Here is a 144,179-nt window from a genome sequence, read left to right on the forward strand (position 1 = left end):
ATTCCATGGCTAGACTACTTTATTCTAGAGAACTTGATGTTCAAAGGGAAGAGGTTATGCATACCTTGGGGCTCCATGAGGGACAATCTGATAAGAGAGAAACATAGTGGTGGATTGGGTGGACATTTTGGAATTGATAAAACCACAACTTCACTGAATGAGAGTTATTATTGACCAGGAATGAGTGTCAATGTCAAGAAGATTCTACAAGGTTGTAGGATACGTCAGCATGCAAAGGGTGTGAAGCAAAATACATGGCAGTATTATCCATTGACGATTCCTGAAAGCCCATGGGAACACATCAACATGGATTTTGTTTTGGGGCTACCTCGAAGCCAATGAGGTAATGATTCATTTTTTGTTGTTGTTGATATATTTTCTAAAATGGCTCATTTTATTTTGTGCCATAAGACGATTTATGCTTCCCACATTGCAAATTTGTTTTTCAAAAAAGTAATTTGTTTACATGGTTTCCCTAGGAGTATCATATCTAACTGTGATACAAATTTTGTTGGCCATTTTTGGCATACATTGTGGAAGAAGTTAGGCACCCAATTGGGATTCTATTTAGTGTACCATCCACAGACTAATTGTCGGGCTAAGGTTGTTGATAGGAGTTTTTGTAATTTGTTGAGATGTTTGATTGGAAATAAAACAAATCAATGGGACTTGATGTTGTCTTAGGCAAAGTTTGTCTATAATAATTAGGTGAATAGCAGTGTGGGAAAGAGCGCATTCAATATTGTGTATGGTTATAGCCCAAGGGGCGTGGATGAACTCAAAGATAGTGCACATCTAGTGAGTTCATGTGTTGCGGCAGAGGACTTTGTAGAGTACATCAAAGATTTGTATAAGGATGTGAAGGAAAAGTTGGATAAGAGTATTGCAAGGTACAAAACTTATGCTAACCTGCGTAAGAGAGAAAAAAAATTTCAAGTTGGTGAGTTGGTTAAGGTTCACTTGAGAAAGGAAATTTTTCCCTAGGGAACCTATAACAAATTGCAATGGAAGAAGATAGGACCTTGTGGGATCTTGAGGAAGTTTTCAGCCAATGCCTATAAAATTGACCTTCTAGAGAACATAGATATCTCTCCTATCTTCAATGTCAATGATCTATATAAGTATTATGAGGGGGAGACTAGTGCTTATATACATCTACTTGCAAACACATCTAATGGAACAACATGGGTAGATCAGCTTCCTAAGAAGCAGTCTGAAGAGGTGGATGAAATCATAGATTCCAGAGTTGCTAGGAAGATTTTGGGAAATGAATATATGGAGTACCTAGTTTGATGGAAAGGGAAATCAATTGCAAAGGCATCTTGATTGAGGGCAAATTATGATCTAGCTTAGTTTGGGATTTAGATCCCAAATGTTCATGAGTTCACTCTCATGGAACATTTTTCCTACCCCGAGTGTCTAATGCAGGAGCATCTCAGGCAAGACACAATCCACATCAATGTATGTATTTCCATTTTTGTTGAGACATTTTTTATTTTTATTTTTGTTTTGGGTGTTCTCAATTCTATGTTGTAGTGGTTTGGCTAGACATGAATTTTTTGTCTTCAATCTAGGATTGTCTTTTCGATGACTCGGTATCTTTGTTTGGTTGTCAGTTCATCAAATAGACTGCAGGGGTTTCCCTCCTCATTGTGGTGCATTTTCTTCGAGCATGTTACTTCAGAAGAAGAAGAAGAAATAATTTTAATGTCCACGAGACTTAACAAATTCTATGGGACAGCACATCAGATCTAACCGATTTTTGCAATTTTGTCCGCTTTCTGTGTAAAATGCTGACAAGTGGTCCCAACCTCTCAACAAAATCCTCGCTGAAAAAATCATACCAAGATCCCGCAGTCAAGAATTTATTATACTTGTCCCTAACATCCGTGAAGGTGACGCACTCTAAAATGAATTGTCTTTCGGTTTCAACTTTCCCATATGTGCAAAAAATACACTCTTTCCTCCCAAGTTTCTTTTGGTATTTTCCAACCACCAGTTTCACTACGGAGCTGATGAGAGTTAGTTCTGAATTGAGCAATAATACACTTAGTTTTCCACAAAATATTAGCCCTTATATAAGCTTTTTGATGATGATCATAAGCAGGATTGAACTCTGTGATATAATATTTTTTCTTTCTCACTAACTCTTTACCCCAAGCCCGCTTGTGAAACTTATCCATAACAAAAGCCTTTATCTCTTTACTATTTGTGGGACACGAATTTAGGTAGATATTTCATTTACTCAACCATTTGATGTTTTGTTGCATCCAAGTCTTCTTTCTTTTGCACAAGGTGTCATTGAAAACAGCTTTAGGTCATCTTCCTTCCTCCATTTGCCCAGCTCTTTTGAGATAACTAATGAGACGAACTATAGCAATAGCTTCAATACGAGGAGCCCCAGTTTCACTCAACATGATATTATAAGGAACTGTATTTTTAATCTTGAACTTCCACCTAGGATTCTCTTCTTCCTGCTACCATCCCAATTTAGATTTTTGTTGAAGTCAATCCCAATATATTTATACTCTGAAACTTCTTCAAAAATATTGCCTTCAAAGTAAAACTTATGCCAGTTTCATTTCCTCCAATTAGAAAAAAACATGATTTTTATCTTGCTGATATTGACTTGCATCCCGACCGTTCTTCAAAAGTACTCCAAAGCATACAAATGTTCTTGCAAACCAAGAACTGTTTTAGCGATAAGAATGAGATCATCCGCATAAAACAAAAGTTTCTCTATTCAATGGAACATTGTCACATCGACGTGAGTTGTCGGATCAAGTGGACTCATTCGAGCTCTTCTCGATGTGGTCTTGTCTCACGGGTAGCCTCATAACTCCTTGTTCGATTGTGCACTTGATTGAAGTGACACGGAACATCTTGTATGACGGGGTCATGGCATCTCGAAATACTTTATGTGGATTGGATCGAAGAGACCTCACGAGTCTCTCCCCAACATAAGTCTTTCTCTCTTATATGTTCTTCATCGTTGGGTTGAAGGGATACCATGGAGCTTCTACTGATAGAGTAATGTCCCTCCGATATCACTTCATAATGGCTAGATTGAAGAGATTCCGAGAGTCTCTACCCGATGGTGGCTTCCTTTCATCTGTCGAAGCGACACAACCAGATTCATGTCGAGATTGTATTGTCTCACCGACAAGTTTTGAAATTTCTATTTGTTGGGTTCCCATCCTGATGGTTGACCGTTAAACTGCCCGTCTCAACTTGTAAAGCACAGAATTAGACAGTAGAATGAGGGGGAGTGAGTGACCATTGGTTGGGATTGAGCGGGAAGTGTCGCGGAGAAAAAAGAGGTCATTCTAGGTCTAGAAAAGAGATTGTTAGATCTGATTCAAGCTTGTTCGAAGTGCAGACAGAATTTGGGGTCTTTGGACTGTTGAACTCAAATTTGTAGACATTTGTGTTACAAAATAATAATTTCAAATCAAGTATTTTAATTCCTTATGGTTGTAAGTTTTGTTCATATTGTTGTGAATTTGTAGCTTGTTGTTGACAATTTGTTGCATGTTTGGGCTTATCGCCGGGCACAACTACTTCAATGATGAAGAGATAGAGCACACCAAGGAGGTTGATGAGAACAAAATTGTATAAGAAAATCTACATGTGGAAGAACTAAGCATGAATGAGTACACTATAGGGGTTATAGTTGAACATAAAAATTCTACTTAGATTGATATAACTCCACAAACAAAGAAACCAAGTTTAATTGCATTATTCCAGACTAAAGATATATCTTAGCAACTCAATATCCGTCCCGAACCAACATCATATTTTTTACAAGGGTTAGCATGACAAGTTGAAGAATATGTGATATCTAATAAGTCAAAAGAAGGGTGTAGAAGTAGAGGTGCGCCACTATTTAAAATTTTAATCTAAACCCTTATTTGGATCTATCTAACGTAGAACTCACAACCAACAAAGGACTTGAGGAACTATTGAAACCTTTCACAAGACTAAAGTCCCTAGATTTTGGTGTGGATTATTTAGATACAAGTGTAAGGAAAAGCGTGGTTTTACAAAAGAAGAAAATGATTGATTAAATAATGGAACATTACAAGAGAATAAAAATAATATAGTAGAAAAAGGAATTAAGAACTTGTTCAAAACCTAGTGTTGGGCATAATTGAAATGACTAAAAAGATAGGAACCCTTATACTAAAAAACAAGTTCCTCCCAAAATGAACTAGTCAAATAAAGAGGTCAAACCCCAAACCAAGAGTTATCGATTGTGTCAAATAAGACAAGAAGAGCAATTTTGAAAGGGTTATATACTGACTCAACTTGAACATAAGAGAACCAACAAGAATTTGTAAGAGATTGTGTAAAGGTTTTAGGGACTTATCTCTTTAAGATTGAGTGAGAAAGGGCAAAGAAAGGAAAAGGATATTAGAGAAGCAAAGGAATTACACCAAGAAATCAGCAAAGAAAAAATTCTATAAGGAGCCCAGGTCAAAGGAATGTAAACTGCTACAAAGGAAAAAAGAACCTTCACCTAATTCCAATATATCTAGAGAACAAACATGTAGGATATGGACCTAAACATGATATTACCAATCTTTGTAAAAGATACTATTGAAGCCTTTGAACATTTATTTTAGCTAGAATCAAGTTTTAGAAGAAATGCAACTAGGATCAAGATAAACATTATGATTTTGTAGGAACCTTAAGGAATGATGCCCTCAAATGGAATATAAAAATAGCTTGGAAATTGATAAGGAATGACAAGAGATAAAAGATGAGTTTTGATCTAACTTTGGGTCTCATGGGATTCCATTAGAGAGCATCAATAAGATGAGGGAAAGAGGAGTAAAAAGGGGACAAACAATCAAATATTTTGACCACAAATTTAAAGAAGCAATAAAGAAAATGGAGAAACCAATAACTAAGAAACAAAGAATTCAATGGTGTGTATCCAAACAACTATCAAATACTAAAAATGTATTTGATGGAAGAGCTTTTGACACATACTCAAGAATAGTAGAATTAGCATGTAAAATAGAGGAAAGTCCTTAGAGAAGAAAAAAAGTGGAGGAAGAGAGTAAGAAATTAGAAAAGATGAAATTGGAGTTAGAATAGTTCAAGATCTAAAAAGATATATTGGCTAAGGGTAACAATAGTCTAATAACACCACTAGTTCAAAGGAAGAACATTTGGTGTACCTACTACACAAGTCACTTGTAGAATGAATGCCCAATAATAAGAGGGAAAAAAAGAGACGTGACACTTAACATTGGTCTTCAATCGGCACCTAGGAAGCTAAAGAAGACATACTATAAAATTTGCAATGAATAGAATGACCATGAGATAGATGATTATCCATATCTTTTGTTCAAGTTAAGGGATGGTTAGAAAAATGAACCTTGGCACAACCATGATTATGGTGCCTACAAATTGGAGAAATTAGAGTTTCTTAGGGGTTGGTGCCTACAAAATTTGTTGAAAGAAGATTAATAAAAATAATATTTTTGTCATGGTTTTCTTTAGTAAGGGTCTCCATGTAAATTGTGTTGCTTATTAGTTGATTTTACATAGGTGCTAATTTTGATAAAATCTTGAAGTGATTCAATGAGTTTTTAAAGGTAAAAGAATATTGTTGTACTAATTCACAAAATATAAGAAACACAAAGTTATAGTAATGACTAGAAGAGGAAATTAACACCACAAAGGGAAGGATGAGACAACATAAAAAAGAAGATGAATAAAGGGAGTATTTTCCAACAACAACAAAACGAGATCAAATAGTGGAATATACCAAAAGAATAATTCTAGAGGGAAAAATAAATTATGATTAATCCAAAGCATGTTTCTTTAAGCATGTTTCATAAAGATCAACTATTAAAGAGCTACAAAAGTTGCAAAGAAAAAAATTAATTAAAAAAAATCTCAAAATATTAAAATAAATTAAGAAATCTAGCTTCTAGACCTCATATTAGAAATTGATAAAGACATCAAGAAGATGGAAGAAGAAACCAATTCTAATATTACTTCAAGTAAGCAACAAACATTTTAAAATGTATTAGTTGATCTTTGAGCAAATGTCAATATCCTACCTAATAAAGTTTGGGTGAATTTGATAAAACTAACACTATATGTCAACCCTTATAGTATTACCCTTATAGATCGTACCACTATAAATCAGATTAGGGATTGAGAAAATGTAGAAATTAACTTGATAAGAATTAAGAAGAAATTAAATTTTGAAGTAATAGTGATCAAAGAACCTATCAATACCTTTGTTAGGATAACCGGTGAACAACTAAGAGGGAGGGGGGGTGAATCAGTTGTTAACAGATTATAACAATTAATCCACAATACAACCTTAAACCGAAGCACATAAACATTTAAATACCGGTAAAGTAGAAACAGATGTCGGTAGACACAGATATCGGTAAACCTTGCAACTCAACAATTAAATAGATAATCAATGCAAAGCAACAATACCACATACCACCAAGATTTGTATGTGGAAAACCCGGAAAGGAAAAAACCACGGTGGGAAGCCTACCCACAGTCAGATGATACTTCTATAGAAAGTATGTGTTATAATGAGGGGCATGCACATGTAGGAAGGCACACTCCCTAGAGCGCACTGCTTATTACAAAAGAGTCTCACTGAATACAGAGGTTAAAACCACCTCGAGATATTTAGACAACAATCCAATAGAATGAACTGCCAGAGATAGCATCTACCATGCATGATTACAGTCTCGGTTAAGCTCAACACCGGAGGCCTTTGACCTCTTCCTTAATCCTAATTTGATCCTCAATGATTGACCTAATCCTCTGCCTGAATGATATTACAATATTTGCACATTACATTTCCATACCATTACATTTTCTACAATGAGATCTTATATTCATTTATACCAACCCTAAGACCTAAACCCAATTAGGTTAGCCACCTAAAAGATATTATAATAAGATCATTACATAAATCCATATTACAATGATATGCCATGTCGGCTTTGACCAAAACAACATTAACCAATCCATAAAACATCCTGGTAACGTGTAGAGAGAACGTTAACATGATACCGGTCCATAACCTAGATAGGCACCAGACCTATTCTAAGTCCACCACACCAAAGCGACATCTCCAACTGGTTGAAACATGATCAGAGAACATCTTCAGCATCTTGAAAGCCACACCAACACCAATTATGCATCCTATCAAGAATTCTCAATGAAAGCTCTGTCGGTAGAGCCTTAAACCTGTGCTGGTAAGGGTTTACTAGAGTGTATGATAGCATCCGATTACCAAGTCAATACCATCTAACCAAAACGTGCTCCAGAAGCACGTACCACATGTAACCAAACATACTCCATTGATCCAAACATGTCGGAGGTTTCCAACAGATAGTCTCTTCTATCGGTAACCAAAACTTGTCTGTCGGTAGCCAGCCATAACAGCTAGTGTTGACATCAATGACAAAACATTAATGCAACACGTAATCAATTCCTCCAAGATGCCAACAATCTCCCCCTTTGGCATTGATGGCAACACTAGATGTGAAAAACATCTAAGTACCAAGAAATGCCAAACTAGTCTCCCCCAATGGAAGACAACCAACAAAACTCCCCCTTTGAATAATATCTTTGTAAAGCTCTGAATTACACATATATCTCTCCCCCTAATGTATACAACTCCTTTTTTTAATTTTTCACATCAATATCTCTCCCCCTTTGACATCAATGCCAGAAATCTGACAAAAATATCAAAGCAATAATGTAATTTCCTGAATCTCAAAAGTGACTACCCCCCCTGAGTAGTAGCACCACTCACGAGTACTAGAATGAATAGTGTCTCTAATAATGCATACCAGACTGATGTCAAACTGCATGAATCAAATCTCTGTCGAAGGGGCAAAAACCGCTAACCTGTCTCTCAAATACTTAAATGATTCCTTAGCCAACGGTTTAGTGAATATATCTGCAATCTGCTCTTTAGTGATCACATAAACCAATTTGACTTCCTTTTCTTCTACCTTATCCTTCAGAAAGTTATACTTTATTGATATATGCTTAGTCTTAGAGTGAAATACCAGATTCTTAGACATGTCAATAGTTGCAGGGTTATCACAGTAGATAACTATCGGTTCACTACATTTTACCCTGATATCCTTCAACATTTGCTTCATCCACGGGACTTGAGTACAGTTAGTTGTTGTTGCAACATATTCAGCTTCTGCAATAGATAAAGAAATGCATGACTGTTTTTCGTTGATCCATGAAACCAGTTTCTTTCCAAGAAAGAAAGCTCCACCAGAAGTGCCCTTCCGGTCATTAGTATCTCCTGGCCAATCTGAATCTGTATATGCACACAAAGTGAAGTTGTCATCTCTAGAATACCATAAGCCATATTCAATTATGCCTTGTAGATACCGGAATATCCTCTTTACTACACATTCATGATTTTCTTTAGGATTACTTTAATATCTTGAAACAATGCTCATAGCATTCATAATATCTGGTCTAGTCTGAGTTAGATATAGCAAGCCACCAATCATAGACTTATACCTTGTTGGATTTACCGGTGCAGATGTATCTTTGATAGGTAATTTCTCACTTGTCATCATAGGTGTACTTACTGATTTGGAATTATCCATACCAAACTTCTTAAATAATTCCCTCAGATACTTTGTTTGACAAATAAAGATACCTTTATCGGTTTGAGTAATCTGCAAACCTAAGAAAATTTTCATTTCACCAATCATGGACATCTCAAATTCATTCTTCATGTTGTTAGCAAATTTCATCCACAATTTATCTTCTCCTCCAAAAATGATATCATCAACAAATACTTCAATAATCAAAATATCATCATCAGTAATTTTGTAATACAAATTACTGTCAACACTGCCTTTAGTAAAACCAAGCTTCAAAAGATGTTTATCCAACCTTGCATACCAAGCTCTGGGAGTTTGTTTCAATCCATATAATGCTTTCTTTAACCTACAAACCATATCCTTATCATCTGTCAGTGAAAAACCATCAAGTTGTTCAATGTATACCTCTTCTTTGAGTTCACCATTCAAAAATGCACATTTAACATCCATTTGATAAGCCTTATAGTTCTTATATGTTGCATAAGCAATAAATAGCCTAACAGCTTCAATTCTAGCTACAGGTACAAAAGTCTCACCATAATCAATTCCTTCCTTTTGAGAATAACCTTTACAAACCAATCTAGCTTTGTTTCTTATAACTTGACCATCCTCATTCAGTTTATTCTAAAAACCCACTTAGTTCCAATAACATTCTTATTTTTAGGCCAGGGAACTAAAGTCAAAGTTTCATTCTTCTCTATCTGATTTAATTCATCTTCCATAGCCTTTAACCAATGTTTGTCTTTACAAGCTTCAATAACAGTTGTCGGTTCAACTTGAGAAATAAGACATACCTCTTCATTAGCCAGTCTCCTTCTAGTCATAACTCCCTTGTTCCTATCTCCAATGATTTGATCTTCAGAGTGGTTTAATCTTACATACCTTGGAGTCTTCTAAACTTCAGGTTCACTAATCTGATCATCGGTCACAATTGAGTTTTCTAAATGTGTCGGTGTAACAGTTTCAGTGTCCTGTATCGATTGAGGTATTGTCAGTTCAGTTATGATCATCTCCACAGTCAGTTCCATGTCGTATGATATAGAATGATTTCTATATTGCTCATCCACTTTCACATTTGCACTTTCCACAATTTTCTGCAACCTTTTGTTATAACATCTATATGCTTTGCTTTGATTAGAATAACCAAGAAATATTCCTTCATCACATCTAGGATCAAACTTTCCAATTGAATCATCCCTTTTGATATAACATTTACTTCCAAAAATTATGAAATATTTAACAGTATGTGTATGTCCAAACCATAGTTCATAAGGAGTCTTACCGATTTCACCTTTGATGTGAACTCTATTGAATGTGTAGACTGTTGTACTCACTGCTTCTCTCCAATAGATATGAGGCAATTGGGCTTCCATCATCATGGTTCTTGTTGCATCCAAAATGGTTCTATTCTTTCTTTCCAACACTCCATTCTGCTAAGGAGTCCTAGGTGCAGATAATTGTCTCCTAATTCCATTTATTTCACAATAACTATTAAATTCATGAGAAGTGAACTCACTGCCTTGATTTGATCTTAGACATTTGATTTTCAATCTAGTTTCAGTTTCAACTTTCGCTTTAAAGATCTTGAATTTCTCAAAAGCTTCAGACTTCTCCCTAAGAAAAGTCACCCACATCATTCTAGAATAATCATCAATTATCAGCATGAAGTACCTATCACCTTGAAAGCTTCTAATCCTTACTAGACCACATAAGTCAGTATGAATCAAATGTATGCTCTGAAAAGTAGTTCTCACTTGCTTGCCCAATTGACATTCCTTACATATTGGATTATGAGGCTTCATAATCTTAGGTATATCTCTAACTGTCTTTGTTGAACTGATCTTGACAATGCAATCAAAATTAACATGACACAACCTTTTATGCCATAACCAACTCTCATCAGTATGAGCAATCAAATATGTCTTATTACCAGTGTTCAGGTGAAAGATATTACCTCCAGTCTGAGTACCAGTAGCAATCTTCAAACCAGTCTTGTTAATGATTTTGCATTTTCTATCCTTGAATTGAAATGGGAATCCCTTGTCCACCAATTGACCAACACTCAAAAGATTATGCTTTAAACCTTCTACATAATAGACATTGTCAGTATTGTGCTTACCATCCAAAGAGATAATGCCTCTACCTCTGATCATACATGCTTTGTCATCTGCAAATCTTACTTGACCGCCATTGTATTCATGTAGGGACAAAAAAATTTATTTTATCTCCAGTCATATGATGTGAACATCCACTATCAATTACCCATTCATCCTTATCTTCAAATTTTGCTACCACGGCCTTCTCTTCATTCAAGATAGTCAGTTTTGGTTCATCTTCTTTTAAGGCATAGAACACCCATTCCTTTCAATTGTCGGATCCACTAGCAGAATCTTTTGTCAGTTCATCCTCAAAGTCATCGATTACTCCTTCCTCATCCGCTATGAAGCATTGTTTGTTTCTCTTGAATTTGTATCTGTTTTGATTAGGCTTAAAAGATTTCTTAACTCTTTCCTCAAATCTTGCATTCCTTTCAGGACATCTAGATGCAAAATGACCAATCTTATGACATGCAAAACATTTAAAAGGTGTTTTTCCTTCATACTTACTTCATGTCGGTCCTTTAGGTACTCTTCTAGCAAATAAGGCTTCAAGTTGCTCAAATTCTTCATCTTCTTTCCTCATGTCTTCCAATTCCTTTGCATATACGGTTTTCCAATCATTATTGCTGGTAGATGATGATGATGATGCATGAAAAGCAGGTTCAGATTTTGCAACTCCAGAAGTTCCAAATTCTTCAAGCTCAAAAGCAAATAACTTCCCAATCAGAATGTCTCTGTTAACTTAAGTGTTTGCCATTGTTCTCAACTCATTAATTGTAGTTGCCTTCATCTTGTAAGTCGGTGGAAGGGCTCTCAAGACTTTGAAAACTATTTCATCTTCACTCAGAGATCTTCCACAACATTGAATTCCCATGACAATCTCATTTACTCTCTCCATAAATATAGCAATTCTTTCATTATCATCCATCTTCAAGTTTTCATATCTAAGCCGGTAGCCATCAAGTTTGGCAATTTTGACAGTAGGGTCACCTTCATTCAGAGTTTGCAATTTATCCCACATAACCTTTGCACATGATTTATCAGTCAATCCCATGATCTGTTGATCAATAAGTGCACATAGGAGGGCTTCTCTAGCTCTGCAATTATTTTCAATATTCTTGTCCAAGTCTGCAGGAGCAGGATTGCCAGATGTCGGATCATAAGGTGTGTAACCTTTCTCAGTGATCTCCCAAATATCCTTGCCAAGACATCTAAGATGAGTCTCCATTCGGATCTTCCATATCACATTATTTGTTCCATCAAGCTTAGGGATTTCTCTTCTAAAGATAGTTGTCGGTGGATTAGTTGCCATAGGATCTACCTCAAGCGGTTAAGCTTCTGTAAAAAAGGACCCAAGCTCTAATACCAATTGTTAGGATAATCGGAAAACAACTGGGGGGGGGTGAATCAGTTGTTAACAGATTATAACAATTAATCCACAGTACAACCTTAAACCAGAGCACATAAACATTTAAATATCGATAAACTAGAAATAGATGTCGGTAGACACAGATATCGGTAAACAATGCAACTCAACAATTAAACAGATAATCAATGCAAAGCAACCATGCCACATAACACCAAGATTTGTACGTGGAAAACCCGGAAAAGGAAAAAACACGGTGGGAAGCCTACCCACAGTCAGATGATACTTCTGCAGAAAGTATGTGTTACAATGAGGGGCCTACACATGCAGGAAGGCACACTGCCTAGAGTGCACTGCTCATTACAAAAGAGTCTCACTGACTACAGAGGTTAAAACCACCTCAAGATATTTGGACAACAATCCAATAGAATGAGCTGTTAGAGATAGCATCTACCATGCCTGATTATAGTCCTGGTTAAGCTCAACACCAGAGGCCTTTGACCTCTTCCTTAATCCCAATTCAATCCTCAATGATCAACCTAATCCTTTGCCTGAATGATATTACAATATTCGCACACTACATTTCCATACCATTACATTTTCTACAATGAGATCTTACATTCATTTATACCAACCCTAAGACCTAAACCCAATTAGGTCAGGCACCTAAAAGATATTATAATGATATGCCATGTCAACTTTGACCAAAACAACATTAACCAATCCATAAAACATCCTGGTAACGTGTAGAGAGCACGTTAACATGATACTGGTCCATAATCTAGATAAGCATCAGACCTATTCTGAGTCCACCATGCCAAAGCGACCTCTCCAACTGGTTGAAACACAATCAGAGAACATCTTCAGCATCCTGAAAGCCTCACCAACACCAATTATGCATCTTGTCAAGAATTCTCAATGAAAGCTCTACTGGTAGAGCCTTAAACCTGTGTCGGTAAGGGTTTACTAGAGTGTATGATAGCATTTGATTACCAAGTCAATACCATCTGACCAAAACATGCTCCAGAAGCATGTACCACATGTAAACAAACATACTCGATTGATCCAAACATGTCGAAAGTGTCCAATAGATAGTCTCTTCGATCAGTAACCAAAACTTGTCTGTCAGTAGCCAACCATAACAGCTAGTGTTGACATCAATGACAAAACATTAATGCAACACATAATCAATTCCTCCAAGATGCCAACAACCTTCAATGTTCTATTTAACACAAAATGGAACATTGTATCTTAGGCTTTGGCGAATTTGGGACCCCTATATTTGTCAAAATTGAATGAGTCAAATTCAAATTATTTTTCAATTGGCTAATTTTTACTCCTAAAATAATTGTTGGAATGCAAGTTAGTAGATTTGTTTCTTTTGGCTAATTATATTTATTTTTTGAGCTAGCTTAGGTTGTTATTCCTTCAAACAAGTCATCTTCTCTACTAAACAATGATTTGTTGTGTCATAAATTTTGTTTCTTCTTGGAATCTAATTAACCTCCATGTAGCAGGGCATTATCTTGGTTATTTAGAATCTTTTATTATTGTGGAAGTTATTTTGAAATTCCTTTGACAATATGAAAAATTATAGTTCTTGACTACATAACAATTACTATTGATGATGGCACAACATGATTTTTTTTTTTTGTAAGTGGCACGCCTATTTTATAGCACAAATCCTCTTTGAAAAAGTAGGATTTTTTTTCCTTTTTAAATGAAAGAAAAACAAAAAGAGAGGTTGTTAATCTTCTAGGTAGAGAGTGCAAGAGATTTCCTTAGGAGATTAGGCCAAAAGGAAGAGAGATTGGACATTAAGAATATGCTCACCTTAAAAAAGCCTCCAAATATTGAGAGTGAATAGGAGATATAGAAAAATTAAAAGGCTGAGGATAAAACCAACCCTTCAATTTATTGTTGTTGTAAATCATAATTTGTAAAGCATACAAGATTGTAATTGTAAAGGAGTTAGGTTGCATAATAGCCAATGTAGCCTAAATGGCCATATTGTTTTTGTGTTAATAAGATAGTCATATTTTGGCTTCTACATCATGCATGCAATTGTTGGCAAGGATGTAGGTTGATGGATAGGGTAGCCCTTCATGGGGATCCCTTGCCTAAACTACATCATAAAGCAATCAAATTTGTGCAAAACTCAGAGCAACAAGGACCGATGCTTCTCAAGAATAAGCAAATGATTTAGAGCATACCTCAATTCATCCAAGAGACTACTTTAATTAGCCAAAAATAATTTAAATTGTAGTTTTAGTTACTTTCTATATTTTAGTAACATGTATTCTAAAGGTTGTCTGAATTGGAATTCACCCTAAGATTTTGCCAAATGCCTTGATGGTGTCATTCCTCTGAGACATTTAAATTAGTTCAAGACATAAGTTTTCCAATTCATGTCCAAACTTTGAATTTTTAGTTACAAGTTATGAGTTATGACCCCGATTAACAAGTTTGTAAAAAATAAATAACTTTGACATTTAGCATTTTGAAGAATTTATCTTTATCACTAACCATCTCAACTTCCAAAAAGAAAAATGAATGCTTAATGATATGACTTCAATTCTCATTATAGACTTTAACTACTATTTTTATAAAGTTTCAAATTGTATTGTGAGTTTTATAATTATTAAATTTAAAAAATAAAGATATGTATTTCTCCTATAAAACTATTTTATTTTGTGTTTGCTCTCAATTAAAATAAAAATCTAATTTATTTAATTTATTTGTAATTGTTTATCCTACTATATTCTACATATGTTCAAAATTTATTTATCATACATTAAATTCCTTAACTAGCATTTGACCCTAAATTACCAACTTAACTCTAACTATATCTAAATACTTCTAAATAATAGATTTTAATTGCTCAAAATATTAATTACATAATTATTTTTGTCTAATGAATTCCAAAAAAAAAATTAATTGCCTTAGCTTAAAATTTCATGAACTAAGTTTTCATTAATTTGTATATTTTTGTCTAAATTCATTCAATAGTGCAACTTTAAAAATAAAGGGAGGAAAAAATGAATTATGTATATTACATATTGGTCTCTTTGTGTACTCTTTATGTAGCCTACAAGTTTCAATATTTCATTCATGCTAATTGATTCTTAATTATACTTTTTTAGGTTGATACAAGTACGTGTGGGATGTCCTCAATTGTAGAGGATGATATTTTTGTTAGAATCAATTGTCTATGATACATTATTTTTAATAATAATAACATAATAAAATGAGATCAAAAGACAACACCTCAAACAATAAAGACAATAAATTTATTAATATTTTTTAAAATTATGTTTTTTTATTCAAATTTACATATGGCTTGTCTAATTATTTTCATATTTTTCAATTGCAAGGTATCCATTTTCATATATTTAAAATAAACTTGTACTTTAAAGTCTTAGACATTTTTTCTATATATTTTAATGTTTGAAATTTTAAATTTTATACACACATAAACAGTTCAAAACATTTTCAATCACATTCCAAAATGAAATTATTGAATATTTTTTTATTCTTTGAATATATACAAAAAAATCGATATATAATGGGCAAACTAAGTGCAAGTAGGTATGGTTTACTGGGGAAGGAGGACTCATGCTCGTCACTAGGTTTCATTCAACGACCTTAGATTTGTATATCTCATAAGAGTGCATGATAAGGATTGCAAGTCCAAAGCTTTTGAAAAAAAAATCAATGGACCCACTATCTTTGACAACCTTAAAAAAGGAGATGTGGGTTTTGTTCAACCCAATAACTTATCCTTTTCCTAGAACAAAATCATTGAAAAACATATGTTTAAATGAGAATTTCAACAACTTACCTCAGACCTCATAAATCCTTTCAATCAAAGGCTTTATAGATGTATATGTTGTCGTTCAAAACATCACATAACTTTGTTAGAACTTCCTCTTTTTCTGCTCAAATGATTACCACTAACACAAGCTATCATCCTTAAGCAAGATTATTGAGTTTTGTGGCATTTTATCAAAAACAAATGATACAATGGTCTAGAGGCATGCAACACCTAATGCAAACCCTCAAAACATGGCTATACAAGTGCAATGTTGGGAAGGTATATGTTTGAGCATGCGGGGTACTCAATGAGAATATATTGTAATTCAAAACTAGAACAACTAAGTTGAAAGAGTTGAGAGTTGAAACAAAAGATCATTGTGAAATTTAGTAAATTAGAAAAAACATATCATACGCAAATCACTTCATTAATGATTCATGTGTCATGAAATCTTCGGCACACATTAAATGTGTTTCATATCCCCCAATCGGAAATGCACTGCACATGTAAATTACTAAATAGCCTAATGTTTTTATTAAGGGTAAAAAATATTTTAAAGGAACCCAAAACCTTGTTTACAAAGCACTACCATAAGGATGCTCATATCCAACCACCAACAAAAACTCAAAAGCACACAAGCAAGAAAAACACCAACACAAGATAGCAAAAAACAAGAAGTAGACCCACAAAACACTAATGGAGGTTTTTGAGGGCTTATGCAATCTCAACCTCCTCCTAATCAAGATTCTAAGATAATTCTTCATATCAATCTTTGCCTACTCAACAGACTTATTTTAAATGCCCCGACTACAAGTGCACAAACCCTTCTCATCAATACCCTATTTACCCTTATCAACATTATCCAGATCAATGTAAGTATTATCAAAAGACTTAGAGGCATGAAGTTTCTTCCATTTATCCACCAAAACCTTCATGGTGTCAACACTGTTGTGAATGATCTTATAACCCATATTGATTAAATTAATCAGATTACCTTTGATATTCTTTATCTTGGCCTCAAGTGCTCCAATATGCCCCTCAATCAATTTTTAAGATGTTAACATCCTTGGCAATGTTTTCTAGAATCACTAGCATTTTCTTCTCATCTCTCTCAAACCTGGAACTGCCTTCTCTTTTTTCAAGTGCTTCATTTTTTCTCTTCATGGAACAGAAGTTAATATTGGTATTGTTACTTTCTGAAACAACCACTTATACATTCTAAATCGGTCAACAGTAACATCCCTAGCAGTTCCTCTGAGTCCTCTCTTTTAAAGTTCAGTAATGAGTGTCTAGGAAAAGGTGGACAAACTTATCTTTCATCACTAGCCCTAGGGGGAGAGGGTTAAGAAGAGTGAGCCCCCAAACTACTTTTGTCAGTATTGTCATCATCATGGGTAAAAGTACAAAATTACACTTTTATAAAGGAAATGGTAAATGTTGATTTAACTTTTGAAATTAAATCAATAGAAAGTGAAATATATGTTTTGAATTTTGAAATGATATAAACTAATAAAATTTATATTCTTGTCTACTTTATGTTTGTAATTTAAAAAAATATATATATTTGAATGTGGCTTTTTATAAAATAAACACTAATTTAGTTGCTGAAAAAATGTTGAAATTCAAGTTACACAAACTACCACACTATATTTAGTAAATTTTACCTTTTTTCTTCAATTTTTTTTGTGTATATTGATAACTTGAAACTTTAGTGCATGGATATACTTTTTACTCTTTTTAATAAATATATATTTTTCAATAAATTTGAAAAGTTGCCCATACTGAAATATAACTCTTTCTGATTTCTACCACCTTTTTTCTTAAATATTTATCCAATTTAAAAAAGAATTATATCATCTTGACATAGATTCTTTTCTCTACTGCATCATATTTTTTTCAAAAAATTTAAATAAATTTTAATATTTTTCCTTGACAAGATAATCAACCTTATATTTTAGTGTTGATAAAATACTTTAAATAAAAATAAAATATAAAATATAAAAACTAATTAAAATTTTAAAAAATATATAGTTTGGAAAATTCACTTATAGATCTATAAAAGGGTATTTTTACATTTTTTTTTTAAAAAATTATTTATAAGAGTAGGAGTTGTTGAAACATCGAGTTCTTTATTTTTTGGTAATTAGACCCAAAGTATAAAATATACATTTAGTAGACACTTCCAATTAGAAAAGTTGTGGTCCATATATAACTTAGCTATAATGAATTTTTATAGAATGTATATTTGACTAGAATTCATTTTTAGTTAGAATTACTTAAATTCACCTGTGCTGATAAGTTGACCTGAAACATGACACAATTTTGTGCTTTTACCCCCATCATCCCTTAGGATTTGCTTCCCTGTTGAAACCTCATCCCCTAAAACTAGACCTTTAAAACCCAACTCAGCCACATTTGCCCTCTTCCTTTTCTTGCTCTTACCCTTCATAATCAAGGGGGGCATCCTTCTCCTAGGAAGAAGAAACACTGGCATTTGTACTCTGCTCGTTTTCCTCTAGAAATCCATCCCCTATTTCCATATTTTTTTCATCCCCAATATAAGACCTTGATACCTCAATCAACCAAAGGGGGGGAGTCATTCTTTCGACATTTTATTTTCAAGGGAGAGGGAAGGACCTTAACATGCTCTAAGATTAGGAGGATTAAACCCTCATGCAGTATTGGGTTCCTTTCATTTTTTATATGCTCCTAAAATCCCTACCTCTAGATATGCTAACAAATAAAAAAGCAAAAGAAACCTTTGCTTGTGTCTAAAAGGATTTTACAAAGTAAAATGGAAATTGAAAATAGTTGTATATCTCCCATCAAGGGTGAAGTATTGCATAATTACCTTTAACAATGAAGTCAAAAGAGGTTTGAGCAACTTGACTTGTAACCACCATTCGCTTTCTTCGCCAGCTTGTTTCCTTCCTTTTCGTTGAGAAAATTTTAGACGACCACTTTTGAGGACTTATTGTCTCTAAAGATTTTTCTTCCCTTCGTGAGAAGGCCTATAACCTAGCAATAAAATCTTATGTGTATCTCAACACTCTTGCCAGACTAAAAGAGTATGGTCCTTCCAACCATGGAGGAAATTTTTTGTTGCTTTTGGATCCAAGCCTTGGAGACGCTCTAAGTATGGAATCACCCCACCCTTCTTCGGAATTTTCGACACCTTTACATTCCTTTTAACATTATCACAGGTTATAAGCTCTAGTCTATTCCTCTCACCACCCATAATGAGAAAAAGCCAAAGAGTCACAATCAAGAACCTACCCCAAATAATCACACTCAACCACCCTCTCAAAATTGCATTCCGACTCCTCAAGAAAAACTAGGCACAAACAACATCCATAATCCATGTGACCCTCATAGAATGGTAGAGATACTCTTTATAATCATTAATTAGACTCACCACCCAAACTCCAATAAGTATCTTGTAAAATGCAAGGCAAGCAAAAGACAATACAATACCGACCATGAAGCAAATAATAATTAATAATGTCTTCCACATTAAGCGAAAGGGGGTCATTCCTCTACCAAATAAACTCTCTCTCCTAAGCACCCCCATATTGGCAAAAGATTTTGGCAAGGAATTCCCTTTGCTAAAGATATGGGAAATGAAAACATTTTCAAAGGAGCTAATTAAAAACAATGAATCATTAATCAAGGTCTCAATAGACCTACGAGGCTTCTGGATTTTCTTTAAACACTGGATTATGTTGAGGGAATCACCTTCAACCCAAGCTTTCTTAAACCCCTGAGAATGAGCAAGTTTAAACACATGATACATAGTAGTCACTTCAGCAAGGTGATCGATCTGGATTCCACTAAATAGCTAGATGTTGGGCAATTATTGATTATATTGTGTTGGTAAACAGAATTTTCACTGCAATTGTTTCTCTGAAATTGACCTTGTTTGTCCAAAGAGTAGTGACAATTACACCAACAGTTGGAGAGATTGTAGCAAAACCACAATCTTCATTTGTGTTTGAAAGAGGCAACTCCCTCATATGATTGGGGTTTTGAGGATTTTTTAGTACTTATAACCTGAAAGTACATAAAGGAGAAAATGCAAAACTAAAGAAGATTGAATGACATGAACCTCGATGATAGACTTTTGAATATCGATTGAGATTCCACAACTAAAAACTATTACAAAGGGAGTTTTAACGCAATAAGTTTTTATATGCAACGACGAAGAAAGAAAGATGACAAATCTCAACATACAAGGAGACAAGTTACTTTTACACACTCAACTCAAGACAACAAGAAATGATTGTGTTTCATAACATCAACTGCATAGATTATCGATGATTCACATAGGTAAATAAAGGGATCACTAATTCAACATATGAAAAAATAGCAACAATAACTCAAAAGAACATTTAAAACGTACAAACAAATGCATTCTTTATTATCTTTATGAGATTTTACAATCTTAGAAACCCTTCTATACATAATGGAAAATCAAAATGTCATTACGAGTATCTCCAAAAATTTCTCTAGAGTTTCCCTTTTTCGTAAGAATCCCCCCTCTACTACATTACAAAGAGCCAAAAATTTATCTAGAGTTTCCCTTTTTCGTAAGAATCCCCCCTCTACTACATTACAAAGAGCCTTGTATTTATAGGCTTCAGAGGATAACTAACTCTCTAACCACCTACTAACTACCTTTTTGAAATACAGTAATTTCATTTGGTTAGGATTTACATCACTTTTGCACAATTAAGACTCATTTTTTATTTAGGATAAGTGATATAAGTCACTTTTACAAAATGAGAATTTGAAATTTGTAAGTTTTTGCAAGAAAGAACAGGTCATCAGTTTAGTTGAGGCGAGCGCATGTCTTCTTGCAATAATGAACAACTCGGTCTTTATGCACTTCAATTGTATTTGCTAAGCATTCTTTTTCTCCATGGAAATCGATTATCATTCCTTTTTGCAAGCCTTCAATTGATAAAAACTCCTTGTCCTTTATGACCTCAAAAATAACCTGCTGCATTCATCTCCCAAGCCAATTTCTCCAACTTTGCATAGATCTATCGTGTCTGTGGATGTCTACAAATGCATTTTGCTTGAGAGTTCCTTAAATGTTTTCAGCGTATCTATTTTCTGCAAAACCGCATTCCAAAGTTGTAATCTTATTACAGACGAGAATGTGATAGCAAATATTATGGAATATGGCTTTTTTTTAAGGCATTATGTCAAATGGTTCAAGTGCCTTACGTCAAACGGTTCAAATGCCTTGCAGATGTTTACATGTATTGCATGCGTATCTATACCTGATCCAGGCAATGCCATGTGGCAACCGCAGTTTGAGTTAAATGGTGGTGGCGGGGGTCAAACCCGTAACCTCCCACCGCCCAAAATCATATCCCACCATTGGCTTATTAAAAGGCTTTACATTTATATGTGGCGTATGTTAATTTTAATCGTTGTTTAGCGAGCAGTTTTGTTAAATAAGGATTGTGGTTAGAAACTAACCCCTATTTATGAATGGAGCCAAAATTTAAATTTGGTAAAGGCTCCAAACGAAATGTAAAGGGGTTATACCTTATCATTATTGTTTTTAGCCTTATATAGGCCTAATTTTTATGTATTTAAAGGGGGATATGGCTTTTGTAAACTCATTCGGAATGAAGGAATTTTGTAAAGTCATTCTTGGTGATTCGGAGGTGGAGAGAAAATTCTGAGGAGAATTCTTTGTGAGAAGATCATTTGCAAGGTGTTGATTATTACACCAAAAACTGTAAAAGAGGGAGAGACTTTGAACGGGGTTAAGCTTGGATGTTGTAATAAGACGTTTATTAATAAAGCGGAAGCGGACCCGGAGATGTAGTCGTCTTCCTATTCTCTTCATGTCGTCTTTATGATTCTCGCATTTCCTTTCAGTTTATTGTTCTCTCTTTAATGTTATCGAACATATAACTGGTTTAAGAAACATAACTCGGTTTCAGTAATTTCAATGGTTGAAATACATAACCACACATTACTGTTGCGATCGGGGATTTAAATCTGTAATTGGATTAAGTTCAGGAAATTTTAATGTCCTAGTTTACAGATCAATACCCAATTTCAAAGCCTTGACCTCCATGTGACTGGGAGATTTACCACTTGCCAATCACATTTTCTCAAAAGTTCCCAAAATTTGGACACATTCATCTCTTGCATATGCCCTGCAACAACTATGGCATCGACCACATTCTTTTGAGGTATCTTGTGAAACGATTCACATGCTTTGTCTATGCTGCAACGTATTACATACAGAATCTCGAGGCATCAACAGCTATAAATGCATTAGCTTAAAATTTTGAACGCCTTTTTAACATATCAATCTCTTGCATATTATGCAAAGTCATGAAACTGCATCTCTTTGAGGCATTTTGTAATACAAGTCGTGGTCCTTGCCTACATCCTTCCATATTTTGTATAATGCTTAACATAGTGGGTAACAAACGCAACATTTTGTAAGCTCCCATTTTTGTGCAGATATGAGGTTGTTGAATTACACTTGCGGTTAGCATTTGCTAAAGTTTCTAAAAATTCTTTGACAAACCAAAAGTGAGCGTTACCGTGACCATGGCATTCCAAGTGATGGTGTATATTTGGGGTGTTGTAGAACAATTTAGATGCTTTGTCCAAGGTTCCACGTTTTGCATTCTTTTGCATGCTTTGTATGCCAAGTCCACTGTAATAATCCATTTTCATTATTTTTCCATTTGGTAGGTAGGTGCAATTGCCTGCTTATGGTTTCAAAAGAGAGGAAGGTAACCTCCAAATTAGCTCGGCTTCAATGGCTCTTCTGAAACACATGTCTACAATAGAACTCAAAACATTTATAACCACAAATGGAGAGACCTCACTTTACTTCTCCAAGGGTTGAAATATCTTCTAACTGCAACTTGTGTCCTTCCTCATTATTAAAAAAATCTATGGTGTTTGTGCTTATCCATTATCGAACCCTTACCTACCTCCTGTCTGTGATTACCTCTCAAAACTGTCATGTGTAGAGCCTGCCAATTGGATTTGCTTAAGGGTTTCTAAAGCCTTTTTCAACAAATCTGTTTTGAACATATCCTGCAAATATTGTTTTCCACGAGGTGTTTAAGTTTCTTTGGGTAGTTAACTACTTTAGTTATATTTTTGCACTTCAAAATTCACAACCTCTTTACATTTAGTTTTCACAATCCATAACCCCTTTGCATTCAGTTTTACGATTCACGACTTCTTTGCATTCAATTTTCATGATTAACAACCTTTTCACATTTAGTTCTCACAACCCACAATTTCCTTGCATATTCAGTTCTCAAAACTCACAACCTCCTTGCACTCAATTTTCAAAACTCACAATTCACAATCCATTTACATTCAATTCTCAAAACTCACAACTCACAACCCATAGTTATGAGATGTGAAATTGATTTTTCGCATTTCTCACTCACTTTGATTTTTCTTGTTGCAACATGATCACCTTTTTTGAAAGGGATAAATGAACTAGAAAATCACAAATCATTTGTGACTTTTCATTCTTAATTTTTAAAATTTTCGAAATGAATTTACTAATTTTATTTGAGATATTTTTATATATTGAAATAATTTTATTCACTTCCTTTTCCCCTTTTCAAAGATTTAATCATAACTTTTGACCGAGGAGGAATTTGGCTATGAAATGTTGACCAAACATCAAGGAGGATAAGGTGACTATAACCCACAAGAATTTATTCATGAAGAAGTTTTCCAGAATGAAATTCTAATGCTTTCTGAATATACGTTAAGAAAATGTAAGCATTAAAATCTCACAAACAATGAAATGGGTTGTCACGAAAGTTGGCCACGTTGCTAGGAATAATACCAAGGGCATGTGTAATATCCCTTGGCTAATCTGACCCTGTTTTGCTTATATGAACACCAAGGAATATTGTCAAACATTTGGCATACAATGTTTGAAGCCGCTGTAGTGAATTCTTTATTTGTCTTCTTTGGGTTTGTAGGCTGCAAATGAAGTTATGGAAAGCTTCTAACAATGCAAAGTTGTTATAGAAATGATATACTAGCTGTTTTAGACCTTTCCACACATATGTAATGACTGAAATTAACTAGTACAGCTAGTTGACATTAAGACAAACACTTGTCATGCATCCCAAAGTACACCTACAGCCATTAGGCATTTAAGCAAACAATTGGCATGAAAGCTAAATGGCTGATCAACGTTGAATGTTACCATGAATGTGGAATATGCAAATTATATTTCCATTAAACATATGCAACCTCCAAATATTTCATGATATAATCATAATAGAAAATGATGCAATGAAGTAATGATTTTCTAATACAATGACCATAGATAGAAAACCTGGTATTTCAATGGCTGCCTTGATAAATTGGTTTGATTCTCCTCATATGCAAATCCCTTGTCAAATATATATAGCTGTTCAACCTTTCTAAATCCCCTTCTATAGAACTCAAACTACTGTAGCGCACTGTTCACGGCACTATTCATGCGCACTGTTCACGGCACTGTAGCGCACTGTTCACGCGCACTGTTCATGCGCACTGTAGCAGCAAGAACAAACTTGCAATCTGCTCTTAAAACCTTGAATAATTTGTTGATAATCTCTCCCAACAAGAATGATATAACTCCATGTGCCAAAGAAGGATGATTCACAACCAATTATAAATGTTCTCCAACAATAAACTTCAAACCCTTGTAGAAAACTTCACCAATTTGCACAAATGAAAGAACTGAAGTATTCTTTCCCACAACTGCAATAATTCAGGTGTTATTTCACACCTTCAAAATTGCTATCAATAGGAAGTTTTCGTTTCCTATGATCAAAAAAGAAAATTGCGAAAGCCCTGGGCTCCACAATAAAAATCAATCAAAATACTATTCATCAATTGGATGCCGAGAATGAACTCTTGCCTTTCCTTTTATTCTTTCCTTAAGAGAGCTCAAACACCTTCCTTGCCAATGTGGGATAAAAGATTTATTCCCACATTAAATTATTCACTTAACGCACTTTATTATATTAAAGTGACTTTATTATTATAAAGTTACTTTAGAACTTTATAATAATATTAAAATATTAAATAAATCACTTAAGTCACTTAAACTTTAATATCTCTTGATGTACTTGTCTGATTGCTAAACCGTCTGAGCCAGGAGTCGACTCTCCCTGTTCTCCATGTGATTGGATGCCTATCTAAAAATAGAAACCCTGAATAGTGACTTACTATAAATAGTAAGTATGTGGAACTAAGTCTAGAAATAGCTGCAAAGGCCCAATCAAGGTCGACACTGCCAATAAGCTCTGCTCAGGTGTCTTTCTATTAATAGGAACCCTGACTCTCCCAAAATAGTAACTTACTATAAATAGTAAGTGTGCCAATCTGAGTCAAAAAAACCTGTGCAAAGGCCAAAACCTAAATCCAGCTGAAGAGTAATGTCTCTAATCACCAAGTAACTGCCACACGAAGCCCTCTATCAATAATTATTAGCCTACGAGGGTCAAATGATAAGCTAATTCTTACAAACTCTGATGCTCGCAAAATGGGGACATTACAGCATGCTCACAAAATTGTTTCCCTTGAAATTTTATAATTTTTGGAACTAAAACCACATTATCACCCATCATAAAAACTCTTGAAAAGCACGCATTAAGGATAAGCCTGACACATTAGTTTCAATGCAAAAGTTTAAAATTAGGATATTTGAAATTTAGGGCAACATACTAAAAAAGTAGTCTTTAGTGTGAACAGAATCTACTAACGTTTTAATAAGATGTGCATTTTGACCCTTTTTAGTTGCTTAAATCACTTTTTAATGAAGTGCATGTGAAATTCTGGAAAATGCACCAAACATGCCGAGGGTTCATTAACCTACACTACATGCACCCTAGAGGGTAGGTGCATCTCCGGTTCAACCTAGGTTTATCAAAATGCAACCCTCCAATTGACCCAAAGCAATTCATTCTTTTACATGGCAAATATTCTAAAAGGGATATGTGGGATTTCATTGAATAAGTCAAAAGAAATCATGGAAGGCTGGCCCAATCAATCCATTCCAACCATTTAATCTAGGCTATTCTGTCTTAAACCTCTTGGCTGCTGAATTGTGATTCACGTGAGGCCTCCCTTTTAAGCCCTAGTAGATAGGAAGTGCTTACCTTTTCAAAATCAAGAAGACTGGCAAGATCAATCTATTCCAACCATTTAATATAGGCTATTGTGACCTTCAACATCGAGGCTGGTAAATTATGATTCACATGAGGCCTCTCTTTTTTGCCCAGCAATTGAAAGATGTTTGCCTTTTTCAAACTAGAGTCTTTGCAGAGCAGCATTCACCATAATAAGCAAAATTTTGAACTGAAAATCTTTAGTGGCTCACAAAAAACTGTTAGTTATTATTTATTAGCAGTTTTGGATTATGGGATTTAACATTTATTTTAAATGGGACATTATATCTGCGTTATCAAGTGGGCAGCAACCTGCCCGAGACTTGATTCTGGGCCATCTTGGAGATAAGTGCCCCTTACCTACCACTAGACCAAGAACTGTGAATCTAGCTAATAAAAAAATGTTATGATATAATTAATAAAGAAGAAATTGGAAGTAAACATTAGTGCAAAACACAAGTATTCTGGATGAAATTGGCCAAAGATGAGCATCATCTCTATGTTTTCAGGCACAGTATTGTTTCATCTAATTCTAAATCAATGTGATAGCATGTCTTCTGAGAAAATCCTTGATTTTGTTAGCCTGAAAAGCAAGAAAACCAGAATCTTACTAATAAATGGATCCTAACCATGATAATAGTACCCCAGATCCTCTTTTCCATGACGTGTCCAACATCATATCATGTGCAATGCCTTCTACTATGACTGGAGCAACATTGAAGAACTTGGCAGTCTCCATCAACCCTTGAGCGTCCTGCACAAAAGCTATCTTTTTTAGAAAAATGACAAAAACAAATACACTTTTTGGCCATAAGTCTGTAAATCTGGTTGATATACCGCAAGCATCCTAAAAATCAGATGCCCTTGAAGAACACTGATGATTACCATAAACAAATGACTGGAATACTTGTAATCATTATGCCAAGAATTGCAGGTAAATGTGTCATGGATGTTGCATTTACAAAGCACTAAAGAATTAATGGCATGGTTACAATAACCCTTTTTCTAGTGCAGGCACACATTTCAGCAGAACTTTAAGAGTTTCTTTTGAACAGAACCAAAGACTTCTAGACCACAGCATTAAGGGACTTTCAATCAGTCATACATTAAAACAACTTGTTGCTGGTGCAAATAGTCTGTGTTACAGTGGAACAGATCAAGGAACTTGCTCTTGCAAACCATCATATTGGACATTTTCAGTGTTAAGTGACTCCTTCGATGCAAAAAAAATGCAATAAACTGGCAATTAAATAACTTTATTTGAGGGTTTCCAACAGCGCACCAGTTTATTTACTGCAATATAATAGTACTACATTAAATACTTCACTTGGAAGTAAACAAAAAGAGTATGCAACAAAACTTCATTCAATCTTGATATCATGCGGCCATTTTTGGTTTTGGGTGGATCCAAGTCCCACAAGTGAAAGACAAGATTTGAAACATTACTTTGTTTTATAATACAGTAATTTTATTCTCAAATTTACCTGGCCTTCTTATAAATTAAATATTATGTAAAGTTTAAAAGTAAACATAGAAAGTTGGAACAGTAGCAGTAGGTTTATTAAAAAAAATTGGATGCAATTAATTCCATATATTTCAACTTACAATCCACCTAATACATTTTCAATGACACCTTAATTTTCTTATGATTTCTACGTACAGATCAGTTAGAGACATTGTGTGATCCAGAGCCCTGGCATGCTGCTATCACGTGCATTGGAATAATTAATAACCAAAATTCATCTTCACAATATGATACTTGTTGGTTGAAAATTTTGTACACTTGGGGAAATATACAAAATTGTGGTTTCAACCACAACACATGAGTAAGAACTCTCCTAATTAAGGGAAGGCTCCCTCTATCTAACTACAACTTTGAAAATAAAATAGGATGGGACAGCAATCTTTCTTCTTCTTTCAAGAAAGACAATATCCTTTTCTCTTCACAGAAAAAGATAGCAATTGAATATAAACAGCAATAAGCATTTTCAAATGAAATTTGAGAAAGGAAATGAAGTTTCCTGAAAGTGCAAAGACTTCCATCACTTCCTTCGGGACGGGACGACAATATCAAACTCAAAGACTTGATTATGTGAAGTCCTATCTACCCTTTTCTACACTAATGATATAAAGAACAAGTTATGACAGCTCAAAAACTGAAAAACACTATTCTTTTCTTCTTTAAAACAATAAGACGTAGTGTAAGCTCAAAGACTCACAGCTATTTCCCACAAATTCTACTCCTAAATTCTCTTAAGAACAAGTGAAAACACAAAGACTTGCAGCTTCTCTCAACAAAATATTTATTTTAATCTATATTAAGCTCAACTACTTGCAGCACAAAGACTACAAATCAGATGTGATTAAGCTCTTTAGGAACACTTGCAAGAAAGATAATATAGAACACTAACTCAAGAATATAGCGCAAAGACTCAAAGTTTGAGCAATTTCCTTCTATTCCTTTCAATTCTTGAATTTACACATGAAAGCTCAAAGACTTCTTTGCTATAAATTTGGCAGAGTTTTTGCTTGCTTTCCAAAAGATGAAAATTACAATAGACCCCTCAAGTATTTATAGAAGAGGAGCCTTGAAAAAAAGGTGGGAGGATCCTAAATAACTTGAGAGATTCCCTCAACCACCAAGACTTATTCAATAACTAACTAAGACTTCAATAACTAACTAAGACTTATTCCAACTACAGTTCTAATTGGACACAACTTGTAGTTGCCTTACATGTAATTACAAAAGTGCAAGTAATGTGTAACTTGTTTTTTACAAAATACTTTTACATGTAACTTGTCAAAACAAAATTACAACTAAAGATTACAAAAGTGGAAAAATACAACTAAGTGTTGAAAAACACTTAAGTTGCATTTTGTGAAGACACAAATCCTTGAAATTTCTAGATGCTCGTTTGTAGTTCCTCGGGATTCAGTTCATGGGTGTTCTTGGCAACAACCATGGTCTTCACAATAGTGTCATGACACCGGAGGAGCGCTGAGTTGTTTTTATCCAGGATAGACTGGATTTCATGCAAAAAGGTTTGGTGTTTCATTAATATCTGAATTGAAGTGGCCGAGAATTGCTCACTCCTCCATTCATTATGAATCATCATCTGTAAATCAGCAAGAACTTCTTCTTCTGGAATCAGTTCTCCATCCTGACTTACTATGTTGCAAGAGGCCCTTTCACAATGTGAGACGATATCTCGGAAAACTTCGCCCCGGAATCTCTTTGCATCACCGATCTCCTCAATGAGGGATTTAAGAACAAGGGTCTTGTTTTCCAGGAGTTCTTCAAATTCCAAGTATATGATCCTGGAAGAGATGATGGCATGCTCCTGCAAAACACTCAGCTGTTGTTGGGGCATGGTACGCCAGATTGTCAAACTTTCTTCAACACTTTCCAGATTCTTTTTGAAAGTATTAGAAGTCTGATCCAGTTTATCCTCAACGGTCTCTAACTTAGACATCATCTAAAACATGCCTTTCATTACCTGTGCACATAGATCATGAAGCTGATCAACCCAGGAATCCAGTGCTTGTACCTTTTGAGAAGCCCTTTCCACTTCACGAATTGATTCTTGGGAACCAGAAGAACATATGGAGTTACTCCCTTCAGCAGCAGGTTTTGTGATTTTATGAACGACTGCCATAAGTTGTTGGTTTTCATCTTCTAGCTTGTCTTTCTTTGCTAGAAGCTCATCACCTTTGCACCAGCGAAGCAACAGAAAACTGAGCATCATGATTAATGACCTCATGCGTCTGTCTGCCCAACATTATCCTTGTAACCTTATAATCGGCAGCTGACATTTCCTCAAGTGGCTTATCTGCAATAGGTTCCACAATTTCAGCTACCTTCATCTTGTTGCTATCAACAGTTACCCTGGAGATAGTCTTGGCCTTCTTAGCAACTTTGGATCTGGACTGTTTCAGTTGTTGGTTATCAAAGGCATCAGGTGAGATTTCTTGCTTCTTCCTATTCGGAGTAAAAGAACTAAGCCATGGAGGCAAAGTCATCAACTCCCCTTCAGTAGCAGTTGTAGGCAAAGGAGAAGCAGTTTCTGTTTGAATTACCGTGGTCATCCTGGGAAGAATATTTGTTTGGACAGCGACCACTTTTTGCTCAGTTACCAATGGGCATGAAGATTGTCTCATGAATTCTTCAAAACCAGAAGTGGAAGTATCAATTTCTGATAGCTAGATGCAAGTAGGAATATCCTCATGAACTTCCAACACACTTTCTTGTTGATGATCAGGAGATGGCTCGTATGCTGAAATGGGAATAGCATTCTTAGGAGATTCATCCACAAGCAAATCAGGAGGAGAAAGAGGCGTCTCAATGGCAACTGGAGGAATGATCTCATGAGGTGAGTCTAAAACTGGAGACTTGGGAGCATCATCAGATCGCTACCCTTCTTCTGGATTATCCGAATCGATCACCTAAACATGAAATCGTGATTTTTCCTTCCCACGAACTGTTGTCTCCTTAGGAGGAAGCACTACTGCACGACTGACTCGCAACTTGATTCTTGTGCCCGAAGATGATGCACCCTCCTTGTTGTCAAGTTGAATCTCAGACTTAAGTCCAAGAGGCCCTGTAGAATCTTCTTTTCCAACCTTGATTTTTATAAGCCTAACAGCATTACTTTTTAGCCATGCGTTGGTGTTAGCCAAGATAGGCTGAAATCTCTCAAAGATGGATATGCACTCTTTGTGCGACCATTGGATCAAAGGAAGTGGAGCTTTCTCAACCCTCCATGAAATGTATTCAAGATCAAGTATATGCCCATCATCAATCATCCCTTGTGGGATATCCACCAAGTTCAAATCAACAATTTGATCAACAGTGAGCCTGCAGTAATCCATCTTCAGAACTTCAGCTTTTGTGCAGAGATCTACCTAGATGTCCTCAATGCGATGCACATGCACAAAGGATTTCTTGATCTTCTCTTTCATACCCCTGTAATCAAAATCAGCTCTAGGTTTAAACCTTTTGAGCTTGATTTCCCGCAATTCAGTCTCCATGGCCTTAGCTTTTACAGATGTGACAAGGGAATATCGGCCAATTTTCAATGGATTTGTGGTAGAGATCCCCATTCCAACCTTGTGTCTAGCAGACTGAAAGGTGTGAACAGCCATGATCTGTCTTCCCAACTCCATAAGAATGATCTTATCAATTGGGTATCTGGGAAGCATATATGGCTGACCACTATAACATCCGATTCTCATATAGGTGAAGGTGGGAAACTGTAGAAACAAACATCCATACTCGCACACCCTTGCCCATGCCTCATCTGATACTCTTTTGTTCCTCAGAGTTCTATCAAACTGACACATGAAATATCCGAAGAATGCATCTTGGATTCTTCTGAAATGCAATCTGCTAGGTTTCAACGGCAACTAGTCATAATATTCCCAAACTGGTATAAGTGAGCGATCACCCTTGGTAGAAAGACCTGGAAAGTGTCTAAGTGATGCTGCCAAATATACCAAATATGAATTCATGAAGGTGGTCATGGTGGTACGAACCGCTGCAAGTTGTTCGCACAAGGCATCGCTGATGACTTCTCCCCATGAAATATGATGAGACTACCTTATGAACATGATGAACTGGTACATCCATGGCTCAAAGACATTGGAATGCTCAAGGCCCATCATCCTGCTAAGAAGAGTTATGGTGTCTCTGTTGTGACGTTTTCACACATCGCCCCATTGCAAATGGGGACCCTTACTTTTTTTGCTTTTTAGGGTTTGTTTTTTTGGTCTTTTAGGGTTTTGTTAGTTAGCCTTTGCATTTTGAGTGCTGTCGGGGAGATCAATAGGATAGCAAGTCCGGCTTGAGTGATGTCCTGATCCTGAAATTTGGCTAAGTCTGAATGACCTGATCCTGAAATTTGGCTAAATCTGAATGTCCTGATCCTGAAATTTGGCTAAGTCTGGAATGTCCTGATCCTGAAATTTGACTAAGTCTGGAAACTGAAAAACCTCAAAAAACTAGATTTTGCAATATAACTCCTAGAGGTCTGAAACCACTCTCAAACACCTTGAAAGTATATATGGAATATAACTTAAAGTATAAGTTTCCTTCTATGTTTCTTCTTTCTTATACTTAAATGTTATATTCCATAAACATTATCCTGATAGAGAGTTCAAAAAGTCAAATTTCGCTCCTGTCCTTCACTGAGGATCCAGAGCGAATTTCGCTCCTGTCCCTCTCCAAGGGACCAAGGCGAAGCGCTCCTGTCCCTCACCAAGGGTCCAGGGCGAAAAGGCTTATTTGAGTCATTCATGACCTTGTTTGGTCAAATTGAAACATCAAATACACAATGAAGGACGAAAGGAGCATGATAGAGCATCCAGACTTGACAATGAAATGATGAAGTTTCTTGCCTAGAAGGTCAAATTCGCTCCTGTCCCTCATTGAAGGACCAGAGCGCTTTTCTTTATATGCACAATTTTAGACCTTTTTTCGACATTAACTTTTATTCATAGCATGAAGTAAGGTGAAATTTTCCCTAGCAAAGGAAATTTGAGATGAAAATTGTAGTGATTTGGCCTTGAGGACAAAAATCGCTCCTGTCCCTCACTGAAGGACCGGAGCTTGAATTCCGAATTTGCATTATCCTCGCAAGATTTAAGTGATTTCGCGATTTGAAGAGGTCAAGAGAAGTATGTTTTATTCGTTGAATATAACTTGAGTGGCCTACAAAGGAGAAAATCAACCCAAGTTGCAATAAGCGCTCCTGTCCCTCTCCAAGGGACCAGAGCGATTTTCAAAGGAAGCTCCTGTCCCTCTCCAAGGGACCAGAGCGATTTTCTCACAAGACAAACTTCGGGCAAAGGCAAAGCAAGTTTTATGTTTGAAATGAATGAAAAGGGGCGTGATCAATAACTGCATGCATTGCGCGGTGAATGTGAAGAAGTAGGCCGTTATCTCGGCAATAATGAGCCAACGAAGTATTTGCCGTAAAACCTCCAGTCAGATAGTCATGCATGACTATAGGAACTCCCAATTCTCTGGCGAATATTGCTCTTTTCATCATTTCTTCACATGTACCTGCAGTAGCATTCAGGTAATGTTCCTTAATCTCACCCGTCTCAGCCTGAGCTTTATAAATTGCTTCTGCACAAAAGCAGAAACGATCTCTCCAGCGCATAAATGGTTGGGAATTCACGTTTTCATCATCCTTGGTAAAATCAAGTCCACCACGGAGACATTCATAAACCGCTCTACCATAATTCTTGGCAGATAGACCCAATTTTGGTTTTATAGTACATCCTAACAAAGGACGACCATATTTGTTTAATTTATCTCTTTCTACTTGAATACCATGTGGTGGGCCTTGGAAAGTTTTTGAATAAGCAGGAGGAATTCGTAAATCTTCCAGACGTAGAGCCCGTAAGGCTTTGAATCCAAATACATTACCTACAATAGAAGTGAACAGGTTAGTAACAGAACCTTCTTCAAAAAGATCTAAAGGGTAAGCCACATAGGCAATAAATTGACTTTCCTCTCCAGGAACGGGTTCAATATCATAGCATCGCCCCTTGTAACGATCAAGACTGGTAAGTCCATCGGTCCAAACAGTCATCCACGTACCAGTGGAAGATTCGGCGGCTACTGCTGCTCCCGCTTCTTCGGGGGGTACTCCAGGTTGAGCAGTGACTCGGAATGCTACTAAGATATCGGTATCTTTGGTCTGATATTCCGGAGTATAATAAGTTAATCTGTAATCTTTAACACCAGCTTTGAATCCGACACTTGCTTTAGTCTCTGTTTTTGGTGACATAAATAAGTCCCTCCCTATGATTTATTGGTTAATAGCTCTTACAAGAACGAGGTCTACTCAACCTGGGTGTCGAACGTAAAGAATCACTTTTGTATTACAAAATTTTTTGTAATACAAAATACTCATTTTGTAGCCTTTATTGTCAAAAAGGCTTTTCTTTCAAGTGATATTGTATCATGTTATGTATGTATGACGCAACCCAATTTCTTATTTCGATTGACCTGAGGACCTTTCCGCAATTCTCATTTTATATAGAAAAAAAATATAGATTTCTTCATTTTAGGCGAAAAAGAAAATGAGAAAAAAATTGCAATAGCAGACCGTATGGGCATAGGTGAAAATGTGCCTAGTTATTGGCTCAGGCAAATTGAAGACTTCTTTATGATCGTTATCCATTTACTTCCAATTTCATAAATTAATATTTCTTTATCTGAACAAAAGAGCATCAGCAGCCTCTAGTCGTGTTCTAGCTCTTTTGAGAGCCACATCAGCCTCGATTGCTTGTCTCTTGCCTTCAGCTCGCGCACGATCAGCTGCAGCTAGTCTAAAACTTTCCTGAGCCTCTTGAAGATCAATATCAATACCTCTTTCTGCATTATTTACCAATAATGTGATTTCATTATTGTCTATCATGGCAAAACCACCCATCAAAGCCATAGTGGACCACTGAGCATTGAGTCGTATCTTCATGAATCCTATATCCAAAGCTGTTACAAGTGCAGTATGGTTCGGTAATACACCCATTTGACCATTATTAGTAGCTAATATTATTTCTTGAACTTCTGAATCCCAAACAACTCGATTGGGAGTGACTACACGAAGGTTTAGGTTCATTTTGTTTCTTTAAATTTCTTTTAAGTTCATAGCCTTTGCGGTAGCTTCATCAATGTTACCCACCAAATAAAAAGACTGTTCGGGTAGAACATCTAATTCTCCGGAAAGGATCATTTGAAAACCTCTAATTGATTCATTATTTAAATGAAAAAAGAAAAATAAGACCTTACCATTCTTTGTAGCAAAACACAAGTAAGCTCATAGTTACAAAATTGCTCCTGTCCTCTCCAAGGGACCAGAGCAAAATCTTCAAAATGCCTAAGTGCCTAACATTTTGAAATGCTATTTCTTGTTGCCAGGACTCAAGATGAAGTGGGGAGTGATGTTCTACGTCTAGAAAGTAATTCAAGGTTGATATGATCAAGAGTTTGTGCAATGAACCAAAAGTCGCTCCTGTCCCTCACCAAGGGACCAGGGCGAAAATGCCTTAAGGCAAGCTCCTTCCAAAGATCACATGAATTAAACTTAAAGTTCCAGATAAAATGCCATTTTGAACGTCAAGGATGAGGTTTTGAACGTAAAAAATGAAGGATGGAAGACAAAAATGCAGGAGCGCTCCTGTCCCTCTCCAAGGGACCAGAGCGAAGTTATCAAAATTCATTGTTTTTTGCCTTATTTTAGCAAATCGCACTAGATGCCAAGTTCGCCAAAAAACTTCGAAATATTTTTAAAAATTCTAATTAAATTGGCATTTAATGAAAATCGCATAGCATTTAATAATTAATTTTGAGCCTTGGAAAATCGTTTTTTTTTTATTAATTGAGGCATTTCGAAATTAATTATTATTAATTTAAATTTAAAAGAAGAGCGCTTGAGGTATCATTTTTTTATTGCTTAATTAAGTCGGCCTCTTCCTTTTTAGTTTTATTTATTTTTTTGGCCTATTTTCATCAAGTCGGCCTATGGGGAGGTGAAATGGTGAGCGCTCTATATATTTGGGGTGTGTTTTTCATTATTCAAATCATCCACTCATTGTTTCAAGTGCGATTTGGAGAAGCAAGGAAGGAGGTGCGAAGTCTAGCTTGTGTGGAGCGAATTTCTACCAAGTGTGGAGACTAAGGAAGGCGAAATTCATCTTGAAGGCTATTGCAGAGGCGTATTTCTTGCTAGATTGGAGGATAAATTCCAGATGTTTTGAAGGTGTTGAAGGCTAGAGGTGGTGGAGTTAATGCTTGTGAAGACTAAAGGGGGCGCATTTTGCTAAAGGGAGTCTTGATCTACATTTTGCCTAGCGAATTCTCCTATTTTTGCATCATTTTTTTAGAATTAATTCCCAAGTGGAGGTATGGCGTAATCACCTTGGCACCATTTTTGAAGATTTAAATTTTGCTTTGAAAATCCTAAATTAGGAAATGATAACTCAAGATTTATCATGAAGTTTCCTAATTAAAATCTTGAATCTTCCTTTTAAAGTTTAATTTTTAGATTTCAAGATATATTACTAATTTTGAAATGTTGTGTAGGTATCAAGATGGCGACTCCCAAGCTCGAAAGATCTACAAGTCGGAAGACTCTCCTCAAGGAAAATCAAGCCAGATCAAGGACGATCAAGCAAGGACAAGGGCGACCTCCTCCAGCCTAGCATTGACAAGGACGACATTCTTTGGACTAATGTCATCAAGGGCGACCTTCTTTGACCCAGCCTAGCATCGACAAGGACGGCCTTCTTTGGACTAACGTCATCAAGGGCGACTTCTCCAATCCAAAATTCCAAGGCGAGGTACAACAATCATCCTGCACATCAAGGACACAAGAAGTTAGAACAAGGGTTCGTTGAAGAAGCAGATAGTTCCAGATGAATTAATTAAAGCTAGCTTCTCAACAACATCAAGTTGAATATCTACCAAGTTACAAGTGTCAGACGAGGTGGCATCCTAGTCATCACTTCTCCAATCAGTGTGGTCCACCTCAGCATTTCCAGATTCAATGTACCTAACTCATGGAAGGTGGCACAAACTCTGATGTACCTACCCCAGCTATCCATTGGTGGAATTTTCTAGAAAGGACATGTGTCCAAGCAATACAATTTTATCATTGGTCAAGCATTAAATGTTATGTAATGGTTGTAACAAACCCTAATTAGGGTTTTCATTGTTGAATCTTGGCCATTGATCTCGAATTGATCTAAGCCATCGAATTGTATTGAGGGCACTATATAAGCCCTGGCATTTCATTTGTAAAGGGATTTAATAGTTAGAATATAGTTGGAAGCAGTTAGAAGACAGATAGAGAGTAGTTAGAAGGTGATTAGCTAGTTGATAGAATAGCAATTAGAGTAGAGTAGAGAGAGAAGGCAAAGATTGTTGCCAAGATGTTGTTGTAAAAGACTTGTAACTTCATTGAAGAAATGGTGAAATTTATGGGTCGATTCGGCAATTTGCATGGTCTTTATACTTCTCATGTTTGATTTCATGTTATTAGATGAGTGGAAGAAATGTGCTTGATTGATGGTGGAATTCGTATATCCATACTACTAGCAGTTTGTTGATTGCAGACTTGCCTTGTGTAGTCAACTGGAATCATTCAGCTTAAGCTTAACTTCAATTGTCGCTTCTTCAGTGATATGCATCAACCTAATGGTGTCTATGCCTGCAGTGATGATTTGAACATCATAAAGCTTTCCTTCGAAGATCGCACTAACCTTGTGGAGATGGTCCTGGGATGTCAAAACAAGACTTAGTTAGAATTCCATCAAAGATCATTCATTGCTCTTACATTCTTAGTGTTAGGATTAGATCTTTTCCTCGCCCTCGTCTTTTTTCCTTTTTTCAAGTCTAAGGAGGTAAAATCCTGTGTTCCAGCAATATTCAAAGAAGATCAGAAGTTCAGTCATCAAATGTAAGTCCCCTTGTGATTCCAGCAAATCACATCATACCACAGAGAGCTTATCCACACGTAGAGATCCTAAATCAAAGAACCTTGGAGTCATCCTGATTGATCCTTTTTCGCGACATCTTCAGCAATCAGAGGCTTTATTCAAGAGAGGATAAGGTACCCTTGGGTATTTTATTCTGTGTTTGATTGTGTACAAAATACACCTCAACAGTCTCCTATCTCCCATTTGAAATCGCAGCAGTACAACTTCGCCCACCTTGAGAAGGAGGCTCATGGCTCTTGAATCCACCTTTTGATATGTCGCTTGCAATCTTTTTCCCTCTTCACGTAATACTCTGCTGCACTTTCTTTGGAGATTTCCATGTAAACAGGTGCACGAGGTATTCTAAAGACCTTCTCAATCGTATCTGCATCAAGACGGATTATAGCTTCGCCATCATCATTTTTTATGACTCTTGTCTCTTTGTCAAAATGAAGGGCGCAGGTGAGAACAAACTCAAGTTCTAGGGCAGCAACCGGGAAAGAAGATGCATGATGGATATGGCTGTCCAACAGCCTCTGCAAGTTATTATCCTATGGATCTGCCACCCTCTTGACAAATTCTGACATATCCACGTGCTCTATTTCCATATCTCTGATACGATCCAAAGGGGAAGAGACTTGGGAAGGTGCTACCTCGTTCTGATATTTGTCATATTTGTACTTCATCTTTTTTGAAACTGGAGAAACCGGCAAATCTGACATGGATTGTGAACCTGGAATACTATGATGAAGACTTAAAAGAGTTAAGGCAACATCATAGTCAGCTGCAAATATCATTCTTCCTTCTTCAAATGGGAAAAACTTCGATTCTTGAACTTCACGATTTTGTGAGAGTAAGAGGGGAAATATATAGAAATGGGAAAATCTTGACTTTGACCAATTTCGGATCTTGGGGAAATTTTTGCAAGTATACAAACTGGAAAGGACATACATGCAATCGGGGTTTTAAAACCCGAATGCAAGTATGCTTGTAAATTTGCAAATGGAGAAATGGATGGAAAATGAGAATTTGACTTACGAAAAATGATTGAAATAGAAAGTACGGATATGGGAAACATGAATGGATAGAAATGGGAAAATCCGGGAATGTCATTTTCATGAAAATGGGAAGAACTCTTCAACATGTAATCCAGTTTTTAAAACCCGAATTTGAAAGGGAGGGGTATTTCACACTTTTCAAATTGGAATTTTAACCAAAAATGGTTAAATTCCTTAACTGTAAGGGAAGAACAAGAATTTCCAGCGAACTTGTAATCGGGATTAAAAATCCTGAATACAAATAAAGAGGGAATTTAGGGAAGAACAATGCAATTCAAAAATTGCATACCAAGGGGAAGATTTCTCTCACAAGAACCGATTTTTGGGGGAAGAACAACACATTTCTGTAAAGCGGAAAAATCGAACCCTAGTTGTTCTCCCCTCCCCAACTCCAAGGAGAGAGAAGGGAGAGTCACTAGGGTTGATGGTTTTCACTTTAGGGGAGACTTTACATTCAAAAGAGGGGTTGAAACCCACAAGATCCAATCCCACGCAATGCAAGATTGGATTCTATATGAGTTTCAAGGGTTGTGATAGCAAGGATACCCTCTTTTGTAAAGAAATGTAGATAGAAAGATTGAACTAGGAATGCATAGAAAGTAGGAAAGATTCACTTATAAACAGAGATAGGAATATGATATGCAGCTGCGGACCTGGAATTAGCAGTAAAATGTCGAGACGGTGCTGTTCTGCAAATTTGAGCGAAAGTTGACGGGACGATGGCGCCCGGCGTGCACACGGTCCTCCGAAAAATCCGCGAAACGAAGGGGGATCTGCTCGTCTCTGCACAAGGATTCCAGATCTTCAATTACAGCCGCGTACCTGCAACCTACACACAGAAAAGAGAGGACGATTGGGGGGTTAGGGATGAGGGGTTTGCCTTTAGGTCAAACCCCGGTTTTGGAATTAACCAAGAAATGAGAAATTGCTGTAAATGTAAATGATTGTAATGTAAAACAAGTACTAGTACCTTGTTGTAAGAATGTTTGTATTCTTACATGCGAAGGTGTAGATGTTGTTGTATGTTGTATGTTGTATGTGACATGTGATCTCCTCTTCAATGGTTGAATCCTTGTCTTGAATGCAACACTTGGCCTTGAATGGAGACTTAGAACTATTAATTGCTTGAAGGAATGCTTGAATGCTTGAATGTTTGAATATCGTTTCCACGTCTTGTACACATGTCCTTCCTCCCCAAAATGGGAGAGGAAATGTAGTTTATATACTTGTCAATTAGGGTTAAAAGACTGATTTTTCTGACCTTGAGCCGACCAGGAAGTGCTATTTTCCAAATTGCAAACATAAAGACCCGAAGCCCCATAGGAGACCGGGCCCAAAATAGGGCCAGGGACCAAGGCGCTGGGCGCCATGGTCCCACCTCCAGGGACAGCAAGGTGCAAGGAGGATCAGGCCAGGGTGCTGAAAAATGCAGTTTTTGATGTCATGAACAAGTTTTGGGGTCTCCATTCAGGTTCCGTGTTGCATCGCCATCGTGAAGACCCAAATGCGATCGAAATTGCAAGTGTCGCAATTTTAGGACGCTACATTTAGCCCCCACTTTAGCGGGAGTATAAGCGTACGCTCATACTTCCGGTAAAGTACAAGGAAACAACAATGAAAAACTTTCACCACGTCAAGGAGGCAAGATACACCAAGCCCCCAGTGGACTAAAAATCTTACGACTTCGATTGACAAAGTAAAAGGGAAGATCACGAGGGAGAATCATGACTGTCAGTAGTAAGGTTCCCTCACTATGAGTCATGTAAGAAAGATATCAAAAATTTTCAAGGCAAAGCTAAATTTGTCAAGAAATTTTCAAGTATCTTGAAAAGATATGAACGGGATGTATGCCCCCCTACGTTAAAGCGATCTCACACGCCTCATCGGGGGTGATTGCTTTAAGGTAGTGATACATATAAGAAATGAGAAAGGAGCACGTTATCACAAGGATTTAGCCCCCAAATGTGAGATAAGCCCAAGGATAATAGACACAAAACACAAAGCACAAGGTGACTTCGCTTTCCTCGGGGTTAGTATGCTGTATGATTATTCATGTATATCATATGTATGTATGCATAATTGTTCTTCATTCCCCAATCAAGGAAGGTCACCTAGAAGAAGGGAACACATGTGTCTTTTGAGTCAACATGAGAGAGACCAAAAGAGGTCGCAATGCTTTGCATCGTCCTCAAGTAGACAACACTAAGGACAACAAATAGAAGAATGAGAATAACACATAGAAGAAGTAACAAAAGAGAGGAGGAGAGAATCTGCTATGCTAATGAAACTAGTCTAGCATGTCATCTACCCCCCGATCTTGCTGATCAATGTTTCGGGAAGGTAGGAAACACGCTAGAGGAGGAACATCCAACACAGCAAATGGAGCTATCACAAGATCCAAACAAGGGCTATGTTCATGTTCCAAGCCACGGTGTTCTTGTCTAGGAGCTAGGATAAGTGCTTTAGAAAATTCATTAGATAGATAATTATCAACATCAACATGTTCATATTCACTATCAGAATGAATAGGAGTAACATTTTCATCATGAATAACATTTTCATCTATATCATCATCAAGATTTATAAAAATAGGATCTTTAACTCGCACAGGATCAAGACCATCATGCATCTTATGTTTAGGAGATTTCGGCTCAATCGTCGGCTGAGGAGAAAATGGAATAATATTAGTTGAAGGTGTTTTTGGGGATTGCAAAGTTTGAGCTCTAAGACGACGCTTTCTCCGGCGTTCACGTGCAGAACGATTTCGTCTAGTCTTAGTAGGAAGTTGCGAAGGTTGAGGAGGAGGAATGTTCTCATCCTTATCACTTGGGTGTTTAGGTTGTGGTCTCTTAGGTTGAAAAATAGGAGAAGAGGAAGGTCTCTTCTCTCCATAGGAGGAAGGAGGAGGAACTGCTCCATATAAGGGAGGAATATTTGGTTTAGGAAGGAGACCAAGTCCATCATGACGAGGAGGGATAGGTCTACTTTTAGGAAGTTTATTAGATATAGGCATAGTCACATCCATAGGGATGGGTTGGGAATCTTCTTGAGGAAAGACATTAGTTTTATCTTTCAAAGGAAGAACTTCCTTCTCAAGAATGATAGGAATGTCAAGTTTGGGTGTTCTAGGTTCACTTAGAGATAGGATCATATCTTTTTTCCACTTTTGATAAGATTTGAAAAGATGATCACTTCGCGGAGGAAGGGGTTGGAATTGTTTAGGCCAAAAATAATCAAGAGGAACGCTAGAAGTTCTTTCAGCTAGTTTAAAGAGACTATGATTGACAGTAACAACTTCACCATTATGGGGAAATTTCAAACACTTGTGAATAGGAGAAGCAATAGCTTTCATGGAAGATAGCCAAGGATAGCCTAGCTTCACACGAAATTGTTCGGATGATGGAATAATAGCAAAGTCCACATCAAGGGATTTGTTATGGACCTCAATAGGTAATGTAATAGAACCAATTGCAGGAGAAGAAAATGCATCAAATAGTTTCACAACCACATTTGTTTCATCATAGATCACTTGATTCAATTGCAAAGTAAAAAGAAATTCTTCAGTAATGACATTAACCATGCAAGAAGGATCAATAAGCACTCCACGGCAAGGTGTATTTTTGACTTTTGCAACTATATATAAAGGACCATCAGGTGCCCTGATAGTTTCGCTAGAATCAAAAGTGATGGAAGGTTCTTTAGGGATTTTTTGCTGCTCTACAAAGTTAATCACATTCGGAGTCATAGACACAAGATCATCAGGTGAGACAGAGGAATCAGTAGTATCAGTCGCATTAGAGGTATGAGAAGGTAATGGATCAGTAAAAATCTGAAGATTTTGGTTAAGAGGAGCTACAGATGTATTGCCTTTATCATTCACTCCAGAAACAGAAATAGTATTATTATCAATCAAATCTTGAATTTTACCATTTAAAGCAAAACATTTTTCAGTATCATGCCCAGGTTGACGATGAAATTGACAAAAAGATTTGTTATCAAAATAGGGTGAATTAATCTTTGTAGGGTCTATTTGCCTTATAGGAGGAAGAGTAAGCACATTTTGTTCCAATAACTTATTCATAATACTATGCAATGATTCATTCAAAGGAGTAAACTTTCTTTCTTTCTTGAAAAACTTAGAAATAGGAGGCACACCTGATGCTGCATTCACATTGTTGTTGATGATGTTTTCGTTGAATTTAATGGACTCTCTGTTCGGTTTAAACTTCCCAAATGGTTGTTGACTACTATCACCCTTATCACTCGGAGTCATAGGATGTGATTGTTCCATTTGACTCACAGTCAGTTGATAATGGTGAAGAGTTGCGCACAACTGTTGGAAAGAAGTAAACTCAGAAAACAGGAGTTTTTCTCTAATATCTTTTTGTAAATTAGAAATAAAGATTTGTTGAATATCATTGTCAGGCACTGGAAAAGAAATTTGAGCATACAAATGCTTATATCTACCAATGAAATCAGTCACTTTTTCTTTAACACCTTGTTTACAATGCATTAAATCAATCAAAGTAACCTTAGGACTTATATTGTTTTGAAACTGTTGAATGAAAGCATTTGCAAGTTGTTCGAAAGAAGAAATAGAATAGGAAGGCAACGAGCAATACCATTGTAGGGCTTTATCTCTTAATGTTCTAGTAAACAGTTTTGCAAGCAACCTTTGGTCATAAGCAAAATCAGTACATATTGTTTGAAAGGTCTTAACATGTGTTAGAGGATCACCCTTACCATTATAAAGCTCCAAATGCGGAATTTCAACATGTTTAGGGGGAATAGCTCGAACAATATCAAGAGAAAGTGGGCTCGCAACATCAAATGTGGGCACACTAAACTTAGATTGATTCATAGAGGCAATTTGTTGCTGTAAAGAAGAGACAGTTTGTTCAAGATTGTTAATGGTCGCTTCAGTCGAAGAGTTCATATTAGATGTGTTAGATTGTGATGGAGATGTTATGTTATTAAAAGAAGGTAGAGAGTAAGGTGGTGGGACACTATAATAGTTAGTCATAGGAGATGATTGGACAGGAGGAACACTACAAGGAGGAATGGAAAACGAATTGCCCCCTTGTGTCATGTTCATTTGTGGTGATATAATATGTAATGGTCCTTCATTTTTGGAAAAAAAAATGAGGACAACAATACTCAAGCCTCTTCCCAGTTAAACAAAATAAGAATTCTAAGCACATCTCTGCAATTAGTATCCCAGTCCTTTGCCATCAACACACAACTCAAAGGAATGTTTCATCCTCCAGTCCTATGTGCATTTAGTTACATTAGTCATAGATTGTTGCTAATATGGGCAAGACATTCAACATATGAACACAAAATATTCCTAGATACCAGAAGTAACACACAAGTAGTTAACTATATAGTTTTCAAAGCTCTTTGCTTTCTATTAGTGTTTTAATTTGCACCTTTGTGCTGACTTTTTTTTCTTCCTTGTATAGGTGCACGTTTGTCTCATAGGCATTGTCCTCTATGAAAGTTTTCAAATCTCAACTAAGATTGTTTTTAAATGAGGTGTGCCATGCTTTCCCAAGAGCACATCTATAAACTATTCTGAATTTGACCTTGATGTTTAGGTGCATTCATTCCTCCAAGTGTGCCCCCCTATAACCAATGTTCTCTTTGACAACTCATTCCTTCTGTTAGAATGCTCAATTCCACAGTCCGGCAAAGATTAGAAAAGGACAAAAGGTAACAAGACACAACAAACAAGATGAGACAAAGGCTTTGAATTTAAGACCATAGTTTGAGTACTCAGACTCGGCAGCCCAAAATAGGACTTGGACTCGGGACTCAACAAAGAAGAAAACCGTAGTTTTACAAATTAAAAACAGAAATATAATTATTTACAAAACATAAGAGCCTAATTTGACTAGCAATTTGTCATAATTCAGACATTACACATGTTATATGATCTTCAAACACTCAAATTTGAAAGTTTATCATTCAAATTTTATAATTTCATACACATAGTTTCAAATTCAAATGTATTAAAACAGCATAAAAATATAACTGTTTACATATAATGATATGTCAAAATGAGAAAAACAGCCAAATACAATCTACATTTTTCTCTTTCCTCCCCTAATGTAACTCAATTTTTCAAACCTCGAACTAGAAGGTGCTACTGCTACAATTTCTAAATGATGATGGATTGTTTCTTGATCTTCAAACTATTCTTCGCCCTCCTCCATTGCATCCAATTTTGCTAAGGTGTCAAAGTGCAAACCCTAATGGGTTTGAGGGGCAGCAATGATAAGCTGCACAAAGTGTTAGATATGAGAAAAACCCAACAATAGAAAGGGTGTGGGGGAAAAAAAACTGGATGATTAAAAATGGACGAGTTTGAGCCAAAATATGAAGAAATGGACAAAAAAGTGTAAAAAGAAGTGAAAAAAAAATTAAAAAGTTAAAAATAAAAACCAATTTTTATGTTTGTTAGACATGTATATTCATGGGTGAGAGTCCTGAGTCGGGACTCGCGAATTCAACTCCAGGACTCGCACGAGTCCCTCCCCAAGACTTGATGAGTCCATTCCTAGACTCACTAGGACACAACTTGCGAGTCCCCATGGCTATGGGACTCGCGAGTCTCCCGAGTTTTGGCGAGTTTTGGAAGAGTTCGTAATCTATGTTTAAGACAACTTGAAATTTGACACAATACCAATTTTTTTGTATGAGTACAACAATTGGCTCTATTTGGGGCACACAGCATGTACTTGCTGCATAGGAGAATTGAATAATCTTTTGTTATGTTTACAGTTTAAGACAACTTAAAATTTGACACAATACCAATTTTTTTGTATGAGTACAACAATTGGCTCTATTTGGGGCACACAACATGTACTTGCAGCATAGGAGAATTGAATAATGTTCTGTTTTATAGTAGAATGTTGCTTTATCAATTGAGAAATTGAGGTAGACTATTCCTAAATCACCTAAAGACAAACGTTTTTAATTCACCTATTTATTGACAAGACATGATGTCACATTATTGAATGGCCAAATACAATATTACATAATGAAAAGTGTTACAAATCAACAAACCCAATAAAAACAATGTGAAACATGAAAAACACAATTTTACAAGTGAGCAAAAAGGGAAACAAAATTGGTTACATGAAACCATTTACAAGTTAAGAAAATTAGCAACTTCTCCTTTTGAGCCAAGGCTCCAATTGTGATAGTACATACATGTTGTGAGGTATTCACACATCGCCTCATCGCAAATGGGGACCTGTTGGTGTACGTTTTATCATATACCAAACACTTAGAATAAAATACCACAAGGATACTCTACCCTCTCCTAAACAAAATCACTACTTGTGCCAAGATTGCAAGACCACAAGGCAACTCCAAGGTCTATATGTGCGAACGAGCGACTTTAGTGGGATAGCTGTTTGGGTAGTGTGTGCTGAAAATCTCAAGGGGGACTTACATTTGTTAACCAATATTTTTCATAGGCTGAACTTAGGCAGATTTAACAATTTATGCTCTATGGTTTTTTGGATTTTCGATTTAAGACTTCAAAAAAAAATTTTTAAAAGGGATGAAAGTTAAGGGACTCTATACTACTTCTAAGCTATTCCTATGAACTCAAGAGACAGTATAGATTAGGTGAAACCTAGTAACGACACTCTATTTCGCCACACTTAGACAACTACGCAGAGCGGGTGCAATCTTCTAAGGTTGTGCTTATAATTTTCACACATTCGAATAATACCAACAATTGAACAATATTATTCTAATTAGAAGTTAAACATCCACATAAAAGCTCAAACTAACTTTGCACATTAAACAAAAATCATTCATTCAACAAAAGTATAAGCGAGATTTCATCTATCTAAACTATCAAATCTATCATTCATCTAACAACTTGAAACAAATTACTTAAGCAATTCTAATTTATTTGTTGAAGAGATTATGTAACCATGCAACCATTCAGCAATAAAAAGATTTCAAAACAATATTGATAATGAATATTTTATTACGCAAATAGCTCTGTGCAACAATCTCATAAAACTCTCCAAAACAATGAAATGAGAGAATGGGAGGGGTTTATATAGAGTTTTGAAAGAGAAATAAATGGCCGAGATCGATTTAAGATCAACGGTCAAGATTTAAACAACACAACCCTAATTAGAGTTTCCCAAAATAATATCAAAGATCAATTACAAAGGAGACAAGCAGCACGAGATGCTATTTTTTAGGATTGCACTTCTTTCTTGTGATATTCGATGAACCTGGACACAATCTGGTAAATCTCATCCATGGAGACATGAGGCAATAGGTTGACTTTGAATTCTAATCCTTCCAAGTCATCGGCGCACAAAGCAAAGGTGATTTCCCAATCTACTTGCTGCTTCTGAAAGGCATCTCTGATGGAAAGAAGATTTGATATTTTAGCCAGGTGGTTTTTCAAGACCGGTCTTGAGATGGCAAAGCAGATGTCTTGTATTTTGATCTTCAAACTCTCTAACTGCATATCCCTCTCTTGGATTGTTTCTTTCTCAAGTACTTCTGCAACTATAAGACAAGTCTTATCCCGAATGGCTCTTATCTGCTTCTCTATTTTATCAACATCAACTTTCACTTTTTCCAAGACCTCATTTTGTGCAATCAGTGTCCAGAGCCAACTGTGGAAATCATAAGCAGCCCCTTCTTCAATTATCCTTTGATTGACAAACTCTTGAGATGAGATTCCTCTCAGCTCTCTAAGGGATGGAATGATTCTATCTTGGACATCCTGAAAATAAGCCCATACTTTTGCCAAAGTCTCAATCTTGGAAAGCAAAGAAGAAGTTTGATCATATGCTGATGTGATTCCTTCTATGAACTTGGTTGTCTCTTCTTTTACGCTTTCTATCCAATCTTTAGTTTCTTTGTATGTTACTACATCTTCCTCAGAACCTTTTATCACCTGCTATGAATCCAAAAGTAGGAGTGTCTTTGGATTTGCTTGATCAAGTGGCTTGTTAGTCAAGTGTTGAGTATAATCTCTTACACGTTCCACTTCTTTCTTGTATTGTTGCTTCTTTTTGTTTCTTCATCCAGCTGCGCCTTTATGGATGCAACTAAATTGTCTAGATCTTCCTTTGCTTGGGCCTTTGTAGTTGGTCCCAAGTCAAAAGTGGTGATCTCAAGCTCATGTGGATCAATGTCCCCTCTTGCCTTATCTACTTTAGGCACTGCTATTTGCCCTATGCGATTGCCTGCTTCATCTATCTGGATGGTAGAATACCTCTTAGTCGGCTTCTTCACAGCAGTTTGCACTAACCTCGCTAAGAAATCAGCCGTGTCATCCTCTTCTGGCTCTTCCACTACTTGTGTGTTCATTTTTAATCTTTCCCTCAACCATGCAGGAACAGTAGGTTGTTCAATGCCTTCCACTTCTTGGTCCTCTTTTGTTTCTGGGTCATGTGAAATTCCTCAGAGAGTGAAAATCATTCCTTCTTGAAACCCTCCTTCTGCTTCAATATCTGTATCATGCTCAGATTCTAGGATTTTTGTGCCAGTAGGTGATGGTGGTTGTTCATCTTCTTGATGAACTAGTTCTGCATTTTTTTTATAGACTTGAGAAGGAATTTCTATTTCAACCAACGATTCATCAATATTTAATATGTATTTCTCATTCCTTGATGTGGCGGAATGAGATGGTTCTATTCTCTGTCTTTTCTAAACAGGTTCTTCAATTTCAATTGCCTTCCCTTTCCTTTTAGCATTCTCGCTTGGCCTGGCACTATGTGCTGCTTCTTCATTTGAAGAATATCCTTCTGCCACTCCCATCAGATTATAAGTCAAAGTTACATTTTTCCTATTCAACCTTTGACATTGCTGACCAACACACCACCTGGTATATTTCATGACTGGTTTCATTAGGATAGTTAAGTCTGCATGATCTTGCTCTGACCATTTGATATGAGGAAGGGGTACATGCTCATCAAATCGGGCTAAGTATGTTCTCCGTCGTCTTCCAGCTGATCGGGCACAAGGGAGGTCCAGTCATCCTGATGAAATTGACTGACAACCTAGAACAAATTCTTTTTCTGATATCAAATTCATCTTCCGCATTTGCCCAATAGTCTTCTATATCTGCTACATGTCTGAATTTTTCTTCCTTCGTTGATCTGATGTTATGGTGAGGGTCAAAATTAGATCTGGATTGGTACAAGGTAAAAGGGTACCACTGCATCTCTAGCTTGGCACTTTCAGCGGCCTCTGCCGAACAAGATTCTTCCATATTTCCAATAAAGAATAAAAATTATACAACTACCTTCTGCCTTGTTTTTCTGAAGCTTTGATATGTCTCCAATTGTCTAAGAACTTCTAGCAAGACCATCCGGTTGGTTGGGTAGATTGGCAATCAGTAAGGACGGCTAGTGAAACCTTGGATTCTGATATAGGTGAACTTTGGAAACTGGATAAACCAGGATCCATACTTGCTGATTAAACTTTTTGATTCATGAGAAAGTTTGTTGTGAGTACCTCCTTGCAGTGTTCTAGTGATGTACATCAAAAATGCATCATGGGCTCGAAAACTTTTATCGTTAAGTTGCAGTTGAGGATAACAATCATATGACTTGAACTCATTCTCCCCACTCTCTACTATGCCCTTACAAATCAGTCTTGAATATCTGTAGGTGGCTGCCAGCAAATAAATTATGTAGGAATTCATGTGGAATGTCTTTGTCCTTTCCAAGTTGATCAACTGCTCATGAAGATTGTCACTGATTATACGTGACCAGTTGAATAGCTTGTTTCCTATAGTGATCTCATCCATGAAATAATACATCCATGTTTGGAATAATTGACCTTTAGAGCTGCCCATTATTCGATTTAGCAGTAGGATATCTCCATATTCTTCTTTGAAGAATGGACGCAACAAATATTTTGGTACTTTTCCGTGAGGTCTCTTCTTTTCCAGCCAAAACTTATTCACATTTGCAGCACAGAGTTCAGATTGACTATCATAAACCTTTTGGGCTTGCTCCTTAGTCTTGTAGGTGGTTTTACTGTGTTTTGGTATGCCAAAGGTCTCGTGTATGGACAATTCTGAAAGATTAGCCAAAACTCTTCCATCTGGTGCAATAATTTCTCTTGACTATGCTTTATAGTGCAAAGCACATTCGACAATCAATTCAGTACATTCCTTGGTTGGTGGAAATCCGGCTGCTTGGACAATTCCATTCTACATCATCTTGCAAGCAATCGGTGTAGGAAAATGTCCATCATATCCATACATCCTTTTCTTGAACTCTTCCATATCAACATGCCCGAGATCTAGGTCGGTGATATTCTTCCATTTTGACTTGATTTTAGATTCCTGTTGCACTCCCTTGCTGGCGAACTTCATTGCTATCTGCAAAACACATGAAACTTAATATTATTTCCAAAACTTAATTCTGATTTTTAATTCTCTTTCCTAAAATTTCACTTTCAGCCTGAAAAAGGGTTAAAATTTTGAAAAGCTGATTGAAAGTGAAGGGTTTGGCCAAGAAATTGATAAAATTAAGACAAAAGGATGTGGAAATTCAGTCAAATTGAGGTTTTAAATCCTCTTTATGAGTGAAATTTAGCTCTGATTCTAAAAATCTGTCCTAAAATCTGAGAAAGTTCTTGATTTCTTGACCTCTAATACTTAGAAATTTCCACTTCTTCAAAATTCATGAAATTTGAGAGAAGAGCTCTCCAAAATTCTCAACCTGAATAATGAATTATGGAGTGAATAGGTTGAGAATTTATAGAATTTTGGATTCCTAAACTTAGAAGTTTTATTTTTATTTTTTTTATTGTTTTTTTTTTGTTTGTTTTTTTGTTTTATTTTTTGCTCTAATCTTTCCAAAATGGAAAGTTTTATTTCCTCTCTCAAATCTTCTAGAAAATTTGAATTTTGAAAAAAATTTGAATTTTGAAAAAAATTTGAAGTGTTAAAAATAATAACTTTGAAAATTTTGGAAAATAAAATTATCTTCCAACTTGCTGGTTTGATTTCATGTGAATTGTGATCAAAATCTTATCCTCTTGGCATGGCAAGTTTGTCCTCAAATTTCAGGTCTCTGGCTAGGTATCTTCACATATTCTATTTATGCTTGGATAATTGGAATGGATTTGAACTTGTGTTTGGCAATTTCTTTATGCCTTAGGGTTTGAAAAGTTCGGACAATTACATGTCTTCTTGTCTTTTGATCTTGTTTTCTTGGAAGAATTTTAAGCATTCCTTTGATCATGGACAATGTTTCATGTTAGTGGAAAGTTTGGATAGTCACATGTCTTTTGTCTTGGACTATTTTCCTTATACTTAGTGAATTTTGGGAGTTGTTGTGTTTACTGTCAATGGTAAATTTCAGGATGAATCAGACAATTTGTCTTTCTATCACATCCTTTTGGCAAAGTTTGTTCCATCTTTATATGATGCTTTATTTGTCCAATCCTTGGCAAACTTGGATGGTGTCATTTTTTTATGGAAAATTTTTCATGGTTGTATGTCTTCCTCATCAATTTATTGGACAAATTTTGTACATGGCTTTTTTGGACAAAATCTTTGGACATGTTTCATTCCTTAGCAAATTTTGGAAGGGTTTCTTCCTTGGTTATGGAAAGGCAGACTTTTCACATCTTTGGACAGATTTCAATTCATGCTTTATTTCAAACTTGGAAGATTATCACATGTATATCAGATTCGAACAATCTTTTTCTTCCAAGGAGGGTTTGGAGATGATTAAAACTTCCTTGCTGATCATGATAGCAGCAGTTGGACAATGTGAATTTAGATTACTTTCTTTTTGACATGGCAAGATTTTATTCTTCCTTAGGCAAGTCCACTTTCAATTTGCTGTCTTGGACGATCTTGAATGAATTTTTTTTTGGGCAGATTTGAAAGATTTCTGAGGAGTCTATTTGCAGATTTGAATTCTTTTCCCAAGTTAGATTCAAGGATGATTAATGGTGAACTCAGAATTTAATCAGCAAACCCTCGGTCTGCTGTAAATGGCAAATTTGAAGAGGATATCAAAATTATGTCCTTCAAACCCTTGAATCTATACCTTCAAATTGTTATCCAAAGTCGAATTTTGCTAACCTTGCTGCAAATTCGATAACTTAATCAATCTTTGGAGCTGCTCCCTTTGGCAAATTTTAGGAAGAATTCAATCTTTGTTTTGAAGAAAGAAGAATTAATGAGATGAAACTTCCTTTTGTAGCTTCTTTGATGGCTTCTAGAAGCTTTATTTTATCCTCTAGAAGTCTGAATTTTTTTTTTTGCTAGGCAAATAATGAAGTCTTTAATTAAATAAAACCTTGTCTTATAGTTGTCTTGGAGACTTCTAGAAGCTTTATCTAAACCTTTTGCTTGTCACACAAGTAAATTTAGAAAGTTTTAATGCTTTATTCTTCCTTCTAGAAGGAATTTGTGATTTTAGAAAGTTTTATTTGTTTTAAATCTCCTTCTAGAAATTCGAATTTGAGAAAGGCATGCCCAAAAAGAAAAAAAAAAATTTTTTATTTTTTATTTTTAACTTCAATTGTTTAAATGCCAAGTCATCAAACTTGCCTTCTTTAATTCTCTTGGAATGCCATGTCATCTTTTATTGCCAACTAGGAAATTTATATCATTTTTATCCTATGCCATCTTCAATTTTGTCTAAGTGGGCCCTACATTCTTTCTCAGGCTTCGGCGAATTTTGCACATCTTCCTTATGCCGTGTTTTTAAACTGGACTTGGAAAGAATTTCTTGATTGTGCCATGTTTTTAAAGTTGACTTGGAAAGAATTTCTTCCTTGTACAAGAGGTGCACTTTGAAAATTGTCAAACATTTTTGGTGCATGAATAAGCTTAACCTTAGGCAGGAGTTAAGTAACCCTTGCCATGAGTTAGTTGACTCTTGGTAGGAGTTTGACACTTGTTGGACAATTTTTCTTGGACAATTTTTAAATTGATCTTGCTCAAACTTCTTCCACATTGACATCCTTAGCTAATTTTAACTGATCGTTTGCCATTCCTCTTGCTTAACCTTGAGCCTTCTCGAATTTGTCCACCATTTTTTTAATTCTTCGACCTGGACAAAATTTTCAATGTGCCATATTTGAACCCTTCAATAGTGTTCATGCCATGTTCATACCTTGCTGGTTCATCTGGACAAAAAGTTTTTACCCTGCTTTTTGCACTTCGAAATCTTATTTCAAAAATCCGAGAACATGGGTACTGATTTTACAGCTGTCTTCTGGAACAAAACCCTAATTAGGGTTTGCATTCTGCTTTTTACCCTTGGAGACATAATTTTCAAAATCTGAGAGGTATAATTTGGCATGAGGATCAAAACCCTAATCTCAGAAAAAGCAAAAATTTTCAAACCCTTGCTTTTTACACTTAGAAGCAAAAAATTTTGAATCTGAGTGACCTAAACAACAAAACCCTAATCTCTGAAAAAAGCAAAAGTTTCGAAGCCTTGCTTTTTATATCTAGAAGCGAGATTTTCAAATTTCAACAAAATGAGTAGTAATAAAATAGCTCAAAGAACAAAACCCAGATGCTAGTTTCAAAAATGCAAAAAAAAAGAAAAAAATTCTAAAAATAGTAGGTTGTCAAAAATGACTCAAAGCAATTGCGATTTTCGTCCTTCAAACCTTCTGAACACTTTGGCAGCGTTCAAATTCAATTATGAGCATAAATTCTCAATCTGGCCCAGATGACCTCAAAACTCTAACTCTAAACTCTCTCAAAATGAAGATTTATGACAACGCAAAGCTAGGACAAAACCTAAAAAAAGCAAAAAACAAGGGGGTACCCATCTATGATGGGGCGATGTGTGAATTAGGTCACAGCAGGACCCCCATTCTTTTTTCTTGCTTCCTAGGTAGTGTTTGAGTCTTTTGCTATTAGCCTTTGCATTAGACAAGTATAGCCACTTAAAATGGCTAGGAGTCAGGTAGATAGTCCTGCATAAGTGTGTAGTAGGTTTGCAAGGTCTAGGCATGATGAGTTCAATCATGAGTAAAGAAGAATTGTCAATTTGTAGGTCACTTCAAGTGCTACTCTTGATGAGTGAACTTCACTTCATGAACACTCCTTGTGTAGTAAATATCTTACACTTCTCCCATAGACCGAAGACTTACTCTAAGATCTCATGTTGAGCAAGTTGCAAGATATTGAAGTTGAGAGTGTAAGCTAAAATGAACAAAAGGAAGTTTGGTCTTGGTTCGAAATCCACTTCATGAGCTTAACCTCAAGAGCAAACTTCATCCTTGAGAGATTTGGAGCGAGCTTCTTCATGTTGGAAATAGGGAAATTGCCTATTTCATGATCAAGCACTCAAGAGCAAACTTTATGAGTTCACCTTTTAAAGCAAAATTCTCAACTTCAGGAATTGCCATTTTGAAGCGAACTTCATGAGTTGGAGTATCAGAGCGAATTTCACCTTCAAGGCATCATGAGCGAAATGGAAAGACAAGGAATCACCCACTTCATGTTCAAGTATTCCCAAGGGAACTTCAGGAGTAAGCATATTGGAGCGAACTTCATGAGTTGCCACTTTGGAGCGAACTTCATGAATAAGGCTTTTGGAACGAAATTCCTCATGTAGAAAATGGAAGGAGAGGAAATCAAGAGGCGCCCACCCCATGATCAAACACTCAAACAAGCTTCATGACTTCAAGTAGAGGGGTGAAATTCACACTTCGTGACTTCACCTTTTGGAGCGAATTCTTAACTTCATGAGTTGCCTTCTTGGAGCGAACTTCATGACTTGCCTTCTTGGAGTGAACTTCATAACTTGCCTTCTTGGAGCAAATTTCATCAATGAGCATACATAAGCAAGCCTACATGAGAGAAGTTGAATGAGAAATGAAGGATGATCGCCTTGAATGGATTCAATGCCAAGTGAACTTCATAACTTCATGTTTTGGAGCGAACTTCATGATTTCACCCCTTGGAGCGAACTTGAACTTCATGAGTTGGTAATTGGGAGGGAAATTAATGAATAAAGAGATTGGGCCGATTTACATCTTCAAGTCTTCATGAATAAAGTTGGGAACAAAGGGATGAAGCAAATTAGAGAACATCAACTTCATGAATTCAACCTTTGGAGCGAAATCCTTACTTATGAGTTGAGCAAGTGGATCGAAATTCATACTTCATGAGTTGAGCAGCAAGAGTGAATTTCCTACTTCATGACTTTGCATATTGGAGCGAAATCCTTACTTCGTGACTTTGCATATTGGAGCGAAATCCTTACTTCATGACTTTGCACTTTGGAGCGAAATTCATACCTCATGAGTTGGGTTTTGTAAGCAAACTTCATGATCTCACAAGTTGGAGCGAAATTTATACTTCATGAGTTTAGCAAGTGGAGAGAAAAAAATATACTTCATGAGTTGAGCAACCCAAGCAAAATCCCTACTTCATGATCTTACAGCTTGGAGCGGATTTCATGTTTAAAACAACTTCATGACTTCATGTATTGGAGTGAACTTCAGGTTTGAAGAGTTTAGAGCGAATTTCACATTTGAAGCAACTTCATGAGTTGAAGCATTGAAGCGAACTTCAGGTTTGAAGAGTTTGAAGCGGATTTCATGTTTGGAAAAGACCAGCAAGCCTAGCAAACAAGGCAATGGAAATAAGACTCCATGTGCATACCTGTTGTGACGTTTTCACACATCGCCCCATTGCAAATGGGGACCCATGTTTTTTGCTCGTTTTGTTCGTTTTCGCTTTGCTTTTTTAGGGTTTTGTTAGTTTGTTAGTTGTCTGGATTTAGGGTCAAGCCTTAGGGTTTTAATTACCGTCTTTTCAGGCCAGAATCCAGTCAGTTCTGAGAGCTTTTTGAGCTTCCTTTCGTAGGATGCAAATTTTGAATGCAATGAATTCGCCAGAATGGTCTAATTTTCAATTGGAATGTTGATGCAAAGCTTAAATTTGTCTAAGTGTTGAAGATGAAATGCGAATTTTTGTCCAATTGAATATTTTGACCAAATTTTGACATTTTTGATTTTTGATCCTAGGCATCTCAAATGATTTGTTTTCGCCTTGTGAAGTGTTAAAATGTCTAAAATCATGTTATTTTGGCCTGTAGGAGCAAAATCGCTCCTGTCCCTCAGTGAAGGACGGGAGCTCGTTTTCAAATATTTTACTATTCCTGCAGGGTCAAGATGAATTACGAATTGGAAGTGATGGAGAAAGGCGAGATCTTTCCATTGAATATAAATTGAAGATTTTCATGAGCACAGAAATGCCTCCAAGGGAAAAATCGCTCCTGTCCCTCAGTGAAGGACCGGAGCTACAAATCCAATTTTGCTTTGTCCTTGCAAGATTTTAACGTCTTGACGATGTGAAAAGATCCAAAGAGGTGCATTTTATCAAATGAATATAACTTGAAGCACTATCGGGGAGATCAACAGGATAACAAGTCCGGCTTGAGTAAGGTCCTGATCCTGAAATTTGGCTAAGTCTGGAATGTCCTGATCCTGAAATTTGACTAAGTCTGGAAACTGAAAAAACCTCCAAAAACTAGATTTTGCAATATAACTCCTGGAGGTCTGAAACCACTCTCAAACATCCTGAAAGTATATATGGAATATAACTTAAAGTATAAGAAGGAAATGTTTCTTCTTTCTTATACTTAAATGTTATATTCCATAAAAATTATCCTGATAGAGAGTGCGAAAAGTCAAATTTCGCTCGTGTCCTTCTCCAAGGGTCCAGAGCGAAAAGCGCTCCTGTCCCTCTCCAAGGGACCAAGGCGAATCGCTCGTGTCCCTCACCAAGGGACCAGAGCGAAAATGCTTAGTTGAGCCATTCCTGACCTTGTTTGGACGAATCGAGACATCAAAGGCATGGTGAAGGACGAAATGAGCATGATAGAGCATCCAGACTTGATCAAAAACAACGAAATGATGAAGTTTTTGCCTAGAGGGTCAAATTCGCTCCTGTCCCTCACTGAAGGACCAGAGCGAAATTCTTCATAAGGTACGATCTAGGCAAAGACCAAGCAAGTTTTATGTTTGAAGGCAAGAAAGGAGGCGAGATGAACGCGTTTAAGACAAATTGAAGATTATGAAACGCCAACAAGGGACCAAAATGTCCAAGTTCGCTCCTGTCCCTCAGTCAAGGACCAGGGCGATGAGTCGGCCTCAATGAATTGATGGTGTAAGCGCTTATATAAGGGGGGTGAAAGATTTCATTTTTACATCACCATTTTATCATTCAAATGCGATCAAAGGGAGAAGTGCGAAGTTGTATTCAAAGGGGCGAATTTTATTTCAAAGCAAGGTGGTGCGAACTTGAAGTTTCCATTTGAGCGAAGTTGCCTAGGACGTCAAAGACATATCAAAGATGGCGGAAGTGCGAACTTGTCCAAGGCATTGGAGATCACGTCAAAACTTGAAAGGTGGCGAAATTGCTATTTTGAAGAGGAGATCACGTTGAACACATCTAGTATCAATTTGGCCTAGGCAATTTTATTTATTTTGCATTTTAGAGTTAAGCTCTCAAAGAGGTATGGTGATATGGATTTATTGTTTTGATTTTGAGCGTTGATCGTCATTGCCTTAATTTTGAATTTTGAAAATTTTGTTTTGCCTTAGCTCAGTTTTTTTTAGGAAATGATTAATAAAGGACTTATCATTAAGTTTCCTAAAATTTGCTCTCTAATTTATGTTATGTATTGCAAAATCATGGTACTAATTCTGAAATGTTGTGTAGGCATCAAATGGAGATCTCTTCAAGGAAAATCAAGCCGGATCAAGGACGGTCTTCGCCAGGACGATCAAGCCAGGACAAGGGCGAACTCTTTCAATCCAGTGTTCCAAGGCGAGGTATATCATCTTCCTGCACATCAAGGACGCAAGGAGTTAGAACAAGGGCTCGTTGAAGAAGCAAAATAGTTCCAGATGAATTAATTAAAGCAAGCTTCTCAACAACATCAAGTTGAATATCTACCAAGTTCCAAGTGTCAAATGAGGTGGCGTCCTAGTCATCATTTCTCCAATCAGTGAAGTCCATCTCAGCATGTCCAGATTCAATGTACTTAACTCATGGAAGGTGGCACAAACTCCGATGTACCTACCCCGGCTATCCATTGGTCGATTTTTCTAAAAGGGACATGTGTCCAAGCAATACAATTTTATCATTGGTCAAACATTAAATGTTATGTAATGGTTGTAACAAACCCTAATTAGGGTTTTTCATTGTTGAATCTTGGCCATTGATCTTGAATTGATCTAAGCCATCAAATTGTATTGTGGGCACTATATAAGCCCAGACATTTCATTTGTAAAAGATTTTAGAGAGAATTAGAGAGAGATAGTTAGAAATAGTTGAAAGTAGTTAGTAGTTAGAGAGTAGAATAGGAGGACAAGGCAAGAAATTGTTGCCATTGATTGTAAACAAACTCCATTTTCATTGAAGTAATGGTGAAATATGTCGTTTTCTTGCAATTTGCATGGTTTCTTGTTGAAGTCTTCAATCTTAGATGGTAGATAATTAGATGAATGGAGGAAATGTGCTTGATTAATGGTGAAATTCGTATACCCATACTACTAGCAGTTTGTTGATTGCAGACTTGCCTTGTGTAGTCAACTGGAATCGTTCAACTCAAGCTCAATTTCAATTTGTCGCCTCTCCATTGATATGCATCAACTTGGATGGTATCTATGGCTGCGGTGATGATTTGAACATCATAAAGCTTCCCATAGAAGATCGCACTAGCCTTGTGTAGATGTTCCATTGATGTCAAAACAAGACCTAGTTAGAGTTTCATCAAAAATCAAGTCATTGCTCCTACATTCTTAGTATTAAGATTAGATCCTCTCTTCACCCCCATCCTTTTTCCATTTTTAATCTAAGCTAGTAAGAGCCTGTGTTCCAGCAAAGCAGATCGGAAGTTCAATGTAAGTCCCCTTGTGATTCCAGCAAATCACATCATACCACTGGAGCTTATCCACACGTAGAGACCCTACTAAAAGAACCTTGGAGTCCACCTAACTGATCCTTTATGCGAATCTTCAGCAGTTAGCGACTTTATTCAAGAGAGGATAAGATACCCTTAGGTATTTTATTCTGTGTATGATTGTGTACAAAATACACGTCAACAATACCCCTTAGATCGAAATTTACAACTTCATAAGTTGCTGTTTTGGAGCGAAATTTACAACTTCATGAGTTGCTGTTTTGGAGCGAAATTTGCAACTTCATGAGTTGCCATTTTGGAGCGATTTTATAACTTCATGAGTTGAAGGTTTGGGGCGAACTTCATAAGATCAAGGTTTGGAGCGAATTTCATGAATAAGCAAGGTGATTGAAACAAGTTACAAGTGCACACCATCTAGAGCAATCTTCATCTTCAAGCCTACACAAGCAAATCTCAACTTCATGAACTCCACAAGCTCAACATGCAAGAGTAAACTTCATGATTTGACCTACATGAGCAAACTTCCCAATTTGTAGAGTATGAGCGAAGCTTAAGAAAATAAAGAAGATTAAGGTGAGAGAAACTTAATGAACATCAAGGATGGAATACACTTCAAGAGCTCCTCTTTGCGAGCAAAAAGCAACTTCAAGTGTCCCTTTATGAGGGTGAATTCTCTTTATATGCTTTAATTAAATCTATATATCAAGTATATTTGATACTCGCTTGTTTCTTTTGCAGGAAACAAAGAAAGAAATAAGGAGATCACACAAGAAACGTTCATGACATGAAGAGAGTCACAAGAGGAGTTTGAAATTCTGAAGGAGAGAGACAATGGTGACATCAGGAGCTCATCAATACTTCAAAACTAAGATTTATACCTTGCACTTCCATAATCAAGGCATTCGGGAAGCAGATAGTTTCAGAAGAGTTAATCAAAGTTTGCTTCTCATCATCATCATCACATTGAGCAACTGGATAATGTTGAGTATCAAGAAATGTCTTCATGATGATGATCTATCAAGCCTACAACGTGCAAGTTGAGGTGGAATCCTAGTCATCATCCTAGTCACTACCTCCACCAATAAGAGAAGTTCCACATCAGCTTGTCTTGATTCAATGAACCTGACTCACTAGTGATAGCACAAACTCAGAGGCACCTGCCCTTGTTATCTATTGGTCCACACTCATTGAATGTAATTTGCCCATTGGCTAAGAAGATTTTGTTGTAACAAACCCTAATTAGGGTTTTCATTGTAAAATCTTGGCCATTGATGGAGATTCAATCTTGGACATTCGTTGTAAATGAGCTCTCTATAAAAAGCTTAGACTCTTCATTTGTAAAGGTTAATAGTTGGTTAATAGTTAATAGTGAGTAGAATAGTGAATAGCTAGAATAGCAATTAGAATAGCAGCTAGATTAGGAGAAGGCAAAGATTGTTGCTAAACCTTGTTGTAGAGAACAATTGATTTCATTGAAGTTATGGTGAATTTGATTTGTTGCTTCAACAACTCGCATGGTCTTTACTTCTCAATTTACTTTCATGTTGATTAGTTTGAATAGAGAAAATTGTTGAATGTATTCATGAGGAATCCGTCTAATCCATATCACTAGCCTCTTACTGATTGTAAGTGAGCCTTGTGTGGTCAACTAGAATGATATGAACTTTGAATCGTTCTACACTCATTGCTTATGCATTAACTTGAATGGTGATCAATGTTTAATGGTAATGATTCGAACATCTTTGAAATATCCTTAGAAGATTGCACCGAGCTTGTGTCAAATTGTTCATGTTGATGGTGAGACCTCGCTCGGTAGGATTCCCTCTCATCATTCATCCATTTTCTCGCATTCTTAGGATTAGAATAGACTCTCTCAACCCCTCATCTTTTGCCATTTTTTTCAATTTTTTCAAACTCTAGCTAGTTTAGGATCAAAAGCATCACCATATTGTAACATCAAATGATCTAAGTTCCAGCGAATCAAGCATTCAGGCATTCAAATGTAAGTCCCCTTGTGATTCCAACATAATCACATCAACCAACGGAGCTTATCCACACGTAGTGACCCTACATTCATGAACCTTGGAGTCTTCTCACGTGATCCTTAAGCTAATCTTCAACATCTGAGAGATTTTATTCAAGAGAGGATAAGATACTTAGGTATTTTATTACATGTTTGCATGTGCCTAAAAAACACATCAACAATACCATAAAAACCTTTGCAACCTATTCCAAAACCTTTGCCAAACTTTATCAACAATTCAAGATTTAGGTGGATGGGAATGATCATCCCATGAAAACTTCAGCACAAATTGATTGATATGCGCATTGGCTCTAAATGATATACTTCCATAACAAGAATCCTATTTAGCAGGAAGATATGTTGTGCCTCCTAGAGGTAGCTAGCAAGATTGTATAGCTATAGCACTACTACAAGAATAGACATCACATGTTTGAGTTGATCCTCGCCACCTATCTCTTTGACTTACGCAATCCTAAACTCGATCCAAATATCGTTCTTTGGGAAAGGTTGAAGCTATTGAAAGAAAATCTCCCACCAACCCTTAACTTATGGGATCCACAATTGATATTAATTATACACCATGTCATGAGAATACTTCTTGATCTTATTGGGTTCTCACCTAACCAACCTTCAAAGTCCAAATATGTGAGACCATAAAGAATCTTCAAGAGATAGATCATTAACAAAGTACATATATTGAGAGACAAGATCTTTCAATAGCTCACTTTACCATCCATTATCTCATATAGTTGGTCCTTGAATAAATTGAGTCTCTTCAATTTCAATAAAGAAATCAGCATCAATGAATGTCTTTAGGAGGGAGAAAACAATTAGGTTTCTCAATATCAATCATGTTGTGTCTTTTATCACTAAGGTAAGAATGTGAATATGAACTAAGGGTATTTTTCTTTCTTATTGGCCATCCATCCTTTTCTATCTTTAAGAAAAAGATTCACTTCTTCACTAACATGTATTTGATCCATTGAGGATGTGTTAGACAGAGACCTCAAGAGAAAATCTACTATGTCCTCCATTGAATATTTGTTTTCAAGGTGTTGTAGAGAACTATCACGATTTGATAACGGATCCTTCTCAAGCACTTTTGATCTAACATGTGTCTCCAAAGTTAAACTATTTTCAAGGATATGAAAATCTTATTCTTTATCTAACTATGATGCTTATTTGGTGTCCTAATACAAATACCAACCTTCCAAGACCAAGTCTATCTCTTCCACTGATATTAATTGAGATTCTTCATCATGAGCGCTCCTAGGAGAAATTAATATCTTGCTTTTCTTTGATGTTCTAGTGTGGACCCTTCAAGCAACCCTTAAAATAAAGAAAAAAGCAATCAGATTCATCATCATCCTCTTTGATGTATTCGACTACATGTTCAAAATTCTACTCTGGAGATACTTTTGTCATTTCATCCTCCTCAACTAATATATGCAATACTTTTATAACATTGGGTTCTTCCAATCAATAGCCCTTCTTCAGCTTGAAAGAACTTGAACATAGTGGGAAAAAATTATATCTACTAGATACTCTCATTCCATTTATAGTTCCTAAGTATGCAAACACGACATCACTAAATGTACGATTATGAAAATTATTTCTTACATCCTTACTATGAAACACAGGGATGCATCCACGTGGTTTTCTACTGTTGTCCTTGCATTGGGGACGTCCCGAGGATCGAGGACATGCCAAGGACATTTTCTGGCCATACAAAAAAAAAATGTCAAGAAATGTGTCATAAATGACAAGACGAGCAAGGGACAAGGTGGGATGGTTGACCATCATAGGGACTATTACATTTGGGATGTCCCTTGACTTTCCTAGGGATGGCCTCCAAGCTCCAGCAGCTAGATAACTTAGAAAATGCTTTGAATTTTTTTTTTAAAAAAAAACGTATCTTTTATTGCTCTTTGTGGCCCCCATTTCCCTCTCACTCTAACATGACAACACAAAAGACTCTATTCATAGCATTTGACTTCACTTTTTGTAAGAATTTGTCAAAAATAACCAAGATCTAGAACCCAATGAATAGCACAAACAAGTGAGACAAAATATTGATAAGAACAAACTGTATTCTTATCAAGATGCAAAATATGATCAACTGGATTATTACATACAATGTAAATGAGTCTTCTTATAAAGGCAAGGCTGTGAGAGCACACAATCATGACATGTGGCTCAATGAGATGCAAGGCAAGTAGGGGTAGGTAGAAGAAACAATAGAATATTCCACTAAAGGTGGATCATCCACCGAAGGTGGAATGTGACAACAAGATAACACCACAAAAGGTGGAATTTCTCCTACAACCATCTTCCCTAGATGCACATTTTCCTAAGTGTCTCATATGCAAACTACTATGAATGCATTATCCTAAATCAACTTAAGTAAAATGTAATTATGAGACATAATTTATACCAACACCCCCCCTTAAGTGCAACTTAGGGGAATGTAGACTCAAGCTAACAATGCAAGATGGGTACCGGCTACTAGGCCATGTTAGGTATCCATCTACAAATGCAATGCAATCTCTCACAAATGGAGAAACGGAGAAAAACCTAATGGAAAATACTCCCCCCCAAAAGAGAGATGAAAGCACACAATGCTCTCAATGGTCAATGAGAAGAACAAAACCTCATGTGAGGAAAAAGTTCCTCCCATAAGAGAGAAGAGAGACCATGAAACCCTCCCTCAATGTAGAATCTACTGCAAAGATGGTCCAAAGATGATGACGAAATGTTCCTCCCCATTAGGAAGAAATAGAGCCAATGTTGCACCAAGAATGTCAAAGTGTAACAAAACTAGGTACCAATGTCGATGAAGAATGACTAATGAATCACTTACTGCAACATGATAAAGATCAAGCATGAAGACACTTGCTTGGGCATCAACTGGATACTCAGCAATGGCAAATTGGTACAATCTAAGTCTCACCAGAGCCATGCACAAATGTTTACAATCTAAGTCTCAACTGGAGCCATGCACCAAGTCTCACAAGATATTTCCTGATCTACGGTGTACAAGAGGATTACATCAAATATGTCATCAACGACAAAGTGCAAAGAGGTGTGGCACTTTATTTTAGTGCATTACAACATAGCTCATGCAAGAGAATACAACATGACGATGCAAATCTAAAAACATGAAGATGATGCTACCAAAAAGATGTCCTATAGAAGACTGCAGATGAAGATACCTCCGATTGGGATGTTGCCAAGAAAAATGTAGGAGCAAACTGACCCCCCCCCTTGGCTACCGGTTGGAGAACGCTGCAAGACAAATATGGTAGACAAGAAAAAATTGTTCCCAATTTTGCTTATTACATGAAAATTTTGGTTTTAAAAGATTTTAAAAAATCTTAATAAAAACATTTATTAAAAGCCCATATAGAAAAAATTTTATTAACAATTAAAAAAAACAATATTTTTTTATTTTTGAAATTAAAAAACTTCATTAAATAAATAATAAAGATAAAAAAAAAAAATTTAACATTTTAAAAAACTTTATTAAAAAAACTGATTTTAATAAAATATAATTAAAAAACAAAATTTTAATAAAAAAACTTTTTCAAAAACTTCATATAAAAAAAATATTTTTAAATCCTGTAGGGGCCCATGGAGCCACCCACAAGTACCCTGCAATACACAGGGCCTATAGGATGCAGGTACCCTACGGTTCCACGACCTACAAAACAATAAAAATTAAAATTAAAAAAAAATAATTCAAACAAAAAAAAACACCCCCCTTAAAAATTAAATTTGGAACCTTTAAAAAAAATAAAAAAAGAAATTGAATGTGATTTAAAAAAAACGATTTAAAAAATCGAATTTTTACCTGCAGATAGAGAAATTCGTACGACAAGCCTAGGAGGGCATTTTTTCAGCTCGAATGCTAGTGGCTGATTTCGACAAATTGATAGTCGATTTTGGGGTTTTCGGGCCTTCTAAGCGCGCAATGGCAATGACGGATTTCACCAAAAATGCTCCAAAATTTCAGATTGTTCTCGGGACAGGTAACCACCCTCCACCATCAAATAGCTCTAGATTTGGCCTCGGGTGTCGGATTTGAACAAAACAAAAGGTAATTTTGACTTTCGTGAACCTCCTCAATCCAATGGTGACCTCAGATTTGACCCAGCAAGCTTCAATAATAATCTGCAATAGAAAGCTCCAAAATGCAAAACCTCAAATTACATTAAATTTCTCTCAAATGGCAAACCAATGGCACTCTAATAGCTTTGATACCATGTAAGAATTTGTCAAAAATAACCAAGATCTAGAGCCCAGTGAATAGCACAAACAAGAGAGACAAAATATTGATAAGAACAAACTGTATTCTCATCAAGATGCAAAATATGATCAACCAGATTATTACATACAATGTAAATGAGTCTTCTTATAAAGGCAAGGCTATGAGAGCACACAATCATGACATGTGGCTCAATGAGATACAAGGGTAGGTAGGGTAGTGTTGTGACGTTTTCACACATCACCCCATCACAAATGGGGACCCCTGCTTTTTGCTTTTTAGGGTTTGTTTTCTAGGTCTTTTAGGGTTTTGTCAGTTAGCCTTTCCATTTTGAGTGTCGTCAAGGGGATCACATGGATAGCAAGTCCGGCTTGAGTGATGTCCTGATCCTGAAATTTGGCTAAGTCTGGAATGCCCTGATCCTGAAATTTGACTAAGTCTAGAAACTGAAAAACCTCAAAAAACTAGATTTTGCAATATAGCTCTTGGAGGTCTGAAACCACTCTCAAACATCCTGAAAGTATATATGGAATATAACTTAAAGTATAAGTCACTTATACTTAATTGTTATATTCCATAAAAATTATCCTGATAGAGAGTTCAAAAAGTCAAAAAGCACTCCTGTCCCTCTCTGAAGGACCAAAGCGATTTTCTTTATGTGCACAATTTTAGACCTTTTTTGGACATTAACTCTTATTCATGGTGTGTAACGAGATGATATCTTCCCTAGCAAAGGAATTTTGAGATAAAAAATGAGGCAATTTGATCATGGTGACAAAAAGCGCTCCTGTCCCTCACTGAAGGACTGGAGCTTGAATTTCAAATTTGCACTATTTTTGCAAGATTAAAGTGATTTTATGATTTGAAGAGATCAAGGAAAACATGATTTATCCATTGAATATAATTTAAGTGGTCCACAAAGGAGGAAATCAACCCAAATGACAAAAAGTGCTCCTGTCCCTCACTGAAGGACCATGGCATCTTTTCCAAAATTCTCCTCTTTGTTTAAGATTTTGAGGCAAAACCTGACTTGGATAGGAGGGAGCAATGATGTTTTATGCCTTAGATGCGATTGAGGGTTTAAAGAACAAAGAAATACACCATGAAGGCAAAAAGTGCTCCTGTCCCTCTCCAAAGGACCAGAGCGATTTTCTAAAAGTGTAAATTTCTTGCAAAGACAAGGCAAGTTTGTGATTGAAATGAATGGAAGAGGACATGATTAGCCCATTGAAGATAATTTGGAAAGCTAGCAAAGGACAGACAAGCTTGAATTTGCAAAAAGTGCTCCTGTCCCTCTCCAAGGGACCAGGGCGAAAAACATGTTATCTAGCCTTTCTCGCCAATTTTGGACAAATCTAAGCCAAGGCACAAGTTTGAAATAACGTTTAAAATGCTTCGAGGTGGCATTGAGATGCAAGAGTTGCAAATTTTAATGACAATTAGCAAAAGCGCTCCTGTCCCTCTCCAAGGGACCAAGGCGAAATTTCCAAATATGCCCATTTGCCTTACATTTTGAAATGCTATTTTTGTTTCCAAGACTCAAGGAGGAGTGGGGAATGATGTTCTATGCCTTGAGGGTAATTTGAAGATTAATGTGATCATGAATTTGTGTAATGGACTCAAGGCGCTCTTGTCCCTCACTGAAGGACCAGGGCGATTTTTACAAAACCAATAACTTCCCTCCAAAATTATGCTAAGGCAAGGTTGTGCAAGATGGAAAAGGTCTTCTAAAGCGTGGTGAACAAAGATTTGCCTTCAAAACTTGATAATCCTAGCCTAAAATGCAAAAAGCGCTCCTGTCCTTCACTGGAGGACCAGGGCGAAAATCTCTAGAACACCAATTTTGCCTTGCAAAAACAAGTTAAGCATGCATAGAATGGACAAAGGGGATCATTGCTTACCCCACAACGAGAATCGACAAATAAAAGATGAAGGACTGAGGACAAAAGTGAAAAAGTGCTCCTGTCCCTCACCCAGGGTCCAGGGCGAAAAGGTCTTAAAGTCACGTTCCTTCTAAAGATCAAGTGAATTAAACTCAAGGCTCCAATTGAAGATGCTATTTTAAAGTGCCTAGATGAAGTTTTGAACGTGAAAATGAAGAATGCAAGCTTGAATTGACAAAAGCGCTCCTGTCCCTCTCCAAGGGACCAGAGCGAAGTTAATGGCATTCTTTATTCTTTTACCATATTTGGGCGTTAATATCCTCCAAATCGCATTAGATGCCAAATCGCTAACTTTGGAATATTTGAAAAAATTAATTAAATTGGCATTTAATAAATTAATTTTGGGCCTCAAAAATCGAATTTTTATTATAAAGGCATTTAAAATTAATTTTTGTGAAATTAAAAATTAAAAGTTGAGCTCACAAGGCATTATTTTGCCTTTATTTGACAAGTCGGCCTACTCCTTTTGAGGTTTTATTTATTATTTCACCTTTTATTTGCTAAGTTGGCCTCATGGGTAAGTGGAAGGTGAGCGCTCTATATATTGAGGAGTGTTGCTTCACAATTCAAATCATTCAATCATCCTTTCAAGTGCGAATTTGGAGAGCTAATTGAAGGTGCGAAATCTAGCTGGAGTGGAGCGAATTTCTACTAAGTGTGGAGACTAAGGAGGGCAAAATTCATTTTGAAGGCTATTGGAGAGGTGATTTTCTTGCTAGATTGGAGGATAATTTCCAGATTTTTGAAGAGGCTAGTGGAGTTTATTCTTTTCCAAGCTAGAGGAGGCGCAATTTGTTCAAGAGAAGGCTTTGATCTACACTTTGCCTAGTGAAATCTATTTTTTACATCATTTCTTAGAGTTTAAAACTCAAAAGAGGAGGTATGAAGAATCATTTTTGAAGTTCTTACTCAAGACTTATTGTGATCCCATTGCAATTATGAAGACCCAAATTCCATTCATTATTAATTTGAAAATGTGTAGTTCTTGATTTATCAGGACCTTTTTCCAAATTAATATCTTAAGTTTTACCTTTGAAAGGTCTTAAATTTCATGCTTTGAGGTTTGATGCTCAAAAGACTAACTTTAATATTTTGTGTAGGCATCAAATGGAGATCCCGGAGTTGGAAAATCAAGCAAGGACAAGGGCGACCTCCTCCAGTCTAGCATCGACGAGGACGACCTTCTTCGATCCAGCATCATCAGGATAGGGGCGATCTCTTCCAATCCAGCACTCCAAGGTGAGGTACATCATCATCCTGCAAATCAAGGACACAAGAAGTCAGAGCAAAGGGTTCATTGAAAAAGCAGATAGTTCCAAAAGAATTAATTAAGGCTAACTTCTCAACGTTACCAAATTGAGTATCAACCAAGTGTCAAATGAGGTGGCATCCCAGTCATCGCTTCTCCAGTTAGATTGATCCACCTCAACATGTCCAGATTCAATGTACCTAACTCATGGAAGGTGGCACAAACTTCGATGTACCTACCCCAGCTATCCATTGGTCGATTTTTCTAGAGAGGACATGTGTCCAAGCAATACAATTTTTTCATTGGTCAAGCATTAAATGTTATGTAATGGTTGTAACAAACCCTAATTAGGGTTTTCATTATTGAATCTTGGCCATTGATCTCAAATTGATCTCATCCATCAAATTGTATTGGGGACACTATATAAGCCCTGGCATTTCATTTGTAAAGGCATTAGATAGAAAGCAGTTAGAAAGGAGTTAGTGAATAGAGAGTAGTTAGAAGGTGATTAGAATAGCAATTAGAGTAGAGTAGAGAGAGAAGGCATAGATTGTTGCCAAGATGTTGTTGTAAAAGACTTGTAACTTCATTGAAGAAATGGTGAAATTTATGGGTCGATTCGACAATTTGCATGGTCTTTATACTTCTCATATTTGATTTCATGTTATTAGATGAGTGGAAGAAATGTGCTTGATTGATGGTGGAATTCGTATATCCATACTACTAGCAGTTTGTTGATTGCAGACTTGCCTTGTGTAGTCAACTGGAATCATTCAGCTTAAGCTTAACTTCAATTGTCGCTTCTTCATTGATATGCATCAACCTGATGGTGTCTTTGCCTGTAGTGATGATTTGAACATCATAAAGCTTTCCTTCGAAGATCGCACTAACCTTGTTGAGATGTTCCTGTGATGTCAAAACAAGACTTACTTAGAATTTCATCAAAGATCATTCATTGCTCTTACATTCTTAGTGTTAGGATGAGATCCTTTCCTCGCCCTCATCTTTTTTCCTTTTTTCAAATCTAAGGCAGTAAAATCCTGTGTTCCAGCAATATTCAAAGCAAATCAGAAGTTCAGTCATCAAATGTATGTCCCCTTGTGATTCCAACAAATCACATCATACCACAGAGAGCTTATCCACACATAGAGATCCTACATACAAGAACCTTGAAGTCATCCCGATTGAACCTTTTCGCGACATCTTCAGCATTCGGAGACTTTACTCAAGAGAGGATAAGGTGCCCTTGGGTATTTTATTCTGTGTCTGATAGTGTACAAAATACACGTCAACAGGTAGGTAAAAGAAACAATAGAATATTCCACTAAAGGTGGAATTTGACAAAACACCACAAAAGGTGGAATTTCTCCTACAATCATCTTCCCTAGATGCACACTTCCCTAAGTGTCTCATATGCAAACTACTATGAATGCATTATCCTAAGTCAACTTAAGTAAAGTGTAATTATGAGACATAATTTACACCAACACTTTTACATGAAAAAAAAATTGCAGCCAAGTTAGAAAGACAAAGAAGCGGGATTTGAAAGTGTTATTGGAAAAGCCAGCATTGGTTAACAACAAAGGTGAGAGAGGTACCAACCAGCAAGAGAACTGAAAGACGATGTTAATCTTCCATTTGTTATTTTTTTCAATTTTTTTCAAAGTTTATAAAATGAAATGTATGATTCTTTGTGATTTTTTAAATTTTTAGTTTTCAAATACCAAAACAAAACAAATGAGCACCGGTAGTGAGTAGTGGGCATGATGAGGGGGAGGAAGAAAATGAAAACCAACTTGGGGGTTCTTCAAGGTGTGGGAGTGGTATGGATGAAGAGGGGCAGCCTCAAAAAAGTCCATTTGAATGCCTTTTTGAAGCTCTGAAAAACATGCAAAAAATGTCTTCTTCAATTTGTGACAACCATAGACAAAGTGAAAAAGAAAAATTTGGGGGATAGTAGATTGTGGTTGTCACATTTATAAAGATCTGTAACATACACCCCCTGAAAATAAATTATGTTTCTTGTTTTGGTTTTGAAAGTGTTTGCCACGTTTGACGATAAAGGTTTTTGCAAGAAGATAATCACTGCTGTGACCAATATTATTTCATTCAAATCAAGCAACCGATTACACAATCCAACATTGACTCATTTCATTGTTCTTAAGTGCATACATCAGATACATAACAGTGAGAATTTCAAGATAAAAATACCTCAATATGAAGGATCAAATCATCTCAAAAAAGCTTCCAGCCACTGTAGTAAAAGAGGAACAGATTGAAAAATGATACAAAATCACCAGCTACACCCTGGAACAAGTCTAACTCACCCCCAAATCAGATCTTAACATCAGTCATGAGCTGTCCTTAAAAGAAAGGACTCTCCAGCATGTTATTTCATCACAAACAGGTCTGCAATATGTTCTTGTTTGGTCTGCTACAATTATCACCATACCAGTGCTCAGTCCCAAAACCCAAAACAGGGTTGATAAGCATGAAGCCCTTCCAAAAATAAGTCAAAACTCCTTGTGGCTCCAAGGATGGCAAGTAGTGATAACAAGCTTAGAACCCTTCCCCAACTCAATAACATGCTCAAAGCCTCTGTCAAGTTGTCTCAATGGAGGATGTCACTAAAGACCTTATTGTGCTTGTTCAAGACCTCTTGAACAGCTGTATGATACTCTTTCTTTCCATTGGGTGAATTTGCCATTGACACCAAACACTGTGCTACCCAAGCTACTTTTCCATGATGAAAAATTCCCTCCATTCGTTTTGGAAACACATTTTTTGGCACTCCATCTGTCATTCCATGAAGTACTACTTCCTTTCCTTCTGATTGGAATTTTAGTTCCATGGTTTCAAGATTTTGTGTAATTTGCCCCAATGAATGCGACCATCGAATTCCTAACACCATATATGTGTCTCCCATGCTGACTAAATGGAAATCATCCTTCATTTTATAGCTTCCCAAGGTAAGGTCTAACTAAGATATCATCCTAGTGCATTGGATGGAAAATCCATCAACAACCATCACATTAAAGCCCTCATAGTCTTCTATTTGATACCCGACCTAGCTACTAATCTTCATCTGTGAAGTTATAAGTAGCACTAGCTGTTTCAATGAGTGCAGTGACTCTTTGTCCCCTAAGATCCCATGAATTCTAAAAGGATTGTACCTGGAAGTACCAAACGGTTTAGCATGGGTACTTCCAAAGATTTCTCCTTCCACCATGGATCTTTCTTCTTCAATTGGATTGAGCTCAATGAGCTCCTATGTAGTCTTCCTCTAAGGTGTCTTAGAGACCAATTGAGCTCTAGGAATCAGGTCTATATGGAAATCAACTTACCTCTTCAAAGGGAACCCTGATAACTTTGAACGAAATACATCTGAAAAGTCCTTAGAAACTAGGTGACCCTCTTTAAAAACTTCAGTCATATCCTTGGAAGAACCTTTGGACTTATCATAAATAGTGATGGAAAATAATCAACAACCCTTTCACATGCACCGCCTAAGTTGCATAGGATAAATCATACAAAGGGAAATAGGCCTGTAAATGCCTACAATCTCCACTGCCACATGTGGATCATCCACGCACTCAATTCTCTTATGGCGAAAGTCTATCTTAGCTTACTGGAACTCAAGTCAATCCATACCCAACTGTAATATCCCTTGGCTAATCTGACCCTGTTTTTGCTTATTTGAACACCAAGGAATATTGTCAAACATTTGGCATACAATGTTTGAAGCCGCTGTAGTGAATTCTTTCTTTGTCTTCTTTGGGTTTGTAGGCTGCAAATGAAGTTATGGAAAGCTTCTAACAATGCAAAGTTGTTATAGAAATGATATACTAGCTGTTTTAGACCTTTCCACACATATGTAATGACTGAAATTAACTAGTACAGCTAGTTGACATTAAGACAAACACTTGTCATGCATCCCAAAGTACACCTACAGCCATTAGGCATTTAAGCAAACAATTGGCATGAAAGCTAAATGGCTGATCAACGTTGAATGTTACCATGAATGTGGAATATGCAATTATATTTCCATTAATCATATGCAACCTCCAAATATTTCATGATATAATCATAATAGAAAATGATGCAATGAAGTAATGATTTTCTAATACAATGACCATAGATAGAAAACCTGGTATTTCAATGGCTGCCTTGATATATTGGTTTGATTCTCCTCATATGCAAATCCCTTGTTAACTATATATAGCTGTTCAACCTTTCTAAATCCCCTTCTATAGAACTCCAACTACTGTAGCGCACTGTTCATGTGCACTGTTCATGGCACTGTAGCGCACTATTCACGGCACTATTCATGTGCACTGTTCATGGCACTGTAGCACACTGTTCACGGCACTGTTCATGCGCACTGTTCACGCGCACTGTTCATGCGCACTGTAGCAGCAAGAACAAACTTGCAATCTGCTCTTAAAACCTTGAATAATTTGTTGATAATCTCTCCCAACAAGAATGATATAACTCCATGTGCCAAAGAAGGATGATTCACAACCAACTATAAATGTTCTTCAACAATAAACTTCAAACCCTTGTAGAAAACTTCACCAATTTGCACAAATGAAAGAACTGAAGTATTCTTTCCCACAACTGCAATAATTCAGGTGTTATTTCACACCTTCAAAATTACTATCAATAGGAAGTGTCCGTTTCCTATGATCAAAGAAGAAAATTGCGAAAGCCCTAGGCTCCACAATAAAAATCAATCAAATTACTATTCATCAACTGGATGCCTGTCTAAAAATAGAAACCCTGAATAGTGACTTACTATAAATAGTAAGTATGTGGAACTGAGTCTAGAAATAGCTGCAAAGGCCCAATCAAGGTCGACACTGCCAATAAGCTCTGCTCAGGTGTCTTTCTATTAATAGGCACCCTGACTCTCCCAAAATAGTAACTTACTATAAATAGTAAGTGTGCCAATCTGAGTCAAAAAACTTGTGCAAAGGCCAAAACCTGAATCCAGCTGAAGAGTAATGTCTCTAATCACCAAGTAATTGCCACACGAGGCCCTCTATCAATAATTGTTAGCCTACGAGGGTCAAATGATAGGCTACTTCTTACAAACTCTGATGCTCACAAAATGGGGACATTACACCAACACAACATCATACAAGCCCAAAGGTGACTTATAGATCCATAGATGTGACAAAACAAACCACACTCAAAGGACACCCCCTAACAATTGAATAAATAGCAACTCTAGCCCCAAAAGATAACTCGACCTCCCGTTTGTCCTCTTGCCTATTTACCACTAGCCTGCTACACGCTATGAAAGAGGGAGAAACAAAAGAGTCAGTAACACCTAGAACTATCAAAACACTAACTGCAATATCATTAACCATAACTAATACTCCAATGACAATAGCCCAATGATCTGTCTGACGGTTATCAACCACTCCAAAAACCTTATGGGATTTATCCACATCACCCACTATCTACTTAAATGCATCTACTCTTTGTCCACCTCCAAACCCCTAACGACACTCCACTGCTAAATGACCAATAGCTCCACAAACAAAACATGGCCCCCTAGTTTGCACCTAAATTGAAGGAGCCTTATTAGACTGTGAAACATTAGGCCTAATAGAGACACTATTAACCACATGAGAAGACTATTGTGTGAAAGATGAACCTACACCCTGAGCCTAAGGTCTGTTATCTCTACGGGAACCCTACATCTGTCATGGCCTAGAATTACCACCATGTGGCCCCTACTATCGTCTAAATCTTTGCCGCCGATGCTATTACTACTAAGATGTAGTAGTGCTATAAGAGGTCTAGAACCTCCTTTAGAAGGAAAGGGTGGCCTACGAAAACGCTACTCTAACTGCCCCTAATTGCAATTTTTAAATTTCTCTCTCGCCTCCTGGGACCTATCGTGCACCTCTTTTGCAATAAGAGCCTTCTTAATTGCCACATAAAGGCTCTCCGAATTAGCCATCCGAACTGAACCTGATATATTGAGATTAAGACCTTTGACAAAACGATTGACAAACAATTTCTCATCCTAAATATAGTCAACATAATGCAACAACTTCAAAAATTTACTCACATACTGTGACACTATGAGCCCCCTCTGCTGAAGGTCATGAAAGCCATCAATGTGCCTCTACCTAAAGTTTTGAGAAATATAGCACTCCCTAAACCGTGCAGTGAGCTACCCCTAGTTTAAACCAAAGTTTTTGCACCTTTTTCATTTGGTAATTACGCCAAACAGTTTGCCCTTATACTCATTCAAAGAGTTCTCTAATTTGTAAAGGAAATATTGATTGTTTGGGGTGTCTTTCAACCTGTTGTGACCATTTCACACATCGCCCCATTAAAATGGGGACCCCCTCTTTTTGCTCGGTTTTGCCTGTTTCTCTCTCTGCTTTTAGGGTTTTGAGTAGGTGAGTGAGTCGTCTGGGTTAGGGTTAAGCCTTAGGGTTTCCGTTTTGATGTTTTCAAGCCAGAATCTAGTCCAAATTTTGAAGATTGTTGAGCTTCCTCTCGTAGGATGCAATTTTGAAGTAAGGTGAATTGTCAAGGGGTCGAGTAAGTCTGTCTAGGTTCAGTCGGAATTTTGAATGCAAGTCCAAATTTTTGCCTAAGTGTTGATGATGGAATTTTGAAATTTTGTTTGAGTGATTTTGGCCAAATTTTGGAAATTTTGATAATTGATCCCAGGCATTGGAAATAACCTAATTTTACCTTGTGAAGTGACTGAGGTCCTAAAAACTTGATATTTTGGCCTGTGGAAGCAAGTTCGCTCCTGTCCCTCAGCCAGGGACCAAGGCGAAAACGATATTTTGTGCATCCTGGTTATTAATCCTGGTTATTAATTTATTTCATTTGTCTTGTGCAGGGTCGCCAGGAGATGCAGTTGAACGCAAATTGGAGGTTTTGAAAGATTTTGAGATTCGAAAATGGCAAATTTTTGGAGTTTTAGGCCAAATCGCTCCTGTCCTTCAGTCAAGGATCAGGGCGAAATGACTCACTTAGACCATTTTGACCTCATTTTGATCAAATTGAAGCGTCAGGGACGTAATGGAAGGTGAAATCAACATGATAGAGCACCAGGATTGAGTCGTTTGCAATAAAAAGTTGAACATTTGCCCTCGAGGACAAAAATCGCTCCTGTCCCTCACTGAAGGACCGGAGCTTGAAATCCAAAATTGCCTTGTCCTTGAAAGATTTGAATGATTTCGCGATTTGAGAAGAACAAAGGAAGTACATCTTATCAGTTGAATATAACTTGAAAGTACCATAATGAGGAAAATTGGCCCTAGAAGCAAAATCGCTCCTGTCCCTCTGCCAGGGACCAGGGCGAATTTTAGTGATAGCTCCTGTCCCTCTCCCAGGGACTAGAGCGATTTTCCTTATAAAACAAGTTTTGGGCAAAGATCAAGTGAGTGTTAAGTTTGAGGCAAGCAAAGGAAGCGTAACGAATCCATTGAATATAATTTTGAAGAGTGCAAGACGCCAGTGAGGCCTATTTTGTCCTAGGCGCTCCTGTCCCTCTCCCAGGGACCAGAGCAATTTCTTCCTTAGACAAGTTTCTCGCCAAGATGGAGCAAATTCCATGTCAAGGATGAGTGAAGGGGAGCATGGCGGATCCGTTGAAGATAGTTTTAAGTATGGGCAAAGAATGATTGAGCCTACAAATGCAAGTTCGCTCCTGTCCTTCAGTCAAGGACCAGGGCGAAATCTTAGTTATTTTGCCTTCCCTTCCGATTTTTGATGAATCCAGACCAAGGTACAAGGAGGCAATGATGTTTGGAACGCCTCGAAGAGAAAGTAAAGTGTCGAAGACCGCAAAAGTGATGGAAATGCCCAAGTTCGCTCCTGTCCCTCTCCAAGGGACCAGAGCGATTTCTTCCTTAGGCAAATTTCCCACGAAGTTAAAGTGAGTTTCATATCGAAGATGAATGAAGGGGAGCATAGTGAGTCCGTTGGAAAACAAGTTTGAAGGTTGGCAAAGCACGAACGAGCCTACAAGTGAAAGTTCGCTCCTGTCCCTCTCCTAGGGACCAGAGCGAAATAGTCAAATATGCTTAAACTTTGAAGGCCACTTTCGTTTCAAACGTTCAAGAAGGAATAAAGAACATCATTTTACGCCTTGAAGACAATTTGATATCAATATGATGAAGGATTTGCACCATAAACTAAAATTCGCTCCTGTCCTCCAGTCAAGGACCAGGGCGATATTCACTAGACCGGTCATTTCTTTCAGAAACCACGTCAAGGCAAGATCGCACAAGGTCAAAATGTCTTTGGGAAGATGATAAGCAAGGAACCAAACGTCAAAAAGTGACTAACTTGAGCAAAGAAGCAAAATCGCTCCTGTCTTTCAGTCAAGGACCAGGGCGATATTCATAAAATCAATCATTTTTCCTCCTAGATCACATCAAAGCGAGGTTACACAAGATCCGAAATGTCATTTGAAAGGTGATGAACAAGGAGTTAAGGTTAAAAGATGACAAATTTGAGCTAGAATTCAAAGTTCGCTCCTGTCCCTCACCAAGGGACCAGGGCGATATTCACTTGAACATCAAAATTGCCTTGTAAAGGACAAGTAAGTTTGTGTGGAATGAAAGAATAAAGTTGTTACTTGCCTCGTGATATAAATTAGTGATTAAGGAGGCGAAGACCAAGGAGTAAACGCAAGATCGCTCCTGTCCTCCAGTCAAGGACCAGGGCGATAATGATCTTAAGAGGCATTCATCTACAACATTGAATCGATCAAATTCAAGATTCCCAATGAAGATGCCAGTTTCAACGTAGAGGAAGTGGTTTTGAACGTAAAAGGCGAGAAATTCAAAAGCAAAATGCTAGATCGCTCCTGTCCCTCTCCCAGGGACCAGAGCAATATGGTTTGTTTCCTTTTCATCTCTCGCGTGTTTGGCGCCAATCATTTTCAAATTGCATTAAATGCTAAATTTCGATAAACCTTGATATTTTTAATTAAAATTGGCATTTAATAAGTGCGCACAAGACATTTAATTAATTAATTTCGCCTTTAAAAATCGAAACTATTAAATACGAAGGCATTAAATTAATTAATTATTATTTTAAATAAATAAATTGGGGCGCTTGGGTTTTATTTTCCATATTTTAAAAAAGTCGGCCTTGATTTTTATTTAAAATTTTGTTTTTATTTTGCCTTATTTCCAAAAGTCGGTCTTGAGGTAATTAAGGAGGTAAGCGCTTATATAAAGGGGGTGTGATATGGCATTTTAAAACATCATTCAATCATCCTTTGCATGCGATTTGGAGAAGACAATTACAAGGTGCGAATTTCATCAAGGAGAGGTGCGAAATTTCCATTCGAAGGGGAGTGCGAACTTGGTTTGTGTTCAAGTGGAGCGAATTTGCCATCAAGACGTTGAAGACCCCAAAAGTTGGCGAAGTTGACAAGGAAGGCGCCTTTGCTAGAGGAGGATCGCATTGATACTTCAAATTTCGATTTTTTTTGCCTAAGCGATTTCCTTATTTTGCCTTTTTAGAGTTAGCTCTCAAGTGAGGTATGGCGAAGTCTTCTTTTGTCTAATTTTTTTTGAATCTTGATCGTCATATCTTAAATTTCGAATTTTGAAATTTTGAATTTCCAGTAGCTCAATCGTATTTAGGAAATGATAACTCAAGGACTTATCATGAAGTTTCCTAAATTCAATCTCTAATCTAATCTATGTTTATACATTGCAAAATCTATTTCTTATTATGAAATGTTGTGTAGGTGTTGCAATGGCGACCCCAAAGGCGGGAGCATCCACCAGTCGTCCAGCTCTCATGAAGGAAGATCAGAAGAACGAAGAATTGGAGACAAAGATCGTGTCGAAGTGGAGCAACATTGGAGATACCAACTTGGGAAACTTCAGTGTGAAGAAGTTTCGAGAGGTCCCTTACATTGGCAAGCCATCATCTGTCGCTAGGAGAATAATTGAAAGTGGCATTATCAAGGCGGCCGGCTTCCCTCCAGCAATCCAGTGCCATGAGTTGATGATCGAGTGTGCTCGCCATTATGATCCACAGTCCAGATCGATAGTGTCCAAGGAAGGGGACACTTTTGCTTATCTTTCGGAGGAAGCTATCAGTGAAGCTCTTCACTTGCCAGAACATAAAGATATGATTTATAAAAGCATAGAAGGAGCCAGGTCCTTGTACGAAGATGATCCAGACACTTGCCTAAGCGTCATCAACAAGAATTGGTTACTCAAGAGTCGTCCTCGCCTGACCAAGATTCCGAACACACCACATAGGATCGACTTCCAGGAGGAGTACAGAGATTTGATAACACTACTCAACCGAGTTACAGGGGCTCCTCAAGCCTTCTATTTTGAGAAGTGGATGTTCTACTTCATCCAAGTGATAGTTCAAGGAAAAGGAACAATCCATTGGGCTAGAATGATTAGCCATTGCTTGGACGTACAGTTAAGGAGATTGAAGGCTACCAAGTCTTTCCACATGAGTTCATACATCATATATGCCTTGATCAGGAGCTTTGAGTATGCAGGACTACCTCACAGAGGAGTGATTGGAAGAGGACCTGGCGAGGTCAGAGTTTGTGATTCCTATGTTCACTTGCATCATCCGCCAGGAAGTAACTACAAGTTAGTCAATGATACATTCACGATGAACATCACCAGGATATTGCAAGGCGGGATTCACAACCGGTTATCTCAGGACACACAAGAGCTTGTGAAGAGGTACGGTGCATGGTTTATCCAATTCCAGAAGTTTACATATATTAGAGTTCATGGATGTCCTTCACCCCCCTACATGTTGCCAAGATATCCGACAGACAGAATAGTGTTACTTGAGGTAACAAGACAGTTGGCAGCTTATGTGAAAGCATTCAGACACAGACATGGAAATGGAGTTCCTGTGCCTATCATATTAGGGAATTCAGTTGAGGTATGTCCTAATGCTCTAGCCATGGATGATGCAGAGAGGGAGTTAGCTTTATATTCATTTTCATTCTTTGCCTTGAGAGAGAGCTTTGATCCATATGGGTATATAGAGGAGACAGTCGGAAGAAAATATAAGCATGAGTTTCAGATTGAAGACTTGGTGATGAATCTCTTGGATGACCTTGAAGTGAAAAGAAAGATGCATTCTAGATTGCCTTTAGACTTCATCAGGAAATGCAAGATTTACAGAGTGGCCGACCAAGCTCAGGACAGTGGCAGATACCTCCAATCATCTTATGATCGAGAAAGCAAATCAGTGAGGCTAGATTGGAACGAACCCGAGGTTGTGGATCTAGATGCTTTGATGGCTCCAGTCTTGTCTTGTACTCGCAGATGGGTTGATGTGCAGCATCAGAAGTTGAGAGAGCAAGGCATATCTATGACTTTCACTTTGGAAGAGAAACCAGTTGAAGGAGGAGCAAGTGTAAGTGAGGGTAATCCTAATCCCAGAAATGCAAGCGAAGGCAACCTTCAAAGTGTAAGTGAGGGCAATCCCCATCCAAGAGGCTCGAAGAGGAAAGAGAGACCTGAGAAAAGAGAATCTTCCAAGAAGAAGCAAGAGGCCAACCGAGATCGTTCATCCGGCACATCTTCTCGGCCTGAGAAGAGGACACTTGAGATAGAGGAGTCTATGGAATCAATGGTACAGAACGATAAAGAAGGACAGGCACCTCGAAGGTCACCAAGTGGGTCTCTCCAAGCTAATGAGCTACATGAAGATAAGGAAGATAATGAAGTAACGTCTCCTCTCAGAGAAGAAGAAACATTGCCCAATGAGATACAGGTTAGAGAAACAAGATCTGCCATTCCAGATTGGTTAAAAGAGAGACTAACAAGGGTGATTGTGATCGAAGACGAGGACAGTGTGATTGATTTAGAGAGCCTTGTTGGAAATTCTCAAAAGATGACAGAGAAGAGAAAGGCTACTAAGATGTCCAAGATGATCAGAGATGAGACAGGATCCAGGAAATTGCAGATAGCTACACCGGCAGTGGACAGGTATGAAGGTGAGATCCTCGCAGAGGAATATGATGTAGAGACATTTGAGCTTGGTCCAACCACAGCCGAGCAGACGTTAGATGATGCCACTGATTCATTTGAGGCACTTAAAGACAAGCTTAGGGAGGAAATGGAAAAGAATAGGAAGCTTGAGCGAGAGGTCAGTGCTTGGAGAGGCTACTTTAGCCATCTCAATCAGCCTTTGAGACGTCAGGATCCAGCAGTATCTCCTACACAGGCACTTCCCCTTGAATCAGTTGGCGAGGCAGAGAGAGTCAGGAGTTTGGTTCAGCTTATGAGCTCATGGATTGACAAATCCATACAGTTGCTATTGAATTTGCAACAAGGATGATGCAAACCATTCACCAAGCTATTCAAGTTCTTGAGGTCATCCACAACTTGATGATAACTGTAGCTGCTTTTGCTCATACTAAGGATGTTATCATTCCTGTCCTGCAAGTAATCAGACAAACATCAAGGAAGTTTCTAGTGCAAGAAAAGATAATGGATGGAGGACCTCATAGTTTACTTCAGTGGTCGACTTTACTCTAGATGAAGGAAGTTCTCTTCGAGGACATCAGTACTAGATGCAATCATGTTGAGGAGGTTATCCACCTAATCCAAGACAGAGTGTTTGAGGTACTACGTACTATTCTTGGCAGGAGGATCGAAGTTGAGACAGATGTGGATTTGCAAGAATTAGAGGATAGAGTCAAGGTCATCTTTTGCAAAGATGAGAATGTTATTACAAATGAGCAACGAGATCAGATGTTTGCCACCATGCTCCTGATTGAGAAGACCAAGGAACTTGAACCTGAATGGGACGCTGCTCTTCTCAAGGCATTTGATCAGGTCATCCACTTAGAAGAACGAATGAAGAATCTTCCCGAGATTCCAATTGCTGAAATCGAAGGAATCGTGTCTAGATTCATTGCATATGCTAAAAAGGAGCATTGGAAAGGGAATAAGATTCTAGATGAGAGGTTGTTATAGATGATGTGGCACCTTAATTGTCATTGGTCTATGTCTCCTAGATTTTCGTGCCAAATTTAATATTTGGCTATGCATTTAATATTGTTCAGTAAAAGGGGGCTATTTGTAATAAACCCTAATTAGGGTTTAGGTGTCATAATCTTGGCCATTGATCTTCTTTTTGATCTGGACCGTTCATTGTAATTGAGGATGCTATATATACCCTCATTTCTTTTCATTTTGTAACTAGAAACTAGAGATTAGATATCAGCATTAGTGATTAGAGATTAGCAATTTGATAGAAGCAAGTATTTTGTAGCAAGATTGAGCTTTGAGGAAGGAATTTCAAACAATTGTTGTTCATGATGGCTTTGAGATCAATAGAATATTGAAGTTATGGTGTTTTATTGCAATTCTTGTGGTTATCTTCATGGTTGTTCGTTTTCTTGAATCATTCTCAATCAAAGTAGTGTTTTAATTTGAAGGACAAAGTGTTGGACTTGATCGTCGGTGAGATTCACTTTCCAAACCACTAGCTTCTTGCTGATTGTAGGAACGCCTTGCATGGTCAACTGGATCAACTTGAATCACTTAAACTTTCAATCATTGTTGTATCTTGGATATGTGCCTTCGTGGTAGTGTCTATGATCCTTGATGAATTGAAAAAAATCATTTGTTACCTTAGAAGATCGCATCAATTTCAATTGAGTTGTTACTTTATGGCAATATTGAAGTTGGTAGAATCTTGCCAAGTCTCGTCCACATTGAGTCATTCTTAGGATTAGATTATACTTTATCTCTTGCAAGCCCCACTCTTTTGATCTTTTTTGAGAGCTTGTTAGTATTAGGAAACCCTGTTCCTGCAGTTCGGATTTGGCGTAAGACCCCTTGATGAAACAGCAATCACAACGACCACTGGTGCTTATCCACACGTAGAGACCCTACCTAAAAGAACATTGAAGTCACCCTAACTGATCCTTCTTGCGATATCTTCAGCAGTTAGAGATTTTATTCAAGAAAGGATAAGGTACCCTTGGGTATTTTATTCTGTGTATGATTGTGTATAAAATACACGTCAACACAACCCCAATGATATTGATTTGATATGTGATTGAGCAGTTAGTTTGACTTGGAAATTTAGAAGCATGCACTTAAGTGAACACAAACAATTTTATAGTTTTACAAACATACCAACTAAAACAAGAACAATTCTTTATTTGCAACAGATAATAGCTTACAAAGCAAGAAATATAATTCTGGCCTGCATATTACAAAATCTTTGATACAAGAATAGAGCACATGGCAAACTGTTTTGATACAATCTCCATGCCCAATAATGTGCGGGTTTGTAATTCAAGATTAACTTATTTTTCTGAGCTTGCAGCTAATATTGCCCACTTATTGAATCGACTTGAATCACCCTATTTGCATGGTCAGCAAAAGAATCTTCACTCCAACAATCTCTAAAAACCAATGTTTCGTATTCCAAATGGAGAGAGCACTATAAAACTAATCACTCAGCTAGTCTCATGAGCTACCTTTCAACCAAGGGTAACTCCATGATACCCCTTTTTGATCTTTTAAATTGACTACTCATCACTCCACGACTTGTTTCCATGTCTCACGCCACCCCACAAAGTTCAAACTGATTTTAATATATTTGCATTTACTTTGTCTACTACCACCAATTTAGAGGCTTGGGATTTCCCTTGAAATGAGGCAATATAAATCTTGGACCATGTTTTATAAGAACAGTCAACCTTCCCTTCACCACATCCCCTTCAGCAATACCTACACCAAGGCAAGTAATTGGAAATGCACATCCAATACTAAGACTTTCCACCTCATACAAATGAGCCCAGCAAACTCTTTTTTACATCCTTCAATATCTCATTAATACTCCAAACTCCCTCAAATTTTCTTTACATTCTACTTGGAAAAACTTGCTAAATACCACTATAAGTTCCAGCTTGATCAATCAGACCAAAGGACTTAATTCGCCCAACAAAGAGCCTCCCCAATGCCAAACCACAAACTCAAACCCAACTAACTTAAATATCAAGTGGCCAACAATATAATTAATCGACTAGCAAAAATATTAATATTCATTTAAAAAAGACATCATCCAACAAACAATTAAACTTTCTCAAAAAACCACCACTTTAAAGAAATCCACACTCTAATTTTTACCCAAAAATATATCTGAAATCTTCAATCAATCAATCCACCAATAAATCTCTTCAGCACAACTTGCAAGAAATCCTTCCGTGCAAGCTGAGATTCACTTCAAATCTCACAGCATCAACCAGGGTGGATCTTTCATCAATGTAGCTGATCTTCTTTGAGAGGGTTTTCATCCTCCAGAAGGCTCAGATGAACTACATTGAATCTCCAAAATTCAAGGGTTTGAGCAAAGAGAAAATCAATCATCTGCATAATGCCAAATGAGCCCCTCAACTTCTTTTTATACTTTTTCTCCTGCCAACTTCCAGAAAACACCATTTAAAATTCACTTTATTAAGTTAAACTCCATTTTAGCACTAAAAAAAAACCTTTTCATTAAAATAATAATAATTTGACACATAAGGTCCCTGTTTTATGCATCCCAAATTCAAACGCTTCACCCCAACTCCGATGATCTATAATGCTAAGGTGCTTGTAAAATATTTTAATATAATTTAAGCATCCTTAGTAAAAATAATTAAAATAAGCCATTAATGCACCCATTTTTTTGGAAAACACCAAAAAGCATTACAAGAAAACTGATTGTATTGGAGTGGTCCTAATGATGAATAAATTATATGTAATGCCAACTAGACGACTTACTATAAATAAACATCCTCTCCAAGATTCTTGGAGAATGCACCAAAAGCCAAAAATCACCTCAAAAAGTGGCATAAGTGTCCTCTAGGATAGTAGAGCTCACCGGAAACATCAAATAAAACCTTAGGAAGGACAAAAGCCCATTGAGAAGGTCAGAACCAATTGCATTGCAAGAGAACCCTAAAATGGGAACATTACAAACTGCTCTAGAAACATATCCCAAAATAGAGTATCCAAACAAAAGTGAAACTTCCACTCCTCTTGTTTCCACCAAGTAGAAGCGGTCCCTCGCAACAAGTGCACTGCAAAAAAGGTCCTCAAATTGCTCTCATATGTTCACAATTCAAAGTGTCTCTGAAGACTCACCAAACACTTAAAGACTTAAAGGACCTTATAGACACATAGGGAGAAAGAAGAGAAAGAACATATACACAAAATTGGATCAAGAAAGATGCAAGAATTAGGAATTAGGCATTTTTGGTTCATAGAAAAATTATTACAAAAAGCCGACATGATAATAAACTTAAAGATGTCAACAACCAAAATTGCTTGTGATTCATAATACACATGCTCGAGTATCACTAAGAATGTACGATACAAGTAAATTACTCAAAGGCCAAATCAAAGCATCACTCTACCATCTCCACAACAAGTATCTAGTTTCCCAAGGGCTATCAATGAGACACAAATGTTAACCGAATTCCACAACCAAATTCAATTGTGCAAGTTCTCAAACATTCTTGACAGCCCCTGGGCCGCCTTGGTACAGGTCCGGGTCCGGGTTCGACCGGGTCCGTGGTACAGGTCCGGTTCGACCTGGGTTCAACCAAGGTTCGAAAAACCCAGAGTGGGTTCGACCCTGGTCGAACCCGGGCGGACCCAGTCGAACCCAATCGAACCCGGGCAGACCCAGTCGAACCCAGGCAGCTGGGCGACCCATAAAGTTAAAAAACATTGCAAAATTTTATTTTTTTTCAAATCCGCCTTGTAAAAAGTGAAAATTATAACCTAAAATTGACTTCTAAAACATTTTATTGACTCATTTCACCTCATTTGTGTTGCAAACAAAAGTTTTATGAGAGCAGGTTGAAGAAAGGGTGAACAAAATTTGGCTTCCAAGATCAAAGAGGAGGAGTTGAAGACTGATTTTTGAAGCTTCAACAAGTGTTGCAGCATCATTTCCATACATTTTCAAGCTTCCATTGGCTGCAAGAGGTAGGTTTTTAAACATTTTTTTCCAACTATTTTTGTTTCACAAATTGTCAAATATGAAACTTGAATTTTTTTTCATTATTTAGTTTTTGTTTTTGAATATGTTTATATTATTTCTTGCCATAGGAACTAGAATGGCATCTACATCTTCCTCCATTGGCAATGAACAAATAATTGCAAAACAAAGAAATGATCCAAATTCTCCCTTACGGAAATATGTGGACATTATAAAACAACTTCTGGGAGGTGGGGGATTCCGTTGGAAATGCCATGGATGTGATATTGAACATAATAGTTCACATTATCGGGTGGTAGGCCATTTAAGGAAGAGGCATCAAAAAATGCCCTGGAAAAAATGGTAAACCTATACTAGATGAGACAGTGATGAAATATATTAGGGAGCATGAGGCGACAGAAGAGAGGGAAGCCCGTAGATTGAACCAAACCGCATCAAAGAAAACAAAGGGAATGCAAGGCCCTTCTAATCCCACTATTGTAGTAGAAGACCACCCCTTCTTTGCCACTAATGAACCTCAAAGTGAACCACCCTTGACATGTAAAAGAACAAAGGGGCCTTTAGAAACCGCATTCCAAAATGAGAGTAGAGACAATGCTAACGAAGATATAGTAAGGTGCATTTATGCAAATGGGTTGTTATTCAATGTTGTTCGCTCCCCATATTGGAAGCAAATGATAAAAAGTGTTAATGAGGCTCCAAAAGGGTATAAGGGCCCCGGTTATGAGAAGGTACGTGGAACATTATTGGAGAAAGAGGTGAAGAGGGTTGAAGATGCATTGAAACCCATAAGGGATTCATGGGTTGAGACAGGTGTAACAATTGTTTCAGATGGGTGGAAAGATGCTAAAAACCGTCCCTTGATCAATGTCATAGCGGTGTCCCCTAAAGGGGCAATGTTTTTGAGAGCTGTGGATTGTGAGGGCCAAATAAAAGATGGCCAATTTATTGCAGAAATTCTCATCTCTGCCATTGAGTCTATGGGATCCCGCAATGTTGTCCAAGTCATAACGGACAATGCAAAAAATTGAAGAGCTGCTGGTTTGTTGGTTGAGCAACGCTATGATCACATCTTTTGGACACCTTGTGCCGTACATTCACTCAATATTATGCTACAAAGGATTGGGCAAAAAATAAAATGGATTAGAGATGTGTATGCAGAGGCTGAGGACATCCAGATGTTCATCACAAACCACCACATGTCTTAAGAGATTTTTAGAACCTATTCGAATTTGGAGCTATTGAAGGTAAGTGAAATAGTAATTTAATTTTACATTTTCTGATTTTTTTTAATTTTCAATGTTCATAATATCATTGTGTATTCTTCTTTAAAGTTTGGCTTTATTTTTTAATCATTTGGCATTAATTTGTGTTATAGGTTGCTGAGACCCATTTTGCATCAAACACAATCGTCTTAAGACGACTTGTGAAAGTTAGAGTGGCACTATGCAATATAGTGATCAGCACCAATTGGACTATATGGAAGCAAAGTAGCACTGAGAGGGCAGACAAAATTAGGGATAGAATATTGAGTGAGAAATGGTGGGATCTTGTTACATATCTCCTAAGTATCACTGAGCCCATCATGAGCATGATTCGCTATACAGACATGGATAGGCCTTGCATAGGTGAGATTTATGATGGCATTGACTCAATGCTTGAAAAAATAAAGGTCACTATAAATGAAAAAGAGAATGATCCTCAGGAGAAATTCTTCAAAGAACTGGAAGTAATTATTGTAGAAAGGTGGAATAAGATGACCACTCCTTTGCACCTTCTTGCCTATGCCTTGACACCTAAGTACTATATGTAAAAGTATTGTAATTTCCAATTTAATGAACAGGTTATATGCAGGATGGTGTATTTTAATTTTGGTATTATGACTATAACACTAATATTGCTATCTTTCTTTTACTGCAGGTTAGGAGAATGAACATGTATCTATTTCAATGTCATTTCCTTTGGTTTGAATGATGTATAAGTAGAAGGATGGCCACGATCAAGTGGCACCTTGATCGGACATGTCTTTTAGACATGTCCGACAAAGATGTCACTTGGTCGTGACCCTTACTTATCTTTGACCGATTCATAACTAATCGGTGCTTCAAACATTAATGTATCGGTATAGCGATAACAGTGCTTATACCCAATAATGAATCGTTTAATGCTTATGAACATACCCAATGGTGAATCGGTATTATGAATTGGTTAATGCTTATGAACATACCCGATGGTGAATCGGTATCATGAATCGGTTAATGCTTATGAACACATCCGATCATGAATCGGTATTTGTTAATTGTTTCAGATAAAACATACCCGATAATGAATCAGTATCAAAGCATATAATATAAAGTAAACAGTAACAATTACGGTTAGCATTATATGCTATCGGGTTAATACCCCGATAGCATATTATTGTCGATGACGCTTAACATAGTTAAGTAGATCGTCAATCTAATCCATCATTATCCAATATCAATAGCATAATTATGATCAATGTTATAGTCTGATAAACATAAAGCATGAATAAGTAAACTAATAACAGAGTAGAGAGTTAGGAGAGTCTTATCTTGCAGAAGCTACAAATGCATTAACACTCCCTCTTAGCTTTTGGAAGATAGATAAAGCAACCTACATCACATTTCTTTTCATAATGTCAGTCTCCAAGAATATATATCATCTATACATATGATATGAAGTATCATCAGGACATAGGATACAAATATAAGATTTTACTCTAAGTATGTATCACCCAATCATGTGATATAAAGAATTCATCATTTTATTATAACAAAATATCACCTAGACACGTGATATTAGTATTGCCTAAACACGCAATACTAAGGATAAACATATGAGGATGGTTAAATTCTTATCTTATCCATATTGTGATATGTGCACAAACATTTTATTCAAAAGTTTTATCACAACACCATCATGGCACATCCATGACATACCAGAAATCCAACATGATAACTGGTTTGAGAACCATAAGATCGTCACCTTATGATGTCTGCATACAAGTGTTCATAATCTGAGAAATCGTCACCTCTTAGATATGAACACAGGGGGTAAAACCCATAATGTCTCAACATGACAAAAGAAGTTTACATTTTCAACATCTTATTTACAAAGCAGATTACCTTTCTATCATACCTAAACCTTTTCTGAAGTGATCAACCTTCACTTTGGAAAGTGGTTTGGTCAGAATATCTGCAGTCTGATCTCCCGTACTAACATATTCTAATTTGATCACATTTTTGTCTACCATGTCTCGTACATAATGGTATGGGATCTCAATATGTTTGGATCTATCATGGAATACTAGATTCACTGAAATTTTTATGCAACTTTGATTGTCGCAGTGGATGATTGTAGGTTTCATCGGATTACCAAACAATCCCACAAGCAACTTTCTAAGCCACACCACTTCTCGAGCGGCCATGGAGGCTGCAATGTATTCTGCCTCAGTGGAACTTTGCGCTACAGAAGACTGCTTTCTGCTGATCCAGGATATCATGGCTGATCCCAAACTGAAGCAGCACCCAGAGGTGCTTTTCCGATCAATCACACTTCTAGTCCAATCTGAATCTGAGAATCCATGTAGATTAAGATCAATTTTCTTATACTTGAAACCAAGGTTTAAGGTGCCTTGTAGATATCTCATAATGTGTTTTACTGCTACCAGGTGTATCTCCTTTGGCTCACACATAAACTGACTCAAGGCATTTACTGCATAGCATATATCTGGTCTTGTATTTACCAGATACATAAGAGACCCAATCATTTGCCTGTATAGAGTGGGGTCAATAGAAGGTGATTCTGTTGTTGCTTCTTTGAGTTTATGAAGATTGGTCTCCATTGGAGAGGTCATAGGTCTGCAGTTGAGCATTCCAAATCTCTTCAAAATGTCTAATGTATACTTGCCTTGGTTTAGAACAATGTTATCAGGATTCTGCCATACTTCCAACCCTAGGAAATAATGAAGGAATCTCAAGTCCTTCATATCAAATTCTTTGGATAGCTCTTTCTTGCATTGATCTATAAGGTGATCTTCTCCAGAGATTAATAAGTCATCAACATATAAAATTATTATTAGCATATCACCTTTATTCTGTTTGTAGTAGAGATTAGGATCTGCATTATTTTTAGAGAAGCCTAGTTTTGATAGATATGTGTCAATTCTTTCATACCAAACCCTGGGAGCCTGTTTGAGCCCATATAGAGCTTTCTTGAGACTGCACACATGAGATTCTGCATGATGGATCTCAAACCCCTCAGGTTGCTCTAGGTATACTTCTTCAGATATCTCCCCATTAAGAAAAGTTGTCTTTACATCCATTTGATGTACCTTCCATCCCTTAGCTGCTGCAATGGCTAGTATAGCCCTGACTAAGGTATATCTGGCTACAGGAGCAAATGTTTCTTCATAGTCTATTCCTTCCTTTTGAGAGAATCCTCTGGCTACAAATCTTGCCTTATATTTTTCAATGCTGCCATCTGCTGCATGTTTGATCTTAAAAAGCCATTTAGAAAAAACAACAGACTTCTCAGTTGGCCTAGGAACAATTTCCCATACATCATTTTTCATTATGGATTGATACTCTTCAGACATAGCATCTTTCCATACTTGATGTTTAAGGGCATCTGTCACATTGTCAGGTTCGTTTTTAGATAGATCATTCATAAGAGCAACATAGCTAGTAAATTTATTAGGTCTTTTGCTTTCTCTGAAGGTTCCAGAAGGAGCAGCAAACCTCTGAGCTTCTTCTACTGTTTTGGTGGCCCATAGTGGTCTTTTCTTGAGATTTCTAGGTGAGTTTTCATTTTCATTTTCAGTTTTATCTAGATTCTCCCTCTAAAACTCAGGGGCAGGATTTTCATCTAAGTTAGAGGTGGGTACATAGATTTCAGGTTCTATGAAGTTCTGAACTCTTTTGAAAGCTAGATCCTCTTCAAATATTACATCCCTACTTAGTTCAATATTTCTTTGACCAGGTACATAGATTCTGTAGGCTTTGGAGGTTTCACTATATCCTACAAGTAATCCTCTTTTTCCATAAGGCTCTAGTTTTAGTCTCTTTTCTTTAGGTATATGGATATAGACAGGGCATCCAAATATCCTAAGGTGGCTAATATCAGGCTTAATCTTAGTGAATACTTCTTCAAGAGTTTTGTCCTCAAGATGGGAGTGAGGGCACCTGTTCTGTATATATACAGCGGTGCTGGAAGCTTCAGCCCTGAGATTTGTGTTAAGGTTTTGATCTAGGATCATGGCCTTGGCAACTTCAACTATGGTCCTATTTTTCCTTTCCGCTACCCCATTTTGTTGAGGGTTATAAGGTATAGTAAGCTCCCTCTTAATCCCATTCTCTCTACAAAATTCTTTAAATGAATCTGATGTGTATTCTCCCCCATTGTCGGTTCTTAGGGTTTTAACTTTGTTTCCTAGTGGTTTTCAGTTAGTGATTTAAATTCTTTAAATCTAGAGAGGATCTCTTCTGATTCTTTACTTTTCAGAAAGTAGATCCAAGTCTTCCTAGAGTAGTCATCAACAAATATTACATAATACAAGAATCCCCCTAGAGAGGAGACGGACATAGGTCCGCATACATCAGAATGAACTAATTCTAGAATTTTGCTAGTTTTCCTAGTACTATTTTGAAATGCACCTTTAGTATTCTTACCTAGGGCACATCCTTTGCATGCCCCTGAATGATCTTGCTTTAACTTGGGTAGACCTGTGACAAGGTTTCCCATCGAAGATAAAGTCCTAAAATTCAGATGACCTAATCTTCTATGCCAAACTTCATTTGCATTAGTTGCTTCATGGATTAGGGCTAGATTAGGTTCTGTGCACAGTTCATACAGATAGCCCCGTCTCTGTCCAATGGTCTTTGCCTTCTTGATGGAGGAGTTCTTTGGCCAAGCCAATACTTTGTTGTCCATGAATGTCACTCTGTATCTGTTATCTTCTAGTGTCGATATAGAGACTAGATTTCTTTTGATGCCAGGGACATATAGTACTCCTTCAAGCCGCAGGGTTATGCCTGTCTTCAATTTGATGGTGCAGGTTCCTACTCCTCTGACTGGATGTGTGGAGTCATCTCCAATGGTTACGTCCTCATCACTATCCTCTATCATGGAATCAAGTACTTCTCTAAACCCAGTGATGTGCCTGGATGAACCACTGTCAATCACCCATGAGTTGATTTTGTTAGAAGTTTGACTTGTGAGTGCTGAGTAGAATACGTATTTTCCGGAGTCATCTTCCCCTTTAGTCTTTCCTGCTTTAACAAATGTAGCATGTTTCTTTGTTCTTTCTGGGCATTTTGCAACGAAGTGTCCGAATTGATCACATCTATAACATTGAATGTGAGATAAGCCCTTCTTTGAAGTATTCTTGCCTTGACGACCTTTTCTCTTTCTAAACTACCTTTTCTTGTTATGCTTGGTGGTGTTGGTTTTTAGAACTTGTAGGTCTTCATCTATATTCTTGTGTTTCATTCCCATCTTGTTCAATCTTGATTCTTCTTGGAGACAGTCATCCCTTAATCTTTCAAACTTGGGATATTTGGACCTTGCATTGATGCCTTGGACGAATGTGCTCCATCCACTAGGCAACCCATCTAAAGCAATGAGTGTTAACTCTTTGCTTTGGATCTCATAGTCCAGAGTTGCAAGTTCACCTTTTAGAACTGATATCCGCATAAAGTAGGCGTTGATTGTCTCCCCTTTGTTCATGGTGATGTGATTTATTTCTCGTTTTAATGCTAGAATTCGACTTGCATTCGATATCTCAAATGTGCTTTCAAGAGCTTTGAACATTTTATAGGTTGTTTGATGTTTTCTTATGATGGGCATTATGTTGTTTCTTACCCCATCAACTATTATTTTTATTGCCTTTTCATTTCCCTCAATCCATGCTGATTTGTTAGGTTCATTTTCGGGTTGAACATTTTTGGTTTGAACAAACGAATCCACTTTGTTCTCTTTTAAGATCATTTGAATTCTGAATTTCCAGGCTGAAAAATCATCGCCACCTCCGAGTCTGTCTTCGAATCTGATAGCACTGGCCATTTGAAGAAATGTGATGTAGTATATAAACTTGTTCTTAAATTTGTTTCACGAAATTAAATAGCCTCAAGTTCGGTCAACTTGGCTCTGATACCATGTAAAAGTATTGTAATTTCCAATTTAATGAACAGGTTATATGCAGGATGGTGTATTTTAATTTTGATATTATGACTATAACACTAATATTGCTATCTTTCTTTTACTACAGGTTAGGAGAATGAACATGTATCGATTTCAATGTCATTTCCTTTGGTTTGAATGATGTATAAGTAGAAGGATGGCCACGATCAAGTGGCACCTTGATCGGACATGTCTTTTAGACATGTCCGACCAAGATGTCACTTGGTCGTGACCCTTACTTATCTTTAACCGATCCATAACTAATCGGTGCTTCAAACATTAATGTATCGATATAGTGATAACAGTGCTTATACCCGATAATGAATCGTTTAATGCTTATGAACATACCCGATGGTGAATCGGTATTATGAATCGGTTAATGCTTATGAACATACCTGATGGTGAATCGGTATCATGAATCGGTTAATGCTTATGAACACATCCGATCATGAATCGGTATTTGTTAATTGTTTCAGATAAAACATACCCGATAATGAATCGGTATCAAAGCATATAATGTAAAGTAAACAGTAACAATTACGGTTAGCATTATATGCTATCAGGTTAATACCCCGATAGCATATTAATGTCGATTCATATATGAATCGACATTAATATGCTATCGGGTTAGTAGCCCAATAGCCCTTTAGATTGATGCTTAACATAGTTAAGTAGATCGCCAATCTAATCCATCATTATCCAATATCAATAGCATAATTATGATCAATGTTATAGTCTAATAAACATAAAGCATGAATAAGTAAACTAATAACAGAGTAGAGAGTTAGGAGAGTCTTATCTTGCAGAAGCTACTAATGCATTAACACTATAGCAATCAGTTTCTTGATAAACTAGGAAGGATTCCACCATGGAGAGATCTAGAAGTATCTGATGGGTACAAGGTAGCATTTCTTAGACTATATCCCAATGATGATTTGCGAGATGTTGTTACAAATGAGTTCATAGAATTTGCAAATGGGAATGGTCTAAGTGTTGATGCACTTCATCATAGATCCAAGAAGGATGCTCATAGCTTGTGGTACTTCCATGGCACATGCTTCCAACACCTACAACCCCTCGCTATAAAAGTTTTATCACAAGTAAGTTTAATTAATTAAAATTTTAAATTTACAAGTTTTAGTTTATTTATAGTTTACTTTGTCTTCATAGGTTGCTAGTAATTTTATTTTTATTAATGTATAACTTTAATTGTTTACTTTGTCTTCATAGGTTGTTAGTTCATCTACTTCAGAAAGAAATTGGAGCACATACTCTTTCATCCACTATGTAAAGCGCAATAGGCTGCTATCAAAAAGAGCGGAGAATTTAGTATATGTGCATTCCAACCTACGTCTTCTTTCACACAAACAACATGACTACACACAAGGGGAAACAAAGATGTGGGATATAGAGCCAGAGCATACTGATTTGGATGCTCCTGCTTCTCAGCTTCTTGCATTGACACTTGATGACTCGGAAATTGAGCCAACTTATAGTGCAAGTGCAAGTGGCATTGGCTCATCTAATGTCAATGTCAATGTCAATGAGGAAGAGGAGGAGGAGGATGAATTAGATGATCCATTTGATGATTAAACTTTAAGTTTATATTGTTGAAAGTTGAAACAATGATACTTGAATATTTTGTCATTTTGATATTAAACTTGATGTATATGATGCTATTATGGTATGATCATGATGCTATGATTACAAGTTTATGTTTGTTTTGTTGTTTATATGATGCTATGTGACATGCAAATTTTAATTCATGCTTATAGGCTTCACAAATATCAAAATATATATATATAAAAAAAAAATTTACATGTTTTTGTACTAACGCACCCAAACGAACCCAAACCCCTTTTCAAAATTTTGCCGTACCGGCGTACCGGGTTCTTCGAACCCGAACCGGCAACCTAGCTTGACAAGTATGTGTTACCCACTTCTCAACCACCCAAAGACCCAACACTTATTAACACACACAAGACTTAACCATTCAAACTAATATTTAGACTTGCATACACAAACTAGGAGGGCTACAACCACTTCTTTGGGATCAAATACAAGGGATCAAGGAAATTCATCTACAACCAATTCCACCCTGCTACAATTAAGGTGGCATCATCTAGCTACAAATGTTAAGATCACCATCCCACTACAATCAAGATGGCCATCATGCAACTACAATCAAAATGATTGCTTGGGATAAAACCTAGCATGGAATTCCACTCTCCAATTAGTGGCAGCTACATCCTATCCCACCCAAGCAATATTAATTTTCTTGACTACAACCAAGGTCTTGGAATTCCATAATGTCAAATATACCGATGAAGTTACAAACAAACTCCCCAAGTGGCAGCTACAACCAAACCCACCATGGCTTCAAAGCTGATCACCAATTGTTTCATCTTCCCCTATGCCACCTGCAACCATAGGATACTTAATTGAAGCACTGTTCATATCAGCAACTTACACACATCCAAATAAAACAAATTTACACACAGAGAGAGACTATATTCACAAACTCAACATTACAAGACTCAACACAAGTGTTATATCTTATCAAAGCCTTCATCTAATCCATTTTCTAATTATACACCTCCTCTGCTTATCTATCATAGCTTCCATGCTTGTTTGTTCATGGTTTTAATAACCTTCATCTAGTTTTTTCTTCTGATAATAATACTAGTTTTCTAGACTTTTCTGTCTGCAATTTCATTGACCAGTTTGAGTGGCATACTAACAAATCTTTGTTCAGGATTTTCTTCTATCATGCAATTCAAAATGTTCCTCAAACTTTCCAAACCACTCAATTTGGCTTCTTCTGTTTGGCTTTTGTTATAGCAATGTGCCCAATCAAGTTGGCATTTCTGCCTCCTCAATGTTTCACCATTTGCCAGTTCTAACTGCCCTTCTCTCTACCATTCACCAATTTTTTTGTGCCATATTGGCAATATTAGCATGCACCTCTCTTTCCACGATAATTTCTTGATAAACTTGGTTTATTAACTCCTAGCTCATTAACCACATTTTTTGCTTTTTCAATTATACTAGGCAATCTGGCAGTTTCGATATCCTAATAATTGACGCAATCTCTCAACATCCTCCTCTGTAGGACTACACCTGCACTATCACCAGGTAACAATGAAATTCTCTGCGAAATGTAATACCCCCTTTCTATTTGGTTTAGCCCTATCTTTGTCAATGATTTCCTTACACATTAGACCAATTCAACAAGTCATCAAGCTTCACAAGATGATTTGAGAAATCATAAGTCTGAATGAACATTAGTCTGACTGAACATTAATCTGAATAAGCATTCATGCAGAAATAGTCATATTAATCACCATTGAAAAATTCATTACTGGAAGACATAATATAATAAGTCCACGACTCCATGCTATCATTCATCTTCTTATATCAAAATAGGATTAATATAAATCACATTATTCAACTAGTCAAAAATCCTTAATTGATAAACATGGGTCCTTAATCAACATAAAATCCTTACAATTTTTTCCCCAACACTAATATTTAGGAAAAAAGGAAAACTGCAAGGTAGTACAAACTATTATGGTTTCACATTATTTTTGCATACTAAATGTTTTGTTTATTATAATCTACCACAATTGCTTTTTAAACAGTTAATCAATGACAAAATTTACCACTATGAAGTCATCTGCTGCACCCATTACAAGGATGGGTGGTGCACCCTTTGGTGGTGGAGGAACTGGCAAAGATGCATTAAGCTTTCTCAGGTCAAACAGCGGCACGACTGAGCTACTTTTTAGTAGTTCTTGATACCTGCAGAACAAGAAATCATATATTCCATGAGAATTCTCCTTATCCTCCAAAAAACAGCACAATGGCTACATTTTGAAAAAACTTTGCACTTTCCATCACAACTTTTCAACTCGTATGAATCTGGTTAAATGTGCTTTACATCAAATTTCTTCATCTTTGAAAGTGACATCTATGAACAAACAAAGAGTATAGCATTGGAATAAGCCTTATCACTAACTGTAGTGAATCTGTTAGCTGAAGAATTGGAGAGCAATTAAAACCTAAATGGAAAAACCTGATTAGTGGAAGAGATTCACAGATGACACACGTATTGGCATCATGGAAAAGATAAGGAATGAAGACTTCCTTAAACATCTCAAGTCTTTGACAACATATCAAATTCCCTATGGAGTCTAAGTTGATGGGTGTCTCCCTTTCTTGATGTTCTCTTATAAAGGAAAGAAAGTGATATGTTTGCTTGAAAGTTGTACCAAATGAAAAAACACCCAACAGAAAAAGCCTATGTACTAAAAGAACTTGCTATAAGGACCCTGAAAACAGCAAATGGTGATTATTCCAAACAAGACCAGGGTTACCTTACAAGTTACAACAGAGAAAAGGCTTCAAAAATAAACAAATCAATAAAGCCTTCCAAAATGTTTATAAAAAGTCTCAAACATGCAATGAAAATGAAAAATATGAATCAAGGTAAGGGCCTTTCTACCTTGCATCAAGAGGATGTGAACTAAAATTTCCAAGATCTTAAAATGTATGGCAATAAAACAATGTTCGTACCTATCAATGTCACTAATAAGAAATTCCAAAAAATAAAAGACCCATTGGACCTAAATTGAACTGTAACATGTACACGATAGAATACTCACCCAGTAAATCTAGAAGATCTATTCGAACAGGATCAAAGAATTCTGTTGGTATCTTTGACCCAACAGGGCTCTGAATTTCATACTAGCAGTACAGCCCCCTGTGCCTAAACATGAGATTCACATCAATAAAGCAAATATCTTGGCTAGGGAAGATCAGGCAACTGAAAAGAAACAGAACAAGAATAACATCCAGGGATGATGGTCGGAACTTGAATCAAACATAGTGACCCATAATCCTAAGTGTTAATCAGAACAAGGTGTGCCATGGCAATGAATGGTGATCATGACATTCCATATTACAAAAACATTCTTGTAACTGCTATTAGTATATATGTATATAAACCCATCGAAAGATCAAAATCTTTAAACAGGGATCTAGGCATTGACCTAAAATATTGGAAACAAAAGAGAATAGAACACAGTTGATTCTAGATATATATCAAAATTTATTTATGGAAATATCCCTAAAGAGGGATCTCGGTGTTGACCTGAAATATTGGAAAAAAAAAAGAATAGAACACTGTTGATTTTAGGTATATATCAAAATTTAACTATGGAAATCTCTGATCTTTACATACATGAACATATTCTATACTAAGATTCAATTTAAATATGGATAAGACAACTTCAATAGTCAGTTATCTTTAAAGATATAGAAGCCTATTAAAGTTTATATTAGTTGTCTAAACTAATGCTAAAATGCAACTGTACCTCTCAACTTGCAGATCTGGAATGTCTCGGGAGAAGAATGTCTCTCGACATAAAGACACAGAAGTAGCAAATGCTTTAGCTGCTAGGCTTAGTGTGACCTGCGAGATAAAATTTCTGCACAATTTAAGTTTGGGTCTAATTTTCAAAATACTTAATATACACAAACTATGCAATTAAAACCTAACAGAAGATTTTTTATTGTTGATTGCATGATCTTCAAGATCAAGTTTCTACAGAATTTAAATTTGGCTCTGAAATTTGAAATATTTAAACAAGGAAATGATTTAGCTGCTAAGCTTAATGTGACCTGCAAGATGAAATTTCTGCACAATTTAAGTTTGGGTCTTAATTTCAAAATGCTTAAACATACACAAAATCTGAAACAACTAGAACTTAGCAGTAGATGCTTGATTGTTGAATGCATGATCTGCAAGATCAAATTTTTGAAGACCTTAAATTTGGGTCTTAAATTTGAAATATTTAAATTATACAAAAACTGAAACAACCATAACTTAACAGTAGATGTCTTGTTGTTGATTACAATGAGCATGGGAGGGGCTAAAACCTAAAGGTGTGCCTAATATTTGCACTTACTAATAAGCGCAAAAACAAATGGATCAACTCAAGCAAACTAAGCATGAACTAAAACTTAATGTTCTAAGTTATGGCATTTACTAATACAAAGATACCCACGGACTAAAAGGTCTCCACATATCCTATGCATACTCAATCTCCAATCTCCAATTCAAGATAATAAAAATGGTATGAAAGAAATGCAAAACAATGAAAATTACATACCAATTCTGTGTAGTTCTTAAACTCACCTTAAAAGCAGCCAAAGGTTTTGACAAAAGATAACGCCAAACCAACCCACTAAACTATTAATGAAACAAATGTCAATATTAATATAAAAATTAGGCAAGAAAAGAGTAAAAGAAATATCATTAATTACAAATAGAAGTGACCATAGCACAATATGTAATTGTACTTGCATTGGAAGTTGAGAGCTAACAAAACAGTAATGAAAATTTTCACCTATTGCCCGTTGGAGGTACCGAACAGACAAGAACAGCTGCTGCAAGGTTTGGATAAGGTTCTTCCAAGCCTGCATATCAAGTGGCATTTCATTGTCTCAATAAATGAAAAATAAGAAGAAAAATGTTTCCTGAGAACACAAAAGTGAACCAGGAGATGCAACATAGTGAAGATAGTTCTATAAGATCTGCTATTATATCCAATACAATGTACTTATTAATATTAACACATTATTAGTGACAGCATTCCTAGATATAAGGCCATACCAAATGGCACCCATGTATCATTGTGAAAATCATCTATATTGACATCACTTAAATGAAAACCTTAGCATAGTATTACTACCCAAATCTAAACTGACCTCCAAACTCCTTGAAAGACCTGTTGATATTGATATATGATAGATAAAACTGTACGATCAGGCCTCCAAATGAATGTCCAACCAATATAGGAGGAACTCCAACTTCATATTTGATGAAATGAGCTATATCTCTTGCATGTGTCTGGCAACCACGTAGATAATAAGTAAATCTACCACAAAATAAAAAGAAAATGGACATTTACATACAGCTACCTAATGTAAACCAGAAGAATATCAGGATGTCAAAACTTCAAAATATTCTAAAGAGTGGATATCACAAACAAAAGAAAAGGTATTGATTATGGCACAGTCAGAAGGAGATTCTTGATTTGAAAAAATGCATGAAATTCCCCATGAAACAGAAGACCAAAAGAAAAGCTTTAATTGAGATAAGCAAGGTGCTCAAGCTAATTTATAGTCAAAAAATACCTGAAGGGTACCAGCAACTGATCCCAAAGGCACATCACTTTCACCCTAAAAAGTCAACAGAGCTGTATAAGATCAACAGTATGTATTAATGAATCAATTCTGTGTTACAGATAAAATGCATTCTTTTTTGTTATAAACTGAGATTTATACTACATGAATAATGTACATCAAGATTGGAGCAGCACGGGATTCCTTTACAATCCAAGAAAGAAGAACTGAGATACATGATTGTGCGCCATATTCAATGTCTACTACATATTAGTATATGGTATGGAATTCAATTTTTGCACAAGCCGAGCATTAAATCTTCAAGGAACATATGTAAAATTGTAAATCCATGATATAAAAATCCCTGTTGCAGCATCATAGGTAGTCAAAAGTTAAAGAATATGGAAAATTCAGATGACAAACCACAGGACCCCCTCCACTATTTTTTGAAAATGGTCAAAAGCTTTATGGTAGATCAAAACATTTTTACAATATCTAGCAGCTCAGAAGATGAGGCAAACTTATGATCTGCCAATACATCAACAATAACCCTCTGTTTATGAGAACAAAGAAAGGAATCTAATGATGTCCTTGTTCAAGCACAGCAAGTGTTCAAAAGAAGAACTAATAGGACTAGACATAACTGGTTTCCCTTGTACCTCAAAAGATTTGATTATATATACATCATATCCATCACTATATCTATCAAAGTATCCATAACTTGGAAAAAGGTAAGAAAAGATACCTGTCCTACAGGCACTAGCAAACAAACCAAGAAAAGATAACTAGGAAGTTGCACCATTGGTTAACACTAAGCCACAGGTTTATGGAAATTCAGGATTCCAAAACATAGTGTTAAGATTCTCTTCTTGTCATCTACACACTACATTTTCAGATTCTAGCTTTCCCTTACACATCACTTCATATTAATTCTTGATTTTAAAAAAGTAGCAAGCTCCTCCTTTTTAACTATCTTCCCTAGACAATATGAATATCCACTGAGGCATCCCTCCCCTCTTACTAGGTATAATTTCCTTTCCATGGGAAATATTTGTGGAAATTTCCACATTTAAGTTATTTTCTACATCAAAATGGCATGTTCTCATAATGCAAGTTGGGACAAAATTTGAAAGCAAAATCTAATCTCTCAACATATTTTAGCACTTTCGTGACGATAATCATCAAGAAATGCATGTTCTCATATTCCTAAAAATTAAACATTATTATTATGACAAACATCATTTAATTTATATAGTGACGATGATAATTTTGTCCTTAACACTGATTAAGTATCATTTTGGGTGGATTGATGTAATATTCCCCTTAATTTTTTTTTATTTTTCAATAGCAAGATTACAATCACACCAATCACCCGTTAGGGTTAGAATAATGAAATCCAAACAACTGAAGGGAACCCTACACCTTTTGATCATTGAGAGCCCAAACTGGGAGGGTGAGAGCATACGGTAGCAGGGGATCGTTAGTAATAATCTGTTTAAGTGTTGAATACAATAATGGGCGGCAAGCCAGCCCCTTCCACTTATCCAGCGAGTGAATCAAGAAACTTGGCGGCAAACCAGCCAAGAAAACAACATTCCCAGAACACGAATCACTCAACCGCAATGTTTTAGCGGGAGGACTGAACACACCAAACAAGCTCAACTCAACCACTTATGCAACGGGAGGATCATTCCAATAAACATCACTCAACTGCTTATGCAGGAGGAGGACCATTACAAATAGATATCATTCAACCGCTTATGCAGCGGAAGGACCAAGTAACAAATATCAAAATATAGGCGGCAACTACAAGCCAGCCTCTTCCACTTTCCAATGGGAATGCTTACAATCCAGAAATGGTTAGTAGTACTACTACCTAACCTTACAATATAAAATAGAGAGATAGAATAGAGAAGTAATGTTGTCCAATGCTGATAAAGTTCTTCAAACAGTTACTAACTCCCAAAAGATCCTTCAACATAAATTTATGAAATCCTAGGATCAATAACACTCAGACCAACAACTTCAAGAAACTAAGAAATGCTCGACTTTCTCTCCAAACTCACCCAAAAACACCCCAAATCACTCCCAAATCAAATAACCTACTCACACTACGAAAGGCACACCCAACACCAACTTCTGGAAATCTGTAATTTTATGACAGCAAGCTGAATGCACAACCAGCATCACCCAAACACACTCAAATGCATAAAATTCACTCACAACTCACACCAACATCTCCAAACAACTCCCAAACTGCAAATATATCACTAATGACCAAGTACAATCACAAACTGACCTCTAAATATCCATTCAACTCAACTCACTTCCAAAATGCCCACACAGAGAAAAACGCCAAAGCTGGAAAGTTCGATTTGCATAATAAAAAATGATTACTCAGAGATTAGAGCTGAAAACTTACAAATGTCATCGCCTAGGACATAGAAAAACAAAGAGCCAATACCCAGAAGCAGCGGGAGGTCACACAGAGACTTATGAATGAAAATATGCTTCAGCCATGAATTTCCCAGCAGCCTAGAAACACACTAAAACCCGAACTACAGCAAAACCAGCAATCCTACACTTCAACAAACTCACCAAGATCACTGAGAGAACATGGAAAACAGCTAGGTACTGTCTTGCAAGTACGAAACTGCACTTAGCTAGGAAGGCTCACTTCGAAGCTCAGATTTCTATTGCCAAACCGGTAGCATAATGATGCAATTTTTCAAGATATCCAAATGGGAGGCCAAGCACCTGTATTTATAGTTTTTTCCCTCCGAAATTCAAATGTAAATGCTCTCAAATTCACCTCACCAAATTTCATTTCATTTCACTATCATATGGTGTCCAAATGACATTTTAACCAATAATTAAACAAGTTCAAACTTGCCTAAGTCTTCAACAATAACTTAATGCATTCTCCAAATTTCAACGCCTAACTTAGGAAATAATAACATTGATATTAGATATAAATGTCTTTTCCTAAGTCGCCCAATATAACATTAATCAGTAATAAAATAATTAAATATTAAACCTTAGGATAAGGAAATAATATTTAATTAAATCACTTATGACTCAAGTACTGATTATCAACAAAATCCAAGATGAAGCTAAGCAATGAAGACCATTGAATTGCTACAGGATTGGGACCCTGTCCAAACTGCTAAAAATAGAATTGCTCAATACTGCCACTTACTAAAAATAGTAAGCCGTGGAATACTCCTCCGAAAAACATGATCTTCGCACCCAGAGAAAGAGCTTGGAAAGCTCAGTAAGACAACATCATCCAAACAGCCAAACCCTAACTTACTAAAAATAGTAAGTTCTCACTTCACCAAAGAATCAAATGCATGTTATGCCACCCTAGAGCTCATGAAAAACCCAAAAGGAAACCATAGACAGAACTGAAGAATTCCCTCCTAGTAAACCCTAAAAAGCCCGAGCAGAGCTCCACAAAAGTTGGAAACCCTAATTCTCCTTTCCACATAGCCTATGGGTCTCTAGAATTGGCCAATGGACCACTGAATGCACATCACTGAGAAGGGGACATTACAATTGATTGCCATGATTAAGGATTTACTAACAATGATGGTCATTGATTTACCCATTATTTCAATTAAATTTTCTTATGATGACTAATCATTGTGCATCCTTGTGTGTGTTGATAGGGATAACTTGACCACTAGGTTGAGGGAGAGTATTAGGGGAGAGAATGACCTCATTCATAGCAATGACAATAGAGAAAAAGTCTCACGTGTCATATGTTGTTTGCAATTGACTTTGTTGATTGCTTAGTAGCATGTTTGCAATCAAAACTTGGTTTTAATATGTATTTGTAATTTTACTCAATGTCAGTTTACATTGTGCTTGTAAGCATGAATGGTTATTGACTAACATGTGTGGTGTCTTAATGTTACATGATGTTTATGTAGTAGTAAATAGTGAGCTCACACACCCCAAGATCACCTGCAAAACAAAAATAACCTTCCACAAAAAAGCATGGCAAGACAATAGATGGCTTGATTATGGATGCATAATGTGCAATGATCAATAATGGGTCAATGATAGTACATATCCCTATTATGATACAAAAATGGCAAGAGAATGGCTTGCTTGATTATGGATGCAATAATGGAACAATGATAGTAAATACCCCTATTATGATACAAATGTACATGAGACCTTCCTTATATAGGCAAGGTGAGAGATAGTATTAGACAAGATCATGGCATGTGTCTTAATCTTATGACATCACACAATGTGTCTTGCTTCCCTACAAAGAGTTCAGAGATTTGTGCCTATGGCCAAACTCTTGGCAACGAGACGAAAAGCCTTTGTCTTCACCAAAGCAATTCTAACAAGGATCAATAGGGTGTTGAATGTTGAGAAGGGGCAAAAACCCTCATTCGTGGTTCATCTTCAAAGGCAAATCCAAACAAGGCTTGTATTTGTGTTAAAGAGATTTACAGGTTTGCTATTGGTTTTCAAAGGTAAATTCATGAAATTTGTGAAGTCCCTTGCAGAGACAACTTGTCAAGAGCTTTCAAGATTAATTCCATTTGACGAATTACTTGTATTAGACACCTTGAAATATAAGGAAATATGCAGGGGATACAATTCGGACTAAGTCAACCATTTCTTACATGCCCTTAAGAATCAATTTAAGTGTAGAATATAAAGAGAGAGAGAGAGAGAGAGAGAGAGAGAGAGAGTGGCTTTGTTGTAATGTCCCCATTTTTAGGTTCTCTAGCAATGTAGTTGTTGCTGACTTTTTGGGTTTGTATCGGCTTGTTCAGAGGGGTAATTTGATGTTACCAGTGAACTCAAATGATTTAGAGGAGTCATATGATGGTTTAGATGTTATTTCCGACTTCTGATTTGGGCTCCAAAATTCTTGGAGAGAGCATCTATTTTTAGTAACTCACCCAATCAGGTTTGTTATCATCTTTCATTATCGAGATCACTCCAATGCAGTCAAATTTCAATTCTAATGCATTTCAACCATTGTCGCTAATTGAGTGCATTATTAAGCTATATTTAATTATTTTCACTAAACTTGCCTTTTTAATTAAATTTAATTATTGGACACCTCAGTGTTATAGCTAGTTGGAAAGAGAATGGAAACTTTTAGATGATGGGATACTTAAAAGTGGCTTTAAGCTCCATTAATATTTTAAAATTAAATTAAATCACTTTTTGGAGTTAAAAGGTTTAGTAAATTAATAAAGTGATTTTAAAAGCGAGTTTTTGAAAGGCTTATAAAAAGGGGAATTAAGAGCTCATTTGGTATGTTGAGTTTATCATTTCTAATATTTCTCTCTAAGATAACCCTACATGGTTCCTTGAGTTGGATTTGTTTCACCTCAAGCTTGTGAGGACGAAAACCCTAGCAAGGAACATCTTCTACATTGGTGAATAATCCAATCTAGAGGATTACTTGATGATGTCACATAGAGATCACAACTAAGATTCATTGTGAAAGATTTCAGTTGCATTTATAGTCTTGAAGGAGCAGATTGAAAAATTATTTGCAGGTTTATTTCATTTATTTGTTGATCGTACAGCCTTGGGAGTGGCATGAACATAGAAGAAGGTGGTGCTTGGGGTTTGAAGAGGTTCCTAATGCTATTTGGAGGCATTTAGGATCTGCACTATCATTTATATCCATTTCATGACCTTCAAAGAAGTTATTGAAGATTGGCATCCAAATTACCAGTGTCATCTTCTGGGTATGCTTGAAATACATTTGTAATGCTATTTTATGAACTAGGTTGTTCATACTTTTGAGAAATATTGTATCATCAAATCAGAAATTAAATCTGAAACATTTCAGCCTTGTGGGTTTCTATATATTGTCAATTTCCTAAGTTATTTAATTGCTACAAGCATTTATATTTTCTGCACTTTGTATATCATTCAAAACAATTGCAAAAATCAAACCAAAAACAGAAAAAACTCAAGGCAAAATAGGGCAGCATATTACAGTGGTATCAAAGAAGGTGTATCCTGCCATTCTGAAGGCTCCAATGAGAAAGATGAAGACTTTTCAAGAGCAACTATTGGAAGGGCTGATTGCATTGAAGCAAAGTTGGCAAAATTATAGTGAGTTTTGGCAAAATTTGGTGAGAATTTAAAGCAAGTACATGAGCATCCTTAGTGGTTAAGATCTCTCTTCCTCAATAAAGAAAAAGAAGAAGCAAATGAAAAAGGTACTTTTAGTGAAAGAAATAATGAGAAACAAGAAAATGATAAGAGGTTCATAGCAGATCATCTGGATGGAGATAGTGCCTTGATGCATAAGGACTACGTAATAGAGTTTCAAGAAGACTCTTTGGACATCTATGCAGTTATTGTTGATGACTTGGTGCACGAAGGGAAAGAAAATATTACAGCCTTCAATTTAAGTTCAGATTTTTCCAATGCTGAGAGTCTAGATGGTTACAGGTTGGATGTCCATAATGAGCCTATGGAGAGGAATGATTCTTGTAATATTGAGTTGGGTAGTGACTCATTCACTAAGTCTACCACTCATGAGGAGCTCAAAGAATAGATTCTTTCTGAACAAAGTGATCTACTCTTTGATACTTTGGATCTAGGTGTGTTAGCACCTAAGTATGATGAGGAGCCTACATCGGATGAATTTTCTTGTGATCATGATCTTGAAACAAAATCTATTTATCTTTTGCATGGAACTGACTTTAATCAAAGAAAAGACTTTGATGATTTGGATCCACAATTTACTGCTGAAATTGATAATGGAGATGCACAAGAGATTTGGGACAGCTAAGTTACTGCTGACAGGCATGACATATGGTTTGATTTTCGTAATTATCATAGCAACAATTGACTTTATTTGCATAATCAATTTGTGCTATCCATTGATAACCCATTGTTTGAGATAGGAGTTGCAAAAACATACGACAATCCAATTTTTGAGTTAGATGACAGAACATCACTTGGTTTTAGCACTACACTTGTGAAAAATGCAAGTTGTGGGATCTGGGAGAAGATTCAAGACTTGCATTATAGTATGATTTTCAGCTTGCTATTGATCTATGTTCACTTTACTGGGTGATTGTTTAACCTCCTGAGAGACCACCAGATACAAAATATGCAAAAGAGGAGACAGATGAAGACTGCATTTGGAGTTTATGGCACTAGGAGGCTTCATCTTTTCTTACTACATGAGGAACTGGAAGGTTACTTGGAAGGAACACCACTACAAGGATGGGTCAACAAAGCATTGGGATGTAACCCCTGATTGTACCAACTTGGATGCAACTATTGAAGATCTTGCTAGAGTCACTATGGGTGATGATGATGAGATACTTACACATGATGCACTGCTTTGGGTTCAAATGATTTTGAACTTGAAGCAAACAACGATGATCTTAGTCTAGATCCTTTTGATGATTGATGAAGATAGAAGACAATTATTATTTTTTATTGTCAATTTTGTAATTGTAATGATTTTCATTTGAAGCGTGAACCTAGACACATGATACATTGATATATATCATATGGTTTATGACATAAAATGATAATATTGAAATTTTGAACTATCAATTGGCATTTGGCATTAATCAATGATGAAGTATCATACTATTAAATGTATTAAGTTTTACAATTATGCATATTTCTTTATTTTATTCATATTTAATATGTGTGTTTGTGTATGGACCTACCCAAAGGCAAAAAAAAAACGAGCAAAAACACCTTCAGAACACACGAACCAGCAACATGATAAAACTTAGAAAACACTCCACATTTCTGAAAATGAAACACAAATCTGCATCTTTGTCCTTCAATCTGCTCTCCTGAATAAAGAGAAGTCTCAAGCTCGATTAGTTGCTATCTCTCAAGCAAGAAATCCAGCAAATGCTAGGAGGTATGCTTTCCCCAAAGCTCAATGTAAATTTCGGCAGCACTTCGTTATATTTTCTTCATGGATGCCAAATGAGAAGCCAAGCTCTTATATTTATAGACTCAAAGATTCAAATTCATCTTCAAATGGCGCCCAAATTCTCAAACTCTCATTTGAATTTCATTTCAAATCAGCACATGACTTTGGCGTCCCCTTTCTAGGCACAAGTTTGCACTTTTCCCAAGATGACAACTGACTTAGGAAAATGAGAAGTTTTTAAGTGAAGGTATTTTTCCTTAAGTCGACCACACCAACAATTAAATATTAAACTTTAATATAAAGTATTAATATTTAATAATTCACCTGTAAATCAATTAATGATAAAGCCAAATTGAACCATGAATTGTGGCGTTGCAAACCACCAAACTGAATTGTGTTGGGGCTCTATACTGAACTGCTAAAAAATGGAACTACCAAATATGACACTTACTAAAAATAGTAAGTCCAGAATTCTCTTCAAAACAGAATGCATGTCATACCCCTACGAAGCCTTCAGAAAACCCAGAAGGAATCCACAGTTAGAATCGTAGAGTTCCTACTAATAAAGCATCAAACAGGCCTCACAAACCCCCTCAAAACTAGGAAACCCTAATTTTTGCTTCCAGTTAGCCTATGGGTCTCCAAAATAGGCTAATGGCCGATTGTCCTCACTGAGAAGGGGACATTACAGAGGGGAGACATTTTTTTGAGTTTAGGGAATACAAACTTTGCATTGTTTTTCCTGAATTGAAAAGACATAAATATGGTTTTCATGTGGTTTTGAGCCAACGATTTTTGAACATAATCTATGAGAATATATGAAGTAGCTTTCTGAAATCAATAGACTTTGTACTATGATGCATGATTGTACATGTTCCTCTTATGTTGAACACATTCCTATTTCAGATTCTTGATAGCATATTTCCAAAAAAATGATTGTTTCATTCATTTTTAGTTTGCCGTCAAAAGATGTTTTTCTTTGCATGAATGTCAAACGATAGTAATAATCTTTAGATTTACTGATCTCCAAATTGATTTTTCCATCTAATCCCCATCATACTTTGATATGAGAATGAGACTCGATCAGAAGTTTTGTGTTTTCATCTTTATTTGAGGTTTTTTTAATTTAGTGAGCCTTTCCTACTTTCTAGTTAAAAGCATACCTTGGAAAACCCCAAATTACATCATAAGAGGGAGCTATACTTCTAAAATTCAGAGAAAAGTTGTCAATTCAATGGCAACTTCTCCAACTGTTGGTTTCTATTTGTCTTTCATTTTGGGCTTATCAAGTCAATTGTAAGATTATTTTTGGGAAGGAAAATCTATTAACCAACACACTTAATGAAAATCATAAAATAGTATTCCTCTAACCATAGGAAACTCACCATGGCCTGAAACCGAGAACACTTCACTCAAAAGTTGAGAGCAAATTGAAGTTGCGAACAAGTTCCCAAAATAGCACTTACTAAAAATAAAAACTCTGCTCGAACACACTGAAATCACCTGCTCAAGCTCCCCACAAAACATTGAGTCCCCTAAGCAACTCCACACAGCCTACAGGAACCAAGAATAGGCTAATGGAAAGCCAAACTAACTGGGTGCAAGAAGGGGACATGTTGTGCCTTGCACACACTCCCCGTCGTTGACAGGGTCCCCCCTTCTTTGTTTTCTCGTCTTGTCCTCCCTCAGGTCCTGAGTAGGAAGTTCTGGTAATCCGCAAAGAGGAGTTGCAACGGTTAAGAATTTCAAACAAAAGGAGGTGATCCTTCTCAAGATTGAGCTAGCCTGAGTCTTAGATTTTGAAGAATTCACACTTTGAAAGTGAGGAGGCAAGATCTCACATCTAAACCGGACAGCCAGGTTAACCTGCTAGGCATTAAACTTGAGAAGTGAAGATCACTCAAAACATTCCAATTGGCCCGAATTTCATATCAAAGGCCTGAATTTCATCCAAAGGGGCGTTTAACTTAAAAGTTAAAACAAACAAGAAATCGCCCAAAATCTCCTTTTGGCCCGAAATTTGAAGTTAGGAAAATGTTCCTGAAGCCGAGTTGAAAATGTGTCTTTAAACCCACTCAAAAGTTAAAATTTGCCTAGTAGTCTAAAGTGTGAGCTAAATCTCTCGAAAATCAACCTCCAAGGCCAAAATTCCAACATTGAAGGCAAAATCGGCCCAAACAACAAAATTGCAAGGTTAAACTCCAAAGGCTCTCAAAATAACCAATAGAGCCCAAAAATCGTCAAAACTCTCAATATCACCTTTTGGCCCGAAAAAAGTGACAACTAAGCTCGCAAAAGAGGCTTTTGAGCCGAAAATCTCCAAAACTCATAAAGTGAGCCAATCACCCAAAAATGGCTAATAAAGGCAAAATCGCACAAAGTCCTCTTATTTGCCGAAAATCAGAAAGAGATATTAAATCACCATTAAACCTCATTCCGTCGAAATCATCAAAGGAGTTCATAATCGCGCCATATAGCTCTTCTAAACTGACGAGGTCCAAGTTCACAATTTCAGCTAATAAGCCGAAAAAGTTAAAAACTTCAAAATTCGCGCAAAGTCTCATTTTAGCCGAAAAAGTAAAGACGAAAGGCAAAAGGTGAGTGTTTAAATCACGTGAAATAAGTTCTGAGTCCGAAAATCTCTAAAGTTCACCATTTCACCTTTTTAACCGAAAACAAGAAACAGACATTGAGTTTAAAATGTCACAAATTGATTCAAAATGCCGAAAAAGTTAATAAAGACTATATCGCGCAATATAAGCTCATAAACCGAAAACAAAGGAGTCCAAGTTCACGTGAAATAGCTCTAAGCCGAAAATCCTTCAAAACTCCAAATCACGTGAAGAACATTAAGAAGCCGAAAATCATTCAAACTTCAAAGTTCGCGCAAATCATTTATAATGCCCGAAGTTTGCCATCAGGGTAAAGTTCGCGCAAATGTTTTTGAGGAAGTTTGGCAAAGTGTTAGAAACCAAAGTATACTCAATATGCAGTCAATAAACAAGGCATAAGGCATTCAAGGGGGATTCTACAAGTTTACAAAGGAGGGCGTTCTCTCATTTCTTTGCATTTAGCCAAAACTACAAGATCTCTCCAAACCTTTAGGGTCAAAACCACGCCATGTTGGGTTAACGCACCATCAACATTTGCAGTCAATAAACTTCTTCATTACACTTCAAGGTAAGTCTGAATTTTCCTTTCAAATGGTTAACACTTTGCAAGATGATCGTGTTGTTTACACTAGGGTTGGTATGTAGAAAGCATTCAAGCAAATCTTAAAGTTTAACCCAAGGAAACATCAACATTCAAACAATCATTCGTCAAAATCGCCACCCCCAATCGAAAATTCGAAACTTAGGCAAATTTAGGGTTAATGGTCTAAATAGCTACAAAACGCATAAACTCATCTGTTAGAAATTGTAAACACATAATCATCTTCGAAACAATCCACGTGAAACAAAACTTAATACGTTGAATCACGCAATCCAATAACATTTGCAACTTTTCACCATCAGCAATCAGGAGCAACATTTCGAAAATCCGCTCCAAGAACAACAGCTAACCAAACCAACTGATTTTCAACTTCAAATTGCATTCATTCCCCAAGCACAGAATTTAAATTGTTTAAAAGGCCGGTTTCAAAACGTTTTCAAATATTAAATTATCTGGCTACTTAACAATTTGTATACTAACGTCGTCTCCTAGCATTGCTAATCCATGTTTTTCCTCAAACTTGTCTCGTAATTAGTGTCCGGTTGTGCAGGATAAATGCCTAAATCAGCGACAGAGTCTTCAAAGGCACCTGACGCAACCGGAGCATCACAGACTTCCAAATCTAACATTCCCCTCAAGTTTGTGAAAATGAAGTATCAGTACCAAGGAGTCGTCAAAGATTCAAAGGTCCAAAGTGTGTGGGACAATATAGGAGATACAGACCTGGGACATATTGATATTCAAAATTTCAGGAACAGGGTATACTCTCCTAACGCCTATGGAAAGCCTAGACGGATGTTGGAGAGTGGTATTGCTCAGGTTGTTGGTTTCCCACCGACCGTGCAGAATTATTAACTAGTGGTTGAAGACGCTAAGCATTATCAGCTGTGTTGACATGTCTAAAATCGCGGAACTACGACTTCATCCGGCCAACGTAGAATATAAATGCTAAGAATCCTATCCTCTCTTGAGATAAGGAAATCCCTTATGCTGTTTTAAATTGATCAATGGGGATGACCTCAAGGTTTCGGTTGTCAGGTCTTGACTGCAGGATAGCTTAGTAGTTTGATGTGTTTTGTTGGAAACACAAAGGGGACTTACGATTTTGCAACAAGATGGTCTTCTACGATTCTCGAACAGCGAAATAAAATTAAAAGGGAAGGGATAGGAGATCTAAAACTAACAAGACTGGTATGCGGATAGACGGATTCAACATAACCAATCCCTGCTTGGCCAGAATAGCTCACAACCTTGCAGGACCGGTGCAATCTTCAAGGGGACTTGGAAGATTTTCAGACTGCAAACGCACAGCTAAGCACCCAATTCTGGCGCAGCTCAGACGGACACCTGCAATTGAAAGCACAATTCAAAGGCTCAGGTTAACCATACAAAAGGATACACAATCAGTATATCCTCAATAGTATGAGCCTGAATCTATCAAATACCTGCACACCCAAAACAGAAAGATCTATCTAAAATGCTGAAAGAAACCATGCAAACAGGATGAAAACAAGACAATAAACACCAAATCAATGTCTATATATTGATTTCAGCTGCCTATTACAACAATTTCTGCAGCATCTCTATGCTACTGCTAAGATCTAACCTATTCTAACTTCTAAAATCTAACTCTCTAACAATCTAACCTTCTAACTGTCTAACCACCAAAAATCCTAACCAAAGTCTAACTCTTTACAAAAGAAAGGCCTCTGTCGTTTATAGATTTACAATTTTGAATCGAAGGCTAGGATGGACTGCATCCAAAAACTGGCAGCTTTAACCCATGCCAACTCAATTCTCAGTTATCCAGCCAACCATAATTTCAACTACCTACAACTGTTTGACTTTAATTTGGGTCTATCCGGTAGTTGGACATAAATGACTTGTGTCCCCTTTGTTTTAAAATATCTTGAGTGGGGCCCACGAACAATTTTACAATAAAACAGTTCCAGTTTTTTAAAAAAAACTGAAATTTTGGAATTAAATCCAGTTGTGCACTTTTCCTGAGAATGCATACTTGTCGCATTCTGAGTGTTCTTTGGTCTTTGGTGGTGGACTTCAGCTTTAGTCGGTGGCACGCTTCCCAATGCTCAGTTGCTCTCGCGCTCCTGCAATGCGTTCCTGCATCTTCTTCTTCAGCTCTCCGTGCCTAGCTTTGTCGTTTTAGACCTTCCCTTGGTTCTTTGCGATGACGTCCTGCGAACAATCAATCTCTCTTTAATAAATCAATTTGAAAAATTAAAATTAATTTAACAAACATTAAATTTTAACGATGTCTGGCTCGAGAAGCTCTTTGTGAGATGTATCTTTTGAATGTTTTCGCTTTCTAAATGAAATGAGAGATCCAATCTTTCGTCTGATTAGTTTTCCAATTTAGACGAAGTTCGGGTCTGAGAGGTAAACTGCGAGATATTCAATTTAAACCTTCCAATTTCTAACATTTTACCAAAAATGCGAGACCTTTGCTTATGATTTCGGGTCATTCACCCAAAAGGAGAGATCTTTGTTTTATGAGTTTACCTTTACCTTTAGCAATTTCGGCCTAAAGCATTACTTTTGTGAGATTTAGTGCCTATTAACTTTTCGGCCAAAATGCTTCCTTTCACGATTTTGAGGATTTTCGGCCTAAAAGGCCATTTTGCGAGATTTTACTCTTCTGAAGAATTTCGGGCATGAAGCCGGTTTTGCAAACTTCAAACGTTTTACTCACTTCTAGCAAAATCCAGTAAGGCGTCGAGTTTGGTCTTAACCCAATTTGTTTTGAGACGGAAATTGCGATTCCCCCTTAGCCCCCTTTTCGGCCTATTAGACCAATTTCGCAAGCCTCTAAACTTTCGAGTTGAATTGTCGTTTTGCAATTTTAAGAATTTTGGCCCACTCGGCCGATTTGTGAGCTTTAACATTTTCGGCCCAAATGAGGTCCTGGCCCGATTTTGAACTCGAATAGCCAATTTCAGGCTACGAGGAAGCTTTTTAAACTTCGTGATAATAACATCCTTTCATTCGGCCTGAAAGCCGAGTTTGCAAGTTTAACGCCTTCACTTATTTTCTTCCCCCCCGTCCGCGATTTTAGACTATTTCGTTTTCGGCTTACAAGGGTATTTCGCAAACTTCGGCCTGAAGAAGGCTCTTGAAAAGTTTTAATAGTTTTTGGCTATTTTCCCCCCTTACTGCGCAATTTCGACTTTTGCCATTTTCAGCTCTCTGAGCCACTTTGAAAGTCGGCATGAAAGGTTATTTTGCAAGTTTCGAGTAGATTGGGGATTTCGTGAGATTCTGAAATGCCTCTGTTTTCGGCGAAATGAGAGGTTTCGCGAGATTTCTTCTTCATTCCACTTTTCCACTACGTGGGCAGACCAAACTTGACACGGGGGTCCCCTGTCAAAGACGGGGCGTGTGTGCGATATGCACAACAAGCCAAAAACCAGATTAGTGGTGTTGAAAGGAATGGTAATAGCCGACTTCACACCTGAAGCCATTAGGGAAGCATTTGATATCCCGCTTCTTGATAGTCCCACTATTGTAACCAGTGATGAAGCCCAAATTGCTTATGACATGAATCCTATTCAGTGCAAAACACTGATAAATGAAGAGTGGTTCAAGGAGAGAAGACCCCCGAGCACTAGGATCGGTAAAAAGACCCACAAAAGTGACTTCCACAATGAGTATGGTGATATGGTTACCTTGCTTAGCCGGGTCATAAGACTTCTGCAATCTAATCTCTTTGAGGAATGGATGTTCTACTTTACCGAGCAAGTCTCCATTGGGAAATCTAAGTTTGACTGGGCTCAAATCATCAGCAATAACATTCATACACAGCTAGTTGAGCTCGAAGATAAAAGGTACTTCGCCATGACCTCCTACTTAGTCTACATGTTTGATCGGCACCAGCCACTCCCAAGATTAATCAAAAGACGTGAGATTGGGAATGTGCCAAATCAACTGAAAGTATACGACTGCTACCCTCAGTTGCATTACTATGACATAGCCCAAAGAGAAAAGAACAACATTGCATATGCGATTGGTCAGTATGAGCGTGTAAATGACGCTTTTACAATGCGCATGATCAGGTCGAGGAAGGAGAGATAGCACCAAATCAAGGGATTGATAAACAAAGGGTCACGCAGGGGAGCGGGCATGAGTTGCAGCAGAAAGGCGGCAACAAGGATGGCACTACGATTGAGGGAGACAAGGAAGAAGATAGAACCCAAGAACCCAACAGAACTGAAGAACAACCACTATTAGAGGATATCCATCAATTGCTCAGTGAGGTGGAAGAGAACTCAACCATGAGTAAAGGATTAGATACTACACCCATTCCTTCTTCTATGTCCGATCAATTACGGATAGGCAATGAGTTAGCTGAGGCCTCCAAAGAGCAGAGTGGGGATTTAGTGGTTATGTCTGGACAAAACATTCCTCGTGACTGGTTAATAGCCCGGGCACAACGGAAAGTGGTTGTCAAGCCACCAATTAACCTGGAGGATATCTTCTCTCGGATAGGAGAAATAAAAACTAAAGGAAAGAAAAAGCCAAAGACTTACTCCAGGATTACCAAAGATGAGCAAAGGAATCGTACAATTTATATTGCTGCCCCACCTACAAACAAACCAACAGATCAAATTGCATTGGCTAACTACAGCATCACATCCATCCTGATTGGGCGAGCAACCAAAGAGTAGGAGAGGGAGGAATTCAAAGATTCCGTACAGAAGATGCTCAGACAGCTAGATGAAATAACAGTTGAAAGGGATATGTACCGAGCTCATGCTGAGCAAGCCGAGGGGTACATAGATCACTTGTTAAGACACTGCAACATACCGCTGAGTCCCATATTGCCCCATTGGCATTAGCACAAAAAACTACAGCTGAATTTGAAGGAGTGTGTGACACTGCCAAGGCAGTTAGGGAATGGATTCGAGGCATCAAGAAAAGGGGAGAGCAGGTCATCGAAGATGTGCGAGAAATGGCTTTCCACAGGGAGTCCACTCTTGTCAAAATATGTGAGCTGAAGAAAGAGTGTTATAATGCTCATGAGGCGATTGCCAAGGCATTGCCTCTCATAAGGGCTCTATTTTGGACACACACTTAGATCCCCACATTGCATACCATCCTAGACCCCTATGACGTCGATACTTTCAAGGAGTGGTATTGGATTCTTACCATGAAGAATGACATGAAGGACAACATCAACAAAGTGCAAGATAAGTGCGATGAAGTTTTGTCAAGCATAAAAGATCCTCAGATCGATGGTCCCTGGTTGGAAGAGTAGCATGAAGGATAATGAGCTATGACCACGGTGGGAGGATAGGCTGAAAACCGATAAAATCACCTACTCCATGGAGGACTTGGAATTCGCTAGTGGGCTACAAGCGGACATATTGCGTTTTGAAGCTCATAAATCATATTGGAGAGATGAGATGAAGAATGTAGATAACCTCCAAGAGGGTATTCAATACAAAATGCTTAATCCTTCTATGCCTCTAGGAAAAGAACTATTTGAGTTGTGCTTAAGATTCCAAGACTACGTTCAGGTAGAACGCGCAGCAGATCAGGATATCTAGAAGAACTACTTGCAAGGAGAAGTTGAATTTTTGGTCAAAGAGTCTACTTCGAGGAAAGAAAAAGTGTTTTCTTGAAAAATATTTGTTTCTTTTAAAATTCTAAATGCATTTTTTCTGGATAAAGTTTCTTTCCAACTACCAAAATCATTTCAAATTTTGAGCTCCGTGCAGTGCACTTTTTGGAGCAACTTTATGTTTGGTAGTTGGTAGTTATTAGTTAGTTGATGGTTGGTGATGATATTTTGTTATCCATTAATGGGTATGGGCAGCCATGTTTTATAGGATGAATCTGGGCCACTTGTAAGATTAAATCTTGGCCATTCATCTATTTTTGAATGTCTATAAAAGGGATAGTTTCTCCCTCATTTTGTAAGAAGTCTATGATTGTTTTGTAACTCTGTCGAAATTTATGTAGAATTATGAATATTAATGCTGTCCGGTTTCCTTGTGAGTGCATGGTCTCCTTCTTCATCTTTCGTTTTTCTTGTTATGCAGTTTAATTTCAGATGGTATTTTTTGGATTCTATCTGATAGAAATCTTAGTGTTCACACCATTAAGGATTGACTGATTGTCATTTCCTCTAGCATGGTTAATCTGAACCAATTTTGTGCGCTTGTTCGGTTATTAAATATTAAATGAATGAATATTTGATTCTGAATTTATGTTTAATAGCATGAAAATCCAACTCCCATTGAAGATTGCACTAGTTTTTGCAAAGTTGTGCTTCATTAGTTGATGATGTTTAATCTGGTTTTTTCAAGGTTTATGTCTATTTTCTGAACATAGTATCTTAGATAGATTAATTAGTTATTTTCTATCTCTTTCCCTTTCCTTTTTCCCTTTTTTATCACAAGTTGAAGTCCGAACAACATCATGTCAAAGATAAATTTGATGAAATCAAAACTATAGAATCTTAGGGAACCCTTGCAAACAAAATCGATTATGTCTAACCGTAAGTCCCCTTTGTGTTTCCAGCAAAACAAATCAAACTGTTGAGCTATCCTGCAGTCATAGCTGACAATTGAAACTTTGAGATCGTCACCATTGATCAACTAAAAACAGCATTAGAGATTTCCTTATTTCAAGAGGATAGGATACTCAGCATTCTATTCTGTGTTGGCCGGATAGAGTTGTTGTGATACGATTTTAGCCACGTCAACAAGACATTACAACTTCTTAAGAATACAACAAAAAAATTCTCAAGAATGCCTAAAACAGTATTGAAAACCAAAGGAAAGTTATAGAAAGCTGGGTTGGAGCGCAAAAGAATTTTCGAAGACATAGAATCCATTTCTCGGATTTAGAGAAAAACCAAGCACTCAAACCTAATTCAGTCAATGTGGATATGAACTTCGTATTTCCACAATATAAATACAGATATGTGGGTGTACTTTTTCTATTCGGTCATCATAGTTCAGACACAGGTATCATTACAGTATATTTCACAAGATAAATTTAGACAGTTGGGTGTTTTTATAGTTTCAAACCACAAATTCAGCCATCTCGATATAATTTGTGTAGTTTCATAACGCAGATTCAGACATATGGACTTAACATTAGTAGCTCCACACCACGACAAAGAGTTGTATGGACATAATTGCTGCAGCTTCACAACACAAATTCAGATACATGAGCTTAAAGATAGTAGATACACACCCAAAATTCAGCCAAAGAGCATAATTTCTGTTGATTCACAGCACAATTCAGATATAGGTATAATGTACCAGTTTCCCATCACAACAAATGCAGTCTTATAGCCAAAATTTGTGTAGCTTAATGAAATTCAGACACATGGGTAAGATGATAGTAGCTTCAAACCACAGATTCGGTCCTATGGGCATAATTAATGTAATTTCACAACATGAATTTAGGATATGGGTAGAATGTTAGTAGTTTCATGCCACCAATTCAGTCATACGAGCATAATTACTCTAGTTTCATGGCACAAACTCAGACATATACATAACAGTGCGATGCTTTTACAGCACGGATTCTGAAAAAATATTGCAGTTGTTGCAGCATATGTTCAGTCATTTATAGCAAATGAATCAGCCACGGGAAACTTTTCGGCATATACAACCAATGAAGGAGATGCATCAACAATTATTTTAATAAAGATAGTTTACATCCACAACATGGATAGTTAAAAAGAGACTTACCTATTTATTGATGTTGTCCTGAAAATGATCTACATAGTTAGGAATATTTACTTGCCTGACCCAGAAGGCTAATAGCATGGCAATCATGACCTGCCTCGCTAAAGAAGGGCAGCCAATGCACAGCCCAACACCAGGCAGCATGAAAGCTTCCATGCACAAACACAATGGGGCTTTTTCTGTCATTGTTTTCCTTCACACCTCTCTGCATAATCACCTCCATTTTCAATCCTGATGGAAGTATATGAAACATTCTGAACTGCCTATCACCCAGCTCGAAAGGTACTCTTAATCCACTAGATTGTACTTCAGAGAGGGGCGACTTTTGTTCACTTGCGGAGGCACATACCTTCACATTTCTGTAAATCTGAGTCAAGCGAGAGCTCCTTTGAGACTGGAAGTGTATCATTCTATTGAACGCATTGCATGTAAAACTGTGAACAGTTGATAGCTGATCGAACGCAGGGATGTGGGCAGTGGTTTTGTTCGGTCTAAAAGGAGCGTCCCATTTTGAAAGTGAACCACCAATAATGGCCTCCATAGTTTTCCTCCTCTGGAATATGTTATCCCGGGATTTCTGCAAAGAAAAATGATAAGCTATGTGTTAAAACTTAGTACATGAGGTAAGATAAATGGTTGAATGAGAAATTTCATTTATCTTTCATTCGATTATATACCTTATCGATATAACTAAAGTCTGAATGTAGACTTTATGATTAAATAAATGAATTTGTTATAATTATCTTATATGCATAATCAATCATACTAAGATTGTATAAATCATATTTAAGATAACTATATAGATATCATATGATAGCATCAATTCTTATATGCATAATCCATCATAATAAAATTGTATAAATCAGAATTAAGATAACTATCATAGATATCATATGATAGCATCAATTCATACTAATAGTTATCTTAATTCTAATTTATATAGTTTTAGTATGATCGATTATGCATATAAGAATTGATGCTATCATATGATATCTATGATAGTTATCTTAAATATGATTTATACAATCTTAGTATGATTGATTATGCATATAAGATAATTATAACAAATTCATTTATTTAATCACAAGGTCTACATTCAGACTTTAGTTATATCGACAAGGTATATGATTGAATGAAAGATAAATGAAATCTCTCATTCAACCATTTATCTTACCTCAGCTACTAAGTTGCTATCATATGATAACTATAATAGTTATCATCTTAAACTAAATTTATATCGATCGATGATTATCGTAGTTATGGAATGATTATATTCTTAGCGTGACCTGATTATTAATCGATCAAACATACTAACTAAACATGATTCGATAACTAGCGGTTTAATATACTAAATGAAACGTAACCGATAGTTATCGGTTCATCACTTAAGTGAAGCGGTGCATATATCTTGATCGGGCATGTCAAAAGACATGACCGGTCAAGGCATGCCTTGATCGGGGAGCATTGTCTATATGTACATGTCAATGAAAAGGCTGTAGAAACATAAAAAATATTAAAATGTTATCTTTAGCAATCTATGATATAAATAATAACAAAAAATATATGAAAAAGAATAATAAACTTATATAACTTCAGACTTGAACGTAAATTTGAATGTCGTTTACATGGTATCAGAGCCACATTGATCGAACCTGAGGCATTCAAATTCGAGAAGTTCAAACCGAAGATATAAACATCATATTTCCCATGGCTAACGCTATCAGATTTGAGGACAGACTTGAAGGAGGTGACAATTTCTCAGCATGGAAGTTTAGGATTAAAATGATTCTAAAAGAAAACAAGGTTGAATCATTTATTAAAGTTGAATCTAAAGAACCAGAGGATGAACCTGACAAATCAACATGGATCGAAGGAAATGAAAAAGCTATGAAAATCATAGTAGATGGAGTAAGAAATCACATCATGCCAATAATAACAAAATATGAAACTACCTATCATATGTTCAAATCACTCGAAAGTGCATTTGAGATAAATAGTGCAAGTAGAACCCTAGCTCTAAAAAGAGAAATAAATCATATAAGTATGAACAAAGGGGATTCAATCAATGCATACTTTATGCGGATATCAGCCCTAAGGGATGAACTGGCAACGCTTGGATATGAGATTCAGAGCAAAGAGCTAACGCTCATTGCTCTATATGGGTTGCCTAGTACATGGGAGACATTCGTCCAAGGCATCAGTGCAAGAGATAAATTTCCAAAATTTGATAGGCTAAGAGAAGATTGTCTTCAAGAAGAGTCGAGGCTAAATAAGAAGGAGATCAAACAAAAGAACATAGATGAAGATCTACATGTTTTAAATACCAACTCCAACAAGAAAAACAAGAAGAAATACTTTAAGAAGAGAGAGAACCGACATGACAAAAAGTCATCTAAAAGAGACAACTCTCACATTCAGTGCTTTAGGTGTGATCAATATGGACACTATGCAACAAGATGTCCAGAGAGAATCAAACAACAAGCTACATTTGCAAAAGTTAAAAGGGAAGAATATGACTCCAAGAAGCATGCATTCTACTCTGCTCTCTCCAATCAAGTATCCAATAAATCTAACACCTAGATCATTGACAATGGATCTTCAAGACACATCACTGGGTATAGAGAATTGTTGGATTTCATGGTAGAAGAAACCGATGAAGAAGTAACCATTGGTGATGACTTTGTACATCCAGTGAAAGGCATCGGTACCTGCACCATTAAGCTAAAGACAGGCATGTCTTTGCAACTCACTGGAGTCTTATACGTTCCTGGCATCAAGAGAAACTTAATATCCATATCTGCACTTGAAGATGATGGGTACAGAATAACATTCATGAATGGTAAAGTTCTAGTATGGCTACAAAACTCTTCCATCAAGAAGGCTACAATCCTAGGACATAGAAAAGGCTATTTATATGAGGTATGTACTAAATCTAACCTAGCCCTACTTCATGAGATTACAGATTCAAATGAAATTTGGCATAGAAGATTAGGTCATTTAAACTTTCATGTTTTATGTTCAAAGGAAAAATTAGTAATTGGTTTGCCTAAGTTAAAACAATATCATTCTGGTACATGTAAGGGGTGTGCCCTAGGCAAAAATACTAAGAGTTCCTTTCATAATAGTTCTAGGAAAACAAGCAATGTTTTAGAGCTAGTTCACTCTCACCTGTGTGGGTCAATGTCTGTGCCATCATTAGGGGGTGCCTTTACTATGTAATATTCATTGATGACTTCTCCAGGAAGACCTAGATCTATTTTCTTAAACGTAAAGAATCTGAAGAGATTCTCAAGAGATTTAAGAAATTCAAATCCTTCTCTGAAAAATTCTTTCGGAAAAAGAATAAAAACCTTAAAGACTGATAATGGGAGGGAATACACCTCAGACATTTTTAGAGAATTTTGTAAGATGTTGGGATTAAGAGGGAGTTCACTGTCCTTTACAACCCCCAACAAAATGGGGTTGCTGAGAGGAAAAATAGAACCATTGTGGAGGCAGACAAAGCCATGCTTCTTGATCAAAACTTAGAAACTCATCTTTGGGCAGAAGCCTCTAACATTGTTGTATACATACAAAATAGATGCCCTCACTCCCACATTGAAGATAAAACTCCTGAAGAAGTTTTCATAGGTATAAAACTTGATATCACTCACTTTAGGATATTTGGATGCCCTGTCTACTTTCATATACCTAAAGAGAAAAGAACAAAACTATGATAACTCAATGATGAACCACTAGTACCAAACTGGTACTGAGAGGGGGGGGGGGTGAATCAATACAAACACAAATACAGTCCAAAACTGGTTTGACAGCAAATATTCCAAATGATTGACAAACAGGGATACTGATTAAAACAGAGTGCAACCGGTAACCTCCAGTACAGCTCAAATAGTCATAAACCGGTCACTCACTAAGCTTTCCTCTTAGCTCAATACTATAGTACTATTATGCTCTCATGCCTGAAATAGGAAAACTAACATCAGATCTTCATAACAGTGAGTTCAATATGTTTTATAGACAGGCATAAAACATAAAACCATCATATACTCAATAGGTAAAAACAAAGCATCACAAGATAAAAGCATTACACATGACACACATATTTTTCACGTGGAAACCCAACTGGGAAAAACCACAGTGGGGATGAATACCCACAAGTTGCTTTTGAACTCTTTTGAAGTCCGCTCTGTTAGGAGCCTTGTACGGTTAAAGACATTACAATAGGTTCTACTAGGAACCGATCCTGTTAGGGATCGCCCGGTTAAGGGATGGCTATAATACCCAGTTAAGGGTTAAACTCGGTTAGGGTCACCTTGTTAGAGGATTTCAAGGACTCAATAACTAAAGGATCTCCAGAGCTCTATAGCTTCTCAGAACTCATTAACCTCGAGTTACCCGGTTAAAGGATTTGAATCAAGCCTGTTAAGACCACCCTATTAAGGGATTTTGCATCAAGCCAGTTAAGGCTACCCTGTTAGGGGATTTTACAATTGTTGAAGTGGTTAAAGATCAGCAGGAATTACAATGACCTGATAACAGCTCTCAATGCTAATGCAGATTCGTTTTGGCTCCTCTTCTCCTTCTGCACATTCACTTTGCAGGTATCTCTTCTCTCATTTGGTCTGACAAGAATCACGTATCACTTCCCTTGGATACACACTCACAACTTTTGCCAACAACCTTAGAAAGAAATACAACATCAACCTTATAGGAAATAGACAAGTCGACAGCAAAAACCCTAAACCTGTTGGGTTAAGCAATTCAAGCGGTTCCATCATGACCGTTGAATCATACTGCATTAAATGCAACAATCTTGAATCGATCTCAAGACATTCTCCATCATCCATTATCCATCAATTTCATGGCGGTTGATAATCCATCACATGTTATCACCATTTGACAGACTTCGCACATTCCCGAGGTAGATAGGAATAGTCTTCTTCATGCAAGATCCTTCACGCGCATAGAGCTTACGTGGCAACACGATCTGTTCTCCATTATCCTGAAGTGTAAACTACCTACCAACCGGTAGTAACACAATGCTTCCATGTGTCGGTCCCGTAACTACATGTCGGTTCATCTTGAACAAATATGCCATTTCACTTTGGCATATAAACCGATTCATACATATGTCAGTTCCTCTCTCTTTTCACCTATCACATGTGTCGGTTCACACCATGTCACATATTGACATCAATGACAACATACAATGTCATTATGTCTTCATGTAAGTTCACATAATGCCAACAATCTCCCCCTTTGGCATTGATGGCAATATACAAAGATATCTTCTCTGCTTCACATCTTCTCCCCCATTTGCTACAGATATCTTTTCGCTTCACTCCTTCTCCCCCTTTGACAACAATGCCAAAGTGGAGGTACAAGCATCTCTATTCCATTATGTTGCTCCCCCTGAGGAGTAGCATCCTTCAACGCATCAATCAACAAGAATTTGACTTTGCAATACCTGACTGATGTGGAACAATTACTTTTAGTTCACCTCCTAAAGGGGCAATACCCCTGATTCACCTCTTAAGTGCACAAATTTAGTCTTTGGGAGAGGCTTGGTGAATATGTCTGCTAACTACTCCTTACTGGAAACATGTTCCAGTGCAATCTCCTTATTTTGAACCTTTTCCCTCAAGAAATGATACTTAAGCTCAAAATGCTTGGTTCTAGAATGTAAAACTGGATTCTTTGATATATTGATAGCACTTGTGTTATCACAAAATACGTTTACCAGCTCAAATACAGGGATCTTGAAGCCTTCCAGTACATGCTTCATCCAAATTGTCTGAGTGCAGTTTATGAAAGTTGCAACATACTCCGCTTCCACTATAGACTGAGAGATACAACTCTGCTTTTTACTCATCCATGAGACCAATCTACCACTAAGAAAGAATGCACCACCGATTGCGCTTTTCCGATCATCCACATTACCTGCCCAATCAACATCTATGAACACTTTCAGATTGAAATCATTGTTGTATGGGTACCACAATCCATAGTCAACCATTCCCTTCATTTACCTAAGAATTGGTGACTGCAATCAAGTGGGATTCTCTGGGACTCTTCTGGAACCTTGCAGTAATGCCAACTGCATGTACAATATCCGGTCTGCTATGACTACATAATGCAACTTACCAATCATTGATCGGCATTCCTTCTCATTAACCAATGCGGAATCATCCTCTTTTGTCAATTTGCAACCGGTCACCATTAGTGTACCAACCGGTTTTCTATCTTCCATGCCAAAGGTCTTCAATACCTCTTTGACATATTTGGACTGAGTGATAAAGATTTCATCTTCCATCTGCTGGATCTGCAGTCCAATGAAGAACTTAATCTCCCCTATGAGTGACATCTCAAACTCTTTCTTCATCTCATTAGCAAACTCCTAACTCATCTTGTCATCTCCTCCAAAGATAATGTCATCAACAAAAACCTCATAGATCAGGATATGATCTCCTTCATACTTCAGGTAGATATTGCTATCTTCACTTGTTCTCTCAAATCCAATTTTCACAAGATGGGAATGTAGGCGCTCATACCATGCCCTAGGTGCTTGCTTTAGACCATATAAGGCTTTATGTAGCCTGCACACCATATCACTGTCTTCAGATAGGGAAAACCCATCTGATTGCTCTATATATACCTCCTCTTCAAGTACACCATTTAGGAATGCAGATTTTACATCCATTTGATATACTTTGAACCTTTTAAAAGCTGCATATGCAAGAAGCATACGAACTCCTTCCAATCTGGCTACAGGAGCAAAGGTTTCTCCATAGTCTTCTCCTTTTTCTTGAGCATATCCTTTGCACACCAATCTGGCGTTATTCCTAATCACTGTGCCATCCTCATTCAACTTGTTTCTGAACACCCATTTGGTGCCAATGACATTTTTATGCTCTGGTCTGGGTACCAAGGACCACATACCATTTTTCTCTATCTGGTCAAGTTCCTCTTCCATAGCCTTGACCCATTCTTCATCTTTATGAGCCTCTTTGAATGATTTAGGCTCAAGTTCAAAGATCATACATGAGTTTTCTCTGATCTTTTTTCTTGTAAGGATTCCTGCATCCTTATCTCCTATGATCTGCTTAGGATCATGATTCAACTTAACATACCGAAGAATGGTCTTAACTGGTTCTTCTTGCTTTTCCACTTCATCCTCATCTTCATCAATATTAGCATTCACCGGTTCAAGGATGCTGTTACTGGTACTTGGTTTACTAACAACCAGTTCCCAGAAGGTTGCAACTGGTTCATTTATAGCTTGTTCACTACCGGTTTCCTCAGTTTTCTCAAAGGATTCATCAACTCTTACATTGATACTTTCCATAATTCTCTGAGTCCTATTGTTGTAGCACTTGAAAGCTTTACTCTTCATAGAATATCCTAGAAATATTCCCTCATCACATTTAGCTTCAAATTTGCCTTGATGTTCACTCCTCTTGATGTAACATTTGCTACCAAATACCTTAAAGTAGCTAACCATAGGTGTCTTACTGGTCCAATACTCATAAGGAGTTTTGTCCTTACCTTTCTTGTTGAGTACCTGATTCATAGTGTAGACTGCAGTGCTCACCGCTTCTCTCCAAAAAGTGTGAGCTACCTTTCCTTGAATCAACATGGTTCTAGTTGCTTTAACCACAGTCCGGTTATTCCTCTCTGCTAGGCCATTCTGCTGTGGAGTCTGGGGGGCAGAAAACTGTCTCTTGATGCCAAATTCTTCATAATACTTGTTGAATTCATCGAAAGTGAATTCCCCTCCTTGATCAGTTATGAGACACTTGATCCTTTTACCGCTTTCCTTCTCCACTAATGCTCTAAAAGCTTTGAATTTCCCAAAAGCTTCAGACTTGTCTTTCAAGAATGTGACCCACATCATTCTTGAGCAGTCATCAGTGAGGATCATGAAGTACCTATCACCCTACACACTTCTAGTTTTCATAGGACCACACAAATCAGTATGCACAAGATCAAGCAAGTTGTTAGCAGTGAAAGATTTGCCTTTAAAGGTTGAGGAAGACATTTTCCCCAATTGACACTCTCTACACAAGGTGTTATTCAGTTTGATTAGCATCGGCAACCCTTTAACTGCCTTGATCTTACTAGCCTTCACAATGTTATCAAAGTTTACATGGCAGAGTCTCCTATGCCATATCCAACTATCATCAAGCTTAGCCATAAGACAAATACTTACATTTGCATTAAGATGAAACAGGTTACCTTTGGTCTGCATGTCGGTAGCCACCAATTTACCATCTTTACCTTTGATTCTACAAACTTCATTCTTGAATTGCAGAGTGAGACCACTGTCATTTAGCTGGGCAACACTTAGAAGGTTGTGTCTGAGACCATCAACCCAGTACACATTGTTAGCACTGCTCTTTCCATTCAAAGAGATGGACCCTCTGCCTTTGACCATGCATGGTGCATCATTGCCAAAGCGAACCACACCACCATCATACTCCTCCAAGGATAGAAACTTGCTCCGATCACCAGTCATATGGTGAGAACAGCCACTGTCAATGATCCACTCATTGGAATTATCAAACCGGGAGACAAGAGCCTTCTTGTCTGCCACATCTTTGTTTACAGCAACAAACATAATGTCTTCATTCTCTTCATCTTTTGATTCCTCATCTGTGACACCTTCATCAACTGCCACAAAACAGTTTCTTCGGTTTCCTCCTTTGAATTTCTTGAATCTTTCTGGTTTGTCCTTGTTATCGCCATTAGGACAGTTTATAGCAATATGTCCTATCCAGTTACAAGAAAAACATTTCAAGGTAGCTTACCTTTGTATTTACCGGTTCCTTTAGGAAACTTCCTGGCAAGGAGAGCTTCAAATGCCATCGAATCTCCTCATCATTCATTTCTCTGCCTTGACTAGGTTCCCCACTAGTGCTAGCCTCTTTACCTTTTCTAAATGGTACAACAGAGGCTTTAAATGATGATTCAGTCTTTTGAACATTGCCATCAAAACTATTTAGCTCATAGGTTGTTAACTTGGCTATGATGGAGTCCAAGGACACCTTAGACTTGTCTATTGATCTCAGCTCCTGAATAGCAGCAACCCTTATTGCATAGACCAGCAACAAGGATCTCAAGACTTTGCTTACCACAGTGGAATCTTCTATTTTACCACCTGCACTTTTGATTTCTCCAACAACTGTTTTGACTCTTATTCCATACTGCTGAATGGTCTCTCCTTCAACCATCTGCATGTCTTCAAACTTCCCTCTCAAGCTTTCTTCCTTAGTCTGTTTTACATGCTCATCACCACCATAGATATTTTCAAGAGCATCCCATACCTCTTTGGGATTTTCCTTGTCCTGAACATCAATAAACTCAATGTCAGATAGACTACTGATGAGGGCTTCCATGACTTGCCCATTTTCTTGTATCTCTCTCTTTTGGTCATTGGTGAGAGTATCAGTAGGAACAACATATATATTTTCAACATAACTCCAGTGTTGAACACCCATGCTTTTGATGAATATCTTCATCCTATCTTTCCATATACCGAAATTTTCTCTGTTAAACTTTGGACCTTCCCTCTTCATCATTTGACTAGGATCTTTTCCTCAAGCGGTTAAGCTTACAACACAGAGGACCCAGAGGGCTCTGATACCAATTGATAACTCAATGATGAACCACTAGTACCAAACCGGTACTGAGAGGGGGGGGGTGTGAATTAGTACAAACACAAATACAGTCCAAAACTAGTTTGACAACAAATACTCCAAATGACTGACAAACAGGGATACTGATTAAAAAAGAGTGCAACTGGTAACCTCCAGTACAGCTCAAACAGTCATAAATCGGTCACTCACTAAGCTTTCCTCTTAGTTCAATACTATAGTACTATTATGCTCTCATGCATGAAATAGGAAAACTAACATCGGATCTTCATAACTGTGAGTTCAATATGTTTTATAGACAGGCATAAAACATAGAACCATCATATACTCAACAGGTAAAAACAAAGCATCACAAGATAAAAGCATTACACATGACACAGATATTTTTCATATGGAAACCCAACTGGGAAAAACCACGATGGGGATGAATACCCACAAGTTGCTTTTGAACTCTTTTAAAGTCCACTCTGTTAGGAGCCTTGTCCGGTTAAAGACATTACAATAGGTTCTGCTAGGAACTGATCCTGTTAAGGATCACCTGGTTAAGGGATGGCTATAATATCTGGTTAAGGGTTAAACCCGGTTAGGGTCACCTTGTTAGAGGATTTCAAGAACTCAATAGCTAAAGGATCTCCAGAGCTCGATAGCTTCTCAGAACTCATTAACCTCGAGTTACCCGGTTAAGGGATTTGAATCAAGCCTGTTAAGACCACCTTGTTAAGGAATTTTGCATCAAGCTAGTTAAGGCCACCCTATTAGGGGATTTTACAATTGTTGAAGTGGTTAAATATCAACAGGAATTACAATGATCTGATAACAGCTCTCAATGCTAATGCAGATCCGTTTTGGCTCTTCTTTTGCACATTCACTTTGCAGGTATCTCTTCTCTCCTTTGGTATGGCAATAATCACGTATCACTTCCCTTGGATACACACAGCTATTGCCAACAACCTTAGAAAGAAACACAACATCGACCTTATAGGAAACAGACAGGTCGATAGCAAAAACCCTAAACCCTAAACCTATTGGGTTAAGCAATTCAAGCGGTTCCATCCTGACTGTTGAATCATACTGCATTAAATGCAACAATCTTGAATCGATCTCAAGACATTCTCCATCATCCATTATCCACCGATTTCATGGCGGCTGATAATCCATCACTCGTTATCACCGTTTGACAGACTTCGCACATTCCCAAGGTAGATAGGAATAGGTAGATAGCCTTCTTCATGCAAGATCCTTCACGTGCACAGAGCTTACGTGGCAACACAATTTTTTCTCCATTATCTTGAAGTGTAAACTACCTACCAACTGGTAGTAACACAATGCTTCCATGTGCCGGTTCCCGTAACTGCATGCCTGTTCATCTTGAACAAATATGCCGCTTCACTTTGGCATATAAACCGGTTCATACATATGTCAGTTCCTCTCTCCTTTCACCTATCACATGTGTTGGTTCACACCATGTCACATATTGACATCAATGACAACATACAATGTCATTATGTCTTCATGTCGGTTCACATAATGCCAACAAACTAGAACCCTCTGGAAGAAAATGAATCTTTTTTGGATATAGTGAAACCTCTAAAGCCTACAGAATATTTGTGCCTGGACATAGCAATATTGAACTTAGTAGAGATGTAATATTTGAAGAAGACATATCCTTCAAAAGATCCAAATACTCTATTGAGTCAGAAGTCTATGTTCCTTCTTTAGACATAGAAGAGCATCCCACTCCTAAGATTCAGAGGGAGTGCTTAGAAGAAAATGAAGAACAAATTCCTCCCCAAGAAATTGCTAAGAAAAGACCGTTGTGGGTTCACAAAACAATGGAAGATGCAAGGGACTTTGTAACTCCTTCAAGGACCTTTAGGGAAACTGAGAGGCTCCGAAGATTCACTAGCTATGTAGCCCTAATGAATGACCTCTCTGAATCAGAACCTTCTAATGTATCAGAAGCACTTAAACATCAAGTATGGAAAGATGCCATGTCAAAGGAATATCAATCCATCTTAAACAATGATGTTTGGGAAATTGTTCCTAGACCAAAAGAAAAATTTGTTGTTTCATCCAAGTGGCTATTCAAAATCAAACATGCTGCAGATGGTAGCATAGAGAAACATAAAGCCAGATTTGTAGCCATAGGGTTCTCACAAAAAGAGGGAATAGACTATGATGAGACTTTCGCTCCAGTTGCTAGATACACCTCAGTCGGAGTAGTACTAGCCATTGCAGCCGCCAAAGAATGGAAAGTTCATAAGATGGATGTAAAAATTGTTTTCCTGAATGGGAAAATTGAGGGGGAAGTCTACTTAGAGCAGCCAGAAGAGTTTGAGATCCACAATGCAGAATCACATGTGTGCAGATCAAAGAAAGCCCTATATGGACTGAAACAAGCCCCCAGGGCCTGGTATGAAAGAATTGACAGCTACCTTATGGGATTGGGATTCTCAAAGAATGGTGTAGATCCAAATCTATACTTCAAACAAATCAAAGGTGATATGTTGATGATCTTTTGATTACAGGAGAAAATTACCTTATTGATCAATGTAAGAAAGACCTTGAGAAGGAGTTTGATATGAAGGTTTTAGGCCTTCTACATTACTTCCTTGGATTGGAAGTTTGGCAAAACTCTGACAATATTGTGCTTAATCAAGGGAAGTACACCTTAGACATATTGAAGAGAGTTGGCATGATGAACTGCAGACCCATGACTTCTCCCATGGAAACTAATCATCACAAACTAAAGGAGGCAACAACAGACTCCCCATTGGTAGATCCTACGCTCTACAGACAGATGATTGGATCATTAATGTATCTAGTCAATACTAGACCTAATATTTGTTATCCAGTAAATGCCTTGAGTCAATTCATATGTGAACCTAAGGAGATTCATCTTGTGGCAGTAAAACATATAATGAGATACCTTCAAGGCACTCTCAACTATGGACTCAAGTATGAGAATATTGATTTGAATCTTCACGGGTTCACTGATTCAGATTGGGTTGGAAGTGTGACTGACAGGAAAAGCACTTCAGGGTTTTGCTTTAGCTTGGGTTTAGCCATGATATCTTGGATTAGCAGGAAAAAATCTTCAGTATCTCAAAGCTCTACAGAGGCTGAATATATCGTAGCTTCCATGGCTGCACGAGAAGTTGTATGGCTACGAAAGCTACTTGTGGGATTATTCGGAGAACCAATGAAGCCTACTATAATTCATTGTGATAATCAGAGTTGTATAAAACTCTCTGTGAACCCTGTATTTCATGATAGATCCAAACATATTGATATCCCTTATCACTATGTGAGAGATATGGTGGATAGGAATGTGATTCAGTTACAGTATATCAGTACAGGAGACCAGACAACAGACATACTGACCAAACCTCTAGCCAGAGTGAAAGTTGAACACTTCAGAGAAGGTCTTGGTATGATTAAGTTATAATCAGTTTTGTAATCTGTACTAATATATGAGATGTTTAATGTGTAAACTTCTTTTGTCGTGTTATGACTTTATGGGCTCCACCCTCTGTGTACATTTCTAAAAGGTGATGATCTTTTAGACTATGAACACTTGTATTAAAACATTCTGAGGTGACGATCTTGTAATGTTGATATCATGCTGACTTGATATCACTCTGACTCATGGATGTGCCATGATATGTTATAGTAGACATTATGTGACGTAGTGTCAGTGCACATACCATAATCTGGATATAAGGGAATTTAACATTCTCAAGTATTTTATATCCAAGGTATCACGTGTTATGTGATATCTATATCACGAGATGACGTGATGCATCATGCCACGAGCATATGTGATATGATCCCTTGTATTATGAAGTTGTGTAATACATGTTATTATGAGAAACATGATGATTATTTTCATAGGTCTTCAATTATCTTTCCTAGCTAAGAGGGAGTGTTAAAACTTAGTAGCTTTGGTAAGATAAATGATTGAATGAGAGACTTCATTTATCTCTCATTCAATCATATACCTTATCGATATAACCAAAGTTTGAATGTAGACCTCATGATTAAATAAATGAACTTGTTATAATCATCTTATATGCATAATCGATCATACTAATATTGTATAAATAAGAATTAAGATAACTATCATAGATATCATATGATAGCATCAATTGATGCTATCATATGATAACTATAATAGTTATAATCTTAAACTAAATTTATACCGATCGATGATTATCATAGTTATCGAATGATTATATTCTTGACACGACCCGATTACTAATCGGTCAAACATACTAACTAAACATGATCTGATAACAAGCAGTTTAATATACTAAATGAAACGTAACCGATAGTTATCGGTTCATCGCTTAAGTGAAGTGGTGCATATGCCTCAATCAAGACATGTCTTGATCAGACATGTCAAAATACATGACCGGTCAAGGCATGCCTTGATCGGGGAACATTGCCTATATGTACATGTCAACGAAAAGGCTGTAGAAACATAGAAAATATTAAAATGTTATCTTCAGCAATCTATGATATAAATAATAACAGAAAATATATGAAAAATAATAATAAACTTATATAACTTCATACTTGAACGTAAATTTGAATATTGTTTACACTATGGAATGAATGAGGATGCAATTCGTTATTCAGAAAATTTAAATTGTGGAAAAAAAGATTATAAAGAAAAAAAATTATTTGTGTGGTGCAATTATTGTTTAGGAAATGAAAATAGACTATGGGAAAAAAAAGGGAGTCACTAGTTCTACAAATTACTCTTGAAAAAAAGATTGGGTTTCATGGAGGGGGCTTCCTAAAAAATAGAGTGGGTGCAATTCAACTTAAAAAAATTAGCTCCTAAATTTAAGGACTAATTGCTTCTATTTTTGTAGTGTGTAATTTTAACAATAATTTTTTATTGAATGACAATTGACAAATAGCATAAATTATTCCTACGTCGTACGGGCTAATTCTAGCCCCACCCCATTTGCACAAGCTCAAAAAAGAAAATCTAAAAAGTAGGAGCTTCCACTTTTTAGGAGAAGATTCCAAATAATCTTGTAGCAAAAAAACAAATTCATGAGATCGCTTTTTCCATAAAAATAGAGCCCAAGTCTCTCTTATGGGACCGCATCCTAAGCAATAAAATTAAGTTGAATGGAGCCACTAACTCCACAAATTACTCCTTAAAAAGTTGAGGAGTGATTTCTAGTGAAAATAAGCTAAGTAGTTGCAGAGGGCCTTGCCCTAAGCTAAACAAATTTCACACATGTTATCTTTTTCTCTTTAGAATGTTTTTAATTCGATTTTTAATGATCCATATTTTCAAGTTTTGTGTTGGACTGTAATTTTTTAACTACAGAAATGAAAAAAGAAATAGCTTGTCGATTGGAGCAAACTAAAATAGATCATTTCATTCCATGTCAATTAGACTTTAGTTTGATTAAAATGATGTTGTATAAGATGCTTATTGTTGATATTGTTCTTGTTTTTATAATCATTTTTTTGTTTTATTTGTTTGTAATCTTATTATTGTTGATACTTACGAAATCATTTGTTAGTTTGTGCTTGTATAGGCAAATACTAATATTTTCGCTTCACCAAAATGTTGTTAATTTTATTTTGAGAATCATGCCAACACAAAAATACAATGTTTGTCCTACGATTTGCATTGTTTAAATTTTTCAAATCTGATTTTCACTATTTTTTTCCTTTTTCTAATTGGTTTCTCCTAATTTTACTAGTGTTTTAGGATTTTATTATTAACAAATTTTGCTTTCAACCAATGAACGATGAGCAGGGAAAATTATAAAAAATTCCTTATTGTTTTCTATTTATGAAAACTAAACTTGTCTTACAAAATATGACATTTTTTTATACAAACGAATTGGCTACAATGTGGTTACAATTGTCAAAAGCATGCACTTGGATGTGGCATTCTACAGAAAGTTCATGTGCCCTATCTACACTACCACATTTTTAATACATGTGTTTAACCTAAGGGTGTTGAATCTTCTCCATCTTTCAAGCTTTTGACTAGGCATCAACATTGTTGGCTATTTAATACAATTTGTGCAGAATCTTGAGGTAAGTCACTTGTCATGATTTCAACATCTACTAATTTGATATTGTGTATTTTGATTTTAGGGCTTGTGTTTTCATTAATGCTTGCAAGATTTTCATTAGGCATGTCACCAAAATATAAGCTTCCCTTGCATCCCAATAAACCCTCATACTATATTCCTAATACAAAAGCGTCTTTATATTCTAAATACTTACCCAAATGAGCATTAATTTTGGTTTTCTTAGCTTAATTGTCACATTCTTGTTTGTTAGGGTTACATAACATTTTTGTTGAAAACTCTATGGATTTTTAATGCTTCTAAAAGGGGTTTTCTGCTAGCTTTTCCATTTTATGCAAGCCTTCTCTTTATAGTAAATGGTGAAATTTTTGTATACTTATGCTCTAGTGCATATCCATTATGCTATGATAATTGACTTTAGTGTTGAAAAGTTGTCTCAAGCATGCACAGATGCCCAGTTATTTCCCTCGCAGATTTAAAAACAAGAAACGAAGATTACAAAATTAAGTAAATAAAGAGAAACAAACATTTTAAAACTTCCAACAAAATATTTATTTGATGTTCCCTTGTTGATCAAAACCTAGATATCCCCTCTACCTTAGGGCCTATCTCATGACTGCTCTACATTGTAGCCTTGGATAAACTAAATATTAAGACTAGAATGACTTAGCAAACAACATACAACCAAAAAATAAAAAATGCTATGTCGTGAGACAACATTTCTTTTATTGAATGTTGGAACCCATTTTCAAAAATGAAGTATTACCATTTGCATAAAGCATAAAAACCTTTGTTGTAGTTAATTGTTTTACTATTTTGCATAATATACCGTCAAAAACCCTAAACTTTCTACACAATTTGGTCATCATTTTCATCTTGGTTGTATATATGAGTGGATGGAGCAAAGCGATAGCTGCCCAATCTATGAAAAGGTATATCTTAACATACTAATTTCTATTACGTTTGTAATTCAAGTTTTGTATTGTTGAGTTAAAATAAATATTTGGTGTTGACAAATTATGATTTTGACTAAAATGGGATTGTTGTATTATATAAAAATTCATTTTCCTTTTCATATATCATCTACCTTATTATACTTTTGGTTAATTACCCTAAACAAATGTTAATCCTCCCATAAACATAGGGAGAAGACTTAGTCTATGATAAAAAAACAACATGAATCTGATTATGCATAGATGAGTCACAATTCTCTTAGGACTCTCCACCATTAAGGAAACAATTATAACTATAAATGTGCAAGTAGGGCACAATAATTTAAGTCATTTTCTACTATTCTACAAATTCTCCTTATTCTTATAATTGCATTTATTTCTAACAATCACCATTAGCAATTATGGAAGGATTGATAAATGAACCATCTCCATATTCCTCAACCACTACCTCCATCAACTACAAGGGTCTGAACATGCTATAGGTGATCATTGTTCAACTGTGGATTGACAACCACCATTTTGTTGCAAGTTAGTTTTCTTCACAAGAATCTCATTAATATTAATCATCATTATTAACATAAAACTCCATAAACATTCACAAAATCACAAATTCATTTATCAATATAATATATACCATCTGTAGTATTTAAATACTTAGGATGAATAAAAAAGTTCGGATAATGTCTTAAAAGTATTAGGAATTTCATGAAAAAAATAAAGCTAGAAATAATTAAATAAGGACAATTCTAGGGCTCATCAATATGATTTACAATTTTTCTTTCTTTGTTCTATGATTACTCCTTGAGGTTCATATTTATGTGGTTTGTTGTGAAATATTGGAAGAGTTATAGTGACTTTTTGTCAAAGATTATGCAGTATATTTTTGCATGTGTGTGGATCATAGTGATTGGAAGAGTTATAGTGACTTTTTGTCAAAGATTATGTACCTTGTGTTAGGATAACCAGTGGATAACTAGTATATAGAGATATACACAGTCCAACAAGTCTTTAACTTCGCTCTGATACCAATCTGATGGGATGGGGTTAGGGATAGACTAGCCTAGTCTATGCTCCTGGATCCTTTCCTTGGATCACCTGGTGTTCTCTACACACCCTAGGGTCTCTAGGACTTCCCTTTTCTTGAGGAATCCCCTGACCTTGCCCAATCCACCCACCAATGAGTTGCAATGCTGCTCCTAAGGTCTCACCTACTCATGAGACTCAAAACCCCTTACTATGGCTAATAAGGGCTAAGCTTGTTCCACACCTTCCAAGGTATTAGAAAGGTTGTATCAGGTCTATTTCAAGGTTTTTACACCCATTAATGAGCCCCCAAGAGGTTTCAAGCCTCTAACCCTTTACCGATTTCACAATTTTGGGTTTTTGCCTTCAAAAAGGGCTACAAGGATTAGGACCAATTAGGCCTCCTAACCGGTCTTCTAGGGCTCCCTCTCACAAACGATGCACAAACAACCCAATCTCCCAAAAAGGACTACCACTGATTTGGCAAGGACTCAAGGATTTTCCAGGTTTTAGGCCTCCAAGTGGTCGTACAGTGCCTAGGGCAAATTTTGGGGTTTTAAGGGTTTTGTGAGGGTTTTTAGGGTCTGCCTGGGTCACAGTGAAGGTTTTGCATTTTAGCCACCTTGTTTGGATTGATGGTGACTCCTCCTTCACACCAGTGGTGCTTCACACACTCCTCTACACCTCCTCCAAAAGGTGCACTCTCCTTTGACCAACCTTGCTCTCTAAGACCTCTGCAATTTGACCTCTCCTAACCGGACACTGTCCAGTCTCGCTTAGGAGTGGGTCTTTGCTTGGCCTCTTTGCATTTACAAGGGCCTTTCCTACTTGGGACTATAGTATAGGGTCTCCACATCCATTCCCCATGGTTTCATGGCGGTTCCACAACGGGGAATGGAGTTAAGACTTCATTTACTCAAATCGGTCCAAAATTGGACAGTAAGACTGCAATTTACAAACTATTTACAAACACACTCAACCAGTAAACAAAAAACTAATCTAATCACTCACAACAAAGATATATACACCAAAGAAGACATTTCACACAGGTTTGTCCATAAATCAATCCATTTGTTTGCTCGGTAACTTCATTCAAACAGACTGGTAACTCAAAAACAGTCACAGTCAATACAGTTTGCTTGAGCCATACAATCTCTGACAACCGACCCTTTACCTTAGGTTTGGTAACATCTTATACTACCCATACCTTAGTCGGTGTGCCACATTTAGGGTTGTTCACACCAACCTAAGGATTTTGACATCATGGTGGAAAAAGTTGCTTGACAACTTTTAGAAGTTGTCATGCAACTTTTGAGCAACTTTCCCAATGTTGCTCTTCATGACTCCTAGACCCACAATGGGCCAACCTAAGGACACCACCATGATATGAAGGACCCCTAAACACCACAAAGACACACATACCCTCCATTTTCAAGAAAGTCACAATCTTGACTTATGACCCCTAAGATCTTCACTAGGACCCTAACTAGGACCTATGAGCACTTGGCTCATTATTTTATATACAATGGCTTCATAAGAAGCATAATTCCAACAAAACAAGGAGGAGGGAGAGCTTGAAAGGGTGCTCCTACACCATACTCCCCCTCTGCTCACAATTAAGAAATAGGAGAAGAGATGAGAGCCGGGTCTATGTCAAGCTTCTTGAACTTGCTCTCCTCCACCCATGTAGCTTCAGATACTGGTTGATCTGCCCATTTCACTAAGTGCTCCATGTAGACCTGGTGTCTGGTAGACTTCTTCACTCTTGATTCCAAGATCTCCACTGCTTTATGCCTCTTCACTTGAGGTAAGTTGTTTATATCCAAGTCTTGTAAGACCTTGGCTTGATTCTTAGTCTACTCTGCTATCTCTCCCTTGTACATTACCAGATCAGCAACATTGAAGACTGGTGAAATGGCTAAGTCTAAAGGTAAATCCACCTTATAGGCATTCTCACCATATTTTACCAGAATTTGACAAGGTCCTACCCTCTTCATCTGCAGTTTGGTAGGCTTACCACTTTGCATCCTAGCTTTGCTCAAATGGACCATCACATAGTCACCCACCTTGAACTGAACTTCTCTCCTTTTCTCATCCACTTTGGTTTTTAGTTTGTGAGTGGATTCAAGGATGGCCTTCTTAACTTTCTCTTGTACTTCCTTGATGGTTTGGGTGAAGTCCTCTGCTTGTCCACTCTTCATCTCCAAACTACTAAGATCTCTCAACTCACATACTCCCCTTGGATGTCTATCATACACAACCTCAAAAGGGCTTCTACCAGTGGTTCTATTCACACTGTCATTATATGCATACTTTGCTTGAGGAATGATGAGGTCCCATGTCTGACCATACTCCTTAGTTAGACATCTCAACAAATTGCCTAACACTCTATTGATGACTTTAGTTTGACCATCTGTTTGTGGGTGGTAAGTAGAGCTAAATGACAAGTTGATTCCTAGTCTCTTCCATAATGTCTGCCAAAAATGACCCATGAACTTGTTGTCCCTATTTGAAATAATGCTTAAAGGGAGTCCATGAATCCTAACAATCTCTTTGAAGAAAAGATGTGCAACATAACTAGCATCATGTGTAGTCTTACATGGTATGAAATGACTCATCTTGGAAAATCTATCTACTACTACATAGATGTTGTCCATACCTGTTTTAGTCTTGGGAAGTCCTACTACAAAGTCCATGCTTATACATTCCCAAGGTCTGTTAGGAACCGACAATGGTTGATACAAACTGGTATTGCTTGATCCACCTTTGGCTCTTTGGCATACACCACACTGCTGTACATACCTCTTCACATCTCTTGGCAACTTTGGCCAATAGTAGTACCTTTGTACTAAATCCAAGGTTTTATTAATACCAAGGTGTCCACTCAAACTACCATTATGTTTTTCTTGGATGAGGTTCTCCCTCATAGATCCTCTAGGTACACACAACTGGTTACCCTTGAACAAGAGACCATTTTGGAGAGTGTAGTCTGCATACTCACCATGGAAATGGTTCTCAAACTCTTTGCAAACCTTGTAAGCTAATGAGAAGTCTTCATCTCCTTCATAGAGGTCTTTGAAACCTTCTATACCTATGCTCTGCAACTGTAACTCTTGAACTGTCAACAACTTCCTGCTTAATGCATCTGCCACCTTGTTAAGTTGTCCCTTCTTATGCTTGATGGTGAAGGTGAAGGATTGGAGATATTCCATCCATTTCAGATGTCTATTGCTAAGATTCTCTTGAGTATTAATGTAACTCAATGCCTAGTTGTCTGTGAACACTACAAATTCCTTTGGGAGTAGGTAATGCCTCCACTTCTTTAGAGACTGCACTAATGCATATAACTCTAGGTCATAGGCTGAGTACTTCTTCTTTGCTTCAATAAGCTTCTCACTGAAAAATGCCATAGGTCTTCCCTCTTGACTCAACACACCGCCTACTACAATTTCACTTGCATCACACTCCAAAGTGAATAGCTTATCAAACGTAGGTAGGAGAAGGATAGTTTTGTGGCTACTTCCTGTTTCAACAATTGAAATTCTTTGTCAACCTGCTCTGTCCATTTAAACTTAGTTTTAAGACCTCCTTTAATGGTGTCAAGGACTGGTGCACATATACCACTGAAGTTCCTCACAAACATCCTATAGAATTGGGCTAATCAATGGAAACTTCTAACTTCAGTCCCTGTTTTAGGTGCAGGCCAATTCAAGATTGCCTCCACTTTACTTGGATCCATCTTCAAGGTTCCCTTAGACACCACAAATCCTAAGTAAACCAACTCTTGCTTCAAGAAGTCACACTTCTCTAGGTTGATGGATAGATTCTCCTCATGCAACCTCTCTAAGACCAGCCTCAAATGCTCAAGGTGCTCTTCTTTGGTTCTTCTATAGATGAGAATGTCATCTAAATACACCACCACAAATCTGCCTGTGAAATCCTTCAACACTTCATTCATCAACCTCATGAAGGTGCTTGGTGCATTGGTGAGTCCAAATGGCATTACAAGCCATTCATACAATCCATCTGTGGTTTTAAAAGCAGTCTTCCACTCATCACCCTCCTTAATTCTTATCTGGTGATAACCACTTTTAAGGTCTAGCTTGGTAAAATACATAGCCCCTCCTAGACAATCCATTAGATCCTCTATTCTAGGAATAGGAAACCTATACCTTATGGTAATCCTATTAATTTCTCTTAAGTCAGTGCAAAGTCTCCACTTACCTCCTTTTTTTGATGCTAGCACTACTGGGACTGCACATGGGCTGATGCTCTTCTTAATCAGTCCTTGTTCCAATAACTCCTGCACTTGCCTTGCTACTTCCTTATTCTGATCAGGTGTGAGCTTATATGTAGCCTTGTTAGGTAAGGATGCACCAGGAACAAAGTCTATTTGATGACTTATAAACCTTCTTGGTGGGAGTGTTGCAGGTGTCCCATCACTCACTATGTCCTTATACTCTTGCAACATGTGCTTCACCTCCTTAGGTACTTATGTCTGCAACTTGTTTTCTTCCTCCTTTGGTTTCACAAAGATGGCACACTTCACTATCTCCTCCTCATGTAGCAAGTTCAAAAACTCTTTACCAGTAGCCATTAAGACACTAGGTGTCTTTGAAGTTCCCTCTTCATTCTCTGTCAAAGACTGAATCTTGAAGGTCTTGCTGTCCTTCTTAAAGGAAATGGAGTTCTCCTCTCCACCATAGATCATGTTCCTATCAAATTGCCAGGGTCTTCCTAGCAATAAGTGACATGCATCCATAGGTAACACATCACAAAGGATCTTATCCTTGTATCCTCTAATAGAAAACTCTACCCAAGTCTGTTAATTGACTAACACACTCTGCTCATGATTCAACCATGTCACCTTGTATGGGTTAGTGTGGGGTATCCTTGTGAGTTTCAACTTCCTAACTGCCTCTTCTGATATGATATTGTCAGTTGAGCCTGAATCAACTATCACCTTGCACACTTTACCAAGAATCTTGCACCTTACCCTAAACAATGCTCTCCTATGCTTAGGTTCACTCTTGACTGGTTGTCTTATCAAGACCCTATTGAACATCAGATTTTCTCCACTCTTTGATTCAATATGATCCACCTCAGGTGTCTTGTTGCTTGAAGAGTCTTCATGTGCATATGCAACCCTCTTTCCACTATTTGATGATGTAGGCTTGTCGGGGCATCTATATGCCAGGTGTCCCAATTATCCACAATTGTAACACTTCATAGTTACAAAATAGGAGTTACCTCTACCGGTACCTCTACCCCTATTTGGTCCACCTTGTGCACCTCTTCCTCTAGAATGTCCTCCTCTAGGATTGGTTTCACTGCCATGTTCAGTCAAATTGGCTTCTCCTTGTTTCCTCTGCTCACTTGACTTGCCTTGGTAACCACCTCGGTGGTTCACTTGATCTCTACCTCTGCCTCTACCCCCATTATTGGAGTCTCCTTTTCTTTTGTTCCTCTCTTCTACCTTGGCAGCAAGTTGATGACACTTCTGGATAGTAGTAGGAGTCCATAGGCTTATCTCCTCTTGAATGTTCCACTTTAGGTTGGTTAGATACCTAGCCACCTTAATGGATTCATCTTCTTGGACTTTGGACCTAAGACATAGCTTTTGAAACTCCTCTATGTAGGAGGCCACATCAAGATCCTCCTGCTTCAATCCTTGTCTCTTCTTATGAAGTTGGACTTCATAATTCTCTGGTAAGTAGTTCTCCTTAATCTTACCCACCATAGCTTTCCAATTTGCAATAGGTAGCTTTCCCATATTAACTCTCTCTTCTTGTAGGTACTTCCACCATGTAAAAGTTTCTCCCCTTAATCTTGATTTGGCAACCTTAACTATCTGAGCCACTATCACTCCTTCACACTCAAAGTGGTTTTTCATGCCCTCGATCCATTCCATAACAGTGTCTATGTCCATTCTTCCACTGAAATGTGGCAATCCTTCAAAATCTTTGGTGTTCAAAGCCTTAATAGCCTTTACAAAAGGTTCTTCATTGAACAAGGGATCTGGTTCAGGGATAATATCATCTATGTCTATAGTTTTCTTTCCTTTACCCTTGGTGTCTTCATCTCAAGGTCCTTGTGTCCTCTGATCCACCACTTCCTGCAGTTTATCTCTCATCTCACTCATAGCTTCTTCAAGGAGTCTATTTTTCTCCTTCTGTCCTTCCACCTCTCTAGCCAGCTCTGCATTAGTAACCATTCCGCTCTCCCCTACTGATTCACCAGTATATAGAGACATACATAGTCCAACAAGTCTTTAACTTCGCTCTGATACTAATCTGATGGGATGGGGTTAGGGATAGACTAGCCTAGTCTATGCTCTTGGATCCTTTCCTTGGATCACCTAGTGTTCTCTACACACCCTAGGGTCTCTAGGACTTCCCTTTGCTTGAGGAATCCCCTGACCTTGCCCAATCCACCCACCAATGAGTTGCAATGCTGCTCCTAAGGTCTCACCTACTCATGAGACTCAAAACCCCTTACTATGGCTAATAAGGGATAAGCTTGTTCCACACCTTCCAAGGTCTTAGCAAGGTTGTATTAGGTCTATTTCAAGGTTTTTCCACCCATTCATGAGCCCGCGAGAGGTTTCAAGCCTCTAACCCCTTACCGATTTCACAATTTTGGGTTTTTGCCTTCAAAAAGGGCTACAAGGATTAGGACCAATTAGGCCTCCTAACCAGTCTTCTAGGGCTCCCTCTCACAAATGATGCACAAACAACCCAATCTCCCAAAAATAAATACCATTCATTAGGAAAGGACTCAAGGATTTTCCAGGTTTTAGGCCTCCAAGTGGTTGTACAGTGCCTAGGGCGAATTTTGGGGTTTTAAGGGTTTTGTGAGGGTTTTTAGGGTCTGCCTGGGTCATAGCGAAGGTTTTGCATTTTAGCCACCTTGTTTGAATTGATGGCAACTCCTCCTTCACACCAGTGGTGCTTCACACACTCCTCTACACCTCCTCCAAAAGGTGCACTCTCCTCTGACCAACCTTGCTCTCCAAGACCTCTGCAATTTGACCTCTCCTAACCAGGCATTGTCCAGTCTCGCCTAGGATTGGGTCTTTTCTTGGCCTCCTTGCATTTCCAAGGGCCCTTCCTACTTGGGACTATAGTACAAGGTCTCCACATCCATTCCCCATGGTTTCATGGCAGTTCCACAATGGGGAATGGAGTTAAGACTTCATTTACTCAAACCGGTCCAAAACTGGACAGTAAGACTGTAATTTACAAACTATTTACAAACACACTCAACCAGTAAACAAAAAGCTAATCTAATCACTCACAATGAAGATATATACACCAAAGAAGACATTTCACACAGGTTTGTCCATAAATCAATCCATTTATTCGCTCGGTAACTTCATTCAAACAGACTGGTAACTCAAAAACAGTCACAGTCAATACAGTTTGCTTGAGCCGTACAATCTCTGACAACCGACCCTTTACCTTAGGGTTGGTAACATCTTATACTACCCATACCTCAGTCGGTGTGCCACATTTAGGGTTGTTCATGCCAACCTAAGGATTTTGACATCATGGTGGAAAAAGTTGCTTGACAACTTTTAAAAGTTGTCATGCAACTTTTGCAACTTTTGAGCAACTTTCCCAATGTTGCTCTTCATGACTCCTAGACCCACAATGGGCCAACCTAAGGACACCACCATGATATGAAGGACCCCTAAACACCACAAAGACACACATACCCTCCATTTTCAAGAAAATCGCAATCTTTACTTATGACCCCTAAGATCTCCATTAGGACCTATGAGCACTTGGCTCATTATTTTATATACAATGGCTTCATAAGAAGCATAACACCAACAAAAAAAGAAGGAGGGAGAGCTTGAAAGGGTGCTCCTGCACTAGAAACCCTACCCACAATCAGATGATACTTCTGCAGAAAGTATGTGATTACAAAAGGGGCCTGCACATGCAGGAAGGCACACTGCCTAGAGCACACTACTCATCACAATGGAGTCTCACTGAATACAAAAGAGGTTAACCACCTCAAAACATTCACACAACAATCCGGAAAGAAGAACTACTTATGATAGCATCAAACATGCCTAATTACAGTCCCGGTTAAACTCAATACCAGAGGTCTTAAACCTCTTGCATAAACCCAACTCGATCATTTATGATCGACCAAATCCTCTTTTCTAATGATTATTACATTATTCGCTCCTTGCATATGATCTCTAAT

General features: G+C 37.1%; 2 protein-coding genes across 2 annotated transcripts; both read right to left on the reverse strand.

Annotated features, from left to right (window-relative positions):
• Nucleotides 1–26,484: 26,484 nt before the first annotated feature.
• LOC131042099 (uncharacterized) lies at nt 26,485–118,909 on the reverse strand. The gene is made up of 8 exons (XM_057975410.2): nt 118,321–118,909; nt 99,435–99,479; nt 99,006–99,147; nt 98,645–98,714; nt 98,434–98,482; nt 97,610–97,707; nt 95,897–96,035; nt 26,485–26,844 (listed from the first exon to the last, which is right to left on the reverse strand). The coding sequence occupies exons 1-8, from the start codon at nt 118,801–118,803 to the stop codon at nt 26,701–26,703; spliced, it is 1,170 nt and encodes a 389-aa protein (XP_057831393.1). The 5' UTR covers nt 118,804–118,909; the 3' UTR covers nt 26,485–26,700.
• On the reverse strand, nt 32,922–34,182 carry LOC131042100 (ribulose bisphosphate carboxylase large chain-like). Its single transcript, XM_057975411.2, has one exon. The coding sequence runs from the start codon at nt 33,881–33,883 to the stop codon at nt 32,948–32,950; it is 936 nt and encodes a 311-aa protein (XP_057831394.2). The 5' UTR covers nt 33,884–34,182; the 3' UTR covers nt 32,922–32,947.
• Nucleotides 118,910–144,179: the final 25,270 nt, after the last annotated feature.

The sequence above is a fragment of the Cryptomeria japonica genome, chromosome 2 (genome assembly GCF_030272615.1).
Source record: "Cryptomeria japonica chromosome 2, Sugi_1.0, whole genome shotgun sequence".
NCBI classification, from domain to species: domain Eukaryota; kingdom Viridiplantae; phylum Streptophyta; class Pinopsida; order Cupressales; family Cupressaceae; genus Cryptomeria; species Cryptomeria japonica.

Coding starts and splice junctions, on each gene's coding strand:
- LOC131042099 (XM_057975410.2), bottom strand. CDS start 118,803: ATGGAGGCCATTATTGGTGGTTCACTTTCAAAATGGGACGCTCCTTTT. Junction 99,480..118,320: donor CTATTAGCCTTCTGGGTCAG/GCAAGTAAATAT, acceptor TTGACTTTTTAG/GGTGAAAGTGATGTGCCTTT. Junction 96,036..97,609: donor CCAGATCTGCAAGTTGAGAG/GTACAGTTGCAT, acceptor CTTGTTCTGCAG/GTATCAAGAACTACTAAAAA.
- LOC131042100 (XM_057975411.2), bottom strand. CDS start 33,883: ATGTCACCAAAAACAGAGACTAAAGCAAGTGTCGGATTCAAAGCTGGT.